The sequence below is a fragment of the Anomaloglossus baeobatrachus genome, chromosome 5 (genome assembly GCF_048569485.1).
Source record: "Anomaloglossus baeobatrachus isolate aAnoBae1 chromosome 5, aAnoBae1.hap1, whole genome shotgun sequence".
Classification (NCBI taxonomy): Eukaryota; Metazoa; Chordata; class Amphibia; order Anura; family Aromobatidae; genus Anomaloglossus; species Anomaloglossus baeobatrachus.
Window position 1 is genome coordinate 361,756,094 of NC_134357.1, and position 144,179 is coordinate 361,900,272.

At 45.8% G+C, this 144,179-nt stretch overlaps 1 protein-coding gene across 1 annotated transcript; it reads right to left on the reverse strand.

Moving 5' to 3' along the window:
* Positions 1-16,055: 16,055 nt before the first annotated feature.
* Positions 16,056-108,633, reverse strand: LOC142311479 (G protein-activated inward rectifier potassium channel 1-like). Its single transcript, XM_075349952.1, has 3 exons — positions 107,674-108,633; positions 25,608-25,824; positions 16,056-16,798 (listed from the first exon to the last, which is right to left on the reverse strand). Exons 1-3 carry the CDS (start codon positions 108,337-108,339, stop codon positions 16,194-16,196), a joined length of 1,488 nt encoding a protein of 495 aa, XP_075206067.1. The 5' UTR covers positions 108,340-108,633; the 3' UTR covers positions 16,056-16,193.
* Between the last annotated feature and the right edge of the window lie 35,546 nt (positions 108,634-144,179).

Consider the following 144,179-nt stretch of genomic DNA (forward strand, 5'->3'; position numbering starts at 1 on the left):
AGCGACGCTCCAGCGATCCCTGCCAGGTCAGGTTGCTGGTGGGATCGCTGGAGTGTTGCAGTGTGACATCTCACCAGCAACCTCTTAGCAACTTACCAGCGATCCCTATCGTTGTTGGGATCGCTGGTAAGTTGTTTAGTGTGACTGGACCTTTAAAGTCCAGGCCAGGTCACCTGACGCTCCACCTGGGAATCCCTATCACACAGAGCCTTTGGCCAGCTCACAATAGTGCACCTTGCACACATTACCAGCTAGGGAGCGGTCACATACCCATAGTATATGACTCCTGGTGTCTTATCCAGAAGCGATTCTAACCTCCAATTCATGATATTTACATTATTAATACTCAACAGTGAGCCATTTCATATGCCCTTTGGGGATCGACTTTAAGACTCCTTGAATACTTATGGATGTAACAGATTTCTTTAAATAAACACCTACTACACCAATACGGAGCCACAGAGGTTCTCCCCTGGCATTTAAATAATAGTCCAGACCTACGGTCCCACCTCCTCTACTCAGAAGACGGACTAGGTCCTTTTTTCCATTTCGTCTTATAAACACTTACTAGAGGCCTTGACATTTGGTACTCACCTCTACAGCATTATTCTGATATAGGAAATTCCGCATTTACCTGAGATGCCTGGGTGCTTTTTCTGAAAATGTATTCACAATTGACATAGTCCTTTACGATAACCTTTGGGTTGAAACGTTGGACAATAAAAGAACATATATAAATAAAAAAACATTTTTGAGCACCATATTGGACTCTTTTCATACTTTCCCTAGTGTGCCGGAGTATATATTTTGTTATTATATCTATTTTTCTCCAGAGCACCTACTTAACTTAAGTGGTTGAGCCAGGTCTATTCTTCAACTCTGGTCAAACAAACGGCTGGATGGACGGGCCCACAGACGGCTGCGGTGTTTTCTCCTCCCGGCAGGTTGATGGTGACTGCCTTTCCCTGCACCTGTGTTGTGTTACAGTTCCAATGGCTTCCCACCGGTAACCCGCTCCCCAGCTTGGATGGATGCTGAGGGAGCCCCTTTTGCCCGCAGGCTCTGGCCCTGGGAACTGTAGCCTTGGCGGTGACTGTGTTTCCCTTCACGGTTTGAGCTGTTGCCTTCAATCGGGTCTTGACTGCTGGGAAACCCCGGAGGTTCCCTTCGCTAACGGATTTGACAAATTTGACGGCGACTCCTAGCCTTGTCGGGGTCCGTAAGCCCTGCCGGATGGTGCTGGCTTCTCTTTGCTCGCCGGTCCGGTACCGCCGGGCCACCGCCCATCCACAATCCTTACGATTCGCTCCAATTAGCCTCTCCTGCAGACGGTCACCACCGTCCGCCAACCTTGATGTACCGTCCGGGCCACACACCCGGACACGGTCAGTCAGTTGCTCCACTACCACTTCCAACTCCACTCTTCACTTGACTCCCAACCAACTCTACTGCCCTTCCTTTTCCTGCCTCCAGGACTGTGTACTCCTTGGTGGGTGGGACAAACCGCCTGGCCCACCCCCTGGTGCGGACATCAGCCCCTTGGAGGGAGGCAACAAGGATTTTGTTTGACTTAGGTGTGCCTAACCGGGGTGTGGGGTGTGTTGGTGTAGTTCTGTGACGACCTGGCTTGCCCAGGGTGCCACATAATGGCTTAGTAACAATGAGTTTGAGTGTGCAATGCAGTGGTGCTGCAAATAGCTTTGCACCAGTGGGATACTAATGGAAGTCCAACAGCCACTTTTAGGATGCCACTAAGTTTACTCAGTGTTTGCTAGTATAATGGCTTAGCAACAATGAGTTTGAGAGTGCAATGCAGAGGTGCTGCAAATAGATTTGCACTAGTGGGACACTAATGGATGTCCAACAGCCACTTTTAGGATGCCACTAAGTTTACTCAGTGTTTGCTAGTATAATGGCTTAGTAACAATGAGTTTGAGTGTGCAATGCAGTGGTGCTGCAAATAGATTTGCACCAGTGGGACACTAATTGAAGTCCAACAGCCACTTTTAGGATGCCACTAAGTTTACTCAGTGTTTGCTAGTATAATGTCTTAGTAACAATGAGCTTGAGTGTGCAATGCAGAGGTGCTGCAAATAGATTTGCACTAGTGGGACACTAATGGAAGTCCAACAGCCACTTTTAGGATGCCACTAAGTTTACTCAGTGTTTGCTAGTATAGTGGCTTAGTAACAATGAGTTGGAGTGTGCAATGCAGTGGTGCTGCAAATAGCCTTGCACCAGTGGGACACTAATGGAAGTCCAACAGCCACTTTTAGGATGCCACTAAGTTTACTCAGTGTTTGCTAGTATAATGGCTTAGTAACAATGAGTTTGAGTGTGCAATGCAGTGGTGCTGCAAATAGCTTTGTACCAGTGGGACACTAATGGAATTCCAACAGCCACTTTTAGGATGCCACTAAGTTTACTCAGTGTTTGCTAGTATAATGGCTTAGTAACAATGAGCTTGAGTGTGCAAAGGGCAGGAGGGTACAGTGGCAGGGTTGTGGGTCTGGGTAGAGGAAAGGAAGCCTCACTTTATATCCCTCCTAATGGGGAAATGCAGCGAGGAACTCCCTGAGCTTAGCTACACAGACGCTGTTATCTTCTGTAGCTGTTAAATTCTGTTTCCACGGACCTGACTGTCACCTATGGCTCTGAGCCTGCTGTTATTAGCCCTTACAAGGGCTAATAGAAACTTCTATCCCCATTCTGTATAGCGCTGTGTGTAGAGCATACACAGCAGTTTCGGAGACAGGAGCTGCGCCAGCGGTGACTGACACCCAGACGCAGAAGAGATAATGGCGTCCTGACGCGCAGATACCCGTTTTTATAATGCAGGGACATGTGACATGGACAACCTATCACACATGCCGTTGCTTCTCTGGCTAAAAGTCCACTTAGCTGTGTGTGTGTCTGGGATTGGCTGACATGCTGGTCCGCCCCACTACACGCGCGCGCTTAGGGAAGGAACACAAGGAAAAAAAAAAATGGCGATCGCCATTATCCCAGCAGCAGTGATCTGAATGCGCTGTTCCCGCACACTATACGCTGAAATTTCATAATATTGCGAGTCACAGAGTGACTTACACTATTACAGCGGAAAGCCAGCTAGTAATTAGCTTGGCTTTTTGCTGCTAGAACCGTTCTCAAACGTAACTAGAACTATCGAGCTTTAGCAAAAAGCTCGAGTTCTAGTTCGATCTAGAACAGCCCCCAAGATCACTCGAACCGCGAACTGGAGAACCTCGAACCGCGAACCGCGCTCAACTCTAGTCGACAGCATCAAAAGTTCCCCAATCTTTGAGCCGTTGGACAGTCTAAGGCTAAGTTCACACTTCAGTTGTTTTGCATCAGTCACAATCCGTAGCCTTGAGGAATTACGGTATCCTGCAAAATATTTTGCAGGAATCCTGTTTTCCCCCATAGGCTTCTATTAGTGACGGATTGTGGCTGGTGATGCTGCGTTGCATCCGCTGCGTCGCGGTCAGTTGTTTTTTAACTGACCGCCGGGCGGGAGCAACGCAGCATGTAACGTTTTTTGAGCAGCGCGATCCGTAGGATTTTGTTGCGCATGCGCTCTCTGGCTCCCCGCCCCCGTAACCAGGATAAATATCGGGTAACCAAGCTATGCGCTTTGGTTAGTTACCCGATATTTACAGTGGTTACGGGTGCACGGAGCCCGCGCTAAGCTGGTATCCAAGATAAATATCGGGTAACCAAGCAAAAAGTGCTTTGCTTTTAGTTACCCAATATTTACCCTGGATACAGTGTGCAAGGAGGCCGACACTTCACCACTCGGCTCCGCCCCCTCCCGCACTCCGCATGTATACACGCATGTAGACACACGCACACACACACATACATACATACACACACACACTCACACACACACACACTCACCTGTCCCCAGCCATGCAGACCGCGGCACTGACGTCCTCAGCTCCGCCCCCCCGAGCTCCGCCCCCCGAGCTTCGCTCCCAAACTCCGCCCCCAGCACACAACGGAGTCCGACAAAGAAATTCTTTTCTTTGTCACCATTGTCATCCGTTGTACAACGCATCAGTCACATGCGTCAAGTAACGCATGTGACTGATGCAAAACAACTGAAGTGTGAACTTAGCCTTAGGCTTTGTTCACATCTATTTTTTCTACACATCAGACGTATATGTTAGGAATATTCCCTGACATACATTACTGGTCTGTCCATAGGTTTCTATGCACAGTAATAAAAGGTATGTAGAGTTTTTACCATGGAAGCCTATGAGTTTTAGCTGTCTAGCTATATATTGAGAGATTCCCGTGAAGTATACCTCCAAAATGGGCTCAAAATGAAATGTGAAAATCCAGCTGACATGTTGGATCTGTGAGATAGATCGCAATGTCCAAATTCTTAAAGAAACCAAACCAGTTTCTTTCTTATTTTTGATTTTACAGTATTTAATAGTGTATTGGCCTATATTTTCTTAAATTCACAAAAACTTAAAGATATTTGGTTTTCAGGCAAAAATCATCTCTAACCAAGGTCACAAGATGGATCCAGAGAAGGTTTCTGCTGTGCTCTCCTGCTGTCGCCTCAGGTTCTGTGAGCAGGGGTGTAACGACTGATTCAGATGGATGTGTGTCGGAGGCTGCGCATCCAGCTGACATACATCGGAGCACAGAGACCTGCAGCGTCCCTGTACTGCGATGTGCTGTCGATTATCATTGCTCCCCATGCACACGATCCTGGGCATGGGGAGCAGAGAATATGGTGACAGCTGCCGGTGCTGTAAGTGGGCGCGTATGACACTGACATCATGTGCTGCGCCGCTTACACGCTGGTCAGTTGCCGACATGCCAGCATCGCAGGAGGATGCTGTGTGAGCTCAGGGTAGGTTAGTACCATGGTCACCAGTCACACAGGGCCCCTTCCGGAAGACAGCAGATGGGGCACCGCAAGGAGCAGCAGTTCACTGTTATTTATTGCTACTGTAGCTCCAGCACAGGATGCACTCCCCTCTTGTGTGCTCTGTGTCCTGTCTGTTCCTGTCTTCACCACACAGAGAGGGGGGAGGGGCGCCTGCACTGCTGTGGCCAGAGAAGCTGCTTCTAAAGACCCTATAAAATCCAGGAGGCCAAGAAGGAGAGGAGTATAATGTGAATAATGTATTATATGCTGTCTGTATGTGTTATGTATGAGATATGTTTGTCCTGTATAGTGTGCAATATGTAGCTGTCTGCTGTGTATACATTCTGTCTGTCATCCTATATATCTGTCTGTCTGTTTGTACATCATATACATCCATCCTATTTCTCTATTTATACATCCATCCTATCTATCTATACAAAATTCCATATGCCTCATTATGAAAGTGAACACATAGTACAATCATTTATTTATATTTTTACTGCGTGTGGCATAGAGGGGGCTATATACCAGGATGAAGGGGCTATGTACCAGGATGAGGGGGCTATATACCAGGATGGAGGGCTATATACCACAATGGAGGTGTTACGGGGGGCTGTCTGATAAAAACCTAAAGGAGTATCAGACAGTCAGGGTCCACCGTGCAAAGACTTTGCTGCAGACTATGGCAGAGTGCAATACCTCTGTTAACTCACAGAAGGATATAATAAGTAAGTAAAGCAATTCCTCCCTTACTTGGAGGGTGTGTGGAATGATCTCTGTTAATAATCACAGAGACAAAGGCAATGTGTGCGAAATGGCATCTACCTAGGTCCGCTCTTCTAGTGGTGCAAAAGAGACGAACAGCAGCGTAAGCCGCACAAAGCTCCTACCTGCGTTCGCTCCACTAGTGTGCGAAGACACGAACCACTAGATATGGCACCTGCCTAGGTCCGCTCTTCTAGTGGTGCAAAAGAGACGAACAGCAGCGTAAGCCGCACAAAGCTCCTACCTCTGTTCGCTCCCCTAGTGTGCGAGGATACGAACAACTGCCAGACGCAGTATAAGGAACGTTACCCTAGCGGCAACGTCCACCTACGAGTCGAATCACAAGGCCCAGCCAGACCATGTGCCTCAGGCACCTGCCTATGTCCGCTCCCCTGAGGTAAGGATACGGACAGCAGCCGAAGCTGTAAGGTATAAGAACGCTACCCTGCCGGTAGCGCTCACCTAGCATAGACAGAGGAATGCCTAGAGGAACGCGCACAGAGCGTCTACTCTTATGCATGAACTAAGAGGCCTGAGCGCCATGCGGCGTGTGTCAGGGTCTTATATAGACTCTGTGCCTCATCCAAGATGGAGGACACCAGAGCCAATCCGCTGCCAGAATGACAGGAGTGACGTCATGCTGGCCTATCACCGAGCAAGGCGTCACAAGCACATGACCAGCGACCAATCGGCATAGAAGGTGTCAGAGACATGTGACCTCGTGTCAGCGATGATGTCACCCGCACATGTGCAATGGCTCCAAGATAGGACTTAGTCTCCGGCGCTCGCACATGTGCAGTAGCAAGAAATCTGGACTTAGTCTCCAGGCTCGCACATGTGCAGTAGCAAGAAATCTGGACTTAGTCTCCAGCGCTCGCACATGTGCAGTAGCAAGAAATCTGGACATAGTCTCCAGTGCTCGCAGCAACCGTAACAGGAGGGCTATATACCAGGATGAGGGGCTATATACTAGGATGGAGTGCTATATAAAAGGATGGAAGCTATATACCAGGATGGGGAGGCTATATATCAGGATGGGGACATATTTGGGACATATACCAGGATGGGGCTATATACCAGGATGGGGACATGATGGAGCCATATAAACCAGGATGGGGACATGAAGGGAACATGTATACCAGGATGGGGCCATGATGGAGAATATATACCAGGATGGGGCCATGATAGGGACAAATATACCAGAATTTGGCCATGATGGGGATATATACCAGGATGAGGCCATATATACCAAGATGGGCCATGATGGGGCCATATATTTCAGGATGGCAATGATGGGGACATATATACCAGGGTGAGACCATATATACCAGGCTATATCCATGATCAGGGTCATATACCAGGATGGGGCCATGCTGGGGACATATACCAGGATGCGACCATATATACCAGGATATAGGCATGATAGGGAGTCATACACCAGGATGGGGCCATGATGGGGAGATATATCATGATGGGGTCATGATGGGGATATATATACCTGCATGGGGCCATGATAGTGGACATATATACCAGGATTGAACCATATATACTAGGATATAACCATGATGGGGTCATACACCAGGATGGGTCCACCTAGTGGACATATTTACCAGGATAGGGGACATATTTACCAGGAAGTGGCCCAGGATGGAGTACATTAGTACAGGATGTGGGACATAACTACACGATGACGGGAGACAGGGGGCAACTTGTATGTCTTTATAGGATTGAGTGCTACAATGGCCCATACATCTGATGAGGGTGGGGGCCCAAGGTCAAACTCTGCACCGGGGCCCATCAGACTGCAGTTACGCCACTGTCTGTGAGCCATCCAGCGCTCCATGGGTTTCACCAACTTCTACAGTTAATTTATTCCTCACTTCTCATCCCCCATGGCATCCATCTCCTTCTTAATCAAGAAGAGAGCTAATTCCAAACTTTGGCCAGAGTCTGCCATGTCTGCCTTCCAACACATGAACGAGCGCTTCTCAATATTTCCAGTGTTGCACTACCCAGATCCTAAACAAATGATAGAAAAAAAGCATAATTAATAAGGTCTTACCCTAGTATACACAAGAGTGTATGATTGTATAAGGCTCACCTTGGAAGGCTGTGAGAAGTCACTCACAACCACTAAGAAACACATGAACTCCAGCTGCTGCAGCCTCGCGAGGATCAGATGTGTCTTAGTAGAGAAGGGGTTAACACTGCGCTGAAAGAGATGTCCAGATAAATTAGCAGAAGTGTGATGTATAAACGTGATATTTTACTAAGTCTTCGTGTTTCAGAGCTCAGGTCTCTTTCATCAGTACAGAACATCACATTATAGGTATAAGCGGAACCAGTAGTATAATGTATATACTCTGGACCTGACATTACCTCTCTACTAACCAAAATCCCACAATGTCTGTCTGCTATTTCATCCTTCTTCTCTGCGCGATTCCTGAAGCTTAACATGGACATTGTCTTTCCTCCTCCTCACTCGTCTCCTCCGACAAGCCTTTCCATCAAACTTGATGGTTGCTCACTCTCCCCAGTCTCACAAGCTCGTTGCCTTGGAGTAACCCTCGACTCTGCTCTATCCTTCAAACCACACATCCAAGCCCTCTTCACCTCATGCCGACTACAACTCAAAAATATCTCCCGGATCCGTGCTTTCCTTAACCAAGAATCAGCAAAAACATTAGTGCATGCCCTCATCATCTCCCGCCTCGACTACTGCAACCTCCTGCTCTCTGGCCTCCTTTACAACACTCTTGCACCTCTCCAATCTATCCTAAACGGCCCGCTTAATCCATCTCTCCCCCCACTATTCCCCAGCCTCACTACTCTGCCAATCCCTTCACAGGCTTCCCATCGCCCAACGACTCCAGTTCAAAACATTAACGATGACATACAAAGCCATCCACAACCTGTCTCCTCCTTACATCTGTGACCTAGTCTCCCGGTACCTACCTGCACGCAACCTCAGATCCTCACAAGATCTCCTTCTCTTCTCCTCTCTTATCTCCTCTTCCCACAATCGCGTACAAGATTTCTCTCGTGCCTCCCCCATACTCTGGAACGCTCTACCTCAGCATATCAGACTCTCCCCTACCTAGACGCCCCCTGACGAAGGCTTCCTAGCCGAAACGGCCGTCGGGAAGGACATGGACATTGCTCTCTGACCACCAATTTTTACAGGTTTGTGTATCACTAGACCATTCAACTACATAGTTTTGGAGTTCCTTCTCCTTAATTCCCCACGGGTCATTATGGCTATACACTGGCTATGACATTGGCTATGATATTACTAATCTATGGACCATATGGAGGGGATATGAGGAAAAATTTCCTCTTCCACCATACAGTGATATAGTGTGACCTGGCAGATAATTGTGCCCTTTTTACATATATATCAATTGCTAAACATGATTGCTATCGCATGACTACATCATGTTATAGATGGACTTAGATGTCAGTTCACAAGTGTGTGATAATACAAACATAATGTGTTACCAGACCTAGTTATTTGACACATAGTTCTGGAGTTTCTTCCATTCTCCAATATGTTACCTTTTTAACTATTCTATTTTTGATAATTCTCAATAGTATTGGTAGCTTAGATGGATGGAATGGGTGGGAATTTGTTCCCTACCTATAATGAGATATATATTCGCTTGCTGACATCTTTGTCCATATATCTATTTTGTATTATCATTCTGGTATTGCTACATGTATAAAATGGCTGTTATCATGAGATTGCACTATACTATGGTTAGATCAATGTAATTATTTATCACTTTTGACAATTGTCTGCATACTTTGGTCATTGATTGATGATCCGTGCCCTCACTTGTTCTGTGCCGCCCCGCACCTACCCCTTGTCAATAAAGATTTCACCTTTTGCACCTTGGATATTGGTCGTGTGTTTTCTCCTGTTCTCCCCTACCGTGGAAAGCTTCAAGAGGAACCTCAAGACCCATCTCTTCCAACAAGCCTACAACCTACAATAACCCGCAGTCCAGTATACCACTGCACAACCAGCTCTGTCCTCACCTATTGTACCATCACAAATTCCCTGTAGACTGTGAGCCCTCGCGGGCAGGGTCCTCTCTCCTCCTATACCAGTCTGTTTTGTACTGTTAATGATTGTTGTACGTATACCCTCTTTCACTTGTAAAGCACCATGGAATAAATGGCGCTATAATAATAAATAATAATAATATACCCACCTTTTGATCCAAAAAGGCCTAGCAGGTAATGGATTTGTAAGACGTCACATCATTGAACAATTCATATATGCGATTACAATAAGAACAACATTAGAAATATATTTACAGAAAGAGGTAGGGTTTTAAAATCATTTATTACTATCAGAAATAAAAAAGGAACAGAAGTATCAGTATAGGCTAAATACAGGAACATTTTAAACCAGGAAATCAAATCAAGATTGGGGAGGGATTCGCATCTATGTTTCTAGGATCCCAAAACAGTTGAATCTAATCAATTAATACATTATTTATGTGGAAAAATAAAATATAATCTATAGAGTAATTAGACAAAAATATAAATAATAAGTAAAGGTCAATTAAATTGCAGATTAATATACTTTACTCTTTATCATTTAATTCATTATATGTAATACAATATCTAATGAATGAAATGATAAAAAGTAAAGTATACTAATTTGAAATTCAATTTATTGCAAATGTATTATTTCTATTTTTGTCTAATTACTATGTAGATTATATATTTTTTTTTTATTTTTTCACATAAATAATTTCTAAATTAATATGTAATATTTTGCTAGCATTAATTTGCATTGGCACATAGTTTTTTCACGAACACACAGTTTTCTTTATTTACCGTATATGAGTTTTAGTTTAATGACTTGCCCCTATATGTCTGATATTCCTCACTATACAATTGAATAGTGAATAGTATTAACGTAGATTCAACTGTTTTGAGATCCTAGAAAATAGGTGCGAACCCCTCTGCAATCTTGATTTAATTGCCTGCTTTTAAGTTTTCCGCATTTAGCCTATACTGATACTTCTTTTTATTTCTGATAGTTATAAATTACTAGAAGGTTGCCTGATTCTAACGCATCGGGTATTCTAGAATTTATTGTGTAGTTAATGTATGATTTTTGTTATATATATATATATATATATATATATATATAGATGTTGTTGTGTGTAGTTGTCAAGTGTTTGTGTAGGCGCTGTAAATGTCCTGGGTGTTGTCTGGGTGGGGGGGGGGTGAGAGCGGTGTTGTTTGTGTGTTTCGTTGTGCGTGTTGAATTGTGTGTGTTGCATTGTTTGTGGAGCGCTGTGTGTCTGCAGTGTTGTCTGTGTGTGGTGCTGTGTGTGTTGCACAATTTATGTGCGTGTGGGTGTGGGGTGCGTGTGTGTGTTTTGGGGGGAGGTATGTTTTGTGCAATGTGTGTGTGTTGCGCGGTATGTGGGTATATTTGTGTGTGCCGCGGTGTTTGTGTGTTGTGTGTGTGCGGCGTTGTCTGTGTGTGTGGGTGTCTGTGTAGGGGGGTGTTTGTGGTTGCCAGTGTGTGTGGTGTGTTGTGCGGTGCGTGTGTGGCGGTGTGTACCCCGCATCGTGCTCCATCCCCCATGCTGCACACCCCCATCGTGCTCCATCCCCCATGCTGCGCACCCCCCATCATGTTTCATCCCCCCATTCTGGGCACCCCCCCATCGTGTTTCATCCCCCCCATTCTGGGCCCCCCTCATCGTGCTCCATCCCCCCATGCTGCAACCCCCATCGTGCTCCATCCCCCCATGCTGCACCCCATATCGTGCTCCATCCCCCAGGCTGCGAACCCCCCATCGTGTTTCATCCCCCCATTCTGGGCACCCCCCATCATGGTCCACCCCCCATGCTGCACCCCCCATCGTGCTGCATCCCCCATGCTTCACCCCCCATCGTGCTCCATCCCCCATGCTGCAAACCCCTCAGAGAGGAGTATAATAGGAGTATAATGGGAGGAGTTGTTCTGGGGGGAGGTGTACAGGTGCCTAGCGGCATAGTGCGGGGGCGTGGCCTAGTGGCATAGTGTGAGGGGGTGTGGCCTAGTGTCATAGTGTGAGGGGGCATGGCCTAGCGGCATAGTGTGAGGGGGCGTGGCCTAGTTGCATAGTGTGAGGAGCGTGGCCTAGCGCCATAGTGTGAGGGGCGTGGCCTAGCGCAATAGTGTGAGTAGGCGTGGCCTAGCAGCATAGTGTGAGGGGGCGTGGCCTAGCGCCATAGTGTGAGGGGCATGGCCTAGCGCCATAGTGTGAAGGGGCGTGGCCTAGTTGCATAGTGTGAGGAGCGTGGCCTAGCACCATAGTGTGAGGGGCGTGGCCTAGCGGCATAGTGTCAGGGGACATGGCCTAGCAGCACAGTGTGAGGGGGCGTGGCCTAGCGGCAAAGTATGAGGGGACGTGGCCTAGCTGCATAGTGTGAGGGGGCGTGGCATAGCGCCAGTGTGAGGGAGCGTGGCCTAGCTGCATAGTGTGAGGGGGCGTGGCCTAGTGACATAGTGTGAGGGGGCGTGGCCTAGGGGCATAGTGTGAGGGGGCGTGGCCTAGCGACACAGTGTGAGGGGCGTGGCCTAGCGACATAGTGTGAGGGGACGTGGCCTAGCGGCACCGTGTGAGGGGGCGTGGCCTAGCTGCATAGTGTGAGGGGGCGTGGCCTAGCGACATAGTGTGAGGGGGCGTGGCCTATGGGCATAGTGTGAGGGGGTGTGGCCTATTGACAGTGTGAGGGGGCGTGGCCTAGTGACATTGTATGAGGGGGCGTGGCCTAGCGGCACCGCGTGAGGGGGCATGGCCTAGCGGCACCGTGTGAGGGGCGTGGCCTAGCGGCATAGTGTGAGGGGGCGTTGCCTAGCGGTACCGCATGAGGGGCGTGGCCTAGCGGCACAACGTGAGGGGGCATGGCCTAGCGGCACTGCGTTCGGGGGCGTGGCCTAGCGGCACCGCGTGAGGGGGCATGGCCTAGCGGCACCGTGTGAGGGGCGTGGCCTAGTGGGATAGTGTGAGGGGCGTGGCCTAGTGGCATAGTGTGAGGGGGCATGGCCTAACGGTACCGTGTGAGGGGCGTGGCCTAGCGTCACAGTGTGAGGGGGTGTGGCCTAGCGGCACCGCGTTCGGGGGCGTGGCCTGGCCAAACGGCCAATCCATGCGGGGGGCGGGGCCATGCCGAGCCCAGCGGCCAATCCGTTTGGGGGGGCGGGGCCAGGCCGAGCCCAGCGGCCAATCTGACGGTTGTCACTGTAAGGACACAATTTTGGAGCAAGACAGACAGACAGACAGACAGAATAAGGCAATTATATATATAGATTTTAAAACCCTGCCTCTTTCTGTTAACATGACTCTGATGTTGCTTTTATTGAAATCACAAGTAGGAACTGTTCAATGATGTGACGTTTTACAAATCAGTTACCTGCGCCCCCTTTTTTTTTATCAAAAGGCGGGTATATATACTTCTGGTTACATTTATACCTGTAATGTGAAGTTCTATCTTGATGAAGGAGATATGAACTCCGAAACGCATAGACAATAAAATTTCACGTTTTTACATCACTCTTCTGCTAATTTATCTGGAGATCAGTACGGGCAGTACGGCATTTTCCTCTTCTTCTAATACGATACCACACAGATCCTAACAGTCAGGTCCATCTGGAGGTGGATGCCTCTTTTATCGGTGCTATGGTAGTTCTCCTGCAAATAACTTCTTCAGGAAAGCCCGTCTGTTGCGATTTTTTTTCTCCAAAATGTTCTTGCCTGCCGAGCGAAACTACTCCATTGGGAATCGTGAGCTTTTGGCAGCTAAGATGGCACTCGAGGATTGACAACATCAAGTGGAGGGTATGCGCTCTTCGGTAATAACTTATACAAACCATAAGAATCTGAATTTCCAGCAGTCCACCCAGCTGCAGAATCCTCGTCAAGCCAGACACTCTTCTTCACATGCTTAAACTTCAAATTGCACTACCGTCCTGCGAAGAAGAGTGTCAAAGTAGATGCCCTGTCCCAGTCATTCAACCTGTCTGAGTCCATGGAGAAGTCTCAGCATGTCATTGCTCTGGCCCAGATTTATTGGGGCAGCTCCTGTCCCTAAACATGTTCCTTCTGGCAAAACCTTTGTATCTACAGTATGACTAGAAGGGAGAAAAGTCTGTACTGTGGAAATGAGTCCAAGTTAGCTAGTCATATGGGCATCCACCGAGCTAATTGCTCACTATTTCTGGTGGCCTGCACTTGTCAAGAATGTTTAGGATTTTGTAACCACCTGCCCATAGTGTGCCAGAAAAAGTCCTCTAAGAACAAGCCTGCTGGTCCCCTTCAGCCGCTTCCTGCCAATCTCCGTCAGCACATCGCCATGGATATAATCACAAAACTACCCCTCTCAGAAAATTGCAACACAGTCTAGGACCGATTCTCCCAGATGGCTTACTTCATTCCAATGGTCGGACTCCACTCCCAAGCAAGCCACGCATTTCTTTCCACACATTTTTCGTCTTTGAGGAGAGATCTTGGGAGCCTGCTGAGAATATCCGCTTACCCACTTTTCTTGAGAGGTTCCTCCTTTGGTCTGGCAAAGTACAGAGAGGGCATAAGTGGGGGGTACTGTCACTCCTGTGACTCACTCAGCTTATAGGAAGTTGCTGTGCAGCTTCTTCCTGAGTCTGACCTCTCTGAGCAGTCTCATGCAACTCTCCCAGCTCTACAGCATCTGTATCATGCTGGTGAGATACCACCTGCTATAGGAGGGCATGCCAGACTCTGCCGAAGGCCTGGAGCTGCCCTGCAAGTGGTAATTGGCGACTGCTTGCGGCCTAGCTTATCCTCACACCAGAGGATCTAGTGAAGGCCACGTAGTCGCTTAAGGATGCTTTACACGTTGCGACATCGCTAGCAATTGCTAGCGATGTCGCATGCGATAGCACCTGTCCTTGTCGGCACGATATGTGGTGATCGCTGCCATAGCGAACATTATCGCTACGGCAGCGTCACACGCACATACCTGTGCAGCGATGTGGCTGTGACAGCCAAACAATCCCTCCCTCAAGGTGGAGGTGCGTTCAGCGTCACAGCGACGTCACTACGACGTCACTAAGCGGCCGGCCAATAGAAGTGGAGGGGCGGAGATGAGCGGGACGTAACATCCCGCCCACCTCCTTCCTTCCGCATTGCTGGTGGAGGCAGGTAAGGAGATGTTTGTCGTTCCTGCGGTGTCATACACAGCGATCTGTGGTGCCGCAGCAGCGACGAACAACATTGTACCTGCTGCAGCAACGATATTAAGGAAATGAACGACGTGTCAATGAGCAACGATTTTTCACGTTTTTGTGCTCGTTTATCGTCGCTCATTTGTGTTAAGGGGGCTTTACACACTGCGATATCGGTAACAATATATCGTCGGGGTCACATCGGTAGTGACGCACATCCGGCGTCGTTACCGACATCGCAGTGTGTAACACAAATGAGCGATGATCAACGTGCACAAAAACGTTAAAAATCGTTGCTCGTTGACACGTCAATTGTTTTTGCCATTTGAGTTTTGAACTGCAAAGCTGAGTTTTTGCCCAAATTTCTGCCACAAAAAAGCACCTTTTTGAACTGCAAAGTGGGTTCAAGAAAACCAAATTCCCATAGACTTTGCTTGAAAAGCAGAACACATCTATTTTGGCATTAAACGCTGCAGTTGAAAAATCAGCAAAAAAGCAAGTAAAAAGCAAAGTGCCTAACAAATGAATGGAGGTGTGTTAGATAAACAATGAAAGAGACAAGGGCCTCCTCAATCAAATGAATGGTGTTGTTGGACTGCCACCAATCTAATATTGATTACCATCTTAAGTCTCATTCACACATCATCAGTATTTTTGCATCAGTGATTGTATGCCAAAGTCGGGAGTGGAACTTACAGAGCAAATCTATAATTGAAAGGTTGACACCTTTTCTGTGTTTTGGAGACCCTAGTTTTGGCATACAAATACTGATGAAATACTGATCAAAAATACTGACGTGTGAATTATGAGGCCTTAAGTTAAGGACATAATATCAAAGTTGAAAAAAAAATCTTTAACAAATGCTTTTTTTTAAAAAAAAAAAAGTAGATAAATTAAAAATTAAAATACAGACCATTTCTTCAAAAGTCAATTGTATTAATAGGATTCCATTACCTTAAACGCCTTCTGCAAAACTGTGAAAATTACATATGCATGAAATAAGTATAAATCTTAAAATCCGCACACAAACGGTGCAGTAAATATTTGAGTTCATGTACATTCAGTAAATATTAATTCACATTTAAGATACTTTTTTTTTATTATTTTCAACTATTTTTTGCCCTGGTTCCAAAAACATTGTATATCCTATATGTCAATTCTCATGCATTAATGAAAAGAAACAACTTTTTCAATGCATGTTTTAATGTCGAAAACAATGTTTTATGACAAAAATGTTGAACAGTGAATGTCTCTTCTTGTCACAAAGTTTAAGGCCATTTATTATTATATTCCACTTAAGAAACCCCTTCAGTTCCTATAGGTTTAGCTGATGCAGCCAGAATTCATTTTCCTCAGTTTTGCCGGTAGATTACTATCCAGCATTGTCCCCAAGGTTAGCATACCCTGTGTCGTCTTCTTCTGGAGCTGGAGGTTTCCAGTTGACTGTGTCATGCACTCAGGTTTCACCTTGAAATATTTCAGTGGTGTATTCTCCTCGCTGTCTTCACATGTGGACACTGTGATCCGTTGTATTTTTAATGGGAGATCCCCGGTACTGCATGCTCTTTCCACACTATTACTACACATTCTTAGTAGTTTTCTCTGGGCGTTATCACTGCCCCGACTGAGTTTTTGAAGCTTAGATGGAAGTAAACTGCTACCTACTTCAAACACATTTAGGTAGTCCAAGGAACAAACCCTATCCCGGTTATATTTATCACTGCAGAGAGAGTTTAGAGGAGAACTTGGGGCTTGTTTCTCCTCTAATTCCTTTACACTATAGTAAGGAGTTGGGACTTCAAATGTAGCATGAAACTGGGAGTAGTCCACCCTGAAGAAGCCCTCTTCTAGGGACATGACTGGAAGAAATCTATGCCCCCAAAGTACCTCATCCTCTGTGTACGATGTTCTTGCTTGGCAAGTCATTCCTGTAAGGAGATCAATATTTTATTAGATTCATTAAATTCCATAATTTACATATACAGTAATATGTATTAAAAATAACATGACAGATCAGAAGCTATAGTCACCAAACAAACTTATTTTCTGTTAAAAAATTATTTTATTTGTCCTGTTATGTCTCTTCCTACCAAATGAAATGTTGCCATACATTGATGTAGTACTTTGTACTTTATTAAGTATGGCATTCCATGATTAAGACCTCCATAGGTCGAAACGCGTAGGAAATTGCTCCCCTGTCTCATCTGCCTCTACATATTTTGTTCTGTATTGATGGAAGATTTTAATTATTAAATAAAGAAATTGATTTTAAGTCGATTCTCTCCTGGAGTTGCTGGAAAATTCTTCTTTTTCTCCATTTATTAATAATTGGGACATTTTTGTTGGCTCATACATTTTTGGATAATGTAGTAAAAGACATTCACTAATACCTTTCTGGTTGCAATTGGATTTTCCATTACTGAGAAAATCAACGCTTCATCTTTATGTAAATGTGCTGGCATGGTGACCGAGGGCGGACCGATTCAGATAGTGCACTAATCCTTCTTATTATTTATATGCTATACTTAATTAATTAATTCATATTCAGCATTACAATGTCTTCAGGTAGTGCAGTCAACATCTCCATTTCACGCACGGAATAGGGTAGTTCTGGCGTGAGGCCAAATGCACAACAAAACATGGGTAACACCACAACTAACAAGGGGTACACCGGGGACACTTTAACAATAGCGGGCACCAGTGCTAGTGACAAGAAAGATGGGAACCTCCTCACTTACCTGCCACTGTATCTTGCACTCCTAGGCAGTCCCTATACATGTTCCTCACCTGTCGCCGAGCCGGAACCTGAAGCCCTGAGATGACCCCACAATGGTCCCTAGCTAGGGAGTGAGCAGGTGACTGACACTATCCTCACCGCTGCACTAAAACAACACACCAGGGAAGGAAGACAGACAGTGGAAAAACACCACAACAAACTGCTGCAGTCAGGACCGAGACTGCAGTCACACTAGTAACTCCAAGAAAGGGTTTCAGCAGCTCCTTCCTCCTCCAAGACAGAATCCTAATTAATCAAGAATAACCGGCACCCTCTGCTGGTAGCAGAGGGTATATAAAGGGACTGGGGGTGGTCCCAAACCGGAACAATCTGGGATGGTAATTTGTCTGCTTGCTGTCAAGGAATACTGCCATTAACCCTACAAACTGCCAAAGGAAAGGAAAACATTTAAATAGTAGAGTCTCACAGGGGAAAGTGAGACTCAGACCCAAAACCTGTCACTAAACTCCTATAGCAGAGAGAGAACCATAAGAATCCATGAAACACATGCTGATGATGCTCAGGATGGAACAATTCAGATGGCTGATCTCAGGGGTGGACTTATCATTGGTGTAGCCTCTGCAGCTAAACAGGGGCCCAAGAGGTTAGGAGGCCAATTTCTACCTCCAAAGCAGGTAAACGTGCATTTTAATAAACTTTTGGGCGGCAAAGGGCCCGTAATTTGTTCTTGCACAGGAGCCCTTTTCTGTCTGTATCCTCTAGTGGTTGATCTACTAGCTAGGAATAAGTCCGCCATCTGCAGCGTCTTTTACATAAAGACGCAAAGTTGATTTTCTCAGTGATGGAATATCCATTTTCATCCAGAAACTTATGTTTCAACTTTGTCTATTAGCACCCTACCCGGCAATGTAATTAGTTTGGAGACCCCAAAGCTCCTGGCAGTTCTCTTTAAAGAGTGTTCATTTGCAGAAAAAAATAAAAAAGACAAATTAAAATTCATCTCTACAAAGACTTGAATTAGGACATAATTCATAGAGAATAGGAAATATGAGATGATTACTGAAAAAATAATTATCAAAATCAGGCTGAGACATGGCGGAGTGTTAAAGAGCACAAAGCAAGTTTGCTACTTATTATTGCTGCATACTTGCAATGTTCTGCATTCTGGAACTCAAATATGTATTTGGTGAATTTGTCAGACTGATCCCCCCAACCACCTTTCTTCATACTATTTACATGGTAATGTCACTCTGTGATGTATGTCATCCATACTTTTACGATGCAATCTATAACTCCCTTACTGAAAAACAGCCTTTTTGAATAATATCCAAATGAGGCTTAAAGGGGTTGTCCACTACTAAGACAACTCCTTCTGTTTCCACATGGCTCTTCCAGGGAAAATAATAAACTGTTCTCACCTCCAGTGCCAGCACCGTTCTCACATGGGATTGTGATGTCAAATGAGCCCCCACGTCAAATCAGCAATGACTTCCTTGTCCCAGCCTTTTGACCAAACGAGTTAATCAACAGGAAGTCAGCCGTGCAGCTGCGCTCACTTCCTGTTGATAGTCCGTTTGGTCCAAAGGTGAGGAGAAGGAAGCCGGTGATGATTGGACACGTGGCTGACATGACTTCACAACCCCATGTGAGCCCTGGCACTGCGATCCCGAACACTTCTGGAACAGTGGCGGCATGGGAGGTGAGTAGTAAGTATAGTCTTTATTATTTTCCCTTGCGGAAACATGTGGAATTAGAAGGGGTTGTACTAGCAGTAGAAAGGCTCCGGACTTGTCAAAGCACTTCCCAAGCAACTGTCTCCCTGGCTCTCTTTCCTGACTGTCCCCCTGTCCTCTACGTGACTGACAGTTCACTGACTTGACTACACAATCAAGCAGAGGGGACAGTTGGGTTCTGCAGACAATAGAGGCGGGGAGAAAGAGGCTTGGGAAGTGCTTTGACACTCCCAGAACACTTAAGCTCTATTTGCATATGAATTAAAATAGTAATACATTCAGAAAGCAAAAAAATTACATCAGTAAAGGTATTGATAACATTATGCTTTTGAGAACAACATGAGCAAATAAACAGTTTAAGGGCTGTATCGTACCCTTTAAAAGAGCTCTCAAAACAAATTCCAAACAAGCATGGCTATGGTAAATGCCATGAAAAATAATTAAGATGATATATACAGAGCATAACTCCAGAACAATTAATGACATGCAGGAGAAAATGGAGTAAAAATGCACATCAGTAAACAATGTTCAATAGAAAATTACATTTTTTATTTATAACAATATTAATATTAAAATGAGAATCCACAACTATGGAACAACCAATGTTCATATTTAACAGTAAGTGATCCGTATATAGAAATACATAGATAAGGCAAAGGACGCCTGTAAAATAAACGGACCAGAAATTCAGTCAGATGGTAGTGACTTAATACCCCATGTAGAGATTAAAAGGGGGACAATCTGATCAAAGGTCAGAAAAATTATTGTAGGTACACCAAAACATTACAGCAGCGAACCTTAACTAGCATCATGGAGGTTCAAGCAAACGGAAAATATGATCAAATAACCATCTGTGATTAATCAAATATGACCAAGTAAATGCAGAGACCCCCGTGCATGCTAACCAATTAGGTATAAATATGTCATGGTGTACAAAAAATAGTTGACCATGATCAGATATACATCACCCATATACTCACAGTGTTAGGTATTCAGAGGACAAAGGCTATCCAGAGCAAAAGAAGACAGGAGACCTAACGTACGTTTCGCTTCTTAAAAATAACCTAATACATGGCTTCCTCACAGGTCGCTGCTGTAATGTTTTGGTGTACCTACAATAATTTTTCTGACCTTTGATCAGATTGTCCCCCTTTTACTCTCTATGTGGGGTATTTCATAAGTCATTACCATCTGACTGTATTTCTGGTCCGTTTATTTTATTGGCGTCCTTTGCCTTATCTATGTATTGCTATATACGGATCACTTACTGTTATATATGGACATTGGTTGTTCTATGGTTGTGGATTCTCATTTTAATATTAATATTATTATTAATAAAAATTTGTAATTTTCTATTAAACATTGTTTACTGATATGCATTTTTTACTCAATTTTCTTATGCATTCCTTTAAAAGAGCTGCCTGGGATTAAAGAAAACGCTAACCTTTTTTTTTAAGTGTCCCTCTTGGCTGTTCCTGGTATTGCAATTCGGCCTCTTTCTGTAGAATGTGGATGAACTGCAATACCAGAAAAAGCCCATTAAGAATAGTGGCGCTCTGCACATTTTGGAAAAAAGACGATTCTTATTGTAATCCCAGACAATCCCTTTAATAACTTGACAGCATTGAGATGAATGTGTGCTTTCAACATTTCATTTGCATAGTGATGAATGGTTTGGAGTCTTCATAATGTCTCTTTGCATGCGTCCATTTCAATTTATGAACTGTAAAAAAGAATGGTAAATTATGTCTTTTCTGTCAAACTATTATGATAGAATGAGCTGTGATTACTGCCTATTACACACATTTCGGGCAGAAATGCTGATGAATTATATGGTGAAATTACCAAGAATTAGTTCTTAAAACTTCTATTCTGCTGCAGATTTAGTAAAAGGCTTTTAATTTGAATGAAAATCGATTTTAAAAATCCAGCCATAATACAGGCTTGTGGGACATTATGGGTAAGATCTGCACAATGCTGCCTGATAATATTGTCTTTGGACAGTATATTCAGATTTCACAATGCTTATAGTTGTCTCCGAATGGACCCAAATTTCATCTGACATTTCCAAACATTATACTGATCATTACTCAGGAGCAGGGAATATTGCATTTTGGAAAAAGTGGCTGTTACATTTCACAACCATTTAATGTTCAAGGGGTGGTTCAAAGCATAGTGGCCACATTGGTGTAAAGCTGTGACAGAAGGCATTTTCTTAATACCTTCTCTTGTCCCTTCTACCTGTGAGTTGTGCTATCACTGTCTGCTAATCTCCATCACGTGACCCGGGCTGCAGTGACCTTTGATATCCGTTGATGTTATGTCAACTTCCGGAATTGGAAGGTGACCCGGCATCACCAAGACCGGACCCAGTGTCCATGAGAAACTGGGCTGTGGGTGGAGTTCACTGCAGCCTGGGTCACGTGATGGGGATAAGCGGACAATGATAGCGCCACTTACAGGTAGTGAATGGTCAACAGAAGGTATTTAGAAAATGCCTTTTGTCACAGCTTTACACCGATGTGGCCATTATACTTGGTAGTGGACAATCTCTTTAAGCATTTTTTTAGTGCATGGTTTTCAGGGTGTAAAAAATATTTCCATGAAGTGTAAGCTCCCCCTTTGAAAAATATCTGAAAAAGAAAAGCCCTGGGCATGTGTTACCAATTTTGAAGTATTAGGGGAAAAAAATCATTGTGAACCCCTAGATCATCTACACATTATTCATACATAAGCTGTTTTCACACATTCAAGTCTCACAGTCTGTGTATAGACCTTGACATCTGGACCATCCAAGGGTCTCCTCACCCAAACTCTATAGCTACACAGGCACAATGATGTTAAGGATATTAAGATGGCTCAGGGCTCAGGGGACCTGTAGCCGGTCCAGAAACTGATGTACGTATATGGACCGTCAAACTCAGTCATGTAAAACCGACTTTATGTTAACTCTCAATGCAAACAAATGTGTAATTAAAGTCAATGTTGTTAGTGTACTGACCATTTGTACCTTTTAGGGTAGGCTATTCCAAGTTTATCTACAGTAACTGTAAAGAATCCTTTCAGATAACGATTCTTTATTCCCTTCCCTCTTCCCCTTCCCACTTCCCCTTCCCACACAGTTCTTAGGATGGATACTTTATGTGCCAGTTCTTTGTATTTAAAGTATATTCCTGTCTGAAATGGAAATATCTGACTGTGCAGCTGCTACACGCATTCAGGGAAATGGAAACAACGAGCTAAGGGTACTTTCACATTTGCATTTTTTTCCTTCCGTCACAATCCGCCCTTTTGGAAAACAGTGGAATCCGTTAACGGATAACGTTAACGGATTCCGCTGTTTCCCATAGACTTGTATGGATGACAGATTGTGCGAAAAGTACCTGCATTGCTTCCGCTGGCCGACGCTGCGTTACTTCCGCCGAGCGGAAGCAACGCTGAATGTAACGTTAATTGCTTGCGTTAAATTGATGGCAAGCAGTGGATTCCGTTGCTTCCGTTAAAATTTATAATGGCTCCCTATGGTAGCGGATTCCGTAGCAAGATGCTTTACAACGGAATCCGCCGCTGGATTCCGCTAATTTCTACTGAGCATGCCCAGAATGAAAAAAATGGGAAAAAATAAAAAAACGGAGCCGACGCATTCCGTTAGACAAACGCCTAACGGACGCCAAACGGATGCAACGGATGCAATGGGTCTGTTATTTCACAGGAATCAGCTAACGGATTCCTGTGAAATAACTGATCCGTTGCATCCGTTGACAAAACAAAAATAACGGATGCGTCAGAAACGACTCAGCAACGGACCCAGCGGATTTCACCCAACGGAAGTGTGAAAGTACCCTAAGTGAGTTATGCTGTTTCTGTAACTCCATTTCAATTATATGGGCTATATGGAAAAGCAGCACAGCTCACTTGACTCATAGTCCTTACCACATATACAGAGATAGGTATCCCAATTTCAGCCATGAAAGGCTGAGAAGGGTGTACATACTTATACATGATGGTACAAATTATTAAGATCCCCTCTAATTTTTATTTCTAGCTCAATCAGTCCAATGTTTCCAGATTCCCAATATTCAAAAAGATAGACCTACTTTTTTTGTGTTTAGGCAACGTTCTTTATAAATGTTGTCCCTAAACAAAGGGGATATATAACCTTTCCAAAGTATGATTGATGGAGGTCCGGACTGATGATCAGAGCTCCTATGTGAGTGAAACATTCAGAAGCATTTGTGATTACTAATCACTAAAGGCTACTTTACACACTGCGATATCGGTCCCGATATCGCTAGTGTGCGCACCCGCCCCCATCTGTTGCGCGACACGGGCATATCGCTGCCCGTGCCGCACAACATCGCCCAGAGCCGTCACACATACTTACCTGTCCGGCGACGTCGCTGTGACCGGCGAACCGCCTCCTTTCTAAGGGGGCGGTCCGTGCGGCGTCACAGCGACGTCACTGAAACGTCACTGAACCGCCGCCCAATAGCAGCGGAGGGGCGGAGATGAGCGGGACGTAATATCCCGCCCACCTCCTTCCTTCTGCATAGCAGCCGGGAGGCAGGTAAGGGGAGCTTCCTCGTTCCTGCGGCGTCACACGCAGCGATGTGTGCTGCCGCAGGAACGAGGAACAACTTCATTACTGCTGAAGTAACGATTTCTGAGAATGGACCCCCGTGTAGCCGATTAGTGATTTTGCACGTTTTTGCAACGATGCAAAATCGCTAAACGGTGTCACACGCAACGGCATCGCTAATGCGGCCGGATGTGCGTCACAAAATCCGTGACCCCAACGACTCCGCATTAGCGATGTCGCAGCGTGTAAAGCCCGCTTAAGTGAACATTGCTGTGGTGGCCTCTCTATATCTCCATTTACACAGAACTTTAAACCCAGGAGGACTCTGTGATGGTCACAGCGGCCAGACTAGCAGCAATCATACCTATCCTGTGGATATGTAATGTTCATGGTACAACTCCTTAAGAACCTCATCCTATATATACAGTACATATGTACAGTATGTGTGAATATTATGTGCAGCACTAGTATTTACCTAAAAGGTTAATTTTTACAATTGATATACTTTAGGCTTGGCAACCCTTAGAGGGAATCTGTCACCAGGTTTTTGCTACCCAATCTGAGAACAGCATAATGTAGGGGCAGAGACTCTAATTCCTGTGATAGATCAATTTGCTGGGCTGTTGCTGCAGTTTTGACAAAACAAGTTTTCTCTGATGCAGATCTATCAGTTCTCTGAATGCTGAGCTCACTATGGCACCACTCACACCACTGTTCGACAGTTTTCTGTGTACACTGTGCATAGTCAGAAAGCTGCCAACCAGTATTGGGGGCGGAGTTATACAAAACGCATGAATTTGGAGAATTACATGGCAGCAGGTTTTCTCCAGTAAGTGGAACATCACTGGAATTAAGGTCTCTGCCTCTACATTACATTACGTTTCGTTGCTCTTAGCTTAGGGAGCAAAAACCTAGTGACAGATTCCCTTTAAATGGAATCATGCAGTATTTGCAGTGCAGAAGTAATAGCATTTAGCCATTGTTTTATCTCACTTGGGCCCATTGGTATACATAGCTGATAGAGAGTCATATGACAAAGAATAAATTGGTTTTGCTTTTAGGGGCTGCTTAACACCATTGTTCTCCTAAACACTAGCAACTGGTGCCCCCTTCACATTCTTTTACTTTGATTGTTTTCCTGTGCTATTTTTTTTTACTTATTCTGTTTTTGTTTTCCTGTGCTATATTTTTTTTTGTCTTATTCTGTTTTTTTGTATTCCTATGCTTTTTTTTTTACTTTGTCTTATTTTATTTTCCTATGCTATTTTTTACTTTGTCTTATTCTTTTTTGTTGTTTTCCTAGGCTATTGTTTTACTGTCTTTTTTGCTTTTGTTTTCCTATGCTATTTTTTACTTTGTCTTATTCTATTTTTGTTGTTTTCCTATGCTATCTTTTACTTTGTCTTATGCTGTTTTTGTTGTTTTCCTATGCTATCTTTTACTTTGTCTTTTTCTGTTTTACCCCTTTTTCAGCCTGACCTGTTTTCTCTGTCTCCTTACCCTATCCCTTTTTTTCTTACCTCGTCTCGTTCCTTCTCCAGCTATCCTCCTTATTATGTCTATCAGTTTTTTAATATAAATCATTAGATTATTGATCTGCTTTTTTGCTATAATTATCTATGTTGTATTATATTTTCAGTTCTTATTGTAGTGTGATTATGGAAACATTATGATGCTCTAATTCTCACCTGTAGTTTCAACAATGCCTTCCAGAATGACAACGATCTCAAACTGCTCACTCCTCAGTGATTTCTGTGAGAGATCAAAGAATGGGCTCCGACGGTTGATCTCATGGCAGATTGTTAGTGGAGAAACTAGGAACAGCTGATCAGCTCCGGTGCCAAATCCAACATCCAGCTCACGTTGGTCTAGCGGCAGGAATTCACCTTCTGGGGTCTGTCTGGACTGAGAAACACAATGCAAATATTAAATGATTCATCACGTCAGATATTCTATCTACGATATGGATGAAAGTAATAAATTACATTAATGCTTGATTTATCTTTTCCATATGGACATTTACATTTTATTACATTTAATGCTTAAAAGAGAACCCTTCATATTAATTTCTATTTCATAAATCAATAGTACTCGTAAAAAAAAGTAACTTTATAATATATCTAATCGGAGTAATCAGCTTTTTTGGATTGCTCTATCACTTTTAATTCACGTGTAAATGTATAATATCTGTATTCTGCAAAGACAGATTTTCACTGTACTGAGATAACAGATGACATTTGCTGCTCATAAAATTTTATGTCAGAGGGAGTAGGACCTATAGGCAGAAACAGACATTCTGCTGCAAGTTCTCCTGCAATGATAGTTACTCCTTAATAGGGTGCATTAAGGAGTAACTATCATTGCAGGAGAACTTGCAGCAGAATGTCTGTTTCTGCCTATAGGTCCTGCACTCCTTAAGGTGCATTTACAATGGCAGATTTCATGAGTGCATGCTATCTAGTTAATTCATTTGTCACTTGCTTAAAAATCATTCATTTTGGCAGCACATTGCCTTGTTCAAATAGCACATGTGCTGCAGAGAACAATGAAAGTCTATGCGCACAAAATGATCTAGTACTGACCATTCTATGTGCTTCATAAGTATGGTCAGTCTGTCTAAACAGGTCTTTGGCGATCATTTAATCAGCTTCTATGTAACCAATTTGCTGTCATTTACAGCCATCTATGTGGTTGTATTATAGCTCCACAAGGTTGCCACAGAGGTTTATGTGTTTGTAACATGGCTTGGGGTGACAGCGACGTGTGAGATAGTCGTGTCTTATGCTCTTGCATAAAGTTGGAGGTCTTGGTTGGGTGTGGGCTTGTAGGCCGAATTATGCCAATGACTTCAGCCCTGACAAGATGGTAGAAAGTTCAATGAAGGAGGCCACTGTTCCAAAATAAACTCTTTACTGAATGATAACTGGGAAGGAAGTATGTATAGTAGATAGTGGGTCCATAGCTTCATGAATGTTTCCTTTACAACAGAGCATTTTCATACCCAGTCTATTGCTTCTCCAAACACAATGTCTTTGCTGCTTCAACACAATCTCGATTCCTTCAAACTCAGTACTACAGTATAGTTAGTGAAAGTATTAATCTCAATTCACAGCTCTACATCTTCTTCCTCTTATAGGGATTATGTTGTGAATATGAAGGGTCCTTAGCTTAGCTACTTCTGACACGTTGCAACTCCCACCCAGGACACTCTCTCTGTCTCACGTACTGTTCTCTCCTGGCCCGTTACCTCTCTGAGTTATGAACTCGGAGCCATAGTGTTATGCATCCTGTTCTACGACCCGTCTCTTTTCGTTCACTTTGTACTTTTGTCAACTCTCTCTGTCTCTGTAATCTAGATCCCACTATCTGCTAACTTGGTCTCCTCTCATGTTAGGGACACCCATGTCATGCAGCTATGCTCACTAATCAGACCTTAGGTTCTTCACTACTGCACACTGTGCCCTATCTGCCCTCCTGATAGGAAATTGTAACTGATTCCTCACTTTAACTCCTCCCACTCTGGGCCAATCACAAACATTAACTGTTGGTCACAAGGATTTGGCTTTTGTAATTCCATCCCCCTATCCTCTTGTTTTCAGGGAAATTAAGCAGCTGCCAGAAGCTGGATAATCTTTTTCCACTCTGGCTATTTAAAACAGATTAAGGGGTACTTCTCACATAGCGAGATCGCTAGCGAGATCACTGCTGAGTCACGGTTTTTGTGACACACCAGTGATCTCGCTGTGTGTGACACTGAGCAGTGATCTGGCCCCTGCTGTGAAATCGCTGCTCGCTACACACAGTGCTGGTTTATTTTTTGGACGTTGCTCTCCTGCTGTGAAGCACACAACACTGTGTTTGACAGCGAGAGAGCAATGATCTAAATGTAGGGAGCCAGCTTCTGGCAGCCTGCGGTAAGCTGTAACTAAGGTAAATATCGGGTAGCCAAGCGAAGGGCTTTGCTTGGTTACCCGATATTTACCTTGATTACTAGCATCCGCCGCTCTCAGGCTGCCAGTGCCGGCTCCCTGCACACGTAGCCAGAGTACACATCAGGTAAATAAGCAAAGCGGTTTGCTTATTAACCCAATGTGTACTCTGGCTAGGACTGCAGGGAGCCAGCGCTAAGCGGTGTGCGCTGGTAACCAAGGTAAATATCGGGTAACCAAGCGTTTGGTTACCCAATATTTACCTTAGTTACCAAGCGCAGCATCGCTTCCACTCGTTGCTGGTGGCTCGGGGCTGGTCACTGGTCACTGGTGAGATCTGCCTGATTGACAGCTCACCAGCGATGGGATCGCTGGAGCTTCACTAAAGTGTGACGGTACCCAAACACTCATGTGGGCTAAGGACTCATGTGTATAGGGAAGATTGGAGAGATACAGTATATCTTTGCTATGCAAACTTTTATCCAAAAACTAATTGCTGTATATGGCGAGGTCCACGGGTATTGATCTCTATCTATAGCATTCAGCTTGTATGAATTTTATGGGTTGGGATGTGTAAAATCGTACTCAACATCCTATTTGTGCTCCACTTTTATGATTATGATTTACCAGTTTCCATACTTGTACTGTAAGTAGTGGGTAAAACAAAAATTTAAGATGGGCAATATTAGTTAAATAATAAAGATGATTCCTTTCTCTATATTACAGTATATTCCTATATTTGTACAATGGCAGAAAGGACACTCAATTTCTCAAGTTTTGAAATGTAGATGTTTCACTAAATTCCAAATATGACATCAATTTAATAAAAATGGTCATATAAAATTAGAAAATAGTTTACCCTTCCTGACCTTGGGCAGTGCCTGATGTAGCATCCACAATCATTAGAATTGGTCTAAGCCACAATACCAGACACAGTCTAGTGTTGCGCTATTTCTTGGAATAAAAATGATAAAAGTCATTTTTAGGAGCCATTTGTATGGACCAACCACTGATCGGTAAACATTTGCCAATCGGAGGTCATTTAATAGGCTGTTTATACAGGTGGACTATGGTAAATGGTGCGTGCTGAGTGATCTGTAGTACATTGCTCAGTCACATAGCCTACCATGGTGCTCGTCAGTGTGAGTTCTGTTACGAAGGACAATGTACCACTGAAATGATGTTTTCTTCGGCGCTCCATTGGGAGACCCAGACGATTGGGTGTATAGTACTGCCTCCGGAGGCCACACAAAGCATTACACTAAAAAGTGTAAGGCCCCTCCCCTTCTGGCTATACACCCCCAGTGGGATCACTGGCTCACCAGTTTTCTGCTTTGTGCGAAGGAGGTCAGACATCCACGCATAGCTCCACTGTTTAGTCAGCAGCAGCTGCTGACTATGTCGGATGGAAGAAAAGAGGGCCCATACTAGGGCCCCCAGCATGCTCCCTTCTCACCCCACTTGCGGTTTGTAAGGTTGAGGTACCCATTGCGGGTACGGAGGCTGGAGCCCACATGCTGTTTTCCTTCCCCATCCCCCTGAGGGGCTCTGAGGAAGTGGGATCTTACCGGCCCCCAAGCCCTGAGGCCGGGCTCCATCCACAGACCCATGGAACCTGCTGGATACGGAGCTGGGTACCGTTCAGGGACAAGGCCCTGCGACATTAAGGTACTCTGTGTCCCCGTTTGTACAGGCCGCGCACACTCCAGACTTGCTGGGTGTGCTAGTGCGCCGGGGACAGTAGCGCTGCGCGCTGGGGTTACAGTCACTACAGTTTGTCTGAGTGACTTTATGTGTTGGGGACTGCCGCGCCGGCCGCCCCTGGAGCGGCGGCGCGGCTGCGACTTGTAGTGCGCCGGGGACTTAGCGCCGACCGTGCTTTTACGACGGCGGCGCTTATAAATCTAGTCCCCGGCTTTTGCGGCCTAGCTCCGCTTCGTTCCCGCCCCCACCCTGTCAATCAGGGCAAGGGAGAGACGCTGTACGTTTATTCAGCGCCGAGGGCTGGAGCCTTATTTACATGCTCCAGCCCTCTCACTGAGCACAGTGGGACGCAGGTTTCCCGCTCTTTGTCTGCACACGCCCAGGGCCCGCCCCTCTCCACAGGACGCCGGCAGCCATTCCTACATGCAGTCTGGCTGGAGAACGGACACAGGCTCTGGGAGACCCAGACAAGGGATTTCTGGCGACCACACACCCGCGTTTAGCGGGCGGTAAGCAGCACTTAAGTGCTGGCCCCACTAGTGCCACAGTGTGATATTTGTGTACTTTTTTCTCTGTACCATATATATATATATTTTGCACTGTAAGGTCGCTTCTTGGCTGTATACCCCTATTGCTCTGAGGAGACGACAACATGTCATCTGCAAAACGCAAGGGTGCCAAGACACAGGCTGTGAACGCTGCTTGTGCCGCTTGTGGGGCTGATCTACCGGCAGGTTACAATGACCCCCATTGTGTGCAATGTTCGGTCCCTGTGGCACTTCGTCAGCCGGAGCCTATGGTGGCAGTGGCCCAGGCAGAGTCGCCGGTGAACCCTGTCCCGGTGACGGGGACAGAGTTTGCTGTTTTTGCTGACAAAATGTCTGTCACTATGACAAAAATCCTAGAGACCTTGCAGGCCAGTTACTCAGTCCATGGACACTGCTGCGGCAATGTTCCCCGGTCCCCCTCAGTTGGAGTTAATCCGTGCTTCAAGGGGGTCCCAGGCATCTCAGCCTGACGGCTCTGATTCAGATGACAGTCCCAGGCAGCCTAAGCGAGCTCGCTGGGAGAGACCCCCCACGTCATCACGCGGATCAGGGTCTCAACGAGAAGAGTCTCTACATGATGAGACAGAGGAGGGTGATCAGGAGTCTAATCCTGAAACCGCACTCAATCTGGATACTCCTGATGGTGACGCCGTGGTAAATGACCTTATAGGGGCCATCAATAGTCTATTGGAAATTTCTCCCCCAGCCCCTTCTGCAGAGGAGGCAGCTGCACAGCAGGAGAAGTTCCATTTCAGGTATCCCAAGCCTAAACTGAGTACTTTTCTGGACCACGCTGACTTCAGAGAATCAGTCCAGAAACACCATGCCTACCCAGATAAGCGTTTCTCCAAACGTCTTAAGGATGCACGTTATCCCTTTCCCCCTGACGTGGTCAAACGCTGGACCTAGTGTCCAAAGGTGGATCCCCCAATCTCCAGGCTTGCAGCTAGATCCATAGTTGCAGTGGAAGATGGGGCTTCACTTAAAGATGCCAATGACAGACAGATGGACCTTTGGTTAAAGTCTGTCTATGAAGCTATCGGCGCGTCGTTTGCTCCAGCATTCGCGGCCGTGTGGGCACTCCAAGCTATTTCAGCTGGCTTGGCACAGGTGGACTCTATCATACGTCCAGCAGTGCCGCGAGTAGCGTCCCTAACCTCGCAAATGTCTGCGTTTGCGACTTACGCTATCAACGCTGTCCTGGACTCTACGAGCCGTACCTCAATGGCGTCTGCCAACTATGTCGTTTTGCGCAGAGCCTTGTGGTTAAAGGAATGGAAAGCAGATTCTGCTTCCAAGAAATGTTTAACCAGCTTGCCGCTATCTGTAGATAGACTGTTTGGTGAACAATTGGCTGAAATCATTAAGCAATCCAAGGGTAAGGACTCCTCCTTACCCCAGCCCAGATCAAGCAAACCTCAACAGAGGAAGTGGCAGTCGAGGTTTCGGTCCTTTCGAGGCTCCAGCAAGACCCAATTCTCCTCGTCCAAAGGGACTCAGAAGGAGCAAAGGAGCTCAGATTCCTGGCGGGCTCAGTCACGCCCCAAGAAAGCAACCGGAGGAACCGCTTCCAAGGCGGCTGCCTCATGACTTTCGGCCTCAGCCCTCCGCATCCTCGGTCGGTGGCAGGCTCTCCCGCTTTTGCGACATTTGGCTGCCACAGGTCAAAGACCAGTGGGTAACAGACATTTTGTCTCACGGGTACAGGATAGAATTCAGTTCTCGTCCTCCGCCTCGGTTCTTCAGAACCTCCCCACATCCCGACCGAGCAGATGCCCTTCTGCAGGCGGTGTGCTCACTAAAAGCAGAAGGAGTGGTGATCCCTGTTCCTCTGCAGGAACAAGGGCAAGGTTTTTACTCCAATCTCTTCGTGGTTCCAAAAAAGGACGGCTCGTTCCGTCCTGTTCTGGACCTAAAGCTGCTCAACAAGCATGTGAACGCCAGGCGGTTCCGGATGGAATCCCTCCGCTCTGTCATTGCCTCAATGTCTCAAGGAGATTTCCTTGCATCAATAGACATCAAAGATGCTTATCTCCACGTGCCGATTGCTACAGAGCACCAACGTTTTCTACGTTTCGTGATAGGAGACGACCATCTCCAGTTCGTAGCTCTGCCATTTGGTCTGGCGACAGCCCCACGGGTTTTCACCAAGGTCATGGCGGCAGTGGTAGCAGTCTTGCACTCTCAGGGACACTCTGTGATCCCTTACTTAGACGATCTACTTGTCAAAGCACCCTCTCAAGAGGCATGCCAACACAGCCTGAATGTTGCGCTGGAGACTCTCCAGACTTTCGGGTGGATCATCAACTTTTCAAAGTCAAACCTGGCACCGACTCAATCACTAACGTATCTTGGCATGGAGTTTCATACTCTCTCAGCGATAGTGAAGCTTCCGCTGGACAAGCAGCGGTCTCTACGGACAGGGGTGCAGTCTCTCCTTCAGGGTCAGTCGCACCCCTTAAGGCGCCTCATGCACTTCCTAGGGAAGATGGTGGCAGCAATGGAGGCAGTCCCGTTCGCGCAGTTTCATCTGCGTCCACTTCAATGGGACATTCTCCGCCAGTGGGACGGGAAGACAACTTCCCTAGACAGGAAAGTCTCCCTTTCTCAGACGGCCAAGGATTCTCTGCTATGGTGGCTCCTTCCCACCTCATTAACGCAGGGAAGATCATTTCTGCCCCCATCCTGGGCAGTAGTCACGACAGACGCGAGTCTGTCAGGGTGGGGAGCAGTTTTTCTCCACCACAGGGCTCAAGGGACGTGGACTCAGCAGGAGTCCACCCTTCAGATCAATGTTCTGGAAATCAGGGCAGTGTATCTTGCCCTATTAGCCTTCCAGCAGTGGCTGGAAGGAAAGCAGATCCGAATTCAGTCGGACAACTCCACAGCGGTGGCATACATCAACCACCAAGGAGGGACACGCAGTCGGCAAGCCTTCCAGGAAGTCAGGCGGATTCTGCTGTGGGTGGAGGACAGAGCATCCACCATATCAGCAGTTCACATCCCGGGCGTAGAAAACTGGGAAGCAGACTTCCTCAGTCGCCAGGGCATGGACGCAGGGGAATGGTCCCTTCACCCGGACGTGTTTCAGGAAATCTGCCGCCGCTGGGGGGTGCCGGACGTCGACCTAATGGCGTCTCGGCACAACAACAAGGTCCCGACCTTCATAGCGCGGTCTCGCGATCAAAAAGCTCTGGCGGCAGACGCCTTAGTGCAAGATTGGTCGCAGTTCCGGCTCCCTTATGTGTTTCCACCTCTGGCACTCTTGCCCAGAGTGTTACGCAAGATCAGATCCGATTGCGGCCGCGTCATACTCGTCGCCCCAGACTGGCCGAGGAGGTCGTGGTACCCGGATCTGTGGCATCTCACGGTCGGCCAACCGTGGGCACTACCAGACCGTCCAGACTTACTGTCCCAAGGGCCGTTTTTCCATCGGAATTCTGCGGCCCTGAACCTGACTGTGTGGCCATTGAGTCCTGGATCCTAGCGTCTTCAGGATTATCCCAAGGGGTCGTTGCCACCATGAGACAGGCTAGGAAGTCCACTTCTGCTAAGATCTACCACAGAACGTGGAAGATTTTCTTATCCTGGTGCTCTGCACAAGGAGTATCTCCCTGGCCATTCGCGTTACCTGTCTTTCTTTCCTTCCTGCAATCTGGGTTGGAAAAGGGCTTGTCGCTCGGCTCCCTTAAAGGGCAAGTCTCAGCACTATCCGTGTTTTTTCAGAAGCGTCTAGCACGACTTTCTCAGGTGCGCACGTTCCTGCAGGGGGTTTGTCATATCGTACCTCCGTACAGGCGGCCGTTAGATCCGTGGGATCTAAACAAGGTCCTTGTTACTCTCCAGAAGCCGCCCTTCGAGCCTCTGAGGGATGTGTCACTTTCTCGACTCTCACAGAAAGTGGCCTTTCTGGTAGCGGTCACGTCTCTTCGGAGAGTGTCTGAACTAGCAGCGCTGTCATCCAAAGCTCCTTTCCTGGTGTTCCACCAGGACAAGGTAGTGCTGCGCCCCATTCAGGAGTTTCTCCCTAAGGTGGTATCCTCTTTTCATCTTAATCAGGATATCTCCTTGCCTTCCTTTTATCCGCATGCAGTTCATCGGTATGAAAAGGATTTACATTTGTTGGATCTGGTGAGAGCACTCAGAATCTACATTTCCCGCACGGCGCCCCTGCGCCGCTCGGATGCACTCTTTGTCCTTGTCGCTGGTAAGCGCAAAGGGTTGCAGGCTTCCAAAGCCACCCTGGCTCGATGGATCAAAGAACCAATTCTTGAAGCCTACCATTCTGCTGGGCTTCCGGTTCCATCAGGGCTGAAGGCCCATTCTACCAGAGCCGTGGGTGCGTCCTGGGCATTACGACACCAGGCTACGGCTCAACAGGTGTGCCAGGCAGCTACCTGGTCGAGTCTGCACACTTTCACCAAACATTATCAGGTGCATACCTATGCTTCGGCGGACGCCAGCCTAGGTAGAAGAGTCCTGCAGGCGGCAGTTGCCTCCCCGTAGGGGAGGGCTGTCTTTGCAGCTCTAACATGAGGTATTTCTTTACCCACCCAGGGACAGCTTTTGGACGTCCCAATCGTCTGGGTCTCCCAATGGAGCGCCGAAGAAGAAGGGAATTTTGTTACTTACCGTAAATTCCTTTTCTTCTAGCTCCTATTGGGAGACCCAGCACCCGCCCTGTTGTCCTTCGGGATTTTTGGTTGTTTTTCGGGTACACATGTTGTTCATGTTGAACGGTTTTCAGTTCTCCGATGTTACTTCGGAGTGAATTTGTTTAAACCAGTTCTCGGCTTTCCTCCTTCTTGCTTTTGCACTAAAACTGGTGAGCCAGTGATCCCACTGGGGGTGTATAGCCAGAAGGGGAGGGGCCTTACACTTTTTAGTGTAATGCTTTGTGTGGCCTCCGGAGGCAGTACTATACACCCAATCGTCTGGGTCTCCCAATAGGAGCTAGAAGAAAAGGAATTTACGGTAAGTAACAAAATTCCCTTCTTTTGTGCCTCACAAAAGATAGTCTCACCTGATAAACAAGCATTTTAGAATGAAAAATTATCAGGATATGATCCTTATTAAAAATGTCCATTCACAATAATCTTTCAGTATAAATGCAGCTTTAGGCTATGTGTCCACGGTAGAATGTTGCTGCGGATTTTTCTGCATGAAAATCCGCGGCTTTCCCGCAAAATCCGCACCTTTTCAAAGGTGCGGATTTGCCGCGGATTTACCGCGGATTTGCCTCGGATTTTGGTGCGGATTTATTTTTTTTTTCCCAATTCTATAGCCAAAATCCGGATCAAAATCCGCAACAATAATTGACATGTTGCAGATTTTTCCGGATCAAAATCCGCGGCAAATCCGCCGCGGAAAAATCCGCAGCATGGGCACAGCATTTCCAAAATGCCATAGAAATGGCTGGGAAGTGCCGCTCCTGCAGATTTTCGGAAAATCCGCGGCCTTTCCGCGAGAAATCCGCGGCAAAATCCACGCATTTTCCGCAGTGTGGACACATAGCCTTAGACATCACAATTAAAAAAGTAAACAAAGCATTTACTGGAGACTGCAGCTAAATCTACAGCCTCATGTTAAAGATGATTCATAAGAAATGCAAGTCACACATGCCACTTTACATAATGTAAGGCCACGTGCACATATTGAGTATTCTGTTAGTTTTTCACCTCAGTAAGCTAAAACCAGTCGTTGGTAACAAAAAATCCAGAAGTGGGGACGTGTTTCTATTATACTTTTCCTCTGATTGTTCCACTCATGGTTTTGGTTACAAATACTGAGGTAAAAAACTCACTAAAAACTCAACATGTGCTTGTGGCCTAACAAGCCTCATAAGATTAGATGATGTATTAGCGGTGTCTAGGGAGACAGCCAGGGAGATCATGTAGATGTCCCACCTGCTGCGACCAATTTGCCATGAAAAGCACTCCGCGGCCTTCAATTGTCATGGCAATATGCAACTGACTGGTGATTGATAGACGAGGAGTAGCTGCTTTTGCTACTAGTCCAATTATTGGGTGCTTTCATAGTGAATATATAGTATATACACACCCGATTCTAACGTATGGAATATATTATATATACTTTTGTACAGTTACTGCCAAGCAAAAACCCCAAGAAAACTAGCTGCCACCACCAATCAATTTTACAGGCTGATTGGCTTCATGGATGCGGTAAATAGAGCAAGAGGAACTAAGCTATTACATTTTACATATCTAATTTGAAAAGAAGGCAGTGTTTATAAAAATATACAGAAGATTTACAAATGGGACAAGATAATACAGTATATACAGCTATGTAAAATATAAAGGATAAACAAAAGAACCGTACTTGATCTGTGGTCACAGGAATACCATAATTCTCTTTTTTGGGGGGAAGTGCTTTGGTTGAAATATGGGACAATCCTACACAGAGGTACATCTTCACCACTGAACAGAAAACTCATAATCTGTATTTATTACATATCAATAACTTCCACATAGCAACATGCAACATGTGGCTCGGGTCCCAAAATGTATGGTATAGTCTATCTTCAGGATAGCTTTGCCCCTGAAGGTCCCGAGTAGCAAACATTAATGTCATGTTTCCTATCATGATTTAGCTATCCATAGAAAATATAGTATATGTAACTCCTCTTAGCAGGCCTATATTAATTTGAGGCTGATGTTCCAATTGCACAGTTATGTAAAAACACGATTGTCATTCCCCTTTGGATAACAATGCTGAATTTGTATCTGCCATAGCTGTAGGACCTATGTCTGTTACAAAACCCAGATATTCATAACTAGACATCAGCTCTGAAGCATCTGGTTACAGTCCTTTGAAGTGAGGCATAGCTGACTCCGGACGTGATCCCTTTGTCGCTTCTCACCGTTTGGAATATACAGAGCCCAGGCTTTGCATCTGCTATCCAGCAGATATGTCAGTTCAATTACCTGTTCACACCAGGGGGTCCTAGCTGAACAGGAGTCAGATAGTAGAGTGCAAGCTCTTGTTTAATTTCCAAATTATGAGCCATGTTTTAATAGATTGGTCCTCTTTTACCATTACATTATTACAAGCGGTATGTGATATTTCCTTCTGAGCTTAGCTACTTGCATATTAAATTTGATGTGGGAGGTGCAGATTGGCAAAGCCATATCATGCAAGGCATATAAGCAATAGATTTGCTCAACTGCACTGGTGGCAAATCTGTAGTGGATGGGGCTACCACCCTGCTGGGAATTAGTAGGCTTGTGCCCACTCATAGTGTGCGTGGCCAGCTTTATTCCATTCTGAAGTGTTCGGATTGTAGCAGATAACGTGAATAGAGCTGTGCTGGAATTGAACTGGAAAATCATGTGTTTCACTAGGCAGTAAAAGATTAATGGAGCATAACAAATTTATATCCACCAAATGTGTGCATAAAAAACCTGTATGAGAAGAGAAATTAACTATTTTCCTTCAAGTTATAAGTCTGAGCTAGGCCCTTCTGAGACTGTGAAGCTGTCAACTTTCAAGGAACAGTCAGAATATTTAAAGCCTTGGAGCAATATGTTACTCTCTGCAGCTTGTGATACGGTACTGGCTAGGCCCAGATATTTTACAGCAGTTTTACCTATGATTAATCCAAACATACTTATTGGGGAATGACATAAACAAAAATTTCCTACCATAAATTTTTTATTGAAATGGTTTCCGTAATAAGTGGGAGTGATCCATTAATAATGTCCCAAGGTAGCGTAGAAAATAGCAGGAAATGGTTTAAAAAACAACATTGCTCTCCCAATATTCCCCTGCGGCTCCATTACAAATGCTCCAAACTAGACCATCAGTGCTGAGATCAAAACTGATGCAAGTGATTGGCTGCAGCAGGCACATGAATGATGCACATATTATTGAAGTTATAGAATATGGAACATGTAAGGGTTATTAATTTTTAATTTGTGTTCACATGATGCCTTCCCAATACATTTTCTATGATATTCCCAAAATTCAGTAAAATCTGTGTTTTCCATTCATGGTTAGTGGTTGGGTGAAGCCTTCTATTGCCAATCTACTGTGTTTTCTCTTTTTAAGTCATAACGACAAGCAAAAACATCCAAATGACCCTGACCAAAAGTTTACATACCCTGATGATTTTGCCCTGATAACATGCACAGAAGATGACACAAATGAGTTTAAATGGCTAATAAAGGTAACATCCTCACCTGTGAGCTGTTTGTAATCAGTGTGTGCGCATAAAAGCTGAATGACTTTCTGGGATCCTGACCGACTCTTGGATCTTTCATCCAGCCACTGATGTTTCTGGATTGTGAGTCATGGAGAAAGCAAAAGAACTGGCAACAAATCTACAGGAAAAGATAGTTGAAATGTATAAAACAGGAAAGGGATACAAAAAGATATCCAAGGAATTGTTATTGCCAGTCAACAGTGTTCAAACTGTGATTAGCAAATGGAAAATCAGGGGCTCTGTAAAAACCAAACCACAATCAGGTAGACCAACAAAACGTTTGGCCACAATTGCCAGCAATATTGTCTGGGATGAAACGAAGAACGCACAAATAACATTAGCTGAAATACTGGACTCACTGAAAACTAGTGGTTTGGCTGTCTCAAGATGCAAAATAAGGAGATACTTGAAGAAGAATGGGCTGCATGGTTGAGTCGTCAGAATAAAGACATTACTGGGCAAATGCCCCAAAGTATCTCGCCTAAAATACGCCAAACAGCACAGAGACAAGCCTCCAAACTTCTGGAACAAGGTAATTTGGAGTGATGAGACCAAAATTGAACTTTTTGGCCAAAACCATAAACATTACATTTGGAGAGGTGTAAACAAAACCTATGATGAAAGGAACACCATTTCTACTGTAAAGGACAGAGGTGGATTTCTGATGATATGGGGATGTGTGAGCTACAAAAACACAGGAAGCTTGGTCAAAGTTGAAGGAAAGATGAATACAGCAGGTTATCAGCAAATACTGGAGGCAAGTTTGCACTCATCAGCTCGAAAGCTGCATATGGGACATACTTGGACGTTCCAACATGACAATAATACAAAACACAAGGTCAAGTCGACCTGTCATTGGCTACAACAGAACAAAGTGAAGGTTCTGGAGTGGCCATCTCAGTCTCCTGACCTCAATATCATTGAGCAACTCTGGGGAGAACTCAAGCACGCAGTTCATGCAAGAAAGCCCAGGAATTTGCAGGAACTGGAGGCTTTTTGCCAAGAACAATGGGCAGCTTTACTATCTGAGAAACTAAAAAGCCTCATGCACAACTACTACAGACTTCAAGCTGTCATTGATGTTAGAGGGGGCAATACACAGTACTAAGAACTGGGGTATGTGAACTTTTGATCAGGGTCATTTGGATGTTTTTGGTTATCATTATATGATTTAAAAAGAGAAAACATAGTAGTTAGAAAATAAGGGCTTCACCCAACCACTAACCATGAGCGGAAAAAAAGATTTTGTGTTATCATTCATATTCTCTGAAAAAAGGCCAAGAAAGCAAAAATTCTGCAGGGGTATGTAAACTTTTGAGCATAACTCTACAAGTAAGCATGTGTCACGGGTGTGTCACACTTGACAGACAGTCCAATTGTGTCCAGCTGTAGAAGGTTGCAGCATTTGGCTACACAAACTAATCCCTGACATTCTCTTCTATTCTGCTTGGGATTAATCCCTTTTTCTTTAGGACCCTGTGGATTTCCATATCTTTCAGCTGTTAATCATCAGCACTTTCCTTTGTGTCCTTAAATACTCTCATTCCCCATTGGTCTTTGCTGATGATAGAGTTAAAAACCTATAAAGGCCTTGGATGCACCAGTCAGCTTGTATCCATCTGAAGAAACTGTTGTTTGTTGCTGTACTTCTCCCTGAGTAATCCTGGAGATAAGTTGTTCATGTGCCTTCCCCTGTGTGTGCTTCCTGTGTCTTCTTTAGATCTTAGTGGGGTTGACTAAGCGATCATCCCATCCATTCCCTACTTAGAGCCCAGTTCTGGGGTCAGTCCGGGTCAGGTATCCTGTTCGGCGCATAGGTGCAAAACCTATCTAGGGTGGTCAGTGAAGCCAAGGGCCAGCGGAAGGTTTGCTGAGGAGTCACCATCACCCCCTTCCTTACACACAGGGTTTCCCTTCCCTGTACTTAGCGTGACAACATGTTGGTCTTAAACAGGACTATTGAAAGAGGGTTATCTAATTTTAGTTAGAAAGGTTTCCTAATAACAGGCAGGTGTCCTGCAGCTGAGATTCCGAGGAATTCATAGTAATATATAGGGGAACTTGGCATCAAAAATGTAATTTTCCTGCAGCACCACCACAAGAAAAATTTAGTATTGCATGTTACCAATTTTGATCTGCCTGTGTAATGTATTGGTTGTCTGAGTCATCAAGAGAAAGAGTTTCTACAAAAGGTTTTTCTACTCCAGCTAAATGATAGTGGTCCTGAGAGAGGTACCCCCTCTATTAAAGAAGTTTTAGGCTTCACAAAAATATTGAACTAATAGAGGGTAATCCACTGTCTGGGGTCCTTATTTCTGAGCCAGAGATAAAATCGACTGAATAGGGACTCTCTTGATTTGTAGGACCATGTATTACATGGATAGCACATATGCTTCAATAGACACTAATGCTTTACTTCCCCTGTGGACTGCACAGAATTGTGCAAAAGCTTGCAGATTATAATTACAGCTGATCTTTGGGGATCGCAGTTACAGGAAACTTTGTGATCAGATTGTCATTTGGAAACAAATTTATTGTTGAAGGTAGATAACGTGTTTAACTCACAAAGCCCCTCATGTAACCCCTTTAATAGTCCATGTATCTGCAAGACATAATATGAAGACCTGTCACACTGGACTCAAATATGACAAGACAATCCTAACATCATGAACTTTGTATCAGTAGGAAATTATATTTTAATGCTGATTTATGCATACACAGCTTTCCCGTAATGATGGGCTTAACATACAATATATTGTAGCCTTCCAGGAAATTAAAGTCTTGGCTGCGCATGATTGATTCTGGAATCTAATAAAAGTAAACCTTGTCAGATTTTAATATCAAAGTTTATAGTGAAATATAAGAGTTTGATATTACTTTACTGTTACCCTACTGAAAAACTAATCAAAGTGCAAAAATTATATATATATATATATATATATATATATATATATATATGTATATATATATATATATATATATATATATATATATATATATATCTCTGTCATAATAACCAAAAAAAAACAGTTATTACAGTGGCTGCAGTAAGCCCCCCCTCGCCTATCTGTGGATTGTATCATGATGATTCCAGATTCACTTTATTCCTTAAGGTATAGGTAGTTATTATTACCATGAATAGACATGGATAGATTACATAGTTTATAGACAGTAAATATGGGAAATTTAAGGCTACACTATTTCATATTTACGGGTAAAAAAATTCAAAAATTTCTATCTCGATTTCATGCAGGATGAATGAAAGGGCTGATGCACATAATGAAGTACTGCCATACTGCGTCCACATAAAGCAACGCATTACAGAGTTATTCTCCCCTAAAATTAAAGGGAACCGGTCACCAGGTTTTGGCCTTCTAAACTAGAACTAGCACCTTAACCCCTTCACCCCTGGGCTATTTTCTGGGGGTTTCTTTTCGCTCCCCTTCTTCCGAGAGCCATAACTTTTTTATTGTTCTCTCAATCTTGCCATATAAGAGCTTATTTTTTGTGGGACGAGTTCTATTTTTAAATGAAATCATAAGTTTTACCATATATTGTACTGTAAAACGGCAAAAAAATTCCAAGTGCAAAAAAATTGCAAAAAAAGTGCGATTTACATGATTGTTTTTTAAATATTTTATTCACTGTGTTCTCTATATGGTAACAGTGATGTGTTGGTGAGATGCCCTAGATCAGTGCGAGTTCGTAGATACCAAACATGTATAGGTTTACTTTTATCTAAGGGGTTAAAATAAATTCTGAAATTTGTCCCAAAAAATGGCACACTTTTTGCGACATTTTCTGTGATCTGTAGTGTTCTCATTTTTCGGGATCTATGGCTCAGTGACAGCTTATTTTTTGCGTCTTGAGCTAACATTTGTAATGGTACTATTTTTGCACAGAAGTGCAATTTTCACCGCCTGTTATCGCATTTTGTGCAAACTTCGCCGTGAACAAAAAATTTAATTTTGGCGTTTGGAATGTTTTGCTGCTGCGCCGCTTACCGATCAGATTAATTGATTTTATATTTATAGATTTTATAACTTTTTTTTATTTTACTAGTCCTCATAGGGGACTTTAAGGATCAGCAGTCTGATTGCTTATTCCTTTGTGTAGATCAGAGCAGCATCGCTCTGATCTGCACAAAAGCAGCTCTCCTCTCACACACAGCCCTCTGTTAGCTGTATGAGGAACTGACTCATGATAGGTACAGGAGTCATCACATGACCCTTTTCTATCATGGCAACCATCAGATTCTTGTGATCACATCACGTGACTTCCAATGGAGCCGGGTAAGTGAATACATACCGCGGCCTGCTGTTACATTGCACTGTGACATTTTCACAGCGTGTTGTAAGGGGTTAACAGACATGATTGGGGAGCAAATCCACTTTTGCCTGATAGCCGCACATGTCAACTGTTCAAATCAGCTGACATGTGCAGCGATCGCTGCCGGCTTCCGGTGGCAGCAGGCAAGCATTAACCTGACACGATCCATGACATACCCAGTACATCATGCATTGTGAAGAGGTTAAGCAGCGCCTGTGCTGCATTCTATAAAGGTGCACCTTACCCCCTGTGCCCCCCTGTAGACCCCACAAATACTTTTCTAAAAACTCCAGTCATGTATTTAAATTGTCAGGTCAGATGGGCATCCTAATCTATGCCTCCTGTCCCTCCTTTCAACGTCCTCTGGTGCTAATTGACGTGGATGGCAACAGAGGCGCCATCCCCATAGGTGGGCAAAGTTTTGTGTCTGCACAGACATATTCTTGGCTTGCGCAGGTGCACTTCGCTGTGCCCTATTGCGGACAGAGCCGAAAACATAGGTGTGTCTGCGCAAAACCTCGAGTTCTCTGTGCAAGTGCAAGATTTTGTCCGGCAATGTGGATGACGACACCTGCTTCAGCCATATCACAAGGCAAAATCTTGCACCTGTGCAGAGAACTCGCTGATTCGCACAGGCAGAATTATGTTTTCGGCTTTGACCGCAATAGGGCAGAGCGAAATGCGTCTGCATGAGCCTGAAATGTGATTGCGCTGACATGAGATTTTGCCCATCTACGTAGATGGCGCCATCCACATCAATAAGCAAAAGAGGAAAGCGAAAGTAACGACAGAAAGTGCAGATTAGTACGCCCATTGGATCGACCGGTCAATTTACATACATGGCGGGAGATTTTATAAAGGTATTTGTGGGGTCTACACGAGGGCTCAGGGGGTAACGTGCAGCTTTATAGAATGCAGCACAGGCGCTGCTTACGGTGCTAGTTTTAGTTTAGAAGGCAAAAATCTGGTGACTGATTCCCATTAAAGCTTCTGAGAAGAATATTGCTCACTGGCAGACACCGAGAGAAGAGGACGTCTGAGCAAAAACAATAGGTCCTTTGCAGCACAATAGCTCCTCATAGTGGAAAATTCCATCTGCTGTTGAGGTGGTAATGGGCCATCTTACTTATTGGGCCCCTGTGTGGCTGCACAGGTAGCACTAATATGTCCACCCCTAATACCGCTGTAATATGGCACTTGAGGGAGTATGCGATGATTCTTGTTTTTCCAGACCCATAATGGAATCTGTCAGGAAAATAACCTGAATGATCTGTGAGGCATATAAAAATACAGAACAACCCATACATTTTCATGGGTGAATTTCGTAGCTCTTCTTTCGGGTGTATGAAACACTAAAACGTTATTTAAAGGGTTTTCCCCGCTAAATATATCTTCTATCTAGGGGATAGGTGATAAATAAATGATTCCAAGGGGGTCAGATAGTTGAGACCCCTACAGTTATAAGAATGGAGATCCCCTAAACAGCTGTGTTAATGGAGCACAACTGCATGACCACCGGTCTAGGCACACTGAACTTCAGAATCATTAAGGCTCCCAGGGATTTGACCACCTCAGAGATCATATATTTAACACCTATGCTGTAGATACATGTATTTAGTAAGAAAACCTCTGTTAAAATTGAATAAATAAAACAGTTTAGCCCTTTGCCAACATAAAAAATATTTTCATACTTACCAAAATGTTTATATGTGGAAGGATTTGGTAACAAAATGGGTAAAATGTAGACATAATTCTTGTTTTGTAGGTGATCTTTGGTAGAATGGGGCAAGGCTTAAAACTGTGAGGGGATGCAATATTTGGACATATAATTAAAGGGGTTTTCAATTATAAGGAAATTGGACCCCAAACGCTCTTATATACCTAAAATAGCAAACAAAGCAGGGTCCAAATCCAACACCCTGCTACTGCTTGGGTCTTGGTGTTTTTTGGTGCAGCACACATCACTGCTGCAGCCAACCACTGCCAGGCTGTCTACTTTGGCTAAACCGCTGAATTCAGGGACTGACTGCAGCAGTGATGTGAGCTGGCAGTGTGACAGTACCGCTGCAGCCAAAATGACAAGACCCGAGCAGCAGCAAGGAGAAATCTCTAGACCTAGGGAGGGTGAGAACCTGCTCTGTTTGTTAGTCTAAATATCTAATAGTGTTTGGGGTCCACTTTCCTTAAAGTGGAAACCCCCTTTATTTCTTTTTAAAAAACTTTTTTGCATTTAATTATTGATCAGCATTTGCACACAAATCTTTGTATGAGGGGCTGCTGATAATTCTTTGGCTTTACCCAGAAAGAAACGAGATAGGATGATGAAACTTTACATTTATTCCACATACATTCCACTGATGACAACACACTTCTTACATCAGTATTCCAAGTTCTGTAAGCCTAGCAAAAAGAACGATTTCAGTTGTGCCTCAAACCAGGCTTCCATAGCAGTCGTGGCATCAGAAATGGTGTGAAATTTGGTACCCTTGAGGTATTTCTTCACTTTTGGACACAGATGATAATTGGAGGAAGCTAGATCTGAATAAGGTGGGTGGTCAACCAACTGGAAGCCAGCTCTGTCAGTTTTGCCTTGGTTGCTTGTGCAGTGTGAGTGGAGGCGTTGTCTTGCAGGAACAAGATTCCTTTGGACAAGCTTTTTGGCCTTCGGAGCTGCCTTCAATTGGTCCAAAAGTTCAAAGTAATACCTTGCATTGATGGTGGAACCCTTTTGAAAGTAGTCCACTAGCAGCATGCCCTTCTTATCCCAAAACATACACGCCATCACCTTAGTGGCTGATTTTTGCACCCTGAACTTCTTTGGACGAGGAGAATCATTGTACCTACACTCTTTTGACTTCTCCTTGTTTTCAGGGTCATACAATTAAATCCAGGTCTCATCCATAGTGACCAGTCGATGCAGGAAGTTCTTATCAGTCTGGAAACACTGACAAATCGACCGTGAGGTTTTCACTTGCATGCTTCTCTGATCTGGTGTCAAACATTTGGGGACCCACTTTGGAGATAACTTCCTCATGTCCATGGATAATGACACAAACACATTCACAGGAAATCCCCATGATGTCTGCTATTAATTTAGCTGACATTTGTCAATTCTCCAGTATGAGGTTGTGCACAGCATCGACGATCTCCAGAATAACAACCACTCTCGGTCGTCCAGGATGTTCCTCATCATTGGTGCTGAAGTGGCCGTTCTTAAATTTGGCAACCCATTTCTTAACTGTAGAATATGAAGGGCATTGATCCCCCAATGTCTGCGACATATCACGATGAATATCCTTTGCGGACTTTCCTTGCAGAAAGAAGAATTTTATCACTCCTCTGCTCTCAGTTACTGTGAATATCGCATTAGACTTCCCCATTTTACTTTCCCACATGCGTAGAACACTGTTGCCATAAGCAACAAACACAAAATTTTGAAAATATATATTACACACATAAGGCTTTCATGTGATGTAACATTCGTTACCATAGAAATAAAAAAGATCACAAAGCCAAAGACTTATCAGCAGCACCTATTAGTACTGTATGTAATATTCACTCTATTTACCTTATTTTCCTTTCTTCTTTCTTAAATACCATTCTGAAGATAATGATTTAAGTTCTTAGTTAATGCTCTTTTAGAAGCTGTTTTGAACTGATAATATAGTAAGAAACATTATTTCCAAACACTCTTAAGCCTGCTTTACACGTTGCAATTAGTTGTACAATCGCATTTGCGATGTGACACGCCCAGGTTGCATACGGGATCTTATGAGATTGCACGTAGGTCGTTCATTTGCTGTCACACGAGCGTTAGTAGTCTATGTTAAATTGATCAATTTTATGTGCGATCCTTTAGATCATGTGTTCTGTGACGTATGCATTGGGCACCTTTTTTTTTTTTATTTATTGACTTGACCAGCGTGTGTAATGTGTAGAGATGCGTTTTTACTATGTCATCTGCCATTCAGCTCTGCTACATGACCGCTGACAGCAGACACAGACAGCCATGTAGCAGAGCTGAATGGCCGCTGACAGCAGACACAGACAGAGCCGCACTGTCAGAATGAACTCGGGTGAACCTCACCCGACTTCATTGTCATGCTGCGGCTCTGTCTGTGTGCGCGCCCTGATTAGCGGTCACCTGTGAAGGATTCACCGGTGACCGCTAAACTCCTGAGTAACTGAATTGAGCAGCCCTCTCTCATATACTCACCGATACCCGATCCCGGCGCTGCACTGCATTCACACTGCTCCGGCGGCTTTTACTATTTTGAAAAAGCCGGCCGCCCATTAAACAATCTCGTATTCCCTGCTTTCCCCGCCCACCGGCGCCTATGATTGGTTACAGTGAGACACGCCCCCACGCTGAGTGACAGGTGTCTCACTGCACCCAATCACAGCAGCCGGTGGGCGTGTCTATACTGTGTAGTGAAATAAATAATTAAATAATTAAAAAAAACGGCGTGCGGTCCCCCCCAATTTTAAAACCAGCCAGATAAAGCCATACGACTGAAGGCTGGTATTCTCAGGATGGGGAGCTCCACGTTATGGGGAGCCCCCCAGCCTAACAATATCAGCCAACAGCCGCCCAGAATTGCCGCATACATTAGATGCGACAGTTCTGGGACTGTACCTGGCTCTTCCCGATTTGCCCTGGTGCGTTGGCAAATCGGGGTAATAAGGAGTTATTGGCAGCCCATAGCTGCCACTAAATCCTAGATTAATCATGTCAGGCGTCTATGAGATACCTTCCATGACTAATCTGTAAATTACAGTAAATAAACACACACACCCGAAAAAATCCTTTATTAGAAATAAAAAACACAAATATATACCCTGGTTAACCACTTTAATCAGCCCAAAAAAGCCCTCCATGTCCGGCGTAATCCAGGATGGTCCAGCGTCGCTTCCAGCGCTGCTGCATGGAGGTGACAGGAGCTGCAGACTACACCGCCGCTCCGGTCACCTCCACACAGCAACTGAAGACAGCCGCGCGATCAGCTGAGCTGTCACTGAGGTTACCCGCTGTCACTGGATCCAGCGGTGGATGCAGCGGTGGCCGCGGGTAACCTCAGTGACAGCTCAGCTGATCGCGCTACTCATCGCCGCTCCTCTCACCTCCACGCAGCAACTGAGGCGAGTAGCGCGATCAGCTGAGCTTTCACTGAGGTTACCCGCGGCCACCGCTGCATCCAGTGACAGCGGGTAACCTCAGTGACAGCTCAGCCGATCGCGCGGCTGTCTTCAGTTGTGGAGGTGACAGGAGCGGCGGTGTATTCTGCAGCTCCGGTCACCTCCATGCAGCTGCGCTGGAAGCGACGCTGGAGCATCCTGGATTACGCCGGACATGGAGGGCTTTATGGGGCTGATTAAAGTGGTTAACCAGGGTATATGTTTGTGTTTTTTATTTCTAATAAAGGATTTTTTCGGGTGTGTGTGTTTATTTACTGTAATTTACAGATTAGTCATGGAAGGTGTCTCATAGACGCCTGACATGATTAATCTAGGACTTATTGGCATCTATGGGCTGCCAATAACTCCTTATTACCCCGATTTGCCAACGCACCAGGGCAAATCGGGAAGAGCCGGGTACATTCCCAGAACTGTCGCATCTAATGTATGCGGCAATTCTGGGCGGCTGTTGGCTGATATTGTTAGGCTGGGGGGCTCCCCATAACGTGGAGCTCCCCATCCTGAGAATACCAGCCTTCAGCCGTATGGCTTTATCTGGCTGGTTTTAAAATTGGGGGGGACCGCACGCCGTTTTTTTAAATTATTTAATTATTTATTTCACTACACAGTATAGACACGCCACCGGCTGCTGTGATTGGGTGCAGTGAGACACCTGTCACTCAGCGTGGGGGCGTGTCTCACTGTAACCAATCATAGGCGCCGGTGGGCGGGGATAGCAGGGAATACGAGATTGTTTAATGGGCGGCCGGCTTTTTCAAAACAGTAAAAGCCGCCGGAGCAGTGTGAACGCCGTGCAGCGCCGGGGATCGGGGATCGGTGAGTATATGAGAGAGGGGGATAGACTGACATGGACAGAGAGGGAGGGACAGAGATAGTGACCGACTGACAGAGATTAGTGAATGACAGACATTGTGAGGCGCTTCAGAATGCAGCTTTTCAGCTGCGCTCTGAAGCGGACCTTTTTTAAGCTGCGGTGCAGAGCGCACACCTGCGCACATAGCCACAGACATCAAAATCGTATGAGGGATGTCACACGTTACAATTGACTAGGTTCGTGCAACAAAACGCTCAATTCTAGACAAAGATACAATGTGTTTGCGATCAACGGTTTTGCGTTCAATCCTGATCGCACGTACATGTCACACGCAGATACCTCACAAACGATGCCGGATGTGCGTCACTTACAACTTGACCCCAACGACGGATTGTGAGATATATTGAAGCGTGTGTAGCGGGCTTTACTGTCCGAGCATAAGGAAAAAGAGTAGCTTTGAGTGATTCTAATCAGTGATTTACTACAAATTCTTGCTGTTGTAGCAGTTCATAGCAGCCTCTAAAAGAAATAAAGTAGGTAGTTAGAATAGCAGTTTCTGCATGGTGTTTGAGAGAGAAGAAACCAAATAAGATAGATTATATTACAAGAATCATAAAGGCTAATGAATAACTAAAAGAACCAAACATTTTTAGTTACTCTTTCTTTAAGTATGTAGACAAGGCTTTCAACTTGATTACATCCATCGCTCCATCTTGGGTTTTGTAACAACATATACATCAACACTGACAAGCAAAAGGGTAACAATGTTTTGATTTTTTTTTTTACTTTCAGGCTCTATATCTCACTATCCACTACAGGCTTAAATGGGAGACTACCTTCATTCTATAGACAATCATCTTGGCTGTCTCATATATAGATTTCACTTGCAACTACTTAGCAAATAATTAGTTATGCGTATTCTTGTCATGTTACTGCATTGTTACTGTTATGCTCCTAAAAATCTAAATTTATTTTTTTTATTATTTTGTTAGTATTTTGTAAATTCACAGTTGGATTTCAACACTGCCTGAATCTTCCTGGGCATGCTCTTGATTAGATTCAAGCATGCCTCGACAGAAATCTGATCCCAGCTCTTTTTTTACTTTTAGGATTGCTACCTCCAATAGGTGGCACCAGAGTTTGTCTACTTACTCCCTGAAAAGACAATTTGCATGTTTACCAGAGGAGCATTGCAGCTATAAATCTCCTCACTGGCATGCCAGATTTGTGTGTCAGTCTCTGCAAGGAGAAAAGTTTACCCCTCAGACCAAGGTCTTTTATACACTTTCCTAATGTTGGTGCATACTGGTCAACTCACTTTCTTAGTAGAAAAAAAAGCTGGATACATGCCCAAGTGAGTCAATCAGTATGCATCAAGCTTTTTCTTCTAGACTACCCACAAGTTTACAATTGAGTTGAGGTCTGGGGACTATGGGGGCCAACCCAGCACCTCTACTTCATTATTTTTAACCATTTCTTCTCCCACCCCAAAATATTCTGCGAGTCATTGTCCTGCTGGAACACTATGTTGTCCTTATCATACCCACGGTACTTGAGTGTATGAAGTAACTCGCCTTGTAGGATACTCTCATATAGCTCAGAATTGATACCATCATCAATCCTGGTTAAGTATCCAATGCCTTTGGCCGTGAAACAACCCCCTAGCATCAGGCTTCTTTCACCAAACTTTACAGTTCTGTCAATAGTTAAATCCATTAGCCCCTTTTTCCCTGTTTATTTCAGACCCATTTGTACCCATCAGAACATAGTATATTGACTTTCATCTCATTGCTCCAAATCACCCGTTTCCAATCTTATACTTTACAATTTTCATGTTTTTTTACAAACGTAAGCCAATGCTTCTCATGACATTACTGAAGTCCAGGCTTCTTCACCTTTTTCTGGCAACCATTGTGTAACATGTATTGCACAGTGTTTGCATGGATGTCTGTGATCTCACTATTATGAAGCATGTGAGTCACCTCCACTGCCGCCTTTGTCGCATCAGAACTGATAGACCTTGTGATGAACCTACTTGTTGACTCCGATATTTTGCCTAGACATCACCTCTTGAGTTTTGAATGGATAGATGGACTTCATTTTGTATTTTTCAAATTGTCATGGCACCCACACGATGCAGTTTGGCAATCTTCTTGGCCGAGAGACCACTATCAATAAGCTGGATGATGCTGTTTCTCTTTTCTTGGGAAATCTTTATATATGACTAATCCTCGATTCGAACCAGTGACCTTTCACTTTCACAAAACCAGTGACTTTTCACTTTTACAAAAGTCCAAGACCCTCCCCAATCCCCCTCCCATAACCTACGCATTCAGGGGTAAATGAACACCTGCCAGATGTCAGTGGCATCTCTAGGGGAAACAATACAATTTTAAAAAAAGAAGATTGTCTATCGTTGCGAGCAGCTTGATTGTGTAGTGCCAATAAGTCTGCATCACTGAGATATCACACATGTAAGTAAAAGGAACATTTTCAATTGGTTTATACAATTACTGGGGTCACATGAACCTACAGGCATATATTTTACGTGATATACTAATAAGTATTCCTAGGCACAAGCACATCAAATTATCATGCGCATATAAAGGCTGACGTAAATAGAAGAGTCGACAGAGCTAGAACTCTATTACCAATAATTCAAAGAATAATTGTCCAATTGCAAAACAACTTCATGTTTGCCTCTTCGTCTGGCTGTAGATACAAGTGTCTGTCTTAGAAATGAAAAAATCAATTCAAAGGAACTTGGTTCAACAGTGATATCAGTATTCTGTGGCCGTAGGATGGGAGTCCTGTAACCGTTGCCTACATTCTTGTTTCCCTGCCAGTATTTCCGTGATTTGCAATGGCGGCGCAACGTCATCCTTGTGGCATGAGATACACATGACGACGCATAAGGCCTATAAATCAGAATAGATGTGACTGATGCTTGCAGGTACATGGTAGTTCACATGGCCATGGAATACTGATGTGGCAGTTTGATCATACTGCACCAAAACAGTCTTTTTTAGCGGTCTTTGTACTTTGCATGATAGAAGAGCAAATCTATCCATGGAGGATTGTGTTTGAATCAAGTTTCCTGAAATTCATGGTTTCTCGACAATGTGATCATTCTGAGATTCAATTTGTGGTTCGCAATAAAGGAAACTTGCCCCGCACCATTTCCTACACTGCTGAAGCATCATTTTACAATGCTGCTCGGGCCTCCCCACAATGCCCTGCAGCTCTGACATGATACAGATTATCATATCTTGTGTAAGGGGGTGTTACGGGGGGCTGTCTGATAATAACTGAAAGGAGTATCAGACAGTCAGGGTCCACCGTGCAAAGACTTTGCTGCAGACTATGGCAGAGTGCAATACCTCTGTTAACTCACAGAAGGATATAATAAGTAAGTAAAGCAATTCCTCCCTTACTTGGAGGGTGTGTGGAATGATCTCTGTTAATAATCACAGAGACAAAGGCAATGTGTGCGAAATGGCACCTACCTAGGTCCGCTCTTCTAGTGGTGCAAAAGAGACGAACAGCAGCTTAAGCCGCACAAAGCTCCTACCTGCGTTCGCTCCACTAGTGTGTGAGGACACGAACCACTAGATATGGCACCTGCCTAGGTCCGCTCTTCTAGTGGTGCAAAAGAGACGAACAGCAGCGTAAGCCGCACAAAGCTCCTACCTCTGTTCGCTCCCCTAGTGTGCGAGGATACGAACAACTGCCAGACGCAGTATAAGGAACGTTACCCTAGCGGCAACGTCCACCTACGAGTAGAATCACAAGGCCCAGCCAGACCATGTGCCTCAGGCACCTGCCTATGTCCGCTCCCCTAAGAGGTAAGGATACGGACAGCAGCCGAAGCTGTAAGGTATAAGAACGCTACCCTGCCGGTAGCGCTCACCTAGCATTGACAGAGGAATGCCTAGAGGAACGCGCACAGAGCGTCTACTCATATGCATGAACCAAGAGGACTGAGCACCATGCGGCGTGTGTCAGGGTCTTATATAGACTCTGTGCCTCATCCAAGATGGAGGACACCAGAGCCAATCCGCTGCCAGAACGACAGGAGTGACGTCATGCTGGCCTATCACCGAGCAAGACGTCACAAGCACATGACCAGCGACCAATCGGCATAGAAGGTGTCAGAGACATGTGACCTCGTGTCAGCGATGATGTCACCCGCACATGTGCAATGGCTCCAAGATTGGACTTAGTCTCCGGCGCTCGCACATGTGCAGTAGCAAGAAATCTAGACTTAGTCTCCAGCGCTCGCACATGTGCAGTAGCAAGAAATCTGGACTTAGTCTCCAGTGCTCGCAGCAACCGTAACAGTACCTCCCCCTCAAGGGCCCCCCTCCCGGCGACGCAGGTAATCGGCAACTAAGTCGGGAGCATGGACAGCCTCCTCAGGCTCCCAAGAGCGATGTTCCGGACCATAGCCCTCCCAATCTATCAAGAAGAACCTGCGCCCTCTAACCATCTTAGAACCAACTATGGCTCGTACCTCATAGCTAGAGCGAGAGGAATCAGAGGCAGGAGAGTGCACTTCACGAGCGTGAGGTAAAATAGCCGGCTTTAGCAGTGAGACATGGAATTTGTCATGAATCCTAAGATGGACAGGTAACTTCAATTGATAGACTACAGGATTTACCTGTCGAAGAACCTCATAAGGACCCAGGAAGCGAGGAGCAAATTTGACAGAGCTCACTCTAAGTCTCACGTGTTTTGCAGAGAGCCACACAAACTCCCCTGGAGAAAAGACAGGAGCCGGGCGACGAAACCGATCGGACACCGTCTTCATACGGTCCTTAGCTGCTTGGATCGACTCTTGAGTCCGATCCCAAACCTCTCTGGCATTAGTTGCCCAGTCGACCACAAGAGGAGGAGGTGCAGCAGCGGGAAACGGTACTAGTACCCTAGGGTGTTGCCCATTATTGAGTACGAACGGTGTCTGCCCAGTGGCCTCAGCCAGCGAATTGTTAAGGGCAAATTCTGCCCAGGGTAGGAGGGAGGACCAGTTATCGTGGTTCTCAGCAACAAAGTGTCGAAGGTATATAATCATAGATTGATTGGTACGTTCAACCAAACCATTAGTCTCCGGATGGTATGCCGAAGAGAGATTCAACTCAATTTGCAGAAGGCTACAAAGATCTCGCCAGAAACGGGAAGTAAATTGCGGGCCTCTATCACAAATGATACGATCTGGCATCCCGTGAAGCCTAAAGACATGCTTGAGGAATAGTTTGGCTAGTACCCTGGAAGATGGGATTCTCGATAACGGTACGAGATGAACCATCCGGGAGAAATGGTCCGTAATGACCCACACAAATCTATGTCCCTGTGAACATGGAAGATCACCCACAAAGTCCATGCCTACCACCTCCCATGGTCTATCTGGCACTGGTAAAGGATGCAAGAGCCCAGCCGGTCTCTGCCGTAATGGACGGTTGCGAGCACACGAGTAGCAGGAACCGACATATCTCTTGACGTGGCTGGCTAAGTGTGGCCACCAATATCACCTCTCCAGTAACTCTCGTGTCCGCCTAATACCAAAATGCCCACCCACCTTTGAGGTGTGGGCCCATGACAGTATATCATTCTGTCGATCAGGCGGAACAAAGGTCTTGCCCGGTGGGATTTGGTCTAACGTCACAGGGGAGAGCGTATGAAAAACCCTGGAGGGAAGGATAAGACGAGGTTCGTCAATCTCTTCCTGGGTAGAAAGCATAGAGCGAGACAGGGCGTCTGCCTTGTTATTCTTACTCCCAGACAGATAGTTGATGGAGAAGTGAAAGCGGGAGAAAAACAAGGACCAGCGGGCTTGGCGAGGATTCAGACGCTGAGCGGTTTGTAAGTACGTCAGATTCTTATGGTCTGTATAGACCTGGAAAGGATGTTTCGCTCCTTCCAGCAAGTGACGCCACTCTTCCAAGGCTAATCTCAAGGCGAGCAGTTCCCTATCCCCAATGGTATAGTTTCTCTCTGCCGGTGAAAAGGTTTTAGCAAAGAAGAAACACGGCCTTTTTCTACCTGCACCGTTCTTTTGATACAAGACCGCACCAGCACCCACTAAAGAGGCATCAACCTCTAAGAGGAAGGGCTTATTCTCATCGGGTCTTTGAAGAACGGGAGCAGTTGAAAAGTGTCTTTTTACTGCCTCAAAAGCCTGAGATGTCTCAGTAGACCAGGCTTTGGGATTAGCACCTTTCTTAGTCAAGGCCACCAAAGGGGCCACCAAAGTAGAAAAATGGGGTATGAACTGCCTGTAATAATTTATGAATCCTAAGAAGCGTTGCACCGCCTTCAAGGAATGAGGTTCGGACCATTGCAGGACAGCAGAGAGCTTTGCAGGATCCATAGCCAGACCCTCTTGTGAGATAATGTAACCCAAAAAAGGCAATGAGGACTGCTCGAATACACATTTCTCGAGTTTAGCAAACAATGAGTGCTCCCTTAAACGGGAAAGGACACGAACGACATCCTGACGATGAGTCTCCAGATCAGGAGAAAAAATCAGGATGTCGTCCAGATACACCACTACTGAGGATAACAGTAAATCCCTGAACACATCGTTTACGAAGTCCTGAAATACTGCGGGTGCATTACATAACCCAAAAGGCATGACGAGGTATTCATAGTGACCGTCTCGGGTGTTAAAAGCGGTCTTCCATTCGTCACCCTTTCGAATTCGTACCAAGTTATACGCACCCCGCAGATCCAACTTCGTAAAAACTTGAGCTCCTCTCAGTCTGTCAAAGAGCTCCGAAATTAAAGGTAATGGGTATTTGTTCTTTATTGTGATTGCGTTGAGACCCCTGTAATCTATGCAGGGACGCAAATCACCCTCTTTCTTCCGAACAAAGAAAAACCCAGCTCCCGCGGGAGAGACAGACTTACGAATGAACCCCTTCTCTAAACTCTCTCTTATATAGGTCGACATGGCCTCCGACTCAGGTATCGACAGGGGGTAAACCCTGCCTTTAGGTGGAACCGAACTAGGGATAAGGTCTATGGCACAGTCATACGGCCTATGGGGTGGAAGAACCTCAGCACCCTGTTTGGAGAACACGTCAGCGAAATCCAAATAGAGTGTAGGTATGGGAGAGAGATCAGTTGATGCAACCGCAACGACCTTAGGTGGTAAGGGAAGACATCGGGACTGACATTTCGAACCCCAACTAATAATGCTGTCAGACTCCCAGTCAATGTGAGGAGCATGAGTCCGAAGCCATGGAAGACCCAGAAGGACGTCGTCTATACCCTCAGGCAAAACAAGAAAAGAAATCTCCTCTATGTGACCCTGAGACAGGGAAAGGCGCAAGGGAACTGTCCTCAATGTAATGGAGTCAGACAACATAGTTCCATTAACAACACGGACAGGAATAGGCGCCTCTAACATGATAGAGGGAATATTGTGTCCCTTTACAAATCCTGAGGACACAAAAATCCCGTCAGCTCCGGAATCCACAAAAGCCATAATAGGCCATGTATTCTCAGATAACGAGAGCTGACCTGGGATACAACACTTAGAGGGTGCAGAAGACGTCTCTAGTAACCCCCCTCTAATGGTTACTAGGCCAGGGAGTTTCCCTGACGACTAGGACACTTGTTGGCATAGTGCCCAGCCTGACGACATACGTAACATATAGGAGGACCAGACTTGCGTAGTCTGGAGGACGTATGACCTAACTCCATAGGAGTGGGAGATGTTTCAGATGCTGAGGAAGATGGTAGTGGACCCTCAACAACTGGAATAGCCCGATGCTTAGGGCGTGAGGAAGAGACCTCGAGTCTACGTTCCTTATGGCGTACATCGATCCTCGTTGCTACTGTGATCAAGTCCTCCAGAGAAGCAGGGACCTCACGAGTAGCAAGGGCATCCTTGACATAGCCTGCCAACCCTCTCCAGAAGATAGGAATCAACACCTTCTCTGGCCAATCTAGTTCTGCCACCAGAGTTCTAAAAGCAATGGCATAAGAACTAGTGGATAACGAACCCTGAGATAGATCTAACAGTCTCAGGGCCGCATCATGGGTAACCTGCGGACCCATGAATACCGCCTTAAGAGCATCAAGAAAGTCTTGATGTCTCAGAGTAACCACATCAGAGCGCTCCCATAGGGGAGTCGCCCATTCTAAGGCTTTGTCCTGAAGTAAGGAGATGATAAAGCCTACTCTGGACCTCTCCGTAGAGAAGCGAGAAGAGTTGACCTCTAGGTGTATCTGACACTGACTAATGAAACCACGACATGATCTGGCATCACCAGAATATCTGTTTGGCAGAGCAAGTCGAGGATCATGTGCAGATGTCACCATGGTCTGAGGTTTATCCTCTATACTCTTGAGCCGTGACTCAAGTACTTGTATGTAACGGTGTAACTGCTGATATTCTGCCATAACTGCCAGACCCTTGGCTCAGTCCTAATGTTACGGGGGGCTGTCTGATAATAACTGAAAGGAGTATCAGACAGTCAGGGTCCACCGTGCAAAGACTTTGCTGCAGACTATGGCAGAGTGCAATACCTCTGTTAACTCACAGAAGGATATAATAAGTAAGTAAAGCAATTCCTCCCTTACTTGGAGGGTGTGTGGAATGATCTCTGTTAATAATCACAGAGACAAAGGCAATGTGTGCGAAATGGCACCTACCTAGGTCCGCTCTTCTAGTGGTGCAAAAGAGACGAACAGCAGCTTAAGCCGCACAAAGCTCCTACCTGCGTTCGCTCCACTAGTGTGCGAGGACACGAACCACTAGATATGGCACCTGCCTAGGTCCGCTCTTCTAGTGGTGCAAAAGAGACGAACAGCAGCGTAAGCCGCACAAAGCTCCTACCTCTGTTCGCTCCCCTAGTGTGCGAGGATACGAACAACTGCCAGATGCAGTATAAGGAACGTTACCCTAGCGGCAACGTCCACCTACGAGTAGAATCACAAGGCCCAGCCAGACCATGTGCCTCAGGCACCTGCCTATGTCCGCTCCCCTAAGAGGTAAGGATACGGACAGCAGCCGAAGCTGTAAGGTATAAGAACGCTACCCTGCCGGTAGCGCTCACCTAGCATAGACAGAGGAATGCCTAGAGGAACGCGCACAGAGCGTCTACTCATATGCATGAACCAAGAGGACTGAGCACCATGCGGCGTGTGTCAGGGTCTTATATAGACTCTGTGCCTCATCCAAGATGGAGGACACCAGAGCCAATCCGCTGCCAGAACGACAGGAGTGACGTCATGCTGGCCTATCACCGAGCAAGACGTCACAAGCACATGACCAGCGACCAATCGGCATAGAAGGTGTCAGAGACATGTGACCTCGTGTCAGCGATGATGTCACCCGCACATGTGCAATGGCTCCAAGATTGGACTTAGTCTCCGGCGCTCGCACATGTGCAGTAGCAAGAAATCTGGACTTAGTCTCCAGCGCTCGCAGCAACCGTAACAGGGGGTCAGTACCTAGGTCATCACAGAGCAGTGGTTACCAGTGGAGCACAGTTTGTATGGCAGTCATTTTCCATCTCATAGAGCTAGTCTCTTGGTTAATAAGGTCCTTTCTTTCTTTCTCCTGTAGAGTGTAAGTTCTTATGATCAGCGGGTTCCCCTCTTTCTCTCTACTGGAGAGTGTTAGGTCATATGGTTAGTGGTACCCTCTTTCTCTCAATTTCTCACCTGTAGACTGTAAGCTCTTATTGTCAGCTGGTTTATTTCACCCTTCTTTTCCACATTGTATTTTCCAATTACAAGCTTTGTAGTATTGAGGTTCATGCAAATTTATTTTCCAGAAATCAACATTTGGGGGAAATTCTGCAAAGTCGATGAATTAAAATTTTAAAATTACCACTCATCACTACTTGCATTAAAATTTTTACTCTAGGTCCAAACCATAAATATGCCTAAAAGACTCATCTGTGATGCTAGACACTACGAGCAGTATGAATAGAAGGGTAGTTCGACAAGCCGAGATCACAAGCGAGGAGGTAACGTATAAGGTTCAGGGAAAAGACAGACACGTGGTCAGGAAGAGGTCCGAGGTCAGAAGCCAGGAGGCAATGTATAAGGTTCAAAGAGCGGACAGAGATGTGGTCAGGAACAGGTCCGAGGTCAGAAGCCAGGGTCAGAACACTTACATTAGACAGGAGCCAAGAGCACGCTGAGCAAACAGGAAGTACGACTGGCAAAGTTCACTCAGAGCAAGCCCAGTAAAGAAACAAAGCAATCGCCAGGAACGAGACGCATCTGTGAAGACACCTCCCAAAACCAGCGTGGACACTAGGGCTGAAAGACAACCTGTCAGCAAGTGCACAAGACACATAGCATAGCATTTTCAAATGCAAAATGCTCCACACAATGGAGCCATAACAAAAGCATTCCAAATGCAAAATGCTCCGCACAGCGGAACCGTGATGTCATAAACATTCTGTTGATATGCTGATATAGAGACTTAAAGTGTCAAGCAAATTGCAAAAATCAGTTCTTTTTGGCACATGATTCCAAAATAGGTTATAAAGACTCTATGCCACAAAAATAAAGCTGAAACTGTGCACAATGATGAGAATAATTTGGTGAATTCAGAGATGACCCCTCTTTTGTACATATTTTTACATATAAACCAAAAACCATGCCCCAATGTTATTCTTTGTCTCGATCCTTATACAGTGCCTTGCGAAAGTATTCGGCCCCCTTAAATTTTTCAACCTTTTCCCAAATTTCAGGCTTCAAATATAAAGATAAAAATGTTAATGTTATGGTGAAGAATCAACAACAAGTGGGACACAATTGTGAAGGTGAATGAAATTTATTGCTTATTTTAAACTTTTATAAAAAATAATAAACTGAAAATTGGGGCGTGCAATATTATTCGTCCACTTTAAGTTAATACTTTGTAGCACCACCTTTTGCTGCGATTACAGCTGCAAGTCGCTTGGGGCATGTCCCTATCAGTTTTGCACATCGAGAGACTGAAATTCTTGCCCAATCTTCCTTTGCAAACAGCTGGAGCTGAGTGATGTTGGATGGAGAGCGTTTGTGAACAGCAGTTTTCAGCTCTTTCCACAGATTCTCAATTGGATTCAGGTCTAGACTTTGACTTTGCCATTCTAACACCTGGATAGGCTTATTTGTGAACCATTCCACTGAAGATTTTGCTTTATGTTTGGGATCATTGTCTTGTTGAAAGGCAAATCTCCGTCCCAGTCTCAGGTCTTTTGCGGACTCCAACAGGTTTTCTTCAAAGAATGGTCCTGTATTTGGCTCCATCCATATTCCCATCAATTTTAACCATCTTCCCTGTACCTGCTGAAGAAAAGCCGGCCCAAACCATGATGCTGCCACCACCATGTTTGACAGTGGGGATGGTGTGTTCAGAGTGATGAGCTGTGTTGCTTTTATGCCAAACATATTGTTTGATTGTGCCCAAATAGTTCGATTTTGGTTTCATCTGAGCAGAGACCCTTCTTCCACATGTTTGGTGTGTCTCCCAGGTGGCTTGTGGCAAACATTAAACAACACTTTTTATGGATATCTTTGAGAAATGGCTTTCTCCTTGCCACTCTTCCATAAAGGCCAGATTTGTGCAGTGTACGACTGATTGTTGTCCTATGGACAGACTCCCCCACCTCAGCTGTAGATCTCTGCAGTTCATCCAGAGTGATCATGGGCCTCTTGGCTGCATCTCTGATCAGTCTAGTCCTTGTTTGAGATGAAATTTTTGAGGGATGACCGGGTCTTGGTAGATTTGCAGTGGTATGATACTCCTTCCATTTCAATATGATCGCTTGCACAGTGCTCTTTGGGATGTTTAAAGTTTTGGAAATCTTTTTGTAACCAAGTTCGGCTTTAAACTTCTCCACAACAGTATCACGAACCTGCCTGTTGTGTTCCTTGGTCTTCATGATGCTCTCTGCTCTTTAAACAGAACACTGAGACTATCACAGAGCAGGTGCATTTATATGGAGCCTTGATTACACACAGGTGGCTTATATTTATCATCATCAGTCATTTAGGACAACATTGGATCATTCAGAGATCCTCAATGAACTTCTGCAATGAGTTTGCTGCACTGAAAGTAAAGGGGACGAATAGTATTGCACGCCCCACTTTTCAGTTATTTATTTTTTAAAAAAGTTTAAAATAAGCAATACATTTTGTTCAGTTTCACAATTGTGTCCCATTTGTTGTTGATTCTTCACCATAACATTAAAATTTGTATCGTTATGTTTGAAGCCTGATATGTGGGAAAAGGTTGAAAAATTCAAGGGGGCCGAATACTTTCGCAAGGCACTGTATAATATCCGTCACTGTTATCTTACTGTTTTCACATGATTTTTAGGCCAAATTCACATCCGTGAAGCTCAGTGAGTGCTCGGATTACCATCACTGGCCTGACCAGCTGGTTTTTAGCTGAGCTAACTGTCTAATATTACATGTTTCCCCCAACAATTACATAAAGAAAATTGAGGATGTAAGTAAATGATGTATATTGAGAAAAAAATGTTTTATTTCAGGCACTATACATGGCTTTAAATGTGATGAAACATTTACAGAGCAGTCAGGAGCATTATCATTGTATGATATCATTGTAAGTGCCTAGGCAGCTAACGCTGTTCAGTTGACCTGCGGTATGGGCTGGGTATTACCATCGCAGCACGGTGCACATTTCATGGTTGTCTAAATTCAGCCTTACGTGTTACAATGGTAAAAGGGTTGTCTGGGTCAGAAAATGTAATTTTCAAGTACAAGGCATAGATTTATAAATCTTGTCTCCTTTTTCTGGTGCGAGTCCTTTTATATTATTTATTTTTTTCTCCAAAAAGAGATGCTTATAGCAGCTTGCTCAAGACTTTAGGGCCCCGAATCATTAAGACTAGTAAATTGTATGCCAGTCTTATTGAGGATTGTGCAGGAATAATATGTACCAAATTTATTAAGACGCATATCCCACTTAAAGAGAACTTGTCATCGGGATCAGGCATGATAACCTAAAGATATAGGCAGAAAGGTGCTGTTCTGCTGATTTACAAGGTACCTTCACTGTAGAACTCCGCTGACTGGTTATTCTTTAATCACCATTAGAAGTTTTGGTGCAATGAGGTGTTCTTGCATTGCGGCAGGACTGTGGGTAGGGTCTTTTATCTCTGCCATGGCTCGTCAGCTGCCTCAGGTGTAAGTATATTCATGTTATTTAACATTCTTCACCAGCACCGCGTTAGCTGTGGGCAACGCTTGCACAGATCAGTCTAATTTCAGACTTCAGTAAAATGGTGTTGTTGTCTGCGCATATGCACTTCAACCACTTGGCAGGCTGCAGGAGATTGGCGCAGTGGTGATGGATGCTCAGATTGAGATCATTTTACTGAAGATCAACCTGCACAAGCACTGCCCACGGCTAAGGACAGCGCAGGTACAGAATTCTAAACAGCATGAAGATACTTACATCAGAGGCACCTGAAAGGCCATGGCAGAGATGAAGACCCTAGCCACAGTCCTGCCCCACAGTCCGGCTCCTGTGCATAAACAGCTCACTGCACTAAAATTTCTAATGGTGATTAAGAATAAATAGGATGCGGATTTCTATTGTGAAGGCACCTATTAAATCAGAAGAACAGCGCCTTTACACCCATACCTTTAGTTTATCATGCCTGATCCTGATGACAGATTCTCTAATGAATTGGACAGTGGTGTGCACCTCTTTTCTTCTCAAAATAAATGTTTCTCCAGCCAGGGACTGGAGTAACATTTCTGGCTTGAGAAACGTCAGCGTTTTGTTGAATTTGATAAGTGTGCATAGCCCACTTCCAGCTCCAGTTCTTTCCTCTCCAGCTGCTTTAAACTGATGTGAAAACACTAAACGTTGCAAAATATTTGCACAACTGCAATATGCAAAAAAAGTCTGCAACAATACACAGAGTTTGACACCACTGTGATGTGTTGGCCCCTAAGGCGGGCTTTGCACGTTGCGACATCGCAAGCCGATGCTGCGATGTCGCACGCGATAGTGCACGCCCCCGTCGCAGGTGCGATATCGTGTGATAGCTGGCGTAGCGAAAATTATCGCTATGCCAGCTTCACACGCACTCACCCGCCCTGCGACCGTCGCTCTGGCCGGCGACCTGCCTCCTTCCTAAGGGGGCGGGTCGTGCGGCGTCATAGCGACGTCACATGGCAGGCGGCCAATAGCGGCGGAGGGGTGGAGATGAGCAGGATGTAAACATCCTGCCCAGCTCCTTCCTTCCGCATATCCTACAGAAGCCGCAGTGACGCCAGTAGGAGATGTTCCTCGCTCCTGCGGCTTCACACACAGCAATGTGTGCTGCCGCAGGAGCGAGGAACAACATTGGACCGTCGCGTCAGCGTAATTATGGATTACGCCGACGCTGCACCGATGATACGATTACGACGATTTTGCGCTCGTTAATCGTATCATCTAGGCTTTACACACTGCGATGTCGCATGCGATGCCGGATGTGCGTCACTTTCAATTTGACCCCACCGACATTGCACCTGCGATATCGTAGTGTGCAAAGCTGCCCTAAGTCTCTATTGTTTCTGTGACGACCCTGGACTATCAGGTCGTCACAGGGTACTGCCCAAACTGCCCTTCTGTGCGGTATTCCACCTCCCTCTTGGTTCTGGGTCCCTATCTTAGTGGTGTTGCCTCCAACAGCAAATCAAATCCTAGATACACCCTGCACCACACCCACCAGGCACACCAGTGGAAGGCTTGAGTGGAATAGAGTCGCCCAGCTGGGGGGTCAGTGAGGGGAAGTGAGGAGTGTAGTTAGTGAGGAGAGGAGTGAGTGAAGAGTAGGAGTAGAGAGAGGAAGTCGGGAGTGATGGCTACTAGAGAAGTTATCTAAGTTACAGACTGTGGTCTGGGCATAGAGGAGTCGAACCCCCCGGTCGCCGGGGATTGTGGCGAGGTGTCTGGACCTGTTGAGAAGGACAGCCGGCAGCCTAGCACTGCCACCGGTCCGGGACCGAAGGCACGACGGGGTACACGGACCCTAGGTTGGGGAGTAGCTTAAGGCAACCGCGACAATTCACCTCAGAAGAACGGAGCCTTTATGATCTGTTCCCACCCACTTCAGAATCGGGGCACTAGCGCAATGAGGGGGATAGGACTTTCCATCCCAAAACGATCCAGAAAATCCCAAGCGTGAGCCCTGAGAGCAAGCTCCCACACTTAGCCACAGTGGGGAGCGGGGCCCGGCAAGTTCCATACTACCGGGCCATCAAGTTGAAGTTAAACTTAGTGCCAGGAGGCAGGTCACGGATCACCAGGCAACACTATAGGTGACGGAACCCGTATGAGCTCCCCTCATAGGCAGCGGTACTTAGAGAATTGGTTTACCGGATTGTCAGCGTCTGCTTATGAACTGAGTGAGTACAAGAGTAACCCCTGCATCCCACGGCACAATCACCACCCCACACCGAATCCCGGTGCATTCCCCCTACCCGTGGAGGGCTACGACACCTTGCTGCCCAGCTTCATCACCCCGGGTACTCCCAACGGCAGCGGCTGTACGCCCAAATTACCGTACACCATGGGTGGCATCACAAACTATACATCAAATCCCCTGTAAATACCCTCCTCCCATTTGAGTGGCCGCACGACCCCAGGTCCGGAGACCCTCGAGCCACAGCGAACTCGGATCCACGCAGTTCGGCTGCTCCCACGGGGGCGGGACATTTCAATTCAAGACCTTGCATACCCATTAGATTTCTACTGTATTTGCCATCCATCTAATCTATATGGGGACCTCCCGTCTCATCTAACAAATGATGTTGGTTAAGAAAAGGATCTGACCTGTTGAATTTTGTCAGCTGATCCTTTTGTTCAACATGGAGATAAGCGTTTGTGGTAAAAACCACAGCAAGACTCAGTTCCTGTACAAAGAGGACTTAGGACAGATAATTGTTCGAAAGCTATCTAATGTTTATGTCCTGCTAGGGCTTGCATTGAAGTCATAAAGCCCCATAGCAAAGGTATGGTCCCCCTAACCCCCATCTCTCAAAATAAATAAATAAATAAAGACATAAATTCTGCTGAGTAGGCAGGTTCAGGACACATAGACATAGTCACCGAGGAGCATACCTCCCAACTTTGAAACACAGGGAGAGGCATTTTCAAAGCATACAATACCCCTTTTACAGCCCCTGTACAGTATGATATCCCAAAAATCTCTCTGCACATAATTAATTCCAACAAGACAATATGCTTCAACAGAACTCATGTGTTCAGTATGATGACCCCACAGAAAGTCCCCAAAGAATGATGCCTCCACACTGACCCCCCAGTATAATGCCTGCACCATCCCCTCCACACCAAATCAAGCTCCTACATTATATTCCACACACAGTATGATGTCTCCACACTGAACCCACAGTAAAATTCCCACACAGTGACACACACCATAGTATGATGCCTCCACATTCCATATCCATACATTATGATTCCTTCACAGTTCCCCCCAAACAGTATAATGTCCCCATAAACCTTATATACTATATGATGATTCCTACACACCCTCTAACAACTTGATGGCCCCAACAGCCTTTACAAAGTACATTGCCCTTACAGCTTTCCACATACAGTATAATAGCCCCACAGCCCCTTAAACAGTATGATGGGCCCACAGCGCTCCAAATAGTATGATGCCCTCACACAAGTAATGACTGTTAAAATAAACAAAAAAATGACATCTCCTCCGTTCCCCCAAGGTGCTCCTCTAGTCTATGCTGTGTGTGGATTTAAGGCCACTTTACACACAGCGACATCGCTAAAAGCACCCGCCCTCGTTGGTTGTGCATCACGGGCAAATCGCTGCCCGTGACACACAACATCGTTAGACCCCGTCACACTTACTTCCCTGCCTAACGGCATCGCTGTGGCCGGCGAACCGCCTCCTTTCTAAAGGAGAGGTTTGTTCGGTGTCACAGCGGCGTCACTAAGCGGCCGCCCAATAGAAGCGGAGGGGCGGAGATGACCGGCTGGAACATCACGCCCACCTCCTTCCTTCCTCATTGCTGGCGGCCGCAGGTACGATGTTGTTCCTCGTTCCTGCGGTGTCACACATAGCGATGTGTGCTGCTGCAGGAACAACGAACAACCTATGCCCTGCAACAGCAACGATATTTGAGATTAGAACGATGTGTCAATGATCAACGATATGGTGAGTAATTTTGATCGTTAGCGGTCGTTCGTGCGTTTCACATGCAACAATGTCACTAACGAGGCCGGATGTACGTCACGAATTCCGTGACTCCCAACAACATCTCGTCAGTGATGTCGTTGCGTGTAAAGCCCCCTTAAGGCTCAGCACAGCAGGGGCAATGTTGTGATGTCATTGAACATGCAGTTGTTAGACTTAAATGCATACACAGAATGGTGGCACAGGGAGCTGACAACTCCCCCTTCCATCATAGTATTTAATGGTATCTGCATCCTGAGGACACTGATGAAATTGAAATGCTTGAGGCCCGTTTCACACATCCGGCATTTCACCGGATGACGGATCCGGCAAGCATGCAGTATAGTACATTCATTTACAGTGGAAGCGCGACACCATGCGGACAAATGCGGTTGTGCATGAAGCACACAACCGCATGGTGTCGCGCTTTTACTGTAAATGAATGTACTGTACTGCATGCAAATGCCAGATGTGTGAAACGGGCCTGACAGAAATGGAATGGGGGGACTGTGCTGCCTAACATTGGGCCTCCCCCCTCAAGGGCCCCATAACAGCCTTTTGATCTGCCACTATGAGCAGTACTATCCCTGTTTCCAGTGTTTCGTACGAATATTTGTTGCTCACATTAGTAAATTTTAGGCGGCATCAAATATGCGATTAGCTGTCAAACCATCATTTACTCCTCGTGGGATGGTGGCTGACATGTTAACACAGGCCTTCGATTATTGCCAGGTGTAGAATGGCTTTCAAAGGAGGTCGGATAGCTTTAAGTGAAATTTTCAACATATAAGTTGAAACAAAAAAATGGACGTGGTTCTGTCAAAGCAGGGGCCAGCTATCTCTTTAGGATTGGTGCATGATAAGCAGGTAGAGCATATATAAGTGAAAAAAAGTAGGTAATTGAGGTACCCAAGCTTAATTTTGGACCACAAAAGAGAAGAATTTTAGGCCGCAGGAGAAATACCAAGTTACAGTGGTTCCAGTCTGATGGGCTTCAAAGTGGTAGTTTGATGAGCTTACTGATCAATGTTCTTTTTGCAATGAAACATGAAGCTAAATCATAAAAACCATAGAGAACACATTGGGACTATGCATTTGGTATTAGTAGTCACTGGACATCAATGTCTATTACACTCCAGCTGTGATCTCTGTGGGGGCTTGAAATAAATAGGACGTATGTCCCAACAAGTATAAAAAGAAAGCTGAGGATCAAAGTAAATGATGTATATTGAGAAACGCTGTGATATTTCAGGCATGATACATGGCTTCAAACGGGATGAAACAGTACAGAGCTGTCAGTGGCCTTATCATTGTATTGTATGAGATTTGGGCTGTCAGGACGAGCAGTGATCCTGTTGCTGCCGCTAAGGAACGATGTACAGTGAATGTAAAGTAGGACATTATATTTAAAAAAAATGAATCGGAGCTGACAACCCAGGAAGAGAAAAAATATCACGCTTTACTATATCCCAGTACTAATACATTCTTGTCAAATGGTCACATTACCACAGTACAATGTACTGGCAAATCCACAGAAATATCTTCTCAATTTTATATGTAAGAATATGGTTATACACGATTTTCTGTGGAAATATAGACATATTGGTAAAATGGGTGTGGGTAGTCAGGGCTGGACTAAAGGGTGCTTTACACGCTGCGACATTGCTAATGATATATCGTCGGGATCACGGTGTTTGTGATGAACATCCGGCGTCGTTAGCGACATCGCAGCGTGTGACACCTAGGAGCGACCTTAAACGATCGCAAAAAAGTTAAAAATCGTTGGTCTGTGACACGTCGTTCATTTACCAAAAATTATTGTCTGGTCAGTAGTGAGGTTGTTTGTCGTTCCTGCGGCACCACACATCGCTTGGTGTGACACCGCAGGAACGACGAACATCTCTTTACCTGCCATCCACCGGCAATGAGGAAGGAAGGCATGTTCCGGCCGCTCATCTCCGCCCCTCCTCTGCTATTGGGAGCCGCTTAGTGATGCCGCAATGACGTCGCTATGACGCCGAGTGCACCTCCCCCATGAAGGAGATTGTTCGGCGGTCACAGCAACATTGCTGTAAAGGTATGTACGTGTGACGCTGCCGTAGCGATAATGTTCGCTACGGCAGCGATCAACAAATGTCACATGAGCGACGGGGGTGGGTGCTATTGCGCACAACATCGCTAGCTATCACTAGTGTGTAAAGCACTCTTTAGAGTGAATGGTGCCTTCTCTTAGCGTCTACCCCATATGGTGCGCTGTGATACGAATACCCATGACTACTTTCATTGACCATTCTGGGGTTATACGAACAATACATTAGGGATTCCAGATAAATAGTAATGGATGGTCCATGAAGGATGTCATCTTGGTTACGGTACCATATGTAAAATGACACATAAATCTATGCTGTGATTTGTGGTTTAGTCAGGGCCTACCATCCATGAGATCTGTCAATTGGCATAAATGACTTTTTCACAAAATCACTAGACAACTAAAAAATTTCAACGTGGCAGATCACAACAGATATCTGTCATTAGTTGGCATTTGTCACACTGAAAAAAGTGGAAATGTTCAGCAAAAAGAGATCCAAAGCTATATACACAGTGCACTGAACACCAGCATGTAATCACCAAATAAAAGATGATCTAAAGACTGAATTCTGCCACAAAACAGATAACTCCTGGATTTATTCCTCAAGCGCGCAAGTTCAGAATTGCTCACTACTGACATAATTGCATTCTTTGTATCTCTGTGTATTTATATGCAGCGTTAGGGGTACTTTGCACGCTGCGACATCGCAGGCCGATGCTGCGATGCCGAGCGCGATAGTACCCGCCCCTGTAGCAGCAGCGATTTCCTTGTGATAGCTGCCGTAGCGAACATTATCGCTACGGCAGCTTCACATGGACTCACCTGTCCTGCGACCGTCGCTCTGGCCGGCGACCCACCTCCTTGTTAAGGGGGCGGGTCGAGCGGCATCATAGCGACGTCACACGCCAGGCGTCTAATCGGAGCGGAGGGGCGGAGATGAGTGGGATGTAAACATCCCGTCCATCTCCTTCCTTCTGCATATCCTACGGAAGCCACAGTGACGCCGGTAGCAGATGTTCCTCGCTCCTGCGGCTTCACACACAGCGATGTGTGCTGCCGCAGGAACGAGGAACAACATCGGACTGTCGCGTCAGCGTAATCATGGATTACGCCGACGCTGCACCAATGATGCGATTACGACGCTTTTGCGCTCGTTAATCGTATCATCGAGCCTTTACACACTACGATGTCGCATGCGATGCCGGAAGTGCGTCATTTTCAATTTGACCCCACCGACATCGCACCTGCGATGTCGTAGTGTGCAAAGCCCGCCTTACGTCCAGAAATATTTGGACAATGACAATAATGTTGGCATTTTACTTATTTACCAGAACATTTTCAATATACAGTTAACTAATCAATATGTATTTTTAAGTGCATATTCGCAGCTTTAATTTGAGAGTATTCACATACTAATTGGAGTAAGGGTTTAGGAATTACAGCTCTTTAATCTGTAGCTGTCCCTTTAATGGGTTGTGTGGGCTATTCCCTCATTAATCCATGATCAATTAAGCAGTTAAAAGGTCTGGATCTGATTCCAGGTATGGCATTTGTATTTCGAAGCTGTTGTTGTAAACCCACAATATGCAGTCAAGAGTTCTCAATGGAGGAGAAACAGAACATCATTGGGTTGATTGGGCTAAAAACAAGAAAAAAATACACCAAAGAGATAGCAGTAATGTTAGGGGTGGCTAAATCATGTTTGATTTATTCTGAAAAACAAATGAGCACACTGGAGAGAATAGTAACTCAAAGAGGCCGGAATGTCCGAGGAAGACAATAGTGGTAGATGATCACAGAATGCTTTCCTTAGTGAAAGAAAACCCTTCACAACATCCACCCAAGTGAAAAACATTCTCAAGAAAGTAGGTGTTTCAGTATCTAAGTCTACCATAAAGAGAAGACTTCCTGAGTGCAAATACAGAGGATTCACCACAAGGTGCAAACCATTAATCAGCCTTAAAAATAGAAAGGCCAGATTAGACTTTGTGGAAAAGTATCGAAAGAAGCCAGGCCAGTTCTGGAAAAGCATGAAAGTAATTCAATCTGTACCAAAATGATGGAAGTTTACAGAAGGCTTAGAGCAACTCCTGATCTAAATCACACCACATCCTCTGTAAAACATGGTGGAGGCAGTGTGATGGCCGGGCATGTATGGCTACCAGTGGCACTGGGTCACTAGTTTGATGATTGATTTGACTATTGATGATTTGACTGAAGACAGAAACAGGCAGATGAATTCTGAAGTGTATAGGGCTGTACTTTCTGCTCAGATTCAACCAAATGCAGCAAGATTGATTGGATGATGCTTCACAGTACAGCTGGACAATGACCCAAAGTATACTGCAAAAGCAATCTAGGAGTTATTTAAAGGAAAAGAAGTGTAATATTCTTCAATAGCCGAGTCAACCACCAGATCTCAACCCCATCAAGCATGTATTTTACATACTTAACACAAAACATAAGGCAGAAAGACCCACAAACAAGCAACAACTGAAGTCAGCTGCAGTAAAGCCTGGCCCAGCATCACAAAGGATGAAACCCAGCATTTGGTGACGTCCATGGCTTCCAGACTTCAAGTAGTCATTACCTCTACGAAAAATTAAAAATGAACATTTATTTATGATAAAGTAAATTTGTCCAATTACTTTTGAGCCCCTGAAATGAGGAGGCTTTGTAGAACAATGGTTGTAATTCCTAATCGTTTCACAGGATATTTTTGTTCAACGCATTTAATTAAACCTAAAAGTCTAAACATCAATTGCAGCTCAGTTGTGCCATTTTAAACCAAAAATAGCAGCATAGAGAGGCTAAATCACTAAGATACTGTCACTGTCCAAATATTTGTGGACCTAACTGTATATACTGTATGTATATAATATGTATACAATGTAGAAAATAAGTATTTGATACACTGCCGATTTTGTAAATTTTCCCACCTACAAAGAATGGAGAGGTCTGTAATTTTTATCGTAGTTACACTTCAACTGTGACAGAGAGAATAAATTTTAAAAATGCAGAAAATCACATGGTATGATTTTTAAATAATTAATTTGCATTTTATTGGATGAAATAATATTTGATCAGCTACCAACAAGCAAGAATTATGGCTCTCACTGAACTGTTTTTTTTTGTTTTGCTTTTAAGCTCTCCTACTCTGCACTTATTACCTATAGCTGGGAGAGCACGCAACAACTGTTGGCGCAATTATTAGAAGATGGAAGAAACACAAGATGACTGTCAATCTTACTCAGTCTGGAGCTCCATGAAAGATCTTCCTAGTGGGATAAGGATAATACTGGGAAATATATTTTTGGTATCAACTCCAGTCGCCGTGTTTGGACGAAGAAGAAGGATGAGTACAACCCCAAGACATCGTTCCAACCATGAAGTATGGGGGTGGAAACATTATATTTTGGGGTGCTTTTCAGCAAAGTGGACAGGAAGCCTGCACCGTATTAAAGGATGAATGTGATCATCTATCACGAGATTTTCAAGAACAACCTCCTTTCAATAAGAGCATTAATGATGGGTCATGGCTCGGTCTTCCAGCATGACAATGACCTGAAACACACAGCCAGGGCAACCTTGAGTGCTTCTGTAAGAAATATTTTAAGGTCCTGTACAGCCCCAAAACCTGAAAGATCTGAAGAAGATGGAGGAGTGGGCCAAAATCCCTGCTGCAGTATGTGTAAACTTGGTCAAGAACTATAGGAAACATATTAAAATCTGGTTTTCTATTGTATCAAATACTTTTTTCAGGCAAACAAAATGCAAATTAATTATTTAAGTATCATACAATGTGATTTTCTGAATTCTTGGGGGAGACTCTGTCACAGTTGAAGTACTATGATAAAAATTACAGACCTCTCAGTGTATCAAATCCTTATTTTCCCCACTGTGTATGTGTAGCGCCCCACGAAGCCTGCAAGGCTACCTGTCACTGGGCCAGTGGTATTTTGGGGTTGCTGTGACTGGCCTGACCCAGCTCTGTGGCCCTGTTGGCTACACGAAAAGAGGGTGCAAGAGGGATGGGGGTTCTGCTTTGCCGCGCCACCCGTGGTGTGCTGCCAGGGATTAGCCACTGCTGTGAGATGTTGCTCTCCTCCGGGACTGATGTTACCGCAGCTCAGATAGTCCAGCTCCCCACAGGTGGAGTGAGCCCCAGGGAGGATGGTGGTGACGGGGGGAAAGGCCAGTCGCACTGAAGCGTGGGGCGATGGCGACAGTAATAAGAGGCTGAGGCAGCGATTGCAAGTCCAGGTCTTTTACTCACAGTTCTTAGGATGCTGCCCTCAGGGTACCGGTCAGCACCGTGCTGAGCCTCAGCCGATCCCTGATGAATCAGAGGTCACCACCGGTGTTGTGGAGCGTGTGAGACCTTCCTCCTTGCACCTTGTAGTGTGGATCCCTGTGGCATGACGCTACTTGGGGACCCCAGTGACCTTGGCTTTAGTTACCATCCCATTTGCAGGCAGCGCAAAACAATTATGGGCCCGACCATGGTCTTGACTCCTATTTCTATATGCTGCTGTGCCCCAGGATCTCTGTGGTGGTGGGCAATGGGACATGAAATCTCCCTTCCCTGCAGATTCTGGTAGTCCAAGTATGTTCTAATCTAGGGCTCTGCACCCTGACTGCACCAGTCCCAAAGGGGCTGTTGGGGCTCACCCTCTGGCTACCGTGTTGCTCCTCTGTCTCACCAGCTCCACCCGGTCATTTCCTGTTTGTCCCAATCTGCCCAGTCCTTTCCAGTCTGCCCGCTCCTAACAGAGGGAGCTCTGACGCACGCCCCTCCGCCGCCGTGGTCCTACGAGGCAATGATGTCCTGGCACTCCCCTTCTCTCCTTCCCCAGGATAGCGCTGAAGCACTCATCCCGGGTGGTCTTTCTGAGGGGAGCTGTGAAGCACACTCCTCAGCGATCTGGCTTCTCCTGCATCTCAGATTGATCTGAAGTAATTTCCTGTGTGTTCTGTAACTCCTCCAGTCAGCCCCCACCTTCCTGATGACTCACCCTGTTCAGGAAAAAACGATTGCTATGGTAAGCCATGAGCACAAGATGTTGTGTAAGCTATGAACACCAGTGGTTCACCTCTTCTTACCCAGGATAAGTACTGCACCTTAAGGCAGATGCAATACCCTCTGGCGACTGAAGCCTCAGGGGCACCACATATGTATATATATATATATATATATGTCTATATATATACATGTACATATATAGTAAGATGGCGACTGGCCTCATTGTAAATGGGTGGTATGTACCACGGAAGTGGTGTAAACCTGCAGGTCTTTTCTGGTACGGGTAGTGTCACATCTTTGCTAAAGTGTTTGCTAGGTCAGGCTTACAGGTAACTAGAGAGAAGGGTGTGGTCTGGTTACCTACATAACCCGCCCATGGGTGTGTTTGATGTGTCACTCTTGACATGTAAAATGCAGTTTATTGTTTGGCACATGGCATATTGCTTGCAGCACTGTATAAGAAGCAGCCTCTGAGAGATAGAAGGCCTGCTAAGCTGCTAAGCTCTTAGAGGTAGGAAGCCTCTGGAAGGAGCCCTGCTAGAGAAGATGAAGGAAGTTGAAGGTCAACTTCAATTATTGGGAAGTGAGTGAGTGGAGGCTGAGGGAGCTCCATTCCGATACTGAAGAAGGGTATCCAAAACCTGTGCGGGAGGACTGTGAGGTAGCGGACAAGAAATCCGTGTAATGTGTGTTACAAAGGCGGTTTATGATGTGATCTGAATAAACCTGCTGGACTTTTAATGGAGTGCGCTCTTGTGTGCTACCAGTTTTACAGTATTGTGAGTGTCCAGGAGAGTCAGAAAACCAGTCAGTATCTGGTGTAACTACCATTTGCCTCATACAGTGCAACACATCTCCTTCACAGAGTTGATTAGGTTGTTGATTGTGGCCTGTGGATTGTTAGTCCACTCCTCTACAGTAGCTGTGCAAAGTTGCTAGATATTGGCAGGAACTTGAACACACTGTGGTATATGCCAATCCAGAGCATTCCCAATATGCTGAATGGGTGACATGTTCAGTGAGTATGCTGGCTATGCAAGAAGTAAGATGTTTTCAGCTGCCAGGATTTGTGTACAGATCCATGCAACATGGGGTCATGCATTATCATGCTGCAACATGAGGTGATGGTCCTGAATGATTGGCACACCAATGGGTCTCAGGATCTTATCACAGTATCTGTGCATTCAAACGGTCATCAGTAAAATGCACCTGTGATCGTTGTCCATAACATACGCCTGCCCATACCATAACCCCAGCACCACCAAGGGAAACTCAGTTCACAATGCTGACATCAGCAAACCACTCACCCACACGATGCCATACACACAGTCTGCAATCTGTCCTGTACAGTGAAAACCGGGATTCAGCCGTGAAAAGAACATCTCTTCAACCTGTCAGACACCATAGAATGTGAGCATGTGCCCACTCAAGTTGGTAACAATGAAAAGCTGCAGTCAGGTGAAGACCCCTATGATGATGATGAGCATGCAGATGAGCTTCACTGAGACAGTTTATGGCAGTTTATGCAGAAATTCTTTGGTTATACATAGAGTTGAGCGGGAAGGCAATAATACGGGGCTGGCGGGCCGTTAACAGACTTAAAAATAAGTCCGATCCGCTCCGGAATCCGGTGCCCATATAAGTCAATGGGGACCGGAGTCCGGAGGGTTAAAATGTTTGTGGAGGGGCTAGGGGGCTGGGAACGAGTGCGGCATACTCACCGAGGCGCTGTCATGGCGACACACTCCTTCTGGGTCACGCTGTTACCTTCCGGAGCCGACAATTCAATATTCATGGTTTTCCCCGCCCACCGGTATGCGTTGGTTGCAGATAGACACGCCCCCATCCTGAATGGCAGCGTGTCAGCTAACTGCAACCAATCACAGGCGCCAGGACAGCCGGTGGGCGGGGAAAGCAGTGCACTGTCGGTCACGGTGATAAAAACACTCGGCAGCACAGTTATAGTGCTCGGCTGCAGCCCCAGCCGTCGCGCAGTATCTGTGCTGTTTATCCAGTGCCCGGAGTCACACGTGCGAGGCTGCCGGGTGCTGCCAGAGCCCCTTGCACCTGTGATTCCGGTGAAAGTAAAAAAAAACAAAAAAAAAACGACGTGCGGTCCCCCCTAATCTTCACATCCAGCCAAGATAACGCCGGCCGGGGGCTGGTATATCCTCAGCCCGCAGCCGTCCGGTATGTCGCATCTGTTAGATGCGACATATCGGTGTGCGATACCGGCTCTTCCCGCTGGCATGATGCGGTGCCAGTCAGGGTAATAGCAGGGGTTAGCAGGGGCACATAGCTGCTGCTAAACCCTAGGTTTGTGATGGCACAGGCGTCTATCAGATACCTGCATCACACAAACCTGTAAGTGACAGTAAATAAACACAGACACACAGAAAAATCCTTTATTTGAAATAAAATACAAAACACTCCTCCTTCACCACTTTATTAACCCCCAAACACCCTGCAGTTCTGACGTAATCCACAGGAGAAGTCCCATGCTGCTTCAGCTCTGCTACATGTTAGAGCGAGCAGCCATAGAGCACGACTGCCCGCTCTGAGTGCAGCGTAGTACTGACCGCGATAAGCGATGACTGCACGGCAGACACTGTCACAGGCTGAGGGGCGGGTCAGCCAGGAACCAATCACAGCTGAGAGGACAGCCGGTGGGCGGGGAAAACACGGAAAGCTGTGTGACAGCACAGGAAGTGAAAGCGCGACTCGGAAGCAAGTGTGCCACCATGACAGAGTCTGGTAAGTATGAAACGCTATTTATTTATTGGGGTTTTTTTTTCATTTTTTATTAAATGCCGGTTCCGGATTGTGCAGCCGGAATCCCGGGCCCGGATCGGGCCCGGGAATAGTGCTGAAACCGTGCGGATCCAGACATTTACAGCCCGGGCCCGTTCAGCCCTAGTTATACACCGATTGTTGCTTCTGTGTGGTTGGCTGGTCTCAGATGATGTTGGAGGTGAAGATGTTGGATATTGAGGTCCTCGGCTGGTGTGGTTACACATGTTCTGCGATTGTGAGACCAGTTGGATGTACTGCCAAATTTCTGAAATGATTTTGGAGATAGCTTCTGTTAGAGAAATGAATATTTAATTTATGTGCAACAGCTCTAGTGGATATTCCTGCAGTCAGCATGCCAATTGCACACTCCCTCAAAACTTGAAACTTGTGTGGCATTGTGTTGTGTGATAAAAATGCATGTTTTGGAGTGGCCAGCCTAAGGCACACCTGTGCAATAATCGTGCTATATAATCGGCATTTTGATATGCCACAGCTGGCTGTGATGTGGAGGTATTATCTTAGCAAAGGAAAAATGGTCACTAACACATATATAGACCAATTTGTGAACAATATTAAGGAGAAAAAATGTATTTTGTGTACGTAGAAGAAGTCTTAGATCTTTGAGTTCAGGTCATGCAAAATGGGAGCAAAAACAAAATTATTGTGTTTAGATTTTTGTTCGGTCTGTATATATATATATATATATATATATATATATATATATATTGTGATAACACGCTCCGGGATCGCCTTTGCTGGGTTCAAAGGGCACATATTCACCTCAGGCAGACAGCCGAATTCAAGGTGTAACTGACGCTTGGTCAGGTTTATTGCAGTGAAGCATAAACAAAAAGAAAAAAAACACCAACAAAATAAATCCTTGCCTGTCCGGCACTAACTATACACGGTGTTATCCTAACTACCAACTGGAGGGCTTCTCCCTTCCAGCAAAACCATACAAACATCAGGCACTGCTCCTCACAAGTGTCTCCTACACAGACAGGCTTACTGTGTTCCCAGATGAAGACCCTCCCCCAACTTCCCAGATTCCTTTTACCTCCGTCCTTCACCTCCCATTAATCCATTAGTAGCCAGGTGATCCTGACCAGGCTAAGTCACATAGGACCGATACTGGGGTGAGATATACCTGCCCTCATCCACTAATCCCACATGAGTCTCACATATCCCCCCCTCTGCTCAGACCACTGCAGCTGAGCAACAGCACCCACAAAACAGTGCACACGAGACAGGGCATCAGCATTCCCCATCCGCACCCCCGGGCGGTGCTCCACTGTAAAACGGTAGGCCTGAAGTGCAAGGAACCACCGGGTCACTCGGCCATTCCGTTCCCTATTCAAGTGCATCCACTTGAGAGGGGCATGGTCAGTGATCAGCCGGAACTTCCTTCCAATCAAGTAATATTTAAGGGACTCTAGAGCTCACTTAATGGCTAAGCATTCTTTTTCCACTATGGCATAGTTGCGTTCATGCTTATTAAGTTTCCGACTAAGATAAAGGACCGGATGTTCCTCTCCGTCCTTCAGTTGTGACAATTCAGCCCCTATACCGGCATCAGAAGCGTCCGTTTGGACCACGAACTCGCTGCGGAAGTCAGGAGTCATTAGCACAGGTTGAGAGCAAAGAGCTAGTTTTAAGTTATGGAAGGCTTCTTCGGCTGCCGTGGTCCATTTGATCATGACAGAGTCTTTCCCTTTGGTAAGGTCCGTCAGGGGAACAGCGGTAGCCGCAAAATTGGGAATGAACCGTCGGTAGTAGCCGGCTATTCCCAAAAATGCTCTCACCTGCTTCTTGTTGACTGGTTGCGGCCATTTCTGAATGGCTTGTATCTTGTCAATCTGGGGTTTAACAATTCCCCTCCCAATTACGTATCCCAAATACCGGGCTTCTTCCAGCCCGATATGACATTTCTTGGGGTTTGCTGTTAGACCCGCCTCCCGCAGGTCCTCAATCACAGCCTCTAGTTTCTGGAGGTGCGTCTCCCAGTCCAGGCTGTAAATGACTATGTCATCCAAATACGCAGAAGCATACTGCCTATGGGGCCTCAGGACTCGGTCCATCAACCTTTGAAAGGTTGCCGGTGCCCCGTGGAGTCCAAACGGCATATACACATACTGGTATAAACCTTCCGGTGTAGAAAACGCGGTTTTCTCTTTAGCGGCCTCTGTTAGCGGGATTTGCCAATAGCCCTTCGTTAAGTCTAGGGTCGTGATATACCGGGCTTTTCCAAGCCGATCTATTAATTCATCGACCCGTGGCATAGGGTATGCATCAAATTTGGAGACCGCATTTAATCTCCTGAAGTCATTGCAGAATCTAATGGAGCCGTCTGGTTTCGGTATTAACACAATCGGACTCGACCAGGCGCTATGCGATTCCTCGATTACACCTAACTCTAACATGGTCTTCACTTCTCGGGAGACAGCTTCCCGCCGAGCCTCCGGTATACGGTAGGGCTTTACCTGAACTGTTACCCCAGGCTCTGTTATGATGTCATGTTTAATGAGAGTGGTCTGCCCGGGCTTTTCCGAGAAAAACTCGTGATTGTTGATTACAAACTGCTTGACGTCGGTCTTTTGCCGCTCCGACAGAGTCTCCGCCGTCCCGACATCCGGTATGGTCTGCTTGCAGACCGGAAGGGCCAGACCTGCTGACAGAGCTGGACGGTCCTTCCAGGGTTTTATCAGATTCACGTGATAAATATGTTCAGGCTTCCTTTTACCAGCCTGGTACACTTTGTAGTTTACCTCACCCACCCGTTCCTTAATTTCAAAGGGGCCTTACCACTTTGCCAGAAATTTGCTTTGTGCCGTGGGGACCAGGATCAACACCCTATCTCCGGGTGCAAAAGTACGGATCTTGGCCCCCCTATCATAAATCCTTTTCTGTGCTCCTTGAGCCTGTATCATATGCTCTTTAACGATGGGCATCACCGCCGCAATACGGTCCTGCATTTGGGTTACATGGTCTATTACACTTTTGAACGGGGTGGCCTGTCCCTCCCAGGTTTCTTTAGCGACATCTAACAGTCCACGGGGACGTCGGGCGTACAGAAGCTCGAAAGGAGAGAACCCGGTGGAAGACTGGGGCACCTCCCGGATGGCAAAAAGCAAATACGGGAGTAAGTAGTCCCAGTTCTTCCCGTCCTTGTCTATCGCCTTACGGAGCATCTGTTTCAAAGTTTTGTTAAACCGTTCGACCAGTCCGTCCGTTTGAGGGTGATACACGGAGGTGCGTAACTGTGCTATTTGTAACAGCCTGCAGAGTTCTTTCATTACTTTAGACATAAAGGGGGATCCTTGGTCTGTGAGTATTTGTTTTGGGACACCAACCCGACTAAACACATGGACCAGCTCCTTGGCAATGGTCTTGGTGGCCGTGTTACGCAAAGGGATGGCCTCGGGGTAACGAGTGGCATAATCCAAGATGACAAGGATGTGCTGGTGTCCTCGTGCAGACTTGGGGAGGGGTCCAACTAAATCCATCCCAATTCTCTCAAATGGGATCTCGATGATAGGCAGAGGTACTAAGGGGCTACAGAAACGGGGCCTAGGCGCAGAGATTTGGCAGTCGGGACATGACTCGCAATAGGTGCGAATATCGTGATGCATGCCGGGCCAAACAAAACAGTGTAATATCCTTTCGGTAGTTTTCTGGACCCCCAGGTGTCCCCCCATCATGTGTCCGTGTGCCAGGTCCAGCACTCTCCGCCTGTAGGCTCTCGGCACAACCAATCGTTGTACTGTGTCATCCCCCTTCTTCTCTATCTGATAGAGAAAGTCATTCTCCAGTGCCATGTAGGGGTAAGACAGCCTAGTACCTGCATCCACCTGCACCCCGTTTATCATTTTAACATTTTTTATAGCCTGAGAAAGGGTAGGATCTCTCATTTGCTCACTTTGGAAGTCATCTTTCTGGACTTCCAAATTCAGCCAAGAGGAAGGGGGACAGTCACCCGTGTCCGCCTCTACCCCGGGTTCATCGGAATCACCCGCCAGAACTGAAAAGGGGAACTGGGGGTCGTTTTCAGCGGATTCCTCCTCTGAACCCTCTTGTGGGGCATCCTCTAGTGGCTCCGGGCCCACACAAGGTGTGGGAGAAGGATCATCCGTGCGGCTACCCTGGGGTACTAATTGGTTCTCCCACAACTGCCAGAAGTGGGGAAAATCCCTGCCCAAAATGATATCATGCAATAGTGCTGGTACTAGTCCCACCTTATGATGCACAGACCCATATGGCGTAGTAATGCAGGAGACCGTTGTGAGGTACGAGCAGGTGTCTCCATGCACACATGTCACAGAAAATTTATCTGACGGTCCCATCGGGACTGCTACCAGACTGGCCTTTACCAGAGTCACCACACTTCCCGAGTCTAATAGTGCAACAACAGTATTGCCATCAATGGACACTTCACACAGGTGTTTTTTCATATCGCCTTGACATGCAGCAACACACACTACCCGTGCAACCATAGCCCTGCATTTTTCAAAGTCCGTGACATCACACTGCATCGGTTCTGCAGTTACTGGACAGTTTGCAGCAATGTGGCCCACCTCCTGGCAGCGGAAACACCTCACGGGCCCCTTGCTAAGACCATAGTTTGGCACCTTAGCCCTCACAGGGCCAGCAGTCCTGTTTTCCTCCTCCACTGCCTTAGGATATTTTCCTCCTCCCCATGACCCTGGAACAGTCTTTCCAGATCCTCGTCGAGAAGGGGAAGAGCGAGGATGTGTAGCATCGTCCATAAGTCCTTCTGCCAAGGAATAACGCTCCACTAGATCCACTAGCTGATCCGCTGTCGTGGGGTTTCCATGGCTTACCCACCTCTTCAGAGATGGCGGTAGAGCTCTTAGGTATTTATCAAGAACGATTCTTTGTACCATCTCTGGCGCCGTCAAAACCTCGGGCTGTAGCCATTTCTTGGTCAAGTGAATGAGGTCAAACATCTGTGACCGCGGTGGTTTATCGGGCTGATAAGTCCATTGATGAACTCTCTGTGCTCGCACGGCCGTCGTCACTCCCAGCCGGGCAAGGATCTCGGCTTTTAGTTTATCAAAGTCATGCGCTGCTTCAGGCTCAAGATCAAAGTAGGCTTTTTGGGCCTCACCTGCCAGAAACGGTGCAAGAAAGTCGGCCCATCGCTCCTTTGGCCACTTTTCCCGCTCCGCCGTCCGTTCAAACGTGGTCAGGTAAGCTTCCACATCGTCCTCTGTGGTTAATTTCTGCCAGCACCGACTCACATGAATCACCCTCTGGTCAGCCTCCGCATTACTCTCCGGTACGGTCGCCAGACGCTGCGCCACCTGCTGCAAAAGTTGGCGGTCTTTAACCGTCGATTCCACCAGTTCCTTCAACTGTGCCGACATCAAGCGATTAGCCTCCTGCTGCACAGCTGTGGATTGTACCAGCGCTTTCACCACGTCATCCATTATGTTGCGCTGTAACGTGCTGCCCGCGTTCTCCACCACAATGTGATAACACGCTCCGGGATCGCCTTTGCTGGGTTCAAAGGGCACGTATTCACCTCAGGCAGACAGCCGAATTCAAGGTGTAACTGACGCTTGGTCAGGTTTATTGCAGTGAAGCATAAACAAAAAGAAAAAAAACACCAACAAAATAAATCCTTGCCTGTCCGGCACTAACTATACACGGTGTTATCCTAACTACCAACTGGAGGGCTTCTCCCTTCCAGCTAAACCATACAAACATCAGGCACTGCTCCTCACAAGTGTCTCCTACACAGACAGGCTTACTGTGTTCCCAGATAGAGACCCTCCCCCAACTTCCCAGATTCCTTTTACCTCCGTCCTTCACCTCCCATTAATCCATTAGTAGCCAGGTGATCCTGACCAGGCTAAGTCACATAGGACCGATACCGGGGTGAGATATACCTGCCCTCATCCACTAATCCCACATGAGTCTCACAATATATATATATATATATATATATATATATATATATATATAAAAAGGGAGAATACTACTCACATTTTTCTAAATATTGTATTATCTTTTCATGGGAAAACACTGAGGACATGACACTTTGCTGCAATGTAAAGTAGTCAGTGTACAGCTTGTATAACAGTGTAAATATGCTGCCCTCTAAATAACTCAATACAGGTGCCATTAATGTCAAAACCGCTGGCAACAAAAGTGAGTCCACCCTTAAGTGAAAATGGCCAAATTGTTCAGTTTCAACATTTTGTATGGCCACCATTATTTTCAAGCACTACGTTAACGCTCTTGGGCATGGAGTTCAGTAAACCTCAACAAATTGCCACTGGAATCCTCTTCCACTCCTCCATAACAACATTACGGAGCTGGTGGATGTTAGATAACTTGGGCTCCTCCGCCTTCCATTTGAGATTTCCCCATAGATGCTCAATAAGGTTTAAGTCTCGAGACATGCTTGGCCAGTCCAGCACATTTAGCCTCAGATTCTTTTGCAAGCCAGTGGTCGTCTTGGAGATGTGTTTGGGGTTGTAATTATGTTGGAATAGTGCCCTGTTGCCCAGTTTGAGCTGAGAATGGTTGAAGAATATCAACATGCACGTTCACTGCAGTTAGATAAAGAAGTAGAAAGCCATGTGATGAATGTTTTCTTTGACACAATATGGCATATATTGCAGAGCAATGGCATGCACGGTTGTCGTTCACAAATGAAGCCTCTCCTGAAGCCCATGCAAGAAAAGCTGCCTAAAATTTGCAAGGGCCTATGATGAAAATTACAAAGACTACAGGGAATCTATACTCTGGAGTGATGAGACCAAGGTAAATGTTTTTGAAATGGATGTTTTCATAACTGTATGGCATCACAAAGGTGAGGAGTGCAACGCAAAATGCAAAAAATGGTGCCTACAGTGAAACATGGTGGTGGCAGTGTAAATATTATGGCGCTGCATGAGTGCTGCTGGTGGCAGGGAGATACAGAAGGTGAGTATAAGACTAGGGGAAGGGATTTAGATTTAAAGTATCACTGGAGCAGTAAAAAAATCAAACACTGGAGTGGTTCTTTAACGTTGTGGGAGTAACCTGAAAAGTGGGGAAAGGTTCACAGGGTAGGAATACTTTTTCAAGGCACTGTATATAAGGTTTAGTTCCTGACAATAGATTTTGCCAGAAAGAGCTGCAGTAAGCCAGACATTACTCCCGCAGTTGTCACAGGTATCTTCTCTAAACCTACTAGTAGAAGTTTATATTTTTAACAGCTAAGTATACTAATTGGTTCTCTCTGCTGACTCCCCTTCAATCCCACTTTTTACTGCAGTTCTGTGTTGAAAACACTGTCCAGAATTTTTTTATTTTTTGGGATGCCAGAATAAAGGATACTCACTGTACGAATATGTTGCTGATGCAGTATATATACCTTATGTCTTGTTCCACAGTCTTGCTATGCTGTGTGACCTGTGAAAAGTATTCTACAATCTGATCTTTGTAGCAGAGTTTGGCTGTTCCTCAAGGATGCCCCGGCATGCTACATGGAAGACATGGTCCTGACTGATTATGTGGACTTTTGTTGTATGGACTGTACACCTATTTAAGCCGCACGTTACCATTGGCTTTGGATGGCCAGGACCAATTGATGACTCGCTTCCACAAGCGTTCCAACAACAATTCTTTACTTAATGGTTCTTCCGTAACAACTTTATACACAAGAAAGAGGGCATATAACTTCCAAGTCGTTCCAGTTTTATAACACATGTTCAGACACATTCTCAGCTACCTCTGGGTTGTTCCTGATCTTACTGGTGCTGTGAGTCCCAGCACAACTCATTATAACCAGGGTAGAGCCTTATGCTCCCAGACGCTTACACATCTACATCTCTTTTCCTCATAGATGAGGGGGGTAGGGAGTTTGCCAGTTGTGTCAGAGAAGAGCCTTTTTTGCTCAGATGCTTGGGGAGACTCCGTCTGGAAAAGTCAACTCTGTCCACGTACCAGTCCATCTCATTACCTTTTAGGTTTGGGGTCTTGTCGCAAAAGTCGAGTTACCGTGACCCTTCTGCCTGGGGCCACTTCGTTTTAAAGTGGGTCTCAGCACGTTCTGTGTCTCAGTCAACACTTCAAGATCTCAATTGATTCTCCTTTCTCCTTTTGCTGCCATAGGTCACAGCATATGGCCTTGATGACCTACATACTATAGATATGTTTCTATCAAACTTTGGATTTTCACTAACTTTCTAGAAAGGAACTGTCTTTTTCCATATGAGCTAACCCCTCCCATCGTGGGCTAGTCTCCACACTTAACTACTTCCTGCCCTACAGTCTGGCAACTACATATGAAAGTGCTATACATTACATCACATCACAATCCACATAGTACAATCTTTATAAAAGAAGCAGAACACAATTAACATTACACTACATGACAATACAGTGTGTGATTGGTGTCTTCAGGAAAAGGAATATGACAGCAACCAGTCCATATCATTACACACCAACAGGGCTATTAACTATAATTGCAGACAGAGTCAGTGTGTTTTATCGTGCATAAGTTTCGGCTTTATGCGCCTATTGAAGGCAGACAGCAAGACTTACATCTTGGTGCACACCTCAATGAGGCAGATACGGTGTATACTAGCCATACATTTTGCCTTTACCAACTTTTGACGAAGAATGACTTGTTCTGGAGAGCTCACTGGTTCTGTAATACTATTCCAAGGTTGTAACAACCCAGTTCATGAATTTCGTCATTCAAAATACTCTGCAATCAGCGATGATGGCAAGATGGAAGTGTGACGACATGGACTCTCATGGGTTAAAGTTTCTTAAAATTCAGCCAGACAGGATGATAGATTGTTTATAGACGAGGGATAAGTCCCTCATTGTTTCTACAAGACTCTTGTTGACTCATGTAATTGTGTTGGCCACTGAAAGCCAGACGTATTGTTTCTCCAGACTCTTTCAGTATCCATTGTAATGTAGTTGTGTATTGCTAATGTGATTACCTTAGTAGCCATTGTTAAGTCTGTGACTTGCAGACTTCATGTAGATATCCTCAGTTTTTCTGTAGACATCATTTGGATGAACATTGTCCATGCAGCTTGAGATTCATCCAATGGGAGAGGCGATCTTGTCCAACCAATCAATGAGGACGCAGTGTATCCAAGTGGAAGACTGTGGCTACAAAAGGGATTTCTTTAAGCCACCAGGTTGGGGATGGAATGCTGATGGATCCAGTCTAAGCTCTTTGGAGCTGACTAGAGGATCAGGATATCTTATGGCTTCAATCTAGGGACTCCGGTTCCAGTTGGAGACCATATCCACAGCCTAGGGATTTCGACTCCGGCTGCCAGGATTGTAACATCATACCAGGACTACCTAAGGAGGACACTCAGGTTGGGACAGTTCAGTCACCTGTTACAGACTTTGCAGACCTCAGCCAGCTTCCTAAATCTGACATTATTCTTTTCTCGGTGGGTGCCCGCCGAAAGCGGGGTGCTGCTGGATTTGAGTAAATAGCCCTGGAACCTCTGAGGCATGGACATTCTAAATCCCTGGTGAGCCAGCGGAAGGGTGAGACTCTGTTGCCTGTTACATTTTTTGTGTTTTGCTGGTTATGTGTTATGTGCCATTAATTGTTTGGGGATCCAATAAAGTCTAATTATTGTGGTTCCCTCACCCTGTGTTGTCTGAGTAGTGTTACGCCCACGGTTAAGGAGGCCGGCGTTCAGGTGGGATGAGCCCTGAGCCACGCTGTCTTTCTAAAGGCGGCGGGTTTTAGTGGATGAGAGCACCCACTGAGCCCAGTGTCTCCACAGGAAGCATCTAGGAACCACAGCAAGTCAACTACAAAGTGGAGACCACGTAAAGTTACAGAGCGGGGTCACGAAGTTCTGAGGTTCATAATGCATAAAAGTTACCAATGCTCTGCTGACTAAATGGCTGCAGAGAAAGCTCCAAACCTTCTCTGACATCAGCGCATAAACTTGTGTCCCAGGAGCTTCATGGCATGAGTTTCCATAGCCGAGCAGCTGAGCAGCTGCATGCAAGCCTTACATCACCAAGCACAACAGCTTCAAAACCAGGCCTTCTTGTCCAATATCAGTGCCGACCTGACAAATAATTTTCAAATCATTGGGAAAAAATATATATTCACAGATGCCCACCAAACTCTTGCAGAAATCCTTCCCAGAAGAGTGGAAACTATTTTACCTGTGAAGGATAGTGTGGGTTGCAACTCCTATGGATGAATCATTACTTGTTGATTTAGAATGGGATGTCATAAAAGATCCTGCACCTGCAATGTGTAGGTGTCCAAATTATTTTGTCAATATAGTGTACTTGCTATGTCTTTTCAATGCATTATGGGTTATGAAATGTTTCCTGGTAGAAAAATGTCAGTATTTGGTTTACATCTGCATTCAAACTTCTATGTCCACGTTCCTGTAATAACTTGTTTTCCATTAAAATAGAAAAAGATCTTATCAAAAGAGAGAATTATTCTCGAAGGAAGTGACCATGTCCCAAATGTAGTATGAACCCAACCCAACAAATATATTGGATTTACTGTCACACGGCGACAGCAATTGTGTGCGACCTGCACATAGAATTGTTGCTGTTCAATCAACCTTACAATTCAATTTTCTATGCCTGGATAAGAAAATGACAAAGTGACTAGTGATGAGCGAGTACTAAAAAGCTCGGGTGCTCGAAGCTCGGGCCGAGCCTCCCAAGATACTCGTGTACTCGGCCCGAGCAACGAGCCCAATGTTATCCTATGGGAGACCCGAGTATTTTTGTGAAATGACCTCCCGGCAGCATGGAGAAACCCTAAAAATGTCACAAAAGTCTCAGAAGAGTGCTCAAATGACATGGCAACAGCATGGGGAAGACCCCTTGAAGCATTTATCACTCAAAAGTCACAGCTGTGAACAATTTTGTCCGCGTTTTACGCCATTTTTACGGACTCACCAGAAAACCTTCCAAAATGACCCCAAAATGATTTTTCATGGCGGAAATGTTAAGGGCACATACCCAATAGTGAGATAGATCTGGTGTATGTTACTTTTTGAGATCAATACATGAAAGATTTTACGTGAAAACATTGTGTGGCACTCCGATGTCCCTGAGAAGAGACGTACATGAAGGCCTCTTGAGTCTAATGTGCCCATTTTGAGGAAGTGAGTCTTTGTAGTATTTTCCTTTGCCAGGGCAGTCCTAAATTGTGAGGTTCACCAATGCCCCTGCATACAGACGTGCATGAGGGCCTCAAAACATTAAGTGTCCATTGTCAGGAAGTGGGTGTATTATAGTATAGCCCTTAGGCAGGGCAGCCAAAAATTGGGAGGCTCCACATTGTCCCTGGGTAGAGACGTGCATGATGGCCTTTAAACCTGAAGTGCCCATTGTAAGGAAGTGGGTCTATTTCAGTATAGCCCTTTGCCAGGGCAGCCAAAAATTGGGAGGCTCCACATTGTCCCTGGGTAGAGACGTGCATGAGGGCCTCAAAACATTAAGTGTCCATTTTAAGGAAGTGGGTGTATTTCAGTATAGCCCTTAGGCAGGGCAGCCAAAAATTGGGAGGCTCCACATTGTCCCTGGATAGAGACGTGCATGATGGCCTTTAAACCTGAAGTGCCCATTGTAAGGAAGTGGGTCTATTTCAGTATAGCCCTTTGCCAGGGCAGCCAAAAATTGGGAGGCTCCACATTGTCCCTGGGTAGAGACGTGCATGAGGGCCTCAAAACATTAAGTGTCCATTTTAAGGAAGTGGGTGTATTTCAGTATAGCCCTTAGGCAGGGCAGCCAAAAATTGGGAGGCTCCACATTGTCCCTGGGTAGAGACGTGCATGATGGCCTTTAAACCTGAAGTGCCCATTGTAAGGAAGTGGGTCTATTTCAGTATAGCCCTTTGCCAGGGCAGCCAAAAATTGGGAGGCTCCACATTGTCCCTGGGTAGAGACGTGCATGAGGGCCTCAAAACATTAAGTGTCCATTTTAAGGAAGTGGGTGTATTTCAGTATAGCCCTTAGGCAGGGCAGCCAAAAATTGGGAGGCTCCACATTGTCCCTGGGTAGAGACGTGCATGATGGCCTTTAAACCTGAAGTGCCCATTGTAAGGAAGTGGGTCTATTTCAGTATAGCCCTTTGCCAGGGCAGCCAAAAATTGGGAGGCTCCACATTGTCCCTGGGTAGAGACGTGCATGAGGGCCTCAAAACATTAAGTGTCCATTGTCAGGAAGTGGGTGTATTATAGTATAGCCCTTAGGCAGGGCAGCCAAAAATTGGGAGGCTCCACATTGTCCCTGGGTAGAGACGTGCATGATGGCCTTTAAACCTGAAGTGCCCATTGTAAGGAAGTGGGTCTATTTCAGTATAGCCCTTTGCCAGGGCAGCCAAAAATTGGGAGGCTCCACATTGTCCCTGGGTAGAGACGTGCATGATGGCCTTTAAACCTGAAGTGCCCATTGTAAGGAAGTGGGTCTATTTCAGTATAGCCCTTTGCCAGGGCAGCCAAAAATTGGGAGGCTCCACATTGTCCCTGGGTAGAGACGTGCATGAGGGCCTCAAAACATTAAGTGTCCATTGTCAGGAAGTGGGTGTATTATAGTATAGCCCTTAGGCAGGGCAGCCAAAAATTGGGAGGCTCCACATTGTCCCTGGGTAGAGACGTGCATGATGGCCTTTAAACCTGAAGTGCCCATTGTAAGGAAGTGGGTCTATTTCAGTATAGCCCTTTGCCAGGGCAGCCAAAAATTGGGAGGCTCCACATTGTCCCTGGGTAGAGACGTGCATGATGGCCTTTAAACCTGAAGTGCCCATTGTAAGGAAGTGGGTCTATTTCAGTATAGCCCTTTGCCAGGGCAGCCAAAAATTGGGAGGCTCCACATTGTCCCTGGGTAGAGACGTGCATGAGGGCCTCAAAACATTAAGTGTCCATTGTCAGGAAGTGGGTGTATTATAGTATAGCCCTTAGGCAGGGCAGCCAAAAATTGGGAGGCTCCACATTGTCCCTGGGTAGAGACGTGCATGATGGCCTTTAAACCTGAAGTGCCCATTGTAAGGAAGTGGGTCTATTTCAGTATAGCCCTTTGCCAGGGCAGCCAAAAATTGGGAGGCTCCACATTGTCCCTGGGTAGAGACGTGCATGATGGCCTTTAAACCTGAAGTGCCCATTGTAAGGAAGTGGGTCTATTTCAGTATAGCCCTTTGCCAGGGCAGCCAAAAATTGGGAGGCTCCACATTGTCCCTGGGTAGAGACGTGCATGAGGGCCTCAAAACATTAAGTGTCCATTGTCAGGAAGTGGGTGTATTATAGTATAGCCCTTAGGCAGGGCAGCCAAAAATTGGGAGGCTCCACATTGTCCCTGGGTAGAGACGTGCATGATGGCCTTTAAACCTGAAGTGCCCATTGTAAGGAAGTGGGTCTATTTCAGTATAGCCCTTTGCCAGGGCAGCCAAAAATTGGGAGGCTCCACATTGTCCCTGGGTAGAGACGTGCATGAGGGCCTCAAAACATTAAGTGTCCATTTTAAGGAAGTGGGTGTATTTCAGTATAGCCCTTAGGCAGGGCAGCCAAAAATTGGGAGGCTCCACATTGTCCCTGGGTAGAGACGTGCATGATGGCCTTTAAACCTGAAGTGCCCATTGTAAGGAAGTGGGTCTATTTCAGTATAGCCCTTTGCCAGGGCAGCCAAAAATTGGGAGGCTCCACATTGTCCCTGGGTAGAGACGTGCATGATGGCCTTTAAACCTGAAGTGCCCATTGTAAGGAAGTGGGTCTATTTCAGTATAGCCCTTTGCCAGGGCAGCCAAAAATTGGGAGGCTCCACATTGTCCCTGGGTAGAGACGTGCATGATGGCCTTTAAACCTGAAGTGCCCATTGTAAGGAAGTGGGTCTATTTCAGTATAGCCCTTTGCCAGGGCAGCCAAAAATTGGGAGGCTCCACATTGTCCCTGGGTAGAGACGTGCATGAGGGCCTCAAAACATTAAGTGTCCATTTTAAGGAAGTGGGTGTATTTCAGTATAGCCCTTAGGCAGGGCAGCCAAAAATTGGGAGGCTACACGTTGTCCCTGGGTAGAGACGTGCATGAGGGCCTCAAAACATTGTTCCCATTGCAAAGGAGCGGGTCTCCTGTCGTTGTAATGTCCATTCTGCAAAGAATGGGCGAAAAAATTTACCACTGGGGGTATACCTGAAACAAAGACCTAACTATTGTAACGGTCATCATGATGGCGCATGAGGAGAAGGAGGAGCAGTCCAGCGATTATCCAAAGTCGAGAAGTGTACCCATGGGTGAGTGGAGGTACATGGCAAACTTTAAATTCCGCTCTCATTTGCTGGTGGTGTGGTGAAGTCTGGCCCAATCCAACCCTTGTTCATCTTTATCAGAGTCAGCCTGTCAGCATTTTCAGTTGACAGGCGGGTGCGTTTATCTGTAATGATTCCACCTGCGGCACTAAAAACACGCTCTGACAAAACGCTAGCAGCAGGGCAGGCCAGGACTTCCAAGGCGTAGAGAGCCAATTCATGCCACGTGTCCAGCTTGGATACCCAATAATTGTAAGGCACAGAGGAATGTCGGAGTACAGTTGTTCGATCTGCAAGGTACTCCTTCAGCATCTGGGCAAACTTAGGATTTCTTGTGGCACTACCCCGCACCTCAGGGGCTGTGGTACGTGAGGGGCTGAGAAAACTGTCCCACATCTTAAAGACTGTTCCCCTACCTCTGGCGGATTGGACTTGTGCCTCTCTCGGCTGTACGCCTCGGTTGTCCACTGATTCCTGACCTATGCCGCTAGCGTTTTGTGAGGGGAATGCTTTGCCTACTTCCGTGAGTATGGCCTTCCGAAACTGCTGCATTTTGGTTGACCTCTCATCCACGGGAATAAGAGACAAAAAGTTCTCCTTGTAGCGTGGGTCTAACAGTGTTACCAACCAGTAATGATTGTCGGCCAAGATGTTCTTAACGCGAGGGTCACGAGACAGGCAGCTTACCATAAAGTCAGCCATGTGCGCCAGACTCTTAACAGCCAGGACTTCAGTAGCCTGACCAACAAGATGACTGAACATGCTGTCCTCCTCCTCCTCCTCCTCCTCCTCCTCCTCATCTACCCTGTCCTCTGGCCAGCCACGCTGAATCGAGGATATGACTGGTGTGCATGTCATATCCTCAATTTGGCCGGAGAGTTGCTCCATGTCTTCATCCTCCTCCTCGTCATAGTCCTCCACTGCACGTTGTGATGAGACGAGGCTGGGCTGTGTGTTATCACCCACACCCACTACTGTTTCTTGCTGCAACTCATCGCGCTCCGCCTGCAATGCATCATGTTTGTTTTTCAAAAGGGACCGTTTTAGAAGGCAGAGTAGCGGTATGGTGACGCTAATAATGGCGTCATCACCACTCACCATCTTGGTGGAGTCCTCAAAGTTTTGGAGGATGGTACATAGGTCTGACATCCATCTCCACTCCTCAGGTGTTATGTGTGGAGTTTGACCCATTTCCCGACGGCTTAGGTGATGCAGGTACTCAACAACTGCCCTCTTCTGCTCACATATCCTGACCAACATGTGCAGAGTTGAATTCCAACGCGTGGGGACATCACACACCAGTCTGTGAGCCGGAAGATGCAAACGGCGCTGAAAGCCGGCAAGGCCGGCTGAAGCAGTAGGTGACTTTCGAAAATGTGCAGACAGGCGGCGAACTTTTACCAGCAGATCAGACAGCTCTGGGTATGACTTTATAAACCGCTGAACCACGAGGTTGAGCACATGGGCCACGCATGGAACATGTGTCAGCTGGCCTCGCCTCAAAGCCGCCACCAGGTTCCGGCCATTGTCACAAACGACCTTTCCTGGCTTTAGGTTCAGAGGTGTGAGCCAGTGATCTGCCTGCTGTTTCAGAGCTGTCCACAGCTCTTCTGCATTGTGGGGTTTGTCACCTATGCAGATTAGCTTCAGCACAGCCTGTTGCCGCTTCGCCGAGGCAGTGCTGCAGTGCTTCCAGCTTGTGACTGGTGTGGAGGGCACAGTGGATGAGGATGCGCAGGAGGAGGAGGAGGCTGAAGAGCATGACATTCCGGAGCTGTAGAGTGTGGGTGAAACACTGACTGAGGTAGGGCCTGCAAACCTTGGTGTGGGAAGGACGTGTTCCGTCCCTCGCTCAGACTGGGTCCCAGCTTCCACAATATTAACCCAGTGTGCCGTCAACGAGATGTAGCGGCCTTGCCCACAAGCACTTGTCCACGTGTCTGTGGTTAGGTGGACTTTGGGTGAAACAGCGTTGTTCAGGGCACGTGTGATGTTTTGTGACACGTGGTTATGCAACGCGGGGACGGCACACCGGGAGAAATAGTGGCGGCTGGGGACCGAGTAACGTGGGACAGCTGCCGCCATCAGGTCACGGAATGCTTCTGTCTCCACCAGCCTAAAAGGCAACATTTCCAGCGCAAGCAGTCGCGAAATGTTAGCATTTAGAACTGTGGCATGTGGGGTGTTGGCAGTGTATTTGCGCCTGCGTTCAAAGGTTTGCTGAATGGATAACTGAACGCTGCGCTGGGACAAGGACGTGCTTGATGATGGTGTTCTTTCTGCGTAGACAACTGCAGGTGCAGGAGTGGAGGAGGCTTGTTCGCAGGCAGCATGGACAGAGGATTGGCTCGCATGCACAACCAGCGAAGACGTAGCAGTGACATCAGCAAGCACTGCTCCTCGACTCTGTTGTACTTCCCACAAAGTCGGGTGCTTGGCTGACATGTGCCTGATCATGCTGGTGGTGGTCAGGCTGCTAGTTTTGGTACCCCTGCTGATGCTGGCACGGCAGGTGTTGCAAATGGCCTTTTTTGAATCATCTGGATCCAACTTAAAAAACTGCCAGACTCGTGAAGACCTAACATTTGTACAGGCACCTTGTGTCGTCGTGTTGTTACGGGGAACGGTTGCCTGACTTCTGCCTGGGACCACCACCCTGCTTCTTACTGCCTGTTGTGATGCTACGCCTCCCTCCCCCTGTGCACTGCTGTCCTCGCTCTGCATATCCTCCTGCCAGGTTGGGTCAGTTACTGGATCATCCACCACGTCGTCTTCCTCTTCCGCACCCTGCTCCTCCTCCTGACTTGCTGACAATTGTGTCTCATCATCGTCCACCACTTGTTGAGACACGTTGCCAACTTCGTGAGAACGTGGCTGCTCAAATATTTGGCTATCTGTACAGACGATCTCCTCATGACCCACTTCAATATGAGCTGGCGAGAGGCCAGAATGTGTGAATGGAAACGTGAACAGCTCTTCCGAGTGTCCAAGTGTGGGATCATTAATGTCCGAGGAGGACGTGTACTCAGCCTGGTGGTAGGAAGGAGGATCAGGTTCAGAAATGTGCGGTGCAGTATCACGGCTACTGACACTTGACCGTGTGGAAGACAGAGTGTTTGTGGTGGTGCCAATCTGACTGGAAGCATTATCCGCTATCCAACTAACAACCTGTTGACACTGGTCTTGGTTCAAGAGCGGTGTACTGCTGCGGTCCCCAAGAATTTGGGACAGGACGTGCGAGCGACTAGATGTGGCCCTTTGTTGTGGCGAAATTAGAGCTTGCCCACGACCTCGGCCTCTGCCTGCACCACCATCACGTCCACTTCCTTGTTCCTTGCCAATGCCCTTGCGCATTTTGCAATGCTGTGCACTGCTGACGTGTATATTCACTACTTGTGCGTTATATCAAAGTTTCTGGAAATTGCACACCAGTGCACCTGTACGCTGCCACCAACAGGCACACACGTGCGGTTTTAAAAACCAAGCACGGACGCAATAATAACCTAACACAGGTTTTAGGAGCAAAAATTAAGAACTCTGACACTATCAGCCACTGCTGACTGACGTGTATTATACACTACACTTGTGCGTTATATAATAGTTTGGTAAACGCACACCAGTGCACCTGTACGCTGCCACCAACAGGCACACACGTGCGGTTTTAAAAACCAAGCACGGACGCAATAATAACCTAACACAGGTTTTAGGAGCAAAAATTAAGAACTCTGACACTATCAGCCACTGCTGACTGACGTGTATTATACACTACACTTGTGCGTTATATAATAGTTTGGTAAACGCACACCAGTGCACCTGTACGCTGCCACCAACAGGCACACACGTGCGGTTTTAAAAACCAAGCACGGACGCAATAATAACCTAACACAGGTTTTAGGAGCAAAAATTAAGAACTCTGACACTATCAGCCACTGCTGACTGACGTGTATATTCACTACTTGTGCGTTATATCAAAGTTTCTGGAAATTGCACACCAGTGCACCTGTACGCTGCCACCAACAGGCACACACGTGCGGTTTTAAAAACCAAGCACGGACGCAATAATAACCTAACACAGGTTTTAGGAGCAAAAATTAAGAACTCTGACACTATCAGCCACTGCTGACTGACGTGTATTATACACTACACTTGTGCGTTATATAATAGTTTGGTAAACGCACACCAGTGCACCTGTACGCTGCCACCAACAGGCACACACGTGCGGTTTTAAAAACCAAGCACGGACGCAATAATAACCTAACACAGGTTTTAGGAGCAAAAATTAAGAACTCTGACACTATCAGCCACTGCTGACTGACGTGTATTATACACTACACTTGTGCGTTATATAATAGTTTGGTAAACGCACACCAGTGCACCTGTACGCTGCCACCAACAGGCACACACGTGCGGTTTTAAAAACCAAGCACGGACGCAATAATAACCTAACACAGGTTTTAGGAGCAAAAATTAAGAACTCTGACACTATCAGCCACTGCTGACTGACGTGTATTATACACTACACTTGTGCGTTATATAATAGTTTGGTAAACGCACACCAGTGCACCTGTACGCTGCCACCAACAGGCACACACGTGCGGTTTTAAAAACCAAGCACGGACGCAATAATAACCTAACACAGGTTTTAGGAGCAAAAATTAAGAACTCTGACACTATCAGCCACTGCTGACTGACGTGTATTATACACTACACTTGTGCGTTATATAATAGTTTGGTAAACGCACACCAGTGCACCTGTACGCTGCCACCAACAGGCACACACGTGCGGTTTTAAAAACCAAGCACGGACGCAATAATAACCTAACACAGGTTTTAGGAGCAAAAATTAAGAACTCTGACACTATCAGCCACTGCTGACTGACGTGTATTATACACTACACTTGTGCGTTATATAATAGTTTGGTAAACGCACACCAGTGCACCTGTACGCTGCCACCAACAGGCACACACGTGCGGTTTTAAAAACCAAGCACGGACGCAATAATAACCTAACACAGGTTTTAGGAGCAAAAATTAAGAACTCTGACACTATCAGCCACTGCTGACTGACGTGTATTATACACTACACTTGTGCGTTATATAATAGTTTGGTAAACGCACACCAGTGCACCTGTACGCTGCCACCAACAGGCACACACGTGCGGTTTTAAAAACCAAGCACGGACGCAATAATAACCTAACACAGGTTTTAGGAGCAAAAATTAAGAACTCTGACACTATCAGCCACTGCTGACTGACGTGTATTATACACTACACTTGTGCGTTATATAATAGTTTGGTAAACGCACACCAGTGCACCTGTACGCTGCCACCAACAGGCACACACGTGCGGTTTTAAAAACCAAGCACGGACGCAATAATAACCTAACACAGGTTTTAGGAGCAAAAATTAAGAACTCTGACACTATCAGCCACTGCTGACTGACGTGTATTATACACTACACTTGTGCGTTATATAATAGTTTGGTAAACGCACACCAGTGCACCTGTACGCTGCCACCAACAGGCACACACGTGCGGTTTTAAAAACCAAGCACGGACGCAATAATAACCTACTAACAGGTTTTTTTGGGGAGCGACAATTACAGTACAGACAAGTCAGACACTATCTGGACTGTTTTACACTGTGTACACCAGCCCCAGATATGAAGGCTGGTATACGGTCACCACTACCCTGCCTGCCTGCCTGCCTGTATACTGCTACAATAGTCCTGACAAGGACTCTTTTGGTCACTAGCCTGTATTCAGACCTGGCTATACCCTGCCTGTATATAGCAACAATAGTCCTGAGAAGGACTCTGCTACTGTACTCCGACCTGGCTATACCCTGCCTGCCTGTATACAACTAGAATAGTCCTGAGAAGGACTTTTGGTCACACTGTTTGCAGCCCTGCAACTGAAAAAGCTATAAAGGGCCGCAAAGCTTTCCCTGAATCAGCGACACTCTCCCTACACTCACTGTCAGAATAGCTGTGAGCAGAGCACAGCGCGCCGGCCGATATAAAGGCTCGGTGACGCTGTGCAGGCCGGCCAATCACTGCAATTCCACAACTAACAGGGCTGTGGCATTGCAGTGGTCTGCCAGCCAATCCCTGCATGAGGGCTGGCTCTCAAAAGAGCGCCAACATGCAGAAATGAAGACCACGAGTAAAGCACGAGTATCGCGAGATTACTCGGTCCCCGCCGAGCAGCCCGAGTACAGTGATACTCGTGCGAGTACCGAGTAGTGACAAGCATGCTCGCTCATCACTAAAAGTGACTTATCCAAGGTCAGAAGGAGGTAGCAACTGGGGTTTCACAGTCCCCAGCAAATCCCTGCCTGGTAGCACAGATATAATTAAGATATATAGTTTTGATTACACAGGGCTGAATGTTTATAATATTTCTTTCTACTCTACTTGGTTGTATTTAGCAAGGTGAGGCTATATTATGTTATACTCTATTATTGTGGTGCAGTTTATAAAAGACTCTATAAGGAGTATGACCGCTATCAAATATGGACATCAATCAGCCAGATACTTGGATCCACAGAATGGTGACCACCATATGGTCATTATCGTGTAGATTGCATGCTGGATCTGGCAATCCAATTGGCTCCTGTCTACCATGGCGTAGTGTGCAAGCATCCACTGGGCCACCTTTAACATACTGGGTCCTTTAAAAGGGAGGTCTGCTAGAATATCTCATCTGACTATGAATGAGCCTAACAAATAGGCGCTTACTAGATCAGCACAATTTTGTTAGTAAATCGTATGGCCATTTACTCCATCTGGTCTCACCTTTACTTGATTTCGATCCCAGGCATTCCTTCTTTGCATATACCGCTTTATGTCCAGTATACAAATCAGATCCAATATAATAAGTGACCATTGGCAATTACCATAAAGGTTGACTATTCAGGTACATACAGTACATGGGATACTAGTAAGAACCTTGAAGGAAAAACTCTGTGAAAATGTAATCTCCCATCGTTTTAACTTTAACTTCTGCATCATGGCTTCTGTCTTGCGCACCCTATCAAATTATATAGAGTATTGTTGAGGTCATTTTGGTGGCAAAAAGAGCTCTGATCAGCTGAAATGCTCATCTCCTGTGAGTGTCGGCGCTCTCTTGACTCTCACAGGAAGAGAGTCATGGCAGCATCATGGGTCATCAACTGACCCCACACTACCATGGCAAAACATTGGTGCCCCGTGATCACGTCACTCTGCTGCCGATGGTATAAGGGAATGGCGGGATCCCCGCCGTGGCCATTTAAATCGCACTGTCACATTTTGGTAATTGGTAAGCAGGCGGGGGTGGATCTCTGATCCGCCCGTGCCTGTTAAGCCTGCTTTACATGCTACAATATATCTTACGATGTGTCGGTGGGGTCACGTCGTAAGTGACGCACATCCGGCATCGTAAGATACATTGTAGTGTGTGACAGGTATGTGCGATTGCGATTGAACGTTAAACCGTTCATCGCATACACGTCGTTGAATCCTGACGAATTACATGTCAGGTTGTTCAATGTTCCCGAGGCAGCACACATCGCAGTGTGTGACACCCCGGGAACAGATTTTACCTGCCTCCCGCGGCTCCAGCCGGCAATGCGGAAGGAAAGAGGTGGGCGGGATGTTTACGTCCCGCTCATCTCCGCCCCTCCACTTCTATTGGCCGTCTGCCGCATGACGTCGCTGTGACGCCAAACGTCCAACTCACTCCAGGAAGTGGACGTTCGCTGCCCACATCGAGGTCATATGGATTGGTAAGTACGTGTGATGGGGGTTAATCGTTTGTGCGGCACATTCAACAAATTGAACGTGCCGCACATATGATGGGGGCGGTTACAATCGCATACGATATCGTATGCAAAATCGTAACATGTAAAGCAGGCTTTAGTCACACATGTCTGCTGATCAGATCAGCAGACATGTTTGGAAATTACCGCAGGCTCGCTGCCAGAGCACGCAGTTAACAGGGGACACACACGACCTAGGATGTATATATATGTCCAAAGTCGTGAAGGCGTTAAACATCATTCTGTGCGCTTCACCAAATGTGTGGTTTTTTTTCTCTAGAGGTGTCTATCCTGAGCCTAAAAAAATGCATTTAAAAAACTGCAATTACTTATTTAAGTACCTAATCAAAGCTTTTCTGTACTATAAAAACACTTAAGCCAATTGCTAAATAAATGTTTGGATGAAACCCATATTGATGTATATTGGGGCTTTTGGCCTCATCTGGGTAATGCGGGCATCACACGGTACGATCTATCGTGCAATTGCATGAGCGATCGTACCCGCCCCCGTCGTTTGTGCGTCATGGGCAAATCACTGCCCGTGTCTCACAAAGTCGTTAAACCGCCGTCACACGTACTTATCTGCTGAGCGACCTCTCTGTGGGTGGCGAACATCTTCTTCCGGAAGGGGGAGGGACGTTTGGCGTCACAGTGACGTCACACAGCCGCCAGCCAATAGAAGCCGAGGGGGGCGGAGTTGAGCGGGACGTAAACACCCCGCCCACCTCCTTCCTTCCGCATGGCCGGCGGGTGCCGCGGGACGCAGGTAAGCTGTGTTCATCGTTCCCGGGGTGTCACACGGAGCGATGTGTGCTGCCCCGGGTACAATGAACAACCGACGCCATGAAAAAGAAATGATTTTTTAAAAATAAGCGACGTGTACACAACTCACGATTTGTGACCGATTCAGTGTCGTTCGGAGGTGTCACACGAAACAACGTCGCAAATGATACCAGATGTGCGGCACGAAAACCGTGACCCCGGCGATGCACCGCACGATAGATCGTCTTGTGTGACGCCCGCATAAAACTCTAATCATCTTCCACATTGGGAGGTTGTCTTGGAGCGTCTCCAGCCGAGCACATGCATTCTCTGTACTGGGGGAATGAACCGCGGACAGGAAATGAATAGCTGAGCGAACACCAGAAAAGACTGACAGATACACACATCCAGCTGATCTGATGGGGAGCGATTTGCACAGCTACGCTTCCAGGTCTGCAGCCCTGGATTAACAAAAACACGACTTGTGCTTTATTATGTAAAGACAAAACCCTACCCGGATTTGTCTGCACGTATCCTTACATAATGCCGTGCTCCCATTTTATCCCAGATTGCACACAATCTGGGCAACTCATGCAATGCACTCTGCTTGGTAAAAGCAAATGTGACTGAGAATATATTACATATTTAATCTGCTGTTACATTAAAATCTGTGACACATTCTCAGAGTGTTAGTTGTAACACATTACACTTGCTGCATCACTTCTTCCCCTCTCGCTATATTTTCAGGTTTATGTAAAAGTCAAGTGTAAATGATTGCTGAGCCCGCAGTGTCAGCCCTGTTGGGTGAGATTTATCTCTGAATGTCGGCGGTCTCCTATACTAACAGAGTGAACATATACAGTATATATATATATATATATATATATATATATATATATATATATATATATATATATATATATCTCTACTATCTATCTATCTATATATATAATGTGTGTGTGTGTGTATACCTTTTCCAGTAAAAGGGGGTTGGTATGTGTGTTGTAAATTAGGTATTATGTAAGTGGAATCATTATAGTTTTTTTTTTTTAATTATAGTACATTTCCAAATTATATTTCTCACGAGTGGAATAAATATATATATATATATACAAATGGTATAGAGAAAAATGACATGACTGACATATAGAAAGAGGACAGTAAGGACTGATCAGAGAAAAGACCAGTGGAGCATCACAGTAAACCTTGAATTCATTCCACTACAGTTGTGAATTCCAAATTCAAAAAGCTTGTGCCTTTTTCTAGTGTTTTTTTTTGTTTAAGTGGATAATGCACACAGTGATGTCATGATATATTGATAATATAAACAGTGCATACACAATGTATACAGCAGTGTCACAGTACAGAAATAATGTACACGGAAATGTCACAATGCATGCATAATATACACAGCAAAGCCACAGTACACAGTTAATGTACATAGCAATGCCACAGTACATGGATAATGCACACAGTGATGTCACGGTATATTGATAATATAAACAGTGCATACACAATGTGTACAGCAGTGTCACAGTACAGAAATAATGTACACGGAAATGTCACAGTGCATGAATAATATACACAGCAATGCCACAGTACACAGTTAATGTACATAGCAATGCCACAGTACATGGATAATGCACACAGTGATGTCACGGTATATTGATATAAACAGTGCATACACAATGTGTACAGCAGTGTCACAGTACAGAAATAATGTACACGGAAATGTCACAATGCATGAATAATATACACAGCAATGCCACAGTACACAGTTAATGTACATAGCAATGCCACAGTACATGGATAATGCACACAGTGATGTCACGGTATATTGATAATATAAACAGTGCATACACAATGTGTACAGCAGTGTCACATTACAAAAATAATGTACACGGAAATGTCACAATGCATGAATAATATACACAGCAATGCCACAGTACACAGTTAATGTACATAGCAATGTCACAGTACATGGATAATGCACACAGTGATGTCATGGTATATTGATAATATAAACAGTGCATACACAATGTATATAGCAGTGTCACAGTACAGAAATAATGTACACGGAAATGTCACAATGCATGAATAATATACACAGCAATGCCACAGTACACGGTTAATGTACACAGCAATGCCACAGTACATGGATGATGCACACAGTGATGTCACGGGATATTGATAATGAAAAAAGTGCATACACAATGTATACAGCAGTGTCACATTACAAAAATAATGTACACGGTAATGTCACAATGCATGGATAATATACACAACAATTCCACAGTACACGGTTAATGTGCATAGCAATGCCACAGTACATGGATAATGCAATGTCATAGTACATGGTAAATGTATACAGAACATGAATAATGTACACAACTGTGTCACAGTATATTAATAATGCACACAGCAATGTTACAGTCCAAAACTAATTTATACAGTGATGTCCCAATAAATGATAATTCACATTGTAATGTCACAGTATATGGATAATTGGGGAAAGCAATGTCATAGTACAGGGTTAATGCACACAGCAATGTCACAGAGCAGTCATACTGCACACAGTAAACTGACTGTATGTGAATAATTTACACAGCAATGTCACAGCACAGACATAATGTGCACAGTAATGTGGTTGTACATGGCTAATGTGCACAATCATGTTACGATACAAAAAAAATGTATGAAATGATATAGAGAAATAGAGATAGTACATATAGTAATGTCAGCTAAAGGGTATCTGTCAATGAGATTAACCCCACACTCCCCTCCCAAAGGCATATATGGGCATGCAAGTCTTTGAAATTTAAAACCATCAGCATCTTTTACATCTTCTGTCTGTTACTGCATTCTTTAAATTTTTGAGTAATTAGCGTTTTCATTAATTTCATTATTTAAAAGAGACATTAATTGCTTGGGGCATGTCAAACCAAGTTTCTAGCCTCTCACCACCCAGGTTGTTTCTTCATTAGCCTCATTAGCTAGAGCTGGACAAGGTAATATCCTCAGGAGGGGAAGGCTCAAAAAGTGCACAGTTACACCCAGAACACTTAGTGTGTCACTTGCATATGAATTAGTCAGGAATGCAGCAACAAATAGAAGTTAAGAAAGGTGTCAATGGATTTACGTCCTAAAGCCCTGCATACCCATATATGCAATTTGGGGGAGTTTATCATACAGTGATGCCACAGAACAGGGATAATGCACAAAGTGATATCACAAATAGATACATTTGATACGGTGATGTCATAGTTCGTAGTACCTCATACAGTAATGAAATTACAGCTCTGTAAATTAAAAATCAGAACCCTCATTGTGCAGCGACAACGTACACAGTGATATATCACAAAAGCATGTCTTGCAGTGAGGTAGAACAGAGATGATGTCCTGAGCACTTCAATATGGCATATAAGAAAAAAAACACAATATGTAATAATGCAAATATGAGGGCATTTTTATGTTTTGTTACTTTATTTTATTAGTCATCTATCTATATTTTACATTGGTGACTGCAGGCAGCGCAACTGGGCAGTGACCTAGAAGTTGGAGGCATGTCTACGTGATGTCTAAATCAGGGTTGCCAACAGTCCATAAATTCCAGGATAGTCGGGCACTTTTTTGCTGTGCCCGTAAAAAGAATTAAGACATCTGTCATTTTTTTGAGCTGGAGAAACTTATAGAGATTATTTTGACTGTAAATATCATAATGTTACAGTTTACAGTGAATGTAGATAATGTCTTCAAATCAGAATCACTTATTGTAATAATGATTTATTATGGTTTTCCAATGTGTCCGTAAAAAATATTTTCTGTCCGTGATCTTTTGATTAGCCGCCCAGAAAAAGTTTGGTTTGTCAGTCTCCGCAAGGAGAAATGTTTTCCCCTTAGACCCCACTATAGCTTCTCATACGGCCAGATCAGACCTCCTACTTTGCACTGACGAGGGACAACCATCCCAAAACACTGTATCTGTAAATTGATGTTCTGATCTGGCATAAATCCTAGGTCATATGAAAAGGCTCGTTAAAGGGTCACTTTTGACTTTTAGGATTGCTACTTCCAATAGGTGGTACCAGAGATCGTCTCATTCCTCCCTGAAGAGACAATCAGAAAAAGTAAAACATTGAGTTGGTAACCCTGTGTCTAAATCCATAAAATAATATTATTTTAGGGATTATTGCTTGAGACTGCCACCACCGTTTGATCTGTTTATACGTTTATACCAAGGCATAACACTATAACTATTATACCATGTTTCTCATTTGTAACTGTTGGTGCCATACTGATCCATCCAGCATTATAAGGGCTAGGACACACAGTGAGTAAAACAGGCTTAGTGAAATGCGATAAAAAAATCCCTAATCGGACCGAGAAAACAATCTCAGCATACTGCGCTTGTAATCCGATCCGTATTCACTCACACCCATACAAGTCTATGAGTGCCAGTGAAACATTGCACTGCATTTGGATGACACCAGAGTGCAGTGCGATAATTGCATCAGCTGATAATGGTGGAGAGGGGGAGATTAATTTCTTCCTCTCCTGTGCAGCTGTGAACCAATCACAGGATTGGATCACAGTATAATGACACTCGGCTCAAGCTCACATCAGATACCATATGCTCATGAGTCCCCAGCCTTAGGGGTACTTTGCACGCTGCGACATCGCAAACCGATGCTGCGATGTTGAGCGTGATAGTCCCCGCCCCCGTCCCCGTCGCAGCAGCGATATCTTGTGATTGCTGGCGTAGTGAACATTATCGCTACGCCAGCTTCACATGCACTCACCTGCCATGCGACGTCGCTCTGGCCAGCGACCCGCCTCCTTCCTAAGGGGGCGGGTCTTGCGGCGTCACAGTGACGTCACACGGCAGGCGGCCAATAGCAGCGGAGGGGCGGAGATGAGCAGGATGTAAACATCCCGCCCACCTCCTTCCTTCCGCATTGCAGCTGGGACGCAGATCGGAGATGTTCCTCGCTCCTGCGGCTTTCCACACAGCGATGTGTGCTGCCGCAGGAACGAGGAACAACATCGTACCTGTCGCTACACCGACATTATGGAAATGTCAGACCCTACACCAATGATACGATAACGACGCTTTTGAGCTCGTTAATCGTATCAAAAAGGATTTGCACACTACGATATCGACTGCGACGCTGGATGTGCGTCACTTTCGATTTGACCCCACCGACATCGCACCTGCGATGTCATAGTGTGCAAAGCCCGCCTTAGAGTAAGGCTGCATTTACACACCCCTGAGAAATGTCCTTTGCTGTTTTCATCAGTTACCCATGAAGTTGAATGGATCTATTCACATATCGATCTGAGTGTGAGGTCTGTGAGAGTCGGATCAGGTCGTACTCTGATTCGTGCTGGTGGATCACACTCGGCCGTACAATTCAATGGGAATCAGTGAAACGCAAATGCTAATTTCAAGCCTTTTTATTTTCTCCATTTTGCTTCTGTATCTCATGGACATGATGTTTAGGGATAAATTTAAATAGAAACACCCGACCTTCCAGAGGTCTTTTTAGTGGCTTGAAAAAAATGGGTAAGAAAAAAATCAATTGCAACTACTATACTACTAGGATGACATCTGAGAATACATTAGTCAGTTTGTCCCACACTGATGTGTAAATGTAGTTAAATAGGTAGGTGCTACCTTGAGGTGAACAGTCCACTTAAACAGATTTTTCCATGTAACACATAATTTAGTCTTTGGGCATGTAAAGTTGATTGAGAAAGGTTTCTTGATTGGAATTTCCTTTACTAGTGAATGGTTAATTTATTCTAGAAAATATAAACTTATCGGCAGGTTGAGTAACAGGGGCTATTTTACCTGTGGGTTGAGTGATGTTTGATAAAGCTGTCTGTTACATGGATGATGACACTTGCCACACTTCTGCAAAGAGGTTGAAGCCATAGGTCAATCCCTCATCTCCAGTGGTGGATCCATCTGACTACAGTTGATGCTTGGTACCATGTCATGATCATTTCAATCTCGCTTTTCAGACTTATACTAAAGATACTTTAGCTACACAAGAAATATATTTCCATTTCAACAACTATGGGTAAGTGTTGTCCTTGTAGATGAGCCTACAAACCAAAAGTTGGTTCAAATGAATGCGAAAGAACTCAGTATTTTATTTTTTAAGGGGCTTTATAAACCTACAAGAAGAGAAAGGATGCTCCATATACTAAGTTTGAGGAAATGATTCATGTTCTTGACTAGCCTTGTAACTCTTACAATACACTCATAATAGATATTGTGGTCGACAACCTCTTCTACCGTGGTTAAACATTTTTCAGACCTGCTAGGTGCTAACTCTAAGTTACTGTATGTTGTGCTCCACAGCTCATCATGAAGGACATGGCCATGATGACACTGTTCAACAAAAAGTTTAGGACAAATAATAACTTTAAGTAAGAAACCAGACTGAAATATCGTGATCTAATACATTATTTATTACCTATTTATCTACATTGTGATGGATGGCACATATTCAGCAAGAAATCACAAAATTACATGTGTCAGCCTATGGTCTCCATATGTATGTAGTAACTATGTAAATGGCCAACTCTACCCATCTTACTTCATAAAGTTATATATGCGGAATATAATGGTATATCATGTCCGGGAGTACAAAATACAATGTGTACATTATGTTAGGAAGAATAATTATTTATGTGTATAATAGTATAAAAAAAATCCATGACTCTATTGGTCATTGCAATGCGAACCTTTACTTCTGGACTATGTAGGAAGCACTGGCTGTCATTTCTCTAGACTGGAGGAGGCAGGTGAATGCAGTAAAATAATTGTATTGATTTTCCTATGAATTGATGGCAGAATGAAGGTTGAATACTGCTCTACACATGGTCCGGGAAAAAAAAAGGTGATCCAGCAACTCATCCAAAGTATATAAAACAAGTCTTTATTCCATACTATTATAAAACTATTGGTTGGTCAGATGTGCAAATACATACAGTGTGTTTTACGTGTTTCAAGCCCATCAGGGCTTTTTTTTTCCTGGATATTGCTATGCTGCACCCTTGGACAAGGAGCTCTTTCCGTGCACCATCCTGACCTTGGATCCCACTTCTCTCGGGTGAGCAGAAAATTCCCTTTTTTTTTTTTCTCTCTGCTCTACACATGGGTAGTACTGTAGATCTGTGGTCCTGGGATCATATCCCACCAAGGACAACATCTACAAGGAGTTTGTGTGTTCTCCCAGTGTTTGTGTGAGTTTCCTCCAGGTTCTCCAGTTTACTCCCACACTCCAAAGACATAGTGATAGGGAATATAGATTGTAAGTCCCACAAGGGATAGCGAGTGATTGCAAATTCTGTAAAGCACTATGGAATATGTTGGCGCTATATAAGAAATAGAAATTAATAGTAAGAAAATAACTGTGTATTCCTAATTCAACTAGTATAGGAAATAAAACGTTAATATCTCCAAATCATAGAATGAGATTAACCAGAAGAAAAACTCCAGATAACTGATGAGTAAATCAACTATTAAAGAACAGCTTTACTACCAATATCCTATTCTTTAGTATAGGTAAAAAATGTGATCTAAACCGAGAGCAGTGCCGCGACATGGGATGTAATAAATGCCTCACCTCGCAATATCCTACTCTTTGGTATAAGTCAAAAAAGTGATCTAAACCGAGAGCAGTGCTGCGACATGGGATGTAATAATTGCCTCGCCTCGCAATATCCTACTCCTTGGTATAAGTAAAAAAAGTGATCTAAACCGAGAGCAGTGCCGCGACATGGGATGTAATAATTGCCTCGCCTCGCAATATCCTACTCCTTGGTATAAGTCAAATTTGTGATCTAAACCGAGAGCAGTGCCGCGACATGGGATGTAATAATTGCCTCGCCATATCCTACTCTTTGGTATAAGTCAAAAAAGTGATCTAAACCGAGAGCAGTGCTGCGACATGGGATGAAATAATTGCCTCACCTCGCAATATCCTACTCTTTGGTATAAGTCAAAAGTTTGATCTAAACCGAGAGCAGTGCCGCGACATGGGATGTAATAATTGCCTCGCAATATTCTACTCTTTTGTATAAGTCAAAAAAGTGATCTAAACAGAGAGCAGTGCCACAACTTTGGATGTAGCATCCCACAATTGCCTCTAATAAGGAGCATCTCTTAGCAGATATCCAAGGGGTAAGTTGTCTCCTTGTGGAGAGTGACATGCCAGTATGGGGAGACTTCAACCTACCTCAACACATGATGTCTGCAAATTCAGATTCTCGTTTGGCTTATATCCTAAGTCATATATCAAGGCTGGTTGAAGAATCGATATTAACGTTTAAGATTGCTACTTCCAATAGGTGGAACTAGAGTTCAAGTCCTCTTCCTCTCCGAAGAGGCAATTTGCATATAGCAGCAATTCAAAGCCTTTCGTACACAGCGAGTGATGCTCCAATGTGACGGGTGATGTAGAGCCACACTGAATGCTAAAATAGAAAAAGCCGATTCAAGATCTGACTCTTCCCTGTGCCAGTGATAAGCTTTTGACTCTAGTAATGCTGTGGCATTGCTGGCACTGCTAATGCACATTTGTATTTGCAGCTGCCAACAGCAGGGTACTATACAAAGCTGCCTGGAGCCACATCTCTCAAGAGACATATGTGGCCCCCAAGCCAATGATTAAGGAACACTGCTGTATAGTCTATGCCTAGGACATGGGTTATATAAACTCTCAAGCAGTGTAGCCCTCTTCTATACTATGCTATCTGCATGAATCATCTAGTTTGTGCAATTCTGCCATATACTAGGAAATTGGTAAATTACCTAAACTTTTAATCAAAGTTAGTTGAAACTTAGATAACTATAATGACTAAGCAATGCAACTTTATAAGCAATCGGGGCACGCAATCACCTCTTCAGATACAAGGGTGCTATTTTTATTAACCAATTGCCTGCTGAATAGGGTAAAACGAGATGGTATATGGATGTGATATTACTTCTACTACTTTTTCTCTGCTATCATAGGTCATAAAATCTAATAAATATAATAATGGCATGGTAGCATAAACCATTTCTTACCTTTATAAGCTTGCATCTTATCTGTGCAGACACCATATGGCTATTTCTTAAGTTGCCTACTCTGAACATCAGACACAGTTTTCCATCACGCTGGGAAATGACAGCATTGTGGCTGAACATCAGAGTCTCTGCTCTCTTTTTCGGCTGTGACATCTTTATAAACATACAGCCTATAAGGAAAGCATCCACGATAGATCCCAGCAAGGACTGAAACAAAAAGAGTATGATCCCTTCAGGGCATTTCTCAGTGATGTACCTAAAACCATACCCAATGGTAGCTTCTGTCTCTATAAAGAAGAGGAACGCAGAGGGGAAGTTGTAGACATTGGCTACACAGGGAGTGTAGTTGTCATCATGAGGTCTGTTAATGTCGCCTCGGATATAGGCTATAATCCACCACATTGAAGCCATTACCAACCAGGCCACCGTGTACGTCAAAATGAATATTAGCAGGTTCCATCTCCATTTCAGGTCCACCAAGGTGGTGAACAGGTCGGACAGGTATCTACTGGTCTCGCCCCCCAGATTCCCATGTTGTACATTGCATCTTCCATTCTTGTCCACAAACCTCTGTCTTTTTCTTTTAACAGAAGGGAAGAATCCCCCTCCCACTGTGGTTGTTACGACATGGTATTCTTCACCAAATTTCCTTCTCAACGCCGACATCTTTTTCCCTGCAGGTCAATCCGGTAGTATTGTCCACTGAAAAGTTTTTTGTTTGTTCCGTCAACCTAAGAGGCAATTCTTACTTGTCTTCATCTCTAGAACTGGTGGTGCAGTATTGGGTTACCGGCCATAGACTTATGAACAATCTGTATATGAATCGCCCCGTTTAGTCTGGCTGGTTGCTTATCCCTTTAGCTGGATGCGCCGACTGTGTGCATGGAATAGGAAGATACTGTTCACAGCCTGTTCAAGGGAGCGCAATGTGGACGTGTTCTGTGTGCTCGCCTGAAGCCAATCATTGGAATCCTATTACAAAAGTAATCATCCACTGTGTATGCAGCTAGCCACTAGGTGGTGCAAGAGATAAGGCTATCTTTATGAGAATATGTGTATGAAGAATGCAACAGCGAAAGCTTTAAAACACCATAAAAAAAAATATACAATAAACTAATCCATCAGTGCTTCGTACAATTTTGATTTCTTCTAATAGTAATCTAAATTCAGAAAAACGATCTATGAATATATATCCAGAATATATATAATATACACATATATATATGTTAAACATATAGGTTATATAGGTTAACACCAAAAGGCATAGATTCCTTATCTAGCTATTAGTTAAATGCTGTCTGACGTCGCCAGATTCAGTGGGACTAGCTGACAGTCTATATAGAGAGGGCAGCTTAACTGTCCCCCGACATCAGCTGTCAGGGGGGCCAGGGATCAAGCATGTTGCATTTTAGCCTACCTGATCCTTTGCTCTCACAGGAGATAAGATATAACAGACGTTATCTCCTATTGGAATAAGCATGCATGCTCAGCCTACCAAGCATGCATGTTTGCGGTGGAGTCTGGGCAGCTGGCTGAAAGCTATCTTATGTGTATTGCAAATATATACATTTCACACAGATATACTATTTAATATAAAGACTGTATTAAATCAATGTGATATCAAAGATGTAGTTTGCACTCTTAATCTTGCATCTGACTACTATGTCCATAGTAAAGGGACTTATTCCTCATCATATATCAGCACCATGCCCGCCAAATCCTCCTGGCTATACCTTATGTATGCAGAATCTGATTAATCTTAATCTACATGGATTATAGCCATACATTGTCTTTTTCTACTGTCCTATATGATATTTTTTTAGAGTCTACCTTTATACACATTAGTGTATATAGATGACAGTGATTTTTAGGGCAGCTATGAGCCATCATTACATTATCTTATAGATATTGAATATTACAGACTGCCTCATATTTAACATAACAACATTTTGGTACTCATTTTCCCATTGGTATAGGTATATGAGAGACAATGGTTGTGGATACACCTGGGTTCTTAGGGTATGTACACACGATCAGGAATGCCAGCATTTTGGACTCAACATGTTTTCTAAAACTCTGCATTCTGCAGGACAAGTACAATGGATGGGATTTATAGAAATCTCATGCCCACTGTCCTTTTTTTTTCTGCAGCGTTAACCAACATGCAGCGCAGCTTTCTGAGCTGCAGCATGTCAATTTATGCTTGTGGATACACGATGTCATGTGGCGTTCAGTGTTGCACTCGCTAGGTGTCATGGCAGCGTCAGACTCTGTTCACACTGCAGAGTATAACAGGCAGCCAGGGATTCCTTAGTTTGTGCCTATTTGTGGGGTTTTTGGTTACTGGGTTTCCGGCCCGCTCCCAGAGTGAGAGGGAGTAGTATCGGGGCTCGGACAGGAAACGGGGCCACACTGGGGACTCGAACCTGGCTATCATTAAACCTACTTTCAACATAAGGGACAGCGCAGGGGCCCCTGTCTTAAGCGGGCTTTACATGCTGCGATCTCGCTAGTGAGATCGCAAGCGATCGTACCCACCCCTGTCAGTTGTGCGACATGGGCAAATCGCTGCCCGTCGCGCACAACCTCGCTTACCCCGTCACACGCACTTACCTGTCCTGTGACGTCGCTCTGGCCGGTGATCCGCCTCCTTTCTAAGGGGGCGGGTCGTGCGGTGTCACAGCGACGTCACACGGCAGCCGTCCAATAGAAGCGGAGGGGCGGAGATGAGTGGGACGTAAACATGCCGCCTACCTCCTTCCTTCCGCATTGCCGGTGGAGGCAGGTAAGGAGATGTTCGTCGCTCCTGCGGTGTCACACATAGCAATGTATGCTGCCGCAGGAACGAGGAACAACATCACTAATTAGAAGAGAACAATTTTTTGTTTTAGGACGACCTCTCCGCGGCAAATGATTTTGGCCGCTTTTGCAATCGTTTTAGGTCGCACATAAGTGTCACACACTGCGATATCGTTAATGACGCCGGATGTGCGTCCCAAACAACGTGACCCCGACGATAAATCATTAACGATATCGTAGCGTGTAAAGCCCGCTTTAGAGTCAGCCTAGGAGACATCTGTACATACCCCATGACACAGCAGGGAGAACACAGCAAAAGTCCGCAGCACCCAGTACCTGGATCATGAGCATTGACAATGCATTTTTCCTGTGGAGAACACTGGCGTCTCCGCAGGAGGGATGACACTGCATCTAGTACACAGCATGCCGGGAACATGTGCACATAACCTAAGAACCTGAGAACCGAATATGTGATAATTGAGAGCCCTGTTATAGATTTGCATTGGGTCTATGTTATACCTCTTGTGTACATTATTCTCCGTTATTCTGGCTAGAAGCTAAGAATTAGACACAGCCAATTGTAAAACAGTCCAGATGTGCCCATGGGCTGCTAGGGAAGCTTTACAGCCATTATAATCCCCATTGGCTTCCCTGTTGTATTACTAACCCATTCATGCATAAGAGGCGTAATTGAGCTATTAGACATGTATTATACAATTGCTTTGTGTGCAGTTCTCACGTAGAGAACATAGGTAAAGTAACTCTAGTGAACCATAGGAGCCATCAGCGGGGATGGACACGCTTCTGGACCATCAGTGACTTCCCACAGTGGAAAGCTACATAGAGACTCACTTTTGGAAGCACTTGGCACATCCGTCATTATAAGGACAGTTCATTGGTTTCAATTACATGGTGTAATGCTTTATTTATCCTGTGGAGGCACCATAGGATAATTTTGCACTTGCTAACAGGTTACAACTTATCCCTGGAAACATGTTATCATAATTTTATTTAAAAAAGGGATTGTCTAGGAAGAGATTCCCTTTAATCACAATAACAGTATCATTTTATTTTACAATTTTGATCTTAAATAACACAATAGTTTAGTGGATATTGTTATGGGGTGGTGATACTGTTCAGTGACAGTGTGTGCTGGGGTATGTGCATGTAAGATGGTGGTGATAAGATATAAAGTAATGATATGTGCATTAGTAATGTATGGTATAATGCATAGCATAAGACATGATAAGGTTTAATATGTAAAGTTGTAGCAGTATTCACACTGTATGCACATTAATATAAGGTGTAATGTTAATAATGCATAGATAGTGTAGTGCAGAGCAATGTAATATAAAGCAGTGTTAAAGAGGTGGTCCACTACAAGCATAGTGGTAACAGATGTAAAGCTGTGACAGGATTTTTCTAAATACCTCCTGTTGTCAATGCTAGCTGTGAGCGGTGCTAACGCTGTCCACTCATCACCATCATGTGACCCAGGTTGCAGTGTCATCTGATGTCTGGTGATGTCATGTCAACTTCCGGAATTGGAAGTTGTGCCGGCATCACAGAGGTGGGACCCAGTCTCCATGAGTGACTGGGCTGTGGGTGTAGTTTCACAACCCAGTATCGCTCTTGCTTGCAGCACTCTGCGGTAAAGGAGAGAGTCCGTGAGTGATAGGCTGTGACGTGCAATGAAATTTACCTACAGTCCAGTTGCTCACGGAGACTGGGTCCCACCTCGGTAATGCCGGGTCAACTTCCAATTCCAGAAGTTGACATGACATTACCGGACATCAGAGGTCACTGCAGCCAGAGGTCACGTGATGGGAATGTACATACTGCGATAGCGCCGCTCAGCGTCAAACTGGCTACCAGAGGAACTGCAGTAATACCAGTTCTGGCCGCAGTTACCTGCACTGAACTCTGGAGTTCTCAGCTGAGCTTCAGAGTGCAACCCGGCCTGTTCGCAGCTGAATGCAGGTTACCGCAGCCAGGACTGGTATTACCAGAAACCGCCGGTAATACCAGTCCTGGCTTGTATTACTTCCATTGAACTCCGGAGCTCTCACCTGAGAGAGGGGAATCAGTCGGTGCTCACAGTTCAGTCCTGCAAACTCGCGGCTCAGTCCAAGCTCCACTTCGCAGCTCAGGTAAAAGCTCCAGAGTTCAGTGCAGGTAACCGTGGCCAGGACTGGTATTACTGCAGTTCCTCCGGTAGCCAGTCCAATGCTGGCACCGCTTCTAGGCAGCATTGGCAACAGAAGGTATTTAGAAAAAGCCGTATGTTTCAGCTTTACATCGATGCGGCCACTATGATTTGTAGTGGACCACCCCTTTAAGGTAATGTAGGTGGAATGTCAGTCATATCTGCCTGGCAACAGCCAGTGGACAGTTGGGAAAAGCCTAAGGGGTACTTTACACTCTGCGACATCGCTACCGATATATCGTCGGGGTCATGTCGTTAGTGACACATATCCGGCGCTGGTAGCGACATCACAGCGTGTAACACTAATGAGCGACGATCGCAAATCGCATCGTTCCAAAACGGTGATCGTTGACACGTCGTTCATTTCCTTAATATCGCTGCAGCCACCGGTACGATGTTGTTCGTCATTCCTGAAGCATCACACATCGCTATGTGTGACACCACGGGAGCGACGAACATCTCCTTACCTGCGCCCACCGGCAATGCGGAAGGAAAGAGGTGGGCGGGATGTTACGATCCGCTCATCTCCGCCCCTCCGCTTCTATTGGCCAGCCGCTTAGTGACGCTGCAGTGACGTCGCTATGACGCCGAACGCACCTCCACCTTGAGGGAGGGATTGTTCGGTGGTCACAGCGACGTCGCTGACCAGGTATGTGCGTGAGACACTGCCATAGTGATAACGTTCGCTACGGCAGCGAGCACCAAATGTCGCACGAGTGACGGGGGCGGGAGCTATCACGCTCGACATCACTAGCAATTGCTAGCGATGTCGCAGCGTGTAAAGTACCCCTAAGTGGGCAGAGGTGCAATTGAGGAGATTAGTAATCTCAGATAGGAAACGGCTAGTGAATAGGATGGATGCGCAGTCTCTCGAGTCGTATTTTGGTCACATTCTGTGGGTGACTTGTGGAGGCTGCAACATTTAGACCGCAGAAAAGTAGCGTGAGAGAAAGAACAGACACACATAGGGTGGTTGTAACCCAGAACGGAGAACAGTAACTAAACCTGAGAACAGTAAAGAAGCCAAACGTAACCCTTGTGGGTAGGGTCTATAGACGGACGCTTAGTAGCCGACCCCGAGTAGCTTACAGCTGAGAGGTAACAGGTTGGAACGGTGTTGGATGCGAAGCCTGTAGTCCTGTGCGGCAGTCCGAGAGCATTATTACCCCCTGCAGCTGGGAGGACATGGAACTGCGGGTGGATAGCAGAAACTTTCTCATGCCATTCTGTTGTGCTATGCTGGGTGGTGGCAGGAAGATTGTGAACATCCACAATAATAACTGCTGAGGTGAACTTGGATGAAGTGTGTTTGCTAGTGTTGGATGCGAAATGAGTATGCAGTCCTGTGGGGCAGATTCCCGAGCACATCATTACTTCCTGTTGTTGAGAGGATGTGGAACCACTGGTGGACAGCAGACATTTTCTCATGCTATTCTGTTATGCTAATCTGGGTGGTGGTAGAAGGTCTGAGAATATCCACGAAAGTACCAGCTGAGGTGAACTTAGAGGAAGTGTGTCTGTTTGTGCTCTGTGTAATAGAAATGTTCGATAAGAAGTGTATATGTCGCGGGTGGAGGAGGGGACGCTGCGCTCACCCACTGCTCGGGTCCGGCTACTGCTGCTGCTGCTGCTGCTCGGTGGTGGCTCGAGCGGTGGGCCGGATCCCGGGGACTCGAGCGGCGTTCCTTGCCCGTGAGTGAAAGGGGGGTGGTGTGTGGTTTGGTTTAGGGAATATTGTCCGTGACGCCACCCACGGTTGGTGAAGTTGTGACACCACCGCTGCTCTGAACGGGGATCCCGGGAGCGATGACAGGGAGCAGCTTGGATGTTGGTTCTCCCCTCCGTGGGTAGGGGGTTGGTTGTCCCGGGGCCCCGGTGAGGGTTTAGGGATGACAGGCGGGTTACGGGGCCTGGTGAGGTGCAGGGTCGCGGGGGCAGCGCTGTGACACACGGCATGGTGGTACTCACTCAGCCAGTAATTTACACGGAGTCTCTGGTCAAACAAACGGCTGGATGGACAGGTCCCACAAGCGGCTGCGGTTGTTCTCCTCCCGTTAGGTTGATGGTGACTGCCTTTCCCTGCACCTGTGTTGTGTTTATGGTTCCAATGGCTTCCCACCGGTAACCCACTCCCCAGCTTGGATGGATGCTGAGGGAGCCCCTTTTGCCCGCAGGCTCTGGCCCTGGGAACTGTAGCCTTGGCGGTGACTGTGTTACCCTTTACGGTGTGAGCTGTTGCCTTCAATCGGGTCTTGGCTGCTGGGAAACCCCGGAGGTTCCCTTCGCTAAGGGATTTGACCGGTTTTACGGCGACTCCTAGCCTGGTCGGGGTCCGTAGGCCCTGCCGAATGGTGCTGGCTTCTCTTCACTCCCTGTGGTCCGGTACCGGCGGGCCACCGCCCATCCCCGGTCCTTACGGGTCACTCCAATCAGCCTCTCCTGCAGACAGTCACCACCGTCTGCCAACCTTGCTGTATGTGCCCGGGCCACGCACCCGGACATGGTCAGTCTCCTCTACTACCACTTCACTCTCTCTAACTCCAACTCGAAACTGATCCCTTTTCCCGCCTCCAGGACTGTGAACTCCTCGGTGGGTGGGACCAACCGCCTCGCCCACCCCCTGGTGTGGACATCAGCCCCTGAAAGAAGGCAACAAGGATTTGTGTTTGACCTAGGTGTGCCTAGCCGGGGTGTGGGGTGTGTTGGTGTAGTACCTGTGACGACCTGGCTTGTCCAGGGCGCCACATATAATTGTGTATAATTGTCAACCAGAGATAGCATAGTCAAGAATTGTTGTTTAAAAAGAACTATCAGCATCCATCTCTGTTGCCTCCATGATGCGATCCTGGCCTTCCCTAAAAAGTGACATTGTGCGGACTCCTGAAAGGTATGAACCGCACCGCACTTATCCACACAGCCAGCCAGGACACAACACTTTTCCTGTGAGGTGGGGCTGCGTCGCTCAGGCTACTTTCACACATCCGGTTTTTGCTCTGCGGCACAATACGGCGCTCTGCAGAAAAACCGCAACCGTTTTTTTTGCCGCCGGTTGCGGGTTTTTTTGCATGGACTTACATTAGTGCCGTATTGTGCCGCATGGGCTTGCGTTTGGTCCGGTTTTTGACGCATGCGGCAGATTTAGCCGATGCCGCGGCCGGATGGAACATTGCCTACAACGTTTTTTGCTCCGGCAAAAAAACCGCATCACGCCGCATCCGGCCGCTGCGGCGCATTTTTCAATGCATGCCTATGGACGCCGGGTGCGGCGCGATGCGGAAAAAAACGCATCCGACCGCCGCATGTGGTTTCTTCCACTGCGCACGCTCAGTAGCGTGCCGCAACCGGAAAAAAACGGACCGGACGCATGTAAAAACTTATGCAAAGGATGCAGTGTTTTCACTGCATCCGTTGCATAGGTTTCACAGCCGGATTGAGCCGCACGTTTTTGCGCTCGTTGATCGTCGCTCATTGATGTCACACGCTGCGATGTTACTAACGACGTGACCCCGACGATATATCGTTAGTGATGTCGCAGCGTGTAAAGCACCCTATAGGCTTTGTGTGCACAAACAATTAAGATTGTTTATTTCTACCTGTGGAAATACAAGCCATATCATCAGATCAAAAAATTCATAAAGGCAATTGAGGCAAGAGATAAAAATATAAAATAAAGGGAGCGAGAGAACAGTGGAAGACAAGTACTGAGTGCTTGACAGATGGATGTGCATTAATCAAATGCTTGGGTAAACAGATGAATGTTAAGTCTGCTTTTTTAAGTATTTCCAGTGAGGAGCAATCTCGGACTGTAGACAAGAGGGAGATCAGGTGTAAGCGGAAGGGTAGGGGAGAAAGGCTCTGACACATATGAAGACAACTCACCTCAATTGCAGCAATTAATATTACACGTGAAGCTCCTTGTTTCAGAGTTATCAGGCTTGTCTGGTTTCTTAGCAAAATTTTCAGTGGCACGAATATCATAAAAATGATGAAATCAGGCATACTCATTGCTGTAACCTATGGGGATGAAGGTCAAGCAACTCTGTTGGTCTCCATCAGAACCCTATTCTGTGATATCCCATTCTTCAGTCCCTGATCTCTTTGGCTTGTGATTGATTAAAGCAGTGCGTCTAATGACACGCCAATCCAGTCACCTGACCCTGCGGATTTTTGTATAGGGATATCTAGATCAACGACGACAAGTAGACAGGCAAGAATTCCTTATATGACATACTCTAGCAGCAGGCAGGAATTGTACTTGGATGGAGTAAGGGTTAAGGGTGGCAAAGTAAAATGGACTTTATAGTGGAAATTATTTCCTTAAATAAGAGCATTCACCAATTTTTGCCTTTATAAGCTGTAGATTCCTCCACATAATAGCAGGAATATACATAAGAACATTTTTTCTTTTTTTTCTTCACTCTCGTATGGAGATATAGGTCACCGAATTTACTGGAGACTATGATATATGTTTTTTTTTTATTTAATGGGCATTTCATTTCAATTAGCTTTGTGGTTGTGTACAAGAAATAACAAAACAATATATTTTTAAGTACACATCTGCAGAGTAGTAACACAGAAATGCAGTTTAAAAGGCAAAAATTGATGAAAAATCCTTTTTAAAGCTCATTTAATGCTAGCGCTGGCCATAACACACTAGAAGCAGGCATGCGCTCATGTCTCATTAGTAGATGCAGGAGGAGATGTAGGCTAGAAGCAGAACACTAGGCACTTATGGTCCATTCAGACAGGTCATTTCAGGTCTTTAAATCATGGCAAATCAACAATATGCAAGCTAATTGGTGGAAGTTTACTGCCTGCTTACACTTACAGACAAAACAGTCGAGGGTGTCAGAAATATCATTGATATAATTGTTCTGTTCCTATACAGGATCGCGTCATCGTTGGAATGATTCTGCTATTTATATGGGATGAAGTAATGCCAATAACCTGTGGCATAACTAGAATCCGTCCCGGTGCAAAATTTGGACCTGGGCCCCACCTGCATGGGGGTCAGATGTGTGGGCTCTTGTAGCATTCTAAATCCTACACAGATATATGTGTTGTCCTCCCACTACAATATAACAATGTTCCGCATCCTGTACTAATGTCAACCATCCTGGGCCCCTTCCAAGTATGATGTCCTCGATCCTCAGTCCCTTGGAAATAATGTTCCCCATGCTGTTCCCCTTCCAGTAAGATTGTTTCCTGTCCTGGGCCATTTCCGGTAATATATGTCCCCCTTCCTGGTCCCCTACCAGTAATATATGTTGTCCATCCTGAGCTCCTTTCAGTAATAAAGTCCCCTATCCTGGTGTAATGTCACCATCCTGAGCCCCTTCCAGTAATAATGTCTCCTGTCCTGGTGTAATGTCCCAACCCTGGCCCCTTCCTGGTATGATGTCCCCTATCCTGGTCCTCCACCAGTAATAATTTCCCCCATTCTGGTATAATATCCTTCATCCTGGGCTCCTTTCCTAGTATAATGTCCCATATCCTGGGCTCCTTCCTGGTATAATGTCTCCCATCCTGGGCCCTTTTCAGGTACTATGACACTCATTATGGGCCCCTAAAAATAATGATGTTGCCCATCCTAATATAACATACCTCTTTCTGGCCTCTTCCTGGTACAATGTTCCCCATCTTGGATCGCCTCCTTGTATAATGTCCCCATCCTGGTACAATGTCACTATTCAGTCCCCTTCCAGTAATAATGTACCTGCTTGGCTCATCCTGTAATAATGCTGACAATTCTGCTGCACCTTCTCTAACATGTTAAAAAAGAAGATTATTCTCGTCTCCAATGACTTACCATTGTGTTTTGCACCCAAGGTTACCATGTACCTACTCAATAGTATTATAGAGACTCCATGATTTGCTTTCATAATGATAAGTTCCAAAATGGACTTGGTGGATCCACATACTGTAAATACCAACTAATAAATGTGTAAACTTAGATCACATAATCTAAATATGCACAAAATTAGCAAAATTTGTGAGTCATTCTGATAAATCCGGCACATTTTAAAACTATCTAAAAAAAATGTAGACATTTTAGTAAATCTTCCCCATTGAGCTGTCCATTGTACTGAATTGAAAGAATAAGGACAGCAACAAGTTAGCTACGTTGCTAGTTCTCAGGTTCTTAGTGCTGCTGCTGCTGATATTGTGCTACTTTCTGCTGCTGATTTGTACCTCTGTTTCAGTGCACTCCTTAGATGTTACTAGTACAACCACCTTCACCGGCTGTTTGCTACAATGCAAACTGCCACAAGTATCCACACCAGTCACTGCTGTCGTACGCATCCATGCATCCACCCATCCATCCCGGACGGATCCACTACTCTGCCTGCTGCTGCCACTTCTAGCAAACACTATGCTGTGTCCATGGCACCAGCCTCCAGGGTACCGCATATCCCTTGGGGTTGCCCTCTGCCAGCTACTTACCAGCGTGTGTACCTGCTGCCACCTTTGGTAGCAGTAGTGAAGACTCGGCAGCCGATCCAGTTCACCCCTCCAAGCAAGTGAACAGTACCTTTGGTCCAGTGGAACCACTAATAAAGTGGTTAACCCCCGACTGTAACACTCCAGTTCTCTTGTTCCAGCTAGATCTTTTTTTGGGACCAAGGGTTTCAAAGATCCACCTCACCAGATGAGACATAATATTTGCTCCGATTCAAAGAGAAGGATGCCTTCTATAACATTGATTAATTCTATTAAGCTGGGTTCACACATAGCGACAGCGATAACGACGTCACTGTTACGTCACCATTTTATGTGACGCAACAGCGACCTTGTAAGTCGCTGTTATGATCGCTGCTTAGCTGTCAAACACAGCAGAAGCAGCAGCGATCATAACAGCGACTTACAAGGTCGCTGTTGCGTCACATAAAATGGTGACGTAACAGCTCGGTTAATTACCCGATGTGTACTGCAGCTACATGTGCAGAGAGCAGGGAGCCGCGCACACCGCTTAGCGCTGGCTCCCCTGCACTCCTAGCTACAGTACACATCGGGTTAATTACTCGATGTGTACTGCAGCTACATGTGCAGAGAGCAGGGAGCCGCGCACACTGCTTAGCGCTGGCTCCCCTGCACTCCTAGCTACAGTACACATCGGGTTAATTACCCGATGTGTACTGCAGCTACATGTGCAGAGATCAGGAGCCGGCACTGGCAGCGAGAGTGGCGGATGCTGGTAACGAAGGTAAATTTCGGGTAACCAGGGAAAGGTCTTCCCTTGGTTACCCGATGTTTACGCTGGTTACAGTTTACCGCAGCTGCCAGATGCCGGCTCCTGCTCCCTGCTCGCTTCATTTCGTTGCTCTCTTGCTGTCACACACAGCGATGTGTGCGTCACAGCGGGAGAGCGATGACCAAAAAATGAAGCTGGACATTCAGCAACGACCGGCGACCTCACAGCAGGGGCCAGGTCGTTGCTGGATGTGACACACAGCGACAGCGATGGGACGTCACTGCAAAGTCACAGAAAATGGTGACGTAGCAGCGACGTCGTTGTCGTCGTCGCTGTGTGTGACACCACCCTTAGGTTGTATGAACAGTAGTTTTCTTGATAAACCATTTAAAAACATTTATTTTATCTAGTATATGCAAATAATATCTTTGTGTTCAGTATGCTTGTCGCGGGCGGGGAGGAGGGTATCAGCACACCGCGCTCACCCCTTCTGCTCGGGTCCGGCAGCTGCTCCTGGTGGCTCGAGCTGTGGGCCGGATCCCGGGGTTTCTCGAGCGACACTCCTCGCCCGTGAGTGAAAGGGGGTGTTTGTTGGGTGTGGGGATTGTTATAGTTCGTGACGCCACCCACGGTTGTGGTGATTGCACCACCGCTGCTCAGTATGGGGGTCCCGGGGATGGTGATGCGGAGCAGCCAGGTGTTGTGTTGCCCCTCCGTGGGTAGGGGTTGGTGATCCCGGGGCCCGGTGATGAGATGTAAAGTGTAGGGCCTGGAGGGCGCAGGGACGCGGGGGCAGCGCTGTGCCTTGCGGCACTGTGGTACTCACTCAGCCTGAGACGTGGACACAGTTTGTACGGTAAACCAAACGGCTGGTAGGACGGTCCCACAGACGGCTGCACCTGCACTCCCGGTAGGTGACGGTGATGTCCCTCTTCCTTGCACCTTTGTTTGACTTGTGGTAGCGGTGGATTCCCTCCAGTTACCCGCTCCCCGGCTGCAATCTGGGCTGGAGGAGCTCTACACTTTGCCCGCAGGCGCTGGCCCTGGGGAAACTGGTGCCCTGGCGGTGGCGGTGTCTCCCCGGTTCAGGTTGGGCTGTTGCCTTCAATCGGGACTTGGTTGCTGGGGGATCTGCGTCCCCGTCACTGACGGATTTGGCAAATCTGGCGACTCCTAGCCTTGCCGGGGTCCGAGAGGCCCCTGCCCTGGTGCTGACTGTCCTTCGGAACACTGCTCCAGACCACCGGGCACACAGCCAACGGGGTCCTTCCAGGAACTTCCAAACGGTCCCCCTCCAGACAGTCACCGCCGTTGCTGACCTTGCTGTTCTGGCCCTCACAAAGCTGGACCCTTTAGGCTGTCCTTCTCTTCTGTCACTTTACTCGCTTTCCTCCTTTATCCGCTTTCACTTTCACTTTCTTAACTCCTCTACTTAGCTCCTCACACTTGCCCTGCCTGGGCTATCTCTGTTGTTACTCCTTCCACTTCCTCCTCCTGGACTCATCTGCCTGGTTTCTTCCTGCCTCCAGAGTTGTGAGCTCCTCGGTGGGCGGAGCCAACCACCTGGCCCACCCCCTGGTGTGCATCATCAAACTCCTGGAGGAAGGCAACAAGGATTTCTGGTTAGCTGTGATGTGCCTACCTGGAGTGTGGGGTGTGGTGGTGTTGTGACCCGTGTCCCCTGGCTTGCCCAGGGCGACACATGCTCACTCTCCAACATAACCTAAATGGCTTTACACACTGCAACATCGCAAACGACATCGCTGTAACGTCACCGGTTTTGTGACGTAATAGCGACCTCCCCAGCGACATTGCAGTGTGTGAAACACATCAGCGACCTGGCCCCTGCTGTGAAGTTGCTGATCGCTACAAATCGTTCAGGACCATTCTTTGGTCCTTTGTTTCCCGCTGTGCAGCATGATCGCTAGAAAGTCTCAGTGTGTAAAGGGGACTTAAAACACTGGAAACGAGTGATGTGTCACAATATCTGTTAATCACTATTCTCTGTCAGTCGGTCTCTCCCTCTCGGTCTCTATTCTCTCTCTGTCGGTCCGTCACTATCTCTGTCCCTCTCTCACAGTCTGTCGGTCATTTTCTCCTCTTCTCTCATACTCACCGATCCCCGATCCCCGGCGCGGCACTGCACGGCATTCACACTGCTGCGGCGGCTTTTACTATTTTGAAAAAGCCGGCCGCTCATTAAACAATTTCGTATTCCCTACTTTCCCCGCCCACAGGTGCCTATGATTGGTTGCAGTGAGACACGCCCCCACGCTGAGTGACAGGTGTCTCTCTGCACCCAATCACAGCAGCCGGTGGGCTGGTCTATACTGTGCAGTGAAAAAAATAATTAAATAATTTAAAAAACCGGCGTGCGGTCCCCCCCCATTTTAATACCAGCCAGATAAAGCCATACGGCTGAAGGCTGGTATTCTTAGGATGGGGAGTCCCACGTTATGGGGAGCCCCCCAGCCTAACAATGTCAGTCAGCAGCCGCCCAGAATTGCCGCATACATTATATGCGACAGTTCTGGGACTGTACCCGGCTCTTCCCGATTTGCCCTGGTGCGTTGGCAAATCGGGGTAATAAGGAATTATTGGCAGCCCAAAGCTGACAATAAGTCCTAGATTAATCATGTCAGGCGTCTCCCCGAGAAACCTTCCATGATTAATCTGTAAATTACAGTAAATAAACACACACACCCGAAAAAATCATTTATTAGAAATAAAAAACACAAACAAATTCCCTCATCACCAATTTAATCAGCCCCAAAAAGCCCTCCTTGTCCGGCGTAATCCACGGACCTCCAGCGTCGCTTCCAGCTCAGCTGCATGCAGGTGACAGGAGCAGCAGAAGTCACCGCCGCTCCTATCACCTCCACACAGCTAATGAAGACAGCCGCGCAATCGGCTGAGCTGTCACTGAGGTTACCCGCTGTCAGTGGATCCAGCGGTGGATCCAGCGGTGGATGCAGCGGTGGCCGCGGGTAACCTCAGTGACAGCTCAGCTGATCGCGCTACTCACCGCCGCTCCGGTCAGCTCCATGCAGCAACTGAGGTGAGTAGTGCGATCAGCTGAGCTGTCACTGAGGTTACCCGCGGCCACCGCTGGATCCACCGCTGGATCCAGTGACAGCTGGTAACCTCAGTGACAGCTCAGCCGATCGCGCGGCTGTCTTCATTAGCTGCGTAGAGGTGACAGGAGCGGCGGTGTCTTCTGCTGCTCCTGTCACCTGCATGCAGCTGAGCTGGAAGCGACACTGGAGGTCCGTGGATTACGCCGGACAAGGAGGGCTTTTTGGGGCTGATTAAATTGGTGATGAGGGAATTTGTTTGTGGTTTTTATTTCTAATAAATGATTTTTTGGGTGTGTGTGTTTATTTACTGTAATTTACAGATTAATCATGGAAGGTTTCTCGGGGAGACGCCTGACATGATTAATCTAGGACTTATTGGCAGCTATGGGCTGCCAATAACTCCTTATTACCCCAATTTGCAAACGCACCAGGGCAAATCGGGAAGAGCCGGGTACAGTCCCAGAACTGTCGCATATAATGTATGTGGGAATTCTGGGCGGCTGCTGACTGATATTGTTAGACTGGGGGGCTCCCCATAACGTGGGGCTCCCCATCCTGAGAATACCAGCTTTCAGCCGTATGGCTTTATCTGGCTGGTATTAAAATGGGGGGGGACCGCACGCCGTTTTTTTAAATTATTTAATTATTTATTTTACTGCACAGTATAGACCCGCCCACCGGCTGCTGTGATTGAGTGCAGTGAGACAGCTGTCACTCAGCGTGGGGGCGTGTCTCACTGCAACCAATCATAGGCGCCTGTGGGCGGGGAAAGTAGGGAATACGAAATTGTTTAATGAGCGGCCGGCTTTTTCAAAATAGTAAAAGCCGCCGCAGCAGTGTGAATGCCGTGCAGTGCCGCGCCGGAGATCGGGGATCGGTGAGTATAAGAGAGGAGGGGAAAATGACCGACAGACTGGGAGAGAGGGACAGAGATAGTGACGGACCGACAGAGAGAGAATAGAGACCGAGAGGGAGAGACCGACTGACAGAGAATAGTGATTGACAGATATTGTGACACATCACTCGTTTCCAGTGTTTGACTAGCTAGGTCTTTCTGCAGGTCCGGATCGCTGTTGCGTCGTTGGCCAGGTTTGCCTGTTTGACAGCTCACCAGAGACTCACCAGAGACTTTGTAGCGATCCCGGCCAGGTTGGGATCGCTGGTGGGATCGCTGAAAGTCTCAGTGTGTAAAGGGGCCTATACAGTGTAAATCCTAAGAAACTGCCCTTGGAAAGAGATAATAGGACCATTGTGTGCAGCACAAAGGAGAACACAAGGCGACTGCACTAAACAAATGACCCACAGACAATAACACAGGGCTATAATATAGATAAAGCATAAATTAGACCCGCTGTTGAATTGACAGCCTTTGATTTAATTACAGGAAGGAAACTCAGCCGCATCCAAGATTAAAAAATTGTATAAGAGCAGAACACCTAGTGCAAAGAACAAAGTGCTGGAGATCCGATAAGACGGGAGACACATTTATGGAATCAACATCTTTTCGTGCATTTAACAAAACAGGTCAAACTGCAGAGGCAGTATTTTCAGCATTTCAGTTAGAGTCTATTATCTACATCTACTTTCACCATTTTTTTTTTTGCAAATTAAACTATTTATAACCTTTTTTTCTGAATTAAAAGATTTTCCAGAACATGTGATAAAAGATATTCGGAAACGCAGGTATCTATATTTAATGTGCCAAAGATCTGAGCTCATCCATCTGCTTGTGTGTTGAGAGTAGATTATAGCATGTCACTGGTGTTCAGCAGTTCACCCGATTGGAAAGAATAATTCAGTTTTAGTTGTCTCAGACTGCGGTGTGTTATAATAGCAGGTGTCTGGATATGATAATACTACAATGCACACATTCTGAATGCCTAGGTCATAGCTGGCTTGGTTTGCCCATGACCAGCAATAAAATCCTTTATGTACAGACCCTTACAAACAACCCATAATAATGGTGAGCAATGCATCAAAGACTGACTGCAGCGGTCACATGTCCATATGACCACACAGAATATACAGAGCTGGTCTGGAGGCTTGGAGACTGGAAAGGGATAGTGGCAGTGCCATAAGAGGAGCAGGGAGCAATCTATAGGCAAGAACTTTTGTGTCATTCTTACAACGTGTGGGGCTTGCTTCAGAAAAAAATGTGGCAAACCAAACCTTGAATCATTTTAATCACATTTAGACCCAGCAAGCTCTGTTTAACGGGAATCTGTCACATTTTTGTTTTGTCATCAAATCTGAGAGTAGGATAATTTAAGGGCAGAAACTCTGATTCCAGTGATGTGTGACTTATTGTTCTGCTTCTTGTAGATCGTATAAAATCATTGTTTTATCAGCAGCAGATTAGCACTAGAGGACTAGTAAACCTGTTGCCATGTAGTCCTCCTTTTAGTAAGCTATGTATAATCTCGCACATACTACTGATTCGCAGTTTTTTGCTTAAGGTGGTGTCACACACAGCGACGATGACAACGACATCGCTGCTAAGTCGCCATTTTCTGTGACGTAGCAACAACCTCAACAGCGACGTCGCTGTGTGTGACACATAACAACGATCAGACCCCTGCTGCGAAATCGCTGCTCGCTCCTGAATATTCCAGGTCATTTTTTGATCGCTGCTATCTCGCTGCGCCATGATAATAAGCTCAGCATCCTTGTGTTTGACACCGCAGCAGCGATGGTCGCGACGACACTGAAGGCAGTGACGTAGGACTGAAGGCAGGACAAGGGCGTGTTTTTGCGGTGTATTTTGTACCAACGCCCCTACGACTCCGATTGGTGGTTACAACAGTGTTCTGATTGGGTACCTTGCCGAAGGCGTTACAGTGATTTCATTCTTTAAGTTCCATGCTTTGCTCCACGTAGTAGATTCTCTGTTTGGTGTCACTAGTGTGTCGTTCTTTGTAGATCTGAATGAAATGAAATAGAATGAATGAAAGCACTACTGCGTCTTCCTTTGTTTGGCACGGTCACCCAATCAGTAGTGATCACCAATCGGAATAGAGGGGCGTGAAAAAAGGCAACACAAAGGCGCTGTAGCGATCACCAATCGGAACAAAGGGGCATGAAAAGAGGCAACGCAAAACATGTCTAGGGATAAACACCACGCCTCTATCAAGGTCTGAGTCGTCGCATAGTGACACCGCACAACGACCGTCGAGGTCGCTATGATCGCTGCTCCGTCGCTGCTTAAAATTACATGTTTGACAGCTTACTAGCAATCATCTAAGGTCGCTGTTACGTCACAGGAAATGGTGACGTAACAGCAAAGTCGTTGTCATTGTGTGTGAACTCAGCTTTATGCACAGTATCCAGAGAATTCTGCCAATCAGTGGTGTGGGCAAGATAAGGCCTCTTTCACACGTTAGTGAAAAACACACACATTTTTCAAGGACATGTTGAAGGTGTGTATTGCCCTCCATGGGCCATGATTTTGGCATACGTGTGTTCTTCTTGTACTATCCGTGATAGCACACAGAGAGCAGGAACTTTATAATCACCAGTCTCAGGCAGTGCTGTCTGTGGTGCTGATGTCTCCACGGTCACACTTGCTTCCTGGTCCGCGGTGCAGTGAATATGCAATGAGCATAATGAGCGCCCTGAAGCAAGTGACAGCAGCGCCATAGACAGCAGCGTTGGAGACAGAAGATGAGCATAGAAAATTATACTATGTCAAAGACTCATGTTTTCTCCGATACATGTCACACAGATTACATCACTGTGTGGTCCGGGGGACATTAGTGCTGCTGGAGAAAAACAGACTTGTCTTCGCGTGGAACACATGGACATGCGTGTGTACTACACGGACACACGATCCATGAGAAATCACTGATGTGTGCGCAGACCCATTGATTTTAATGCGTCTGCGTATGTCCGTGATTCTGGTATGTATAAAAACTGTAACATACCAGAATCACTGGCTTGACGCTCAACATTAAAAGAACTGGTAGATCTGCAGCAGATCAAACCTTGATTTTTATTAAAACTACAGCAACCAAAACTACTCCAATCATTCTCTTTTCATACAGATGGGATAGCAATAACTTGGTGACAGATTTTTTTTTTTTTTTTAAAAAAGGACATTTCATTTTCCATATGCATGTAATTTTTTTACTTGGAGTAATTGCCATTGTTTTCCTAAATTTGCCACTATGTTTTGTTTCTAAGTCTCTCTGTTTCTGAGATACGGCTCACTGTTCTCTGTATATACAGTTGAAACCAGAAGTTTACATACACTATCTAAAAAGACACATGTGCCGCCCTGACAAAACCAGGTAGTCACAGAGGACTGTGCCCTCCACCAAGGGTACAGGAATCGCTTCCTCCTTGGGATTTAACACCACATCCCACACACAGGCACACCAGCCACAAACCCTAGCCGCCCCCCCATGACAACAGGGACACACCAGTGGGCAGGACCAGGCAGATGGGAACACCCACCTAGTGGTCTTGAGGTGTCAGGGCCGGGAAAGAGTCAGTTTTTGGGGTTTTTTCAGTTAGAGTTGAGGAACTGAAGTGGCAGTGTGGTCAAGGGACGGAGCCTTTGGACTACGGGAGAACTGACTAGGTGGCAGACGGCAGTGTAGGGCCAAAGGTGACGGAGATCCGGTCGTGGGAGACCCGAAGTGGACCGGGGCAGGGTTGTAGCCCGCCGGTACGGACAGCGGGAATCCGGTTCCAGGCCTTGTTTCCCGAGAGGAAGCCTGGAGAGCAAAATGGAAGCCCAACGTGGGGGATAAGGTGTCCGCCAGAACCCACTAAAATCCCAAGGGTCAGATTTTGCGTGCACGGCTCCTTCTGTACACAAAACCACAGGGGAGCGGATTTCTCCCGTTCCAAGCGGGTTTAATCAACACACAGCAAGACACAAGTGCAGGAGGAAGGGTCCCTACCTTGCTAACCTGTGTACGGGACCAGCACACCTCTCCAACGGCTACTGGCATCCGGCCTTGGTTTACAGTACAGACTTTGTGTGGATTATTCTCAATCGTGAGTACACCGGTATCATCTGGTCCAACCTGCCGACGGCGCCCCAGCACTGCTCCCCACCTGTACCCGGGACTACACCTCCCCTACCCGTGGAGGGGATACCAACTTGCTGCCCAACACCATCGGTCCTGGGCACCGGCACCAGAGGCAGCGGCGGTGCCACCATCCCATCACTGCAACCCATGGGTGGCGTCACAGACAAAAACTATCTCCCCTGTAAATACTCCCCTTTTCACTGTTGCGAGGACGGGCGGTTGCACGAGCCCCGGGTCTGGTCACCACTCGATCTCCAGACACGATCTCGGATCCGAGCGCACCAAGCAGCCCCTCTGCCATGGAGCGGCACCCGTCCGCGACACACATATGCAGGTTTTTCTCTCTATCTGACATGAAATCAGAATAAACCTTTCCAGTTTTAGATCAATTAGGATAACCAAAATTATTTATATTTTCCAAATGCCAGAATAATTAGAGAGATTGTTTTAAGGCATTTTTATTATTTTCTGCGAAGTCAAAAGTTTACAAACATTTCATTAGTATTTGGTACCATTGCCCTTAAACTGTATAACTTGGGTCAAATGTTTTGGATATCCTTTTACAAGGTTCTCACAATAGTTGATAGGAAATTTGGCCCATTCCTCCTGACAGAACTGGTCTAACTGAGCCATGTTTGTAGGTCACTTTGCTCGCACCTGCCTTTTCAGCTTTGCCCATAAATTTTCAATAGGATTGAGATCAGGGTTTTGTGATGGCCACTCCAAAATATTGACTTTCTTATCCTTAAGCCACATTGTAACCAGTTTTGCAGTATGTTTTAGATCATTGAAAAACCCATTTCCCCCCAAGCTTTAAGTTCCTGGCTGATGTCTTGAGATGTTGCTTCTTCTTTCCTCATGATACCATCTATTTTGTGAAGTGCACCAGTCCCTCCTGCAGCAAAGCAACCCCACAACCTGATGCTGTCACCCCCATGTTTCACAGTTGGAATGGTGTTCTTAGGTTTCAAAGCTTCTCTTTTTCCTCCAAACATAATTATGGACATTATGACCAAACAGTTCAATTTTAGTTTTGTCAGCACACAGGAAATTAGTGATGAGCGAGCATGCTTGTTACTACTCGGTACTCGCACGAGTATCACTGTACTCGGTCTACTCGGCGGGGACCGAGTAATCTCACGATACTCGTGCTGTACTCGTGGTCTTCATCCCTGCATGTTGGCGCTCTTTTGAGAGCCAGCCCTCATGCAGGGATTGGCTGGCAGACCACTGCAATGCCACAGCCCTGTTAGTTGTGGAATTGCAGTGATTGGCCGGCCTGCACAGCGTGACCGAGCCTTTATACCGGCGGGCGCGCTGTGCTCTGCTCACAGCTATCCAGACAGTCAGTGCAGGGAGAGGGTCGCTGCTTCAGGGAAAGGTTTGCGGCCCTTTATAGCTATTTCCGTAGCAGGGCTGCAAACAGTGTGACCAAAAGTCCTTCTCAGGACTATTCTAGTTGTATAAAGGCAGGCAGGGTATAGCCAGGTCGGAGTACAGTAGCAGAGTCCTTCTCAGGACTATTGTTGCTGTATACAGGCAGGGTATAGCCAGGTTGGAATACAGGCTAGTGACCAAAAGAGTCCTTGTCAGGACTATTGTAGCAGTATACAGGCAGGCAGGCAGGCAGGGTATATAGCCATTCCTAGTGGTGACCGTATACCAGCCTTCATCATATCTGGGGCTGGTGTACACAGTCTAAAACAGTCCTGATAGTGTCAGACTTCTCAGCAATTGTCGCTCCTAAAAACCTGTTAGGTTCTTATTGCGTCCGTGCTTGCATTTAAAAACCGCACGTGTGTGCCTGTCGGTGGCAGCGTACAGGTGCACTTGTGTGCGTTTTTCACAAACTATTATATAACGCACAAGTGTAGTGTATAATACACGTCAGTCAGCAGTGCCAGATAGTGTCAGACTTCTCAGTAATTGTCGCTCCTAAAAACCTGTTAGGTTCTTATTGCGTCCGTACTTGCATTTAAAAACCGCACGTGTGTGCCTGTCGGTGGCAGCGTACAGGTGCACTTGTGTGCGTTTTTCACAAACTATTATATAACGCACAAGTGTAGTGTATAATACACGTCAGTCAGCAGTGGCTGATAGTGTCAGACTTCTCAGTAATTGTCGCTCCTAAAAACCTGTTAGGTTCTTATTGCGTCCGTGCTTGCATTTAAAAACCGCACGTGTGTGCCTGTCGGTGGCAGCGTACAGGTGCACTTGTGTGCGTTTTTCACAAACTATTATATAACGCACAAGTCTAGTGTATAATACACGTCAGTCTGCAGTGGCTGATAGTGTCAGACTTCTCAGTAATTGTCGCTCCTAAAAACCTGTTAGGTTCTTATTGCGTCCGTGCTTGCATTTAAAAACCGCACGTGTGTGCCTGTCGGTGGCAGCGTACAGGTGCACTTGTGTGCGTTTTTCACAAACTATTATATAACGCACAAGTCTAGTGTATAATACACGTCAGTCAGCAGTGCCTGATAGTGTCAGACTTCTCAGTAATTGTCGCTCCTAAAAACCTGTTAGGTTCTTATTGCGTCCGTGCTTGCATTTAAAAACCGCACATGTGTGCCTGTCGGTGGCAGCGTCAGGATCCATATTGTCCCTGGATAGAGACGTGCATGATGGCCTGTAAACATGAAGTGCCCATTGTAAGGAAGTGGGTCTATTGTAGTATAGCCCTTTAATTTGGAGGCTCCACATTGTCCCTGGATAGAGATGTGCATGAGGGCCTCAAAACATTGTTCCCATTGCAAAGGAGCGGGTCTCCTGTCGTTGTAATGCCCATTCTGAAAGAATGGGCGAAAAAATTTACCACTGGGGGTATACCTGAAACAACGGCTTAACTATTGTAACGGTCATCATGATGGCGCATGAGGAGAAGGAGGAGCAGTCCAGCGATTAGCCAAAGTCCAGAAGTGTGTTACCATGGGTGAGTGGAGGTACATGGCAAATTCCCGTTACAAACTTTAAATTCCGCTGTCATTTGCTGGTGGTGTGGTGAAGTCTGGCCCAATCCAACCCTTGTTCATCTTGATCAGAGTCAGCCTGTCAGCATTTACAGTTGACAGGCGGGTGCGTTTATCTGTAATGATTCCACCTGCGGCACTAAAAACACGCTCTGACAAAACGCTAGCGGCAGGGCAGGCCAGGACTTCCAAGGCGTAGAGAGCCAATTCATGCCACGTGTCTGTCCAGCTTGGATCCAGCAGATCAGACAGCTCTGGGTATGACTTTAGAAACCGCTGAACCACGAAGTTGAGCACATGGGCCACGCATGGAACATGTGTCAGCTGGCCTCGCCTCAAAGCCGCCACCAGGTTCCGGCCATTGTCACACACGACCTTTCCTGGCTTTAGGTTCAGAGTTGTGAGCCAGTGATCTGCCTGCTGTTTCAGAGCTGTCCACACCTCTTCTGCATTGTGGGGTTTGTCACCTATGCAGATTACCTTCAGCACTGCCTGTTGCCGCTTCGCCGAGGCAGTGCTGCAGTGCTTCTGTGTCGCCCTGGACAAGCCAGGGGCCACAGAGCACAACACTTAAACACCCCACACTCCCTGCAGGCATATCATAGTCAAAACACAAAATCCTTGTTGCCTTCCCCAGGGGCTGTTGTCCACACCAGGGTGTGGAGCCAGGCGGTTGGTCTCCACCCACCAAGGAGGAGGGAAAACACAAGCAGTGAGAGTTAAGCTAAGGAAGTGGAAGGAGGAAAGTAGTAGAGAGGAGAAAAGTGACAGCAAAGAGCCTGAAGTTGGTCCGGGTGTGTGGCCCGGACAGGACAGCAAGGTTGGCAGGATGTGGTGACCGTCTGCAGTGGAGGCCGATTGGAGTCTGCCGTAAGGACCGTGGACGGGTGGTGACCCGGCCGTACCGGACCGGTATACAAAGAGAAGCCAGCACCATTGGCAGAGGACTTTCGGATCCCGGCAAGGCTTGGTGTCGCCGTGAATTTGCCAAATCCGTTAGTGAAGGGGACCTCAGGGTTTCCAAACAGCCAAGTCCCGATAGAAGGCAACCGTCCAACCGTGAAGGGGAGACACCGCCACCGCCAAGGGCAACCGTCTCCCAGGGCCAGCGCCTGTGGGCAAAAGGGGCTCCTCCGGCCCATATCCAGGTCGGGGAGTGGGTTACCGGTGGGAAACCATCACTACCAACACTGAACTTAGGTGCAGGGAGAGACAGTCATCACTAACCTGCAGGGAGGAACAACCGCAGCCGTCCGAGGGACCCGTCCATCCAGCCACTTGTTTTACCGTGAACTGTGTCATCATCATTGGGCTGAGTGAGTACCTCCGTGCCGTGCGGCACAGCGCTGACCCTGCGACCCTGCACCTCATCAGGCCCCGCAACCCGCCTGTCATCCATCTCTACCCCATCACCGGGCCCCGGGACAACCAACCCCCCTACCCACGGAGGGGAGAAATAACAACAAAGCTGCTCCCTGTCACAGGCTCCCGGGATCCCCGTCCAGAGCAGCGGTGGTGTCCACACAATCACCACAACCGTGGGTGGCGTCACGGACAATATCCCCAAAACCCAAACCACCCCTTTTCACTCACGGGCGAGTAGCGCCGCTCGAGTCCCCGGGATCCGGCCATCGCTCGAGCCAACGAGCAGCAGCAGCCGTAGAGCAGCGGCAGCCGGACCCGAGCAGTGGGAGAGCGCACCGTCCCCTCCTCCGCCCGCGACACTTCCAGCTTGGGACTGGTGTGGAGGGTAAAGTGGATCAGGATGCGCAGGAGGAGGAGGAGGCTGAGGAGCATGACATTCCGGAGCTGTAGAGTGTGGGTGAAACCCTGACTGAGGTAGGGCCTGCAAAACTTGGTGTGTGAAGGACGTGTTCCGTCCCTCGCTCAGACTGGGTCCCAGCTTCCACAATATTAACCCAGTGTGACGTCAACGAGATGTAGCGGCCTTGCCCACATGCACTTGTCCACGTGTCTGTGGTTAGGTGGACTTTGGCTGAAACAGCGTTGTTCAGGGCACGTGTGATGTTTTGTGACACGTGGTTAATGGTTATGCAATGCGGGGACGGCACACCGGGAGAAATAGTGGCGGCTGGGGACCGAGTAACGTGGGACAGCTGACACCATCAGGTCGCGGAATGCTTCTGTCTCAACCAGCCTAAAAGGCAACATTTCCAGCGCAAGCAGTCACGAAAAGTTAGCATTTAGAAGTGTGGCATGTGGGGCGTTGGCAGTGTATTTGCACCTGCGTTCAAAGGTTTGCTGAATGGATAACTGAACGCTGCGCTGGGACAAGGACGTGCTTGATGATGGTGTTATTTCTGCGTGGGTAACTGCAGGAGCAGGGCCGGAGGAGGCTTGTTCGCAGGCAGCATGGACAGGGTATTGGCTCGCATGCACAACCAGCGAAGACGTAGCAGTGACATCAGCAAGCACTGCTCCTCGACTCTGTTGTACTTCCCACAAAGTCGGGTGCTTGGCTGACATGTGCCTGATCATGCTGGTGGTGGTCAGGCTGCTAGTTTTGGTACCCCTGCTGATGCTGGCATGGCAGGTGTTGCAAATGGCCTTTTTAGAATCATCTGGAGCCAACTTAAAAAACTGCCAGTGTCAGAGTTCCTGGTTTTCCAGTTTTCTTTTGAAAGAGCTTGCCCTTTGTTAACATGGAGTTTTCTGTTCTGTTGCCCTACTTCCTGTCCATCTGTTTAAAAGCCGCCCCTAAAGCTTAGTCCAGTGCCTGAGTATACTGCCTCCTGTGTGCTCCTGCCCTGCTGCTTTTGGTTCCTGATTGTTATTCGGATCCTCTTGGAAAACAACCGACACCGACTCTGGACTTCATCTGGTATCATCTAGCTGTGCCCGGACTCCGTTTGCCGTCTTTGGTCGGCACTTCTGCCCGGTTCCTTCCGTTTAATACCACTCTGGACTCACATCACGTACGGACATTTTTGGACTTACCTATTGCCCTTTTGTGTCCCGGCTGCTGCGCATTTAGGCCTTCTGGGGTGATTGCCAGACAGTCCCTGTATAGGGGTTCGCTCTTGGTGGTCTCCCTGGGGGAGTCCGGTGCGCGGTCCCGTGAATTCCCTTTCGCTCCGTCCCTGGAAGGTATTTCCTGTATTTATGTTCTACTGTGTTTTTGTTCCGTTTATGTACATATTTGCTGGTTGCATATTATAAACGTCTTGCACCAAGAACTCGTCTCTGGTTGTCATTGCCCTAATGCAATCGAAATCCTCAATACATACAATAGTATTACAGCCAGACTCGGGAAGACCTAACATTTGTACAGGCACCTTGTGTCGTGTTGTTCCGGGGAACAGTTGCCTGACATCTGCCTGGGGCCACCACTCTGCTTCTTACTGCCTGTTGGGATGCTACGCCTCCCTCCCCCTGTGCACTGCTGTCCTCGCTCTGCATATCCTCCTGCCAGGTTGGGTCAGTTACTGGATCATCCACCACGTCGTCTTCCTCTTCCGCACCCTGCTCCTCCTCCTGACTTCCTGACAATTGTGTCTCATCATCGTCCACCCCTTGTTGAGACACGTTGCCAACTTCGTGAGAACGTGGCTGCTCAAATATTTGGGCATCTGTACATACAATCTCGTCATGGCCCACTTCAACAGGAGCTGGCGAGAGGCCAGAATGTGTGAATGGAAACGTGAACGAACAGCTCTTCCGAGTGTCCAAGTGTGGGATCAGTAATGTCCGTGGACGTGTACTCGGCCTGGTGGTAGGAAGGAGGATCAGGTTCTGAAATGTGCGGTGCAGTATCACGGCTACTGACACTTGACCGTGTGGAAGACAGAGTGTTTGTGGTGGTGCCAATCTGACTGGAAGCATTATCCACTATCCAACTAACAACCTGTTGACACTGGTCTTGGTTCAAGAGCGGTGTACTGCTGCGGTCCCCAAGAATTTGGTACAGGATGTGCGAGCGAGTAGATGTGGCCCTTTGTTGTGGCGAAATTAGAGCTTGCACACAACCTCGGTCTCTGCCTGCACCACCATCACGTCCACTTCCTTGTTCGTTGACAACGCCCTTGCGCATTTTGCAATGCTGTGCTGATGTGTATTCACTAGACTTGTGCGTTATATCCAAGTTTTTGCAAAACTCACACAAATGCAGCAGAAAGCTGCCACCAACAGGCACACACGTGCGGTTTTTAAATGCAAGCACGGAGGCACTAAGAACCTAACAGGTCTCTATCCAGGGACAACGTGGAGCCTCCCAATTTTTGGCTGCCCTGCCTAAGGGCTATACTACAATAGACCCACTTCCTTCCAATGGGCACTTCAGGTTTACAGGCCCTCATGCACGTCTCTATCCAGGGACAACGTGGAGCCTCCCAATTTTTGGCTGCCCTGCCTAAGGGCTATACTACAATAGACCCACTTCCTTCCAATGGGTACTTCAGGTTTACAGGCCCCCATGCACGTCTCTATCCAGGGACAACGTGGAGCCTCCCAATTTTTGGCTGCCCTGCCTAAGAACTATACTACAATAGACCCACTTCCTTCCAATGGGCACTTCAGGTTTACAGGCCCTCATGCATGTCTCTATCCAGGGACAACGTGGAGCCTCCCAATTTTTGGCTGCCCTGCCTAAGGGCTATACTACAATAGACCCACTTCCTTCCAATGGGCACTTCAGGTTTACAGGCCCTCATGCACGTCTCTATCCAGGGACAACGTGGAGCCTCCCAATTTTTGGCTGCCCTGCCTAAGGGCTATACTATAATACACGCACTTCCTGACAATGGACACTTAATGTTTTGAGGCCCTCATGCACGTCTCTATCCAGGGACAACGTGGAGCCTCCCAATTTTTGGCTGCCCTGCCTAAGGGCTATACTACAATAGACCCACTTCCTTCCAATGGGCACTTCAGGTTTACAGGCCATCATGCACGTCTGTATGCAGGGGCATTGGTGAACCTCACAATTTTGGACTGCCCTGGCAAAGGAAAATACTACAAAGACTCAGTTCCTCAAAATGGGCACATTAGACTCAGAGGCCTTTATGTACGTCTCTTCTCAGGGACATCGGAGTGCCACACAATGTTTTACGTAAAATCTTTCATGTATTGATCTCAAAAAGTAACATACATTAGCTCTATCTCACTATTGGGTATGTGCCCTTAACATTTCCGCCATGAAAAATCATTTTGGTGTCATTTTGGAAGGTTTTCTGGTGAGTCCGTAAAAATGGCGTAAAACGCGGACAAAATTGTTCACAGCTGTGACTTTTGAGTGATAAATGCTTCAAGGGGTCTTCCCCATGCTGTTGCCATGTCATTTGAGCACTCTTCGGAGACTTTTGTGCCATTTTTAGGGTTTCTACATGCTGCCGGTGGTCATTTCACAAAAATACTCGGGTCTCCCATAGGATAACATTGGGCTCGGTGCTCGGGCCGAGTACACGAGTATCTTGGGAGGCTCGGCCCGAGCTTCGAGCACCCGAGCTTTTTAGTACTCGCTCATCACTACAGGAAATGTCTCCAAAAATGAAGGTCTATGTTCCTGTGGGCATTTGCAAACATTAATCTGGCTTATGTTTCTTTTGTAGTAACCCATCTCCTTCCTGAAAGGTATGATGGTTGGACAGTCCCATCTTGTTTCTACTTGCGTATAATTGTTTGTACAGATGAATGAGGCACCTTCAGGCATCCGGAAATTGCACACAAGGATGAATCAAACTTGTGCAAGTCCACAATTTTCTTCCTGAGATCTTGGCTGATTTCTTTTGACTTTCCCATGATGATACACAAAGAAGCAGTGTGTTTTAGGTGTGCATTAAAATACATCAACAAGTGTGTCTTTAATTAACTCAGATGTTACCAATAAACCTATCAGAGGCATCCAAAGACATGACATGATCATATGGACTGTCCCATATTCTATAAAGATATAGTACTCTTAGGCTATGTGCCCACGCTGCGGAAAATGCACGGATTTTGCCGTGGATTTCTCGCGGAAAAGCCGCGGATTTCCCGAAAATTTGCAGCACAGCTACTCCCCAGCCATGTCTATGGCATTTTGGAAATGCTGTGTCCACGCTGCGGATTTTTCCGCAGCGGAAATCGTGCGGATTTTCATCCGGAAAAATCTGCAACATGTCAATTATTGTTGCGGATTTTCATCCGGATTTTGGCTTTAAAATTGGGGAGAAAAAATCCGCACCAAAATCCGCATCAAATCCGTGGCAATTCCGCGGTAAATCTGCGGTAATTCCGCGGTAAATCTGTGGTAAATCCGCACCTTTGAAAAGGTGCGGATTTTGCGGGAAAGCTGCGGATTTTGATGCAGAAAAATCCACAGCCAAATTCTCCCGTGGGCACATAGCCTTAGAGCAACGATATTTGGGAAAGGAACGACGTGTCAACAATCAACGATTTTTGCGATTTTTCGGAAACATTAGCAATCACTCGTAGGTGTCACACGCAACGACGTCGCTAACGATGCCAGAAGTGTGTCACAAACTCCTTGACCCCAGCGATATCTCGTTAGCGATGTTGTTGCGTGTAACAGAGCCTTTAGTGTATGTAAACTTTTGACATTGCAGAAAGTAATAAAATGCCTTAAAACATTCTCTCTCTCATTATTCTGGCATTTTGGTACTGCTTATTGAACTAAAACAGGAAAGGTTTATTCTGATTTCATGTCAGATAGTGAGAAAAACATGCAGATGTGTCTTTTTAGTGTATGTGAACTTCTGGTTTCAACTGTAAATCTAGCCTTGTTAACCAACTGGGCATGGTCATGGAGACAACTTTCATGGAGGAATTGAGGAAAACGCCTACTTGACTAACAAGATGAGATTTATAGTATACACAAAGAAGAGCATGCCATATCTCTAAAAAAAGAGTGGCACAGGAAAAAATAAAAGAAGGCAAGTTCAGTAGAATCACGGAATTTACAAGGCAAAATATACAATATAGTATATATATTTATGGCAAGTAGTTTTTCACTTCTATGTAAATAAAGTCTAAAAGGGTATTAAACATAAATGTTATATTCAAAAGATAGATTACACTGGTATGCAGTGATTTTGGTGCCAACAGTGTCTGAATGGTTTGGTTCTGCCAGCTTGGCTCTAATTTCTGATATTTAATAGCTAATTACTTGATTAATGCAACACGATTGAAAAGCATTCAGAATTGCAAGAATATTATTCTTTTTGTTACAACTAGTAAGTAAATAGTCTAAAATCATACAAAAAAAAAGAACTTAAAAATTTCTAAGAGGGACAGGAAAAAATGATGTAAGATTTGATTAATACAACATTAATTATTTGTTATTAATGGCAATGTTTAAAAAAAACACTGTTTTTGTGATTTTTGTTTTATGTGTGTCAGGACAATCACGTTGGAGACTCCAGCAGTAGGGATGGGCCAATCACATAGTGATCGTGTACACGATCCCGGTTCCAGAGGATGCAAAAAAAAAAGAGCACATTATTAAAAAACATTGTCATTATACTTACAGGTCCCGCGATGCGTCCTGAAGACTACCGGCTGCTCCTGCTTCTGAGTCCAATCATTGCTGTGCCGCTGGTAACCTCAGTAACTTACAGGACCTTCAAGCTTTCTGGGCCCCCCCGCTGCGAAGTGCAGTCCGCAGCCGCCCCAAAAAATGGCGCTTTCATAGAAGCCCCATCTTCTGGCGTTGTATCCAACTCTACAGCGGCCCTGGTGCTGGGTGGCACACTGGGTAATAAGGGGTTAATACCAGCTTTGTTTTACCAGCTGATATAAAGCCCGAGATTCTTAATGTCAGACCAAATTTGACCCAGCCATTAAGAATCTCCAATAAAGGGTTAAATAAAAAGACACCACTCAGAGAAAAAATACTTTATTAGAAATAAATACACAGACACACTTAGGGACTTCATATTTATTACTCCCTCTCACCCCTCCACGATCCTGGTCTTCTGTCTTCTTCAACCAACCTAGATCTGCTATATCACAAAGCATGATGGCGTGGAAGAACGCTGCTGCTCCCCGTGCAATCTAATCACTCAATGAATGAGCAGAGACTGCGGGTTGGTAAGCGCTGATGGGCGGGTTACTATAGCAACGGTGATCTCCGATCACCTGATTCCCAGCGCCGCTATTCACCGGCTGTGGCAGCTAATCCCTGCATGTGGGCTGACTCTGTAAAGAGCGCCGACATGCAGTGACAGGGAGCCGAGCATGTGCCTTGGTACGTGGGCGAGCACCACATACCGACGAGATGCACTGACAGGACCTAGCATGACGTCATAGCCATGTGACCAGTCTTTAGCCAATGAGATAATAGAACATTTACATGTGACTGGTCACATTCTATGACATCACGGAAGGTCCTTTTGTTACCGGGCACACAGCGATGATCGGACTTGGAAGGAGAATCGGCAGGAGACAGAGTCTGCAGGACGCGTCGTGAGACCTGTAAGTATAATGACAATGTTTATTATTAACTGTATTCTTTATTTTACAGCCTTCCCACCCTATTCCATAACTGTAAAGTCAAAGATCAATGATCTAGACACAAGATTGTGTTATCTCGATCCCCATCCCGATCTTTACAAAATGATCGGGCGAGTCTACCCGATCCTGACCATCGGGGGGATCGCCCATCCCTATCCAGCAGTAGTCTGCCATCATGTGTAGACCCCATCTGCCTTGATTTTTGTCCTCCATCAACTTCATATCCTGATGGAAACTCTCGCCTTGTTCCTCATTGAAGTCTCCAAGGTTATCTGGACATCTGCTTAAATAGCTATGGAGATAGTGCATCTTTATGCTCATATTAACTCCCAAATTTCTGAAGTTAGCGAGCATATCATGCACCAATTCTTAATTGCTTGCTTTGTGATTGCTCAAGTAGTTCTTCACAACAGAAACAAGACTATTCCAGGCTCAGGCCTCAGTGTCATTCATGCATGTGGTAAAATTGGAATCGTTCATGAGTTTCCGAATATGATGGCCATCAAAGATTCCAGATTTTAGTTTTTCCATGCTCAGTCCAGTAGTGATCTACAAATGTACTTGAAGCAGTAACCCTATTTCTCCAATGTCCTAACAAATTGCTTTATTACTCCTAGCTTAATATGAAGTGGTGGGAAAATGATTTTATTCTTGTCCACGATATTTGAAATTCCAAAAATCATTTCTTTCCTTGTAGGCCATGACACTTTTGTCCAATGATCTTGCTTTGCCCTGTTATCCCAGAAGCACATACAGCATGGGTATTTTGTGCATCCAAAGTGCTGTCCAAGCATGAAGGTCACCATCTTCCGATCAAAACAAATCAATCACTGATCCTCATGATAACAGATTTTCTGTAATAAGATTTTTACATTTTCATATTCTTCTTTAAGTTTTGTTGAGTGAGCAATAGGAAGAGACATATAACAGTTACCATTGTGCAAAAGAACACATTTCAAGCTTCTAATGGAGCTATTTTTAAAAAGCCGGCAGTATTCTGGTTGATTTTCCGTTAGTCCCATTTGAAGTACAGTTCCTGGGATATTATTGCGGTTGACAAGTTCTTCCTCTTGGTTGAAATATGGGAGAAGCCTCTCTTATCTTGTCCGATAGACTGTAATTTTAACTTTTGCCTAAATAAGATTTTGTTCATTAAGTCCGGACTCTAAAAGTTCAGACGCTTGCTTGGACAGATTTAGATTTTGAATCAGGTCATTGAGTTATTTTTGGCTTAATGGTTGAGGCATTGAAGAGTTTCCCTCAAATTCACTTTCACTGCTACTACCTGCCATACACTCCAATGCCTGCCTCTCTATAGAGTCTGACAGTGGATGGTTTAGTAGTCTGGTAAACACTGGCATGGGAACATCACTGCTCTGTGGGATAGGTTGTCTTGCTGATTCTAAATCAGGACAATCATACCGAGCTTTCTTGTAATTAGTGGTGGGCAAACTTGAACTGTAAAGTTCAGGGTCTGTACCGGACACCTAGTGTCCATGCACAGACCTCGAACACGGACTTCTCAGGGACGTTTGTGTTTCTGTTCGGGTTCAGCCACCAGCATAAAAAATAAAAAAAGGAAAATAGAGATTAAAGCAGGAGAATTATGATTACTGAGTCTCCCACTTCCGGGTCTGCTTACTACATCTCATTCATATTCACTGCATTTCCCTGCCCACCGTCTGTGACATCGTCTGTGACTGACTGCAGTCAGACTGCCAGCGTGCGACATCTCTAATTGGTTGCCCTTACAGAGTCTGTCTGGGTCCCCTGATGGAGTTTAAAAGTAAATAAATAAAAAATGACTTAGGGTCTCCCATATATTGAAACACAGCACAGATAAAGCAGACAGCTACAGGCTGCAGCACAGAGCTGTGCACGTTATCTTGGATGTGTATCAAAATACGAGGGCCACCATGTGACTTTTTAAAAATTATTTAAATAAATAATTTTTCAAAAAAATGGTATATGGTTCCCCCCAATTTTGATACCAAGCGAAGATAAAGCAGACAGCTGGGGGCTGCTATTCTCAGGCTGGGGAGGCCCATAGTTATTGTGTCCTCCAACCTAAAAATAGTAGCGGTAACGTTTTTAATTTGTGAAACAACATTTATTTCTGGCATTTGGCAAGTCCTATACAGAAGTATATCAGAAAAATTTGAAAAATATGAATATGATAATTTGGTGTATCCACAAGTAGTTTAGAAGGAGAGATTATAGTACTCATGGGTGGGACTTGCATCAGAAGAGCTTCTGGATCTACATTCTTTCCTTCCTGATGGCCCACACAAATGTATTCCACAGCTAATTATTCAGAGTCAAAGCTTACATTATTATATACATAAGAGAAGTACAAATTTTGTAATAAAGTCTTCGGTGTCACTGAATGAAATTTTAGTACCAATATGAGTATTGGGCGTGAGTACAAGTAGTTTCGAAACAGTGACAGTAGTATTCGGGGTTGGGACTTTCATGAAGCTTTGCTGGATACATCTATTTTCACTGATTAGGGTCCACCAATGTATTTCACATAATCATTCAGGCTCAAAGGATACTTCAATATATGTAGAAGAAAATTAGACATTCAACACTGCATTCTCCAATGTTGCTGAATTCAATTTCAGAACCAAGATCGTCGCAGTCTTACATTATAAGAAAGTATGGAACAATTGCAATATTTATGCGGCTATGCTGCTAGCCTCCTGTCAGATCACAGTTTTCATTTTTGTTTGAGATATCCTGAATGTACAGAGAACATTTTTCCTTTAGCGGATTTTCCAGTGTATTTTTGTTTTCTCTCTTTGCTTTCCAAATTTGCTGGTTTGAAATATTGCCATTGTGAAACTCGGATGAAGTATTGCCAGCTTTTCCCTTCACAAAGAAGGCACAATAGACAGCAGATACTTGGACTCTCATATATCATCAGTGTTACCAAACACAATGAATACAGTACATGCAGGGGCGACGACGTGATAATCTGGGTGATCTTAATTGAAGTGTCATATTTGGTTTGTTGTCGGATAAGACAAGGGCTTCTATAGGCGCCTGTAAACTGAAGGCAATAATTCTCTCTAGATAATAAGCAAACCACTTTACAAGACTATAAATCCTGATGTATATATAGCACGTGAATCTAAAATTGTCACCCCGCCATTGATATACCGGTATGTATCCTACTCTGGATCAATGTATGATGAGAAAACAAAAGACATATTGGAAGGAACTTAAAATTCTGAACTAAGATACACCTTATATAATGACTCAGAAATGCTTCTTTTCATTGCCATCATAAAATAGAACAGATTTTCCAGCAGTCCTATGCAAAGCCATCGAAACCACATTGTGATCTCATTATAGGTTCCGCCATATGACATCCATAGCTCTTCTGCATCTCAGTCACCTAATATCAATCAAAATGTTGACAAGCCAGTCTTATACAACCCCAGACTTGCTGTTTTTCTATACATTCTCCTCGTACTGACACTGACATAAACTCCAGAGCTTGATTAATATGTGACATACCGAACTCCATCTGCATTCTCTAATTAATAACTAAGTATTCCTAGAAATCATAGATCAGAAATCCTACATAATTATAGCCACCAAACAACCCATTAATTGTCATCTGTGGGAAAAATAATTATTTTGGTCCTGGTACTTAAATAATTTGTAGTAGCATGAAATATAGAAGGTTTTTAAAAAGTATTCTTAATTGTTCTCCAAAAGGCCTCCAAACATGGTACTGTATGTATTAGGCATATAAAGCGTTCAATTTTGGTCTCATCAGACCACCCTATATTCTCTAATTATTTCACAGGCTTGTCTAAATGTTAAGCAAACTTTAAACGCTCTGGAACATGCTTTGTGTTCAGCAATCGAGTCTTGCGTGGTGAGCGTGCATACAGGCCATGGAGGTTGAGCGCATTACTTATTGTTTTCTTTTAAACAATTGTATCTGCTGATTTCAGATCTTTCTGTAGCTCTTCACAGGTGGCCCTTGCCTCTTGGACAACTCTTCTGATATTTCTTTTCACTCTTCTGTCTGAAATCTTGCAAGGAGCAACTTGTCGCAGTTGGTATATAGTGAAATGATGATCTTTCCACTTCTGGATTAAGGTCGCAACATTGCTCAATGGAACCTAGTTAGAAATTCTGTAACCATCAGTGTGTTTTGCAACAATAATGCTGCCAAGGTCTTGAGAGAGCTCACTGGTTTTAACCATTATGAGATGTTTCTTATGTGGCACCTTGGTGATGAGACACCTTTATATAGGCCATCAGTTGAACCAGTTGATATTATTTTTCACTAAGAAAGCAAGATTGCTTTTTAATGACTGATAGATTTCAGCTGATGTCATGGCTTTCTATAGCTTTTTTTTCGCCTCTCTTACTGCATTTGTTCAAAACTTTTTCCTTGTGTCATTTTTCAATATTACACATAACTTAATTTTTGGACAGCTATGGATTACTTTCTTTGCCTGTGTGGATTGCAAGGTTTGTTTCTGACAACTGGTAAGAATTTCATGTCAATAGCACCTTTATATACATATTTGGTGAAATCTTTAGTACCTATTTCACCCACTGACTGTACCTGTGTAAGGCAATGCTTCAAGTATTACAGTTATCAGGAACCTTAGGGATCTTATAGTAGCTTTTGATTTATGTGTTACGTGATTTAATGAGTAGCAGAGTCAACAAATGAGCAGAACAAGAAAGTGGAAATTGTGGCTGATATGTGCCCATTGAAGAGAGACGGCC

Coding starts and splice junctions, on each gene's coding strand:
- LOC142311479 (XM_075349952.1), bottom strand. CDS start 108,339: ATGTCGGCGTTGAGAAGGAAATTTGGTGAAGAATACCATGTCGTAACA. Junction 25,825..107,673: donor TAAGATGCAAGCTTATAAAG/GTAAGAAATGGT, acceptor TGTGTTTCTCAG/TCCAGACAGACCCCAGAAGG. Junction 16,799..25,607: donor AGGCATTGTTGAAACTACAG/GTGAGAATTAGA, acceptor ATCTCCTTACAG/GAATGACTTGCCAAGCAAGA.